General features: G+C 39.7%; 5 protein-coding genes across 17 annotated transcripts in view; 4 read left to right on the top strand and 1 right to left on the bottom strand.

Moving 5' to 3' along the window:
- Window positions 1-2,524: 2,524 nt before the first annotated feature.
- Window positions 2,525-3,177, top strand: sf3b5 (splicing factor 3b, subunit 5). Its single transcript, XM_061040050.1, has one exon. It carries the CDS (start codon window positions 2,566-2,568, stop codon window positions 2,824-2,826), a length of 261 nt encoding a protein of 86 aa, XP_060896033.1. The 5' UTR covers window positions 2,525-2,565; the 3' UTR covers window positions 2,827-3,177.
- Window positions 3,178-11,240: 8,063 nt separating this feature from the next.
- phactr2 (phosphatase and actin regulator 2) lies at window positions 11,241-55,772 on the bottom strand. 4 transcript variants are annotated; one of them, XM_061040036.1, is made up of 13 exons: window positions 55,542-55,772; window positions 30,709-30,891; window positions 28,971-29,045; window positions 28,420-28,560; window positions 26,956-27,195; window positions 24,432-24,990; window positions 23,120-23,295; window positions 22,197-22,353; window positions 21,789-21,844; window positions 19,086-19,147; window positions 18,581-18,718; window positions 17,162-17,238; window positions 11,241-15,554 (listed from the first exon to the last, which is right to left on the bottom strand). In XM_061040036.1, the coding sequence occupies exons 1-13, from the start codon at window positions 55,675-55,677 to the stop codon at window positions 15,539-15,541; spliced, it is 2,016 nt and encodes a 671-aa protein (XP_060896019.1). In that variant the 5' UTR covers window positions 55,678-55,772; the 3' UTR covers window positions 11,241-15,538. The 4 variants fall into 4 exon arrangements, with proteins under 4 accessions (XP_060896019.1, XP_060896021.1, XP_060896020.1 ...); XM_061040038.1 differs by lacking the exon at window positions 55,542-55,772 and adding an exon at window positions 49,508-49,613; XM_061040037.1 differs by lacking the exon at window positions 55,542-55,772 and adding an exon at window positions 40,943-41,178.
- On the top strand, window positions 55,618-73,953 carry LOC132975483 (pleckstrin homology domain-containing family A member 1-like). Of its 9 annotated transcripts, XR_009673274.1 has the most exons (16): window positions 55,618-55,653; window positions 57,349-57,470; window positions 61,882-62,101; window positions 63,006-63,062; window positions 63,189-63,234; window positions 65,920-66,017; window positions 66,436-66,567; window positions 66,826-66,966; window positions 67,246-67,314; window positions 67,900-67,964; window positions 68,105-68,168; window positions 68,327-68,416; window positions 70,094-70,167; window positions 70,941-71,015; window positions 71,629-71,920; window positions 72,036-72,176. XR_009673274.1 is itself a non-coding variant. In XM_061040040.1 (15 exons), the coding sequence occupies exons 1-15, from the start codon at window positions 55,633-55,635 to the stop codon at window positions 72,265-72,267; spliced, it is 1,506 nt and encodes a 501-aa protein (XP_060896023.1). In that variant the 5' UTR covers window positions 55,618-55,632; the 3' UTR covers window positions 72,268-73,953. The 9 variants fall into 9 exon arrangements, 8 of the variants coding, with proteins under 8 accessions (XP_060896023.1, XP_060896027.1, XP_060896025.1 ...); XM_061040040.1 differs by lacking the exon at window positions 71,629-71,920 and having other exon boundaries at window positions 72,036-73,953; XM_061040044.1 differs by having other exon boundaries at window positions 71,629-72,177.
- A 2,015-nt stretch (window positions 73,954-75,968) lies between these two features.
- Window positions 75,969-101,688, top strand: LOC132975485 (serine protease HTRA1A-like). Its single transcript, XM_061040051.1, has 9 exons — window positions 75,969-76,569; window positions 84,682-84,781; window positions 85,350-85,554; window positions 97,192-97,386; window positions 97,474-97,506; window positions 97,599-97,713; window positions 98,239-98,296; window positions 98,419-98,514; window positions 100,520-101,688. The coding sequence occupies exons 1-9, from the start codon at window positions 76,110-76,112 to the stop codon at window positions 100,686-100,688; spliced, it is 1,431 nt and encodes a 476-aa protein (XP_060896034.1). The 5' UTR covers window positions 75,969-76,109; the 3' UTR covers window positions 100,689-101,688.
- Window positions 101,689-104,782: 3,094 nt separating this feature from the next.
- Window positions 104,783-121,896, top strand: part of wapla (WAPL cohesin release factor a) — a 19,253-nt gene continuing 2,139 nt past the window's right edge. Inside the window, exons 1-19 of one of the 2 annotated variants that reach the window (XM_061040034.1) lie at window positions 104,783-105,091; window positions 105,724-106,131; window positions 106,310-107,018; window positions 107,964-108,268; window positions 108,402-108,532; window positions 110,729-110,824; window positions 111,441-111,626; window positions 112,949-113,085; window positions 113,986-114,097; window positions 115,331-115,561; window positions 116,842-116,953; window positions 117,139-117,236; window positions 117,495-117,571; window positions 118,085-118,260; window positions 118,610-118,725; window positions 118,858-119,097; window positions 119,873-120,089; window positions 120,945-121,033; window positions 121,131-121,226. In XM_061040034.1, the coding sequence (XP_060896017.1) occupies window positions 105,750-106,131; window positions 106,310-107,018; window positions 107,964-108,268; window positions 108,402-108,532; window positions 110,729-110,824; window positions 111,441-111,626; window positions 112,949-113,085; window positions 113,986-114,097; window positions 115,331-115,561; window positions 116,842-116,953; window positions 117,139-117,236; window positions 117,495-117,571; window positions 118,085-118,260; window positions 118,610-118,725; window positions 118,858-119,097; window positions 119,873-120,089; window positions 120,945-121,033; window positions 121,131-121,226 (3,510 nt within the window). In that variant the 5' untranslated portion in view covers window positions 104,783-105,091; window positions 105,724-105,749. Of the gene's footprint in view, window positions 105,092-105,695; window positions 106,132-106,309; window positions 107,019-107,963; window positions 108,269-108,401; window positions 108,533-110,728; window positions 110,825-111,440; window positions 111,627-112,948; window positions 113,086-113,985; window positions 114,098-115,330; window positions 115,562-116,841; window positions 116,954-117,138; window positions 117,237-117,494; window positions 117,572-118,084; window positions 118,261-118,609; window positions 118,726-118,857; window positions 119,098-119,872; window positions 120,090-120,944; window positions 121,034-121,130; window positions 121,227-121,896 lie in introns of those variants that run through there. The other variant, XM_061040033.1, reaches the window with a different exon arrangement.

Raw genomic sequence — 121,896 nt, 5'->3', positions numbered from 1 at the left:
GAAAACCCAGACACCAGAAGCCTGCGCTCACACCTCAGACCCCCCCAGGCAGTATCCAAAGTAACAGACTTTGTAGAATAAATAATTGCTAAAGCTCACTCCAAAACTGTTTGTGTCTGTATTGTGGGTCTGTCTGCGTTCTTTTTTAACACTTGTTATATTGACTTTGAAAGCAACTGTTGATTTCCAGAGCGGTTGAAAATAAAATAAATATATAGCTCAATTTTCGCCCTGAAACGTTCATTGCTACACTTAAACTGAAAAACGTGGCCTTCATTTATGCTTTCCTGTGATTTGTTTAATTCATTGTTCTTCAGCTGCTTGCATTGACAGTGAGAAATTCATTTTTCAAAAGGCACCTTTTTCCTTTTACCACGTAAACTGCTTCGTTATACTGTAATTTCCTATAATTGATTTTGAGTCTCACATAAAAATTCCTTTCTACCAGAATACAAAAAAGCTTCCCTAATGTTTGCTTAAAATATTACTTATACTGCATGGTTTTTCCTTACAGCAGTATCGACACTGTGTCAACTTGTTATACAAACTGCAGGGTGCCGCTAGAAGTTTAAGAAAAGACGGATGCACAATGAAACCCAGGCACATAGATAATTTCAGGGAGTTATATTTACAGCATATCTCATTCTTCCTTCCTTTATATGTCCTTTTTTCCAAAGCAGATGTCGGATGACTAAAGACATTTGTATAATTGCATCTTTACTTTGATTCTGATGCAAATTTGACATATTTTGCCCTAATTGACCATTAAATCTCAATCTGACAAGAATCTAAAGACACAGTATAGTTTTATCCATCAAACCATACTGAAGAAAGCTGCACTGTACAACAAACATAGAGGTAAATGAACTAAATTAGCCTCACAACATCCTTCATGGGTACTCTCGTTTTTTTCTCATTAATGAAATAAGGTAAAAATGTAAGACAGCTTTGATCTCACCCCCCTCGGTTTCTGTCACAGCTCTAGACGTGCTCTATAACATGTAATCTCAATCCCTGTAGATCTTCACGATGCAGCATGATCTTCTTCTCTAATTGCAGTTATTCTTCATTCTAAGTTATTCTAATCATGTATCTTTGGAAAGAGCAGCTGAGCTTTGGAGAAAATCAATGAACAACTGTCCTCATGGGGCAATATAGAAGAGGATGTGTTTTCCAGTTTAGTCACACATGGGTGAACCTCTTAGTGGATGCATTTTTTATGATTGTCCTACAATAGTTTGAGCTTTTAGCGTGTCATTTGAAATTATATCCTGACAGCAATGTTCTGCTATTCTCTGCTTTTATGTAGCTCCATTATCATGTCAACGTTGCTTTTTCTTAATTAATTTCTAGGTTTTCTGTTCATCACAGGCTGAACATAAAACAAGAACATCTCTGGACAATTAAACTTTTGCATGTTTCCTTACTTACATGCAATTTTCTCCTTATGGGACGTGCGAACAAACGCTGCAGTGAGTTTCCAGTGACATCACATCTAGACAAATAAATGTAACTTGTCACTGAAGCTAAAAAACTGAAAGAGGTTAAAAGTCCCGGCAGCATCTTTCACAAAAGTTAATACTCAGGGACAGATGATCCCAGCTAAATAAGCTATTAGAAGTCCAAAAAGCTGTCAAAATAAAACTAAAACTATGGGATTGACAGCCTACTGATGGACACAGAAAAACATTGTAATGATGATGTTGGTCAAAGGAAAAATGACAAAAAAAAATTGCATCCTTATACCAACACCATATAATATTAAATTATATAAATTAAACAAAGGTAAAATATTCTGTGTCTACAACTAAGACTACATTTTGTATACATTGGGGGAAACCTTCGACTGTGAGACAGGAAGCAGAGGAAATGCACTTCAATCCATCAAAAGTTTTTTTATGATTCCCACCCTTATTTTCTTTACAGTCTATGGTTATTTCACATCTTCTTTTCGTCCACTAGAGGTTGAATCCTTCAGTACGTATACAGTCTATGGTTGAATCACACTTTTAATGTTTTAATGTTCAATTTTTGAGCGAAAAAAAGAAACGTTCCGGGCTTTGTTTCCTACCGGTTTCAGTTTGTGGGGGGACGTACGGGAAGTCACAACGACTGCGACGACGTGAGGACGGACATCATACATCGCCTGACTTCGCTGTTAAACTTTTGTATTCTATCTAAGTAAGTATGCATTCTGTTACAAAGCGACATGACCAACATGAAGAAAGATATCGAGCCTGAAAAGAGCCTCAGTTACAGGAAGTGGAGACTCAAACAGCAGCTAGTTTACCTCACGTACTGTTAACCTGAATGTTATTGAAAGCGACGCGAACAAACCGACTGCTCTTTGTGAAAAACATTTAACTGTCTTACACTAAAACGTAGGAAATATAGAACATTTTATAATGCGTAAACCTGACATTTAACTTCCTTTTAACCAATTCTCAATTTATCTGGTTATTTCAAATGTTATGTCTTCCTCTGCATTGATCTTTCAGTCACTTCATTAAATATTGTCTCATTTGTTCTTCTCTGTCCAGGCTTCTTGACTTCATCTCGGTGAGAATGACGGACAGATACAACATCCACAGTCAGCTGGAGCATCTCCAGTCTAAGTACATCGGCACAGGACACGCCGACACCAGCAAGTGGGAATGGCTGGTGAACCAGCACAGAGACTCGTACTGCTCCTACATGGGACACTTCGACCTGCTCAACTACTTCTCTGTGGCTGAGAACGAGAGCAAAGCCCGTGTCCGCTTCAACCTGATGGAGAAGATGCTTCAGCCGTGTGGACCCCCGGCAGACAAACCTGACGATGCATAATCACCCTGTTGGCTTATGCTGTGTTTTTCTTTTACTGGATAGTTTTGTAGATTGTTGATTTGCCTGCCAACGTATTTCATGTTAATGCTCGTTTGATATTTCTGACATCCGAAGCCATTGCCCATTTGAGATACCTGGACACTGATCTTTACGATGTTTGCATCTGGAACAGTAAAACAACTTTTTTTTTTTGTCTTAAGTTCAAAACATTAATTTGACCAAATAATAGAATACATGTACAAAGAAGTCTACCATTACCTGTCATGTTGTTGTATTAACTGGTGAAGCTGTATTCTCCTTTGGTATTTCTATTTTGATTATATTAAAATCATCCTTCTGTTGACATTTTAACTGTAAGACTGTTTCTTCATGATTTGTGGGTCAGATTATTCCATAGTATCTACTAAATCAGTGGTTCCCAAAGTGGGGGTCGCAAGATGCCTTCCATAAAACATTAAAAATAATTTAAAAGTGCATAAGTATATCTTTTTACCATTTTTGTAAATATACAAAAAGTAGTCCAAAGTCAAAGAAGACAGTATCATTAAGTGAAATGAAATTTTTAATTCTTTTAGACTGTTGTATTATTTTGTGTTCCTAGTTTTTGGATAGGTTTATTAGAGTGTCTGCGTGGCTGTCGCTACGTTATATACCTAACTAACCACCTTAAAGAACAGTGGAGGGTCCCCAGTTTCTGTCACCCTTATGTTGAGGGTCACGACCTGAAAAGTTTGGGAACCCCTGTACTAAATCATTCATCACTAAGTCTGTATTTCCTTTTTTTTTTAGAATTTTAATACAGAAGGCGATGATGTTTTTAGCATCTTAAATGTAAATAAAAAGATAAAGTGACTAAAAAAATATTCTATAGGAGCACAAGCTTCAGTTCAAATACAAGAGTCTTTTTTTTTATTGAAAACTACGAAAAAATTAGACTTAAGGAAATGCATACTGTGCACGTGGAAGGACAAAAAGAAATTCCCTGATGCAGTAATCCAACTGAATTCAACATCGTGGTTTTTGTGTTGACACTCAGTCTGTAGGGGAAACTTTTCCTTGATGACCTTTTTGAAGCTCAAGAAAAGTACAAGGCTCGTGATTCATATGACTTTAAGAATTTACACTGACATCTTTTTTTTAACAACAAACTATAAAAATACAGTCTGTCGAGGTCAGTTTTTAAGATATAAACGGAAGGCCAGAATATTATTAACTTTAAACTGGGGCATGAAGCTTCTCAGTGGCGTGTAAATGCTCCAATGGGACATATTTCTGCTCTGAATTTCATGTTTGGCCTTGTGGATTCTACATCTTGTCCGCCTACACAGTCTCTTACATATGCACCACATTCAGGCGAACACACTCACACTTAAACTTTTGTACCCAATCATCCACCCACACATTTGAGTGCACAAAGATCAGCTGTGCTTGACTTTAAACCATAGCCTGACACGTTGAATCTCACTTTGTTGTCTGACTGTTGAGTGAATTATTATATAACCAAGTGTTGTGTGTACCGTCCACATCATAATAATAGACAACAATATGCACGGTGGAGTAAGAGGGGGAAAAGAGAGAACATAATTTGAGAACGTGGGTGATTCTCTTGTTATATGATACTTTAAAATGTCCAGGGCTAGTACTTTCCATTTCCATATCTGAAAAGCAAGCGATAGCAATTAGAACTCAGAGCACGAATTAACTCGTCAAGCAGCGGCGTCTGTTCAAATGCAGCACAGGGTACACATTAAGACAATTATTCCTGCGATGAATATGAAACACTGCCTTTGAGCTTAATCTACTTAACAGAGAAAATGATCGTATGATGCAAATAGCCTCAGAGTGGTTTAAGAAGACTATTTCTTTTGGACTTGCAGCAGTTAAAAGGCCCTTGTTTTGCCCGAAGAGGCAACAAGGCAAAGTATGGCCACAAGGAAAGCAGCAGGAACTGTTGTTTACTTGCTGACTTCATGTGATTTATCAAAGCAAACACTGTCAGCCAGATTCACAGACACAACTACAAACACTTGGTGGGAAAGGATAAGCATGAGTCATTGTTGGATTGAGAGACAAGACAGTGGGAGCTGCGGCTGCCAACTAAAGAAGTTCTTGTACTGAACATCATATCTGGTCCGGTATGTGTGTGTGTGTTGGAGGGTTTCTTCACGGGGTAAGTCCTTGCCATCTGTCCTCACAGTGAGAGATCGTGGAGGCGGCGCTGCCAAGTCAGGCATGAAAGCAATGTGAGGTCGGTCCGTGTGCTCATGAAACACTCACATAAACTGCTTGACTTGTTCTCTCTGAGACACGAGCTCATAAAACAGACGTCTGCTCTTCAGTTCCCGGCTACATCAGTGGACATGGACTGTCATTTGTTAATAGCAGTAAGGCTTGCAGGTGGGTGTACTTTAATTATAAGCAATTAGGCCCACGGTTCAGGTTAAACACTTTGAGAAAAACCTCTCATGCTCTCATGCTCCTTTATATACAAGAGGAAAAACATCAAATGACCAGCAGATAGCAGAAGTTATAGAACCAACACCCAAATTTACCCAAATGGAGTGGATATGAGAAATTAGCTTGGCGGTAAATGGTACCCCTTACATACCCTAATTTTCTATCATATGATTGAAAAAAAAAAAAACATAATTTAAAAAAAAGCTGTACACAATTTACCCTGTATAGATTTTATATTTTTGCTACCAATGCTGTAAGCTTAGGCTAAGTGCTGTAAAAGCTAAATGCTAAACACCAAAAATGTGCTGAACAAAACAAGCCTAGCTAACATTAGCAGCAGCTTGGCTAGTGCCTCCTGACTTCCTGGTGCTGTAGCACACAAACAGGCTGTGTGACTCTCATTTATGACATCAAACAGCCCTATTTTGTACTTTTCCCCATTTTATATTTTAAATGTTTAATACATACAACTCTAAAACATCCGTCTCTTCAACACTGATTGCTGTTATTTGGCTGCAGCTGTGACTCACTCTTTCAAAGCACCTCACAGTTGTTAACTATCATTACATGATAACTACCTGCAGGTCTTCTTTGCTGCATTTTAAAAGTAATGGGTGTCTGCCATTATTGTGTTTTTTTTAGCAATGAGGGCTACTGGTTTGAAAAAGAAGAAAAAAGTTAATCTTTTAGCAGGGGCAATACGTTCCTGGATTGTTAATTTTTCATTTATCAGCTACTTCTGAGGAATATACTGCTAAAGGTATCAGAACACCTCTGGGTATGTGGGTTATACATCTCAATACAAGACAATATATTAAGTATAAACCGCTGCACATATAATGTTCTTTTTGTAAGTGTTCTTGTTTTTCCCCTCGTAAAGGGAAAAGGTAGTGCAACTGAAACAGCTTGTTCTGTTGTGTAGTTTCCTTCTGCACTGCTTCACACTGAATATAGATTTTGTGTCCTGCCAGCCAACACGTACACACAATAAATACATTAAAACAGTTTTGTGCAGCCACAACAGACAGCCTTTATTTGCAGTAAAAGCTGTTTGAATAGGTTCTGAGATAAATGATCACATATAAAAAGTGGTGACTACCCACAAGGGCTCCCATAGCAGATAGATGGTCCCCAGTTATTTCTTGAATAAAATGTTCTTTGTCTTCTCTAAGATTGTTCATAGCCTATAAATATTGTATTCTTCATTTTATACGCATTGCAGTTCTGAAATTTTCTCAAGGGCAAAATTAAATTCTTTATTATCAGGTGACAATGAGGTAATTCATTTTAAAAAATCATTCTAAAAAAAAAGGTTTATGTTGGTATTAACAAAGAAAGATTAAAGGCCTTTGTCAAAGTCATTACGTTTGAGATTTTAGTGAAAAAAAGCCTTTTTCCATTTGTTTTACTGATTTGATTATTCTCAAAGAATATTACCTTTTGATATTGATTAAGTGTAGTCAGTCAATAAAGTGTATCAATGCACTTTATTGACTGAATACATACAAAACTCTGCATGTAGTGAAGCTAAAGCGGTCAGAAAAGGTCCATTTGAAGAACTCTTTTTTTGACGCTGAGGCTCCATGATGCTGAGAACTGAAGTCAGGAAGTACTGGCCTGCTTCAACACCTCACAAACCGACACCCACTGAAAGACCTAATCTGGCCTGGCAGCTCATTATCACCTCACCTCTGAGACTGCTCAGCCTCCTGCCGTGTCTTGATAGTCGAGGTAATTAATTCCATTCCCGATCCTCTGAATGCTAAGACTGGAGACTGCATGAGACTCAGTGCACAATTGCATTTTTAAATGGTTCCTGACACAGTGAATTATATCTTTTAATGACCACTTTGCTGTTCTGTGTTCATGCTTGTTTGTCCATTGCTACACCCCCCCCCCCTCCTATGCACAAAAGCTCAGGCGAAAGGGTGAAAAGGTCCAAGCAGCACATCCACCCTCATCAAATATGAGCACTCCCACGATCCAATTATCTTTGCCTGTCTCTGCCACCCACCTGTGTAAGCCATCTATTTTTACCTCTTCTCCTCTTTTGTTATCCTTCACTAAACTCCTACAGCTTACACTTCATCGTTTCTTTTTTGTTTTCTTGCCACTTCCTGTTTTTGTTTGTATTTTCTCCATCTCTTCATCAAGGATAGAACACAAAAGTAATGACTCTGCAGCTCGAACAAATGGGATTTTCTACTCAGAACCGATTGCATGCATGGAATATTTCTTATCTAGCTAAATGCAAACACAATGTTGATGTAAGCAACCAGATGAGGAATCTGAATGAATCATAGGGGCAAAAACCAAAAAAAAAAAAAAAAAAAGATTTCAGTCATATCGGGTTAAGAAACATTTTTGAGCAGGGAAATCTGACATTACATTTGAAATGACTTACTTCTTAATAAAGTGGATCACCCACAGCTCTGACAGAACGTTTCAAATTAAATGTGCAGACAGAAAATAAGGCTGACGTGGTTTTAGATATATTTTTTAAAGTACCTGCATTAAAACCTTTAAGTCATTTTTTGCAAAATGTGCAAGTGTTTGAGCAGTGGAATGACTGTCAGCAAAAGAGTAGGTAAGGCTGGAATGAAAGCTCCAATAATCACACTTTATATTACTTTGTAAAGAACTAGATTGATGATTGATATCCACCCTTTTAAAACTGAAAAGTAGACCTGCGTTACAGCAGTGTGCCAGGGATAAAAACTGCCTTCCCATGCTTCCTTGGATCTTTCTTTTTCTCAGAAAGTGTGTGTATATATGCGTTTTAGTAGTATGAGTTTTAACACTTCAAGGTGGAAACTTTCTGTGAAAAGTGCTTTTTTAATACCCCATGAAAAAGGGCTTAGGTTAGATTTAAAGGAGAGGTTTAAGGATCCTGGTCTGAGATAATTTGACCAAGGTTAATTTTGGAGTTCATTTTAGGATTAAAAGGTGAGGATTAAGGTTGTTGTTGGTGATTTTTTTCTTCTTCTTTTTTTTATCACAGAGGAAGGATGTGTGTGTGAAAGAGAGCAGGAGGTTTATGATCTCTGTGGTCCAGGAGGGCATCTTTCAGTTATAAGCACCAGCTGCTACAGTCATCTGGCTGCCCTCCTTTGCTTTATAAAACCTATTATCACAACTGCCGGAAATATATATTTATATATTGAACGAGGGAGCTGCAAAGCCAGCAATTGGGCTCACATCAAGAGCAAATCAAAAAAAAAAATATTTACACTTTTCTCGTCGCTGAGGTCAAGCTGAAGGACCCCTTTGCTGTAAAATCAATTCCATAGGCAGCAAGTTATCTGGCCCTAAAAGCTCAACATAAGCCCCGCTGTTGATTCACCGTCTCATTTCCTATCGTCTGTCTCTGTTGCCTCTTTCTGCCTCTCTTCCTCCCTTGTATCCTTCGATCCTCATAGTCCTCATCTCCTCGCCCTCCTCTGCTTAAGAACCGACTCCATTACGCCCACATCCTCTCTAAAAGCTGGCAGATTTGTCCTCTCGATGAGGCTGACTACATCGGGCTGAAATTGGATACTTTAATGGTCATTGGCATGGAAACCTCCCATATAAACCCCAACGCACACTCAGTCAAAGGTTCAGAGATGTTTGCGACACAGGCATTATGAGACGTGCACTCTGAAACTACCAAATCCAAAGTGAACAAAAATAATAACCAAAACAGCGCACACAAAGCATTTATCTGAATTAGAAATCTATTAGGCCAAATGTAGTTTTAATGGCACTGAGAGATCAATGCAGTCCTGTGTTTGTCACACGGTGTTCGCATATTGCAGGATGCATTTGTTTATGGACTTTCTGTTAGGAAAGAAGCTATAATTGTTACTGGAAATGTCTTGCATCATAATTGAAAGTGTGTGCAGTACAGCGGCGACGATGATAGAATGGGGATGTTTTTATGTTTCCTTTTCCCGTTGGAGCCAGAAGTGACACGACTTGGTCAACAGGGTGGATATCACAGAGGTAAGCTGAGTTGTTGCTCAGCAGAAAGCTAGCTGAACCCCACTATCACTCAACAAACAAGTCTTTGTATGATTTGAATTGGCTGCCTCGGGTAAAAAGAGGAGAGCGTTGTAGTTACCTGTTTGCACTGTAACAGTGTAGCCTGGATCAAAAGGTGCGGAACGTCATGTGCCAAAATCAAATCGCTAATCACAAAACAACAAATTTGCTTCAATTAATTGTTTTAAACAGATATCAGCTCTTAGATGTCGTAGCTGTCAACACACAGAGAAGTTAATATTGGCTCCCTTTATTCCTAAGCACCGTCTACAGTGAAAGCCTTGACAAGTTGCCTGCCTCTCCCGAGCGTTATATCATTTTGCTATTTTGCTCTGAACAGGACCATTAGACTTTTGAAATCCACAGAGAAGTCTTGTTATTTTCTCATCTGTTTGTTCACAATCATACTTATTTTTGCAACCCTTGAAGTCGCCACCTGCTGGCCATTAGAAAGAATGTACATTTTGAACACCTTGCGTGAATCCATTCGTTCAGCCAGAGGAGCCGCTTGTCATCAGGCAAGGCAGGCAACTGCTTGTGGCCCCAGACCAGCAGGGGCCCCTGATGGCTAACAAACTCAAACCAAAGCGACGGCCCAAAATGTGAACATTTAGCTATGGCAGTAGGAAACCTCCCTAACGGGGCACCATCTGACAGCACTCACTCTTGTTGCCCTGCTGAGTATTGCATACATCATTGCTGTGAAAAACGAAGATGGTAATGAAAGTCAACAAAGAAAAATGAAGAGGAACTATCCGTCTATAGGAGAGAAAAAAGAAACAGTCAAAAGAGGAAGTAAGCGCCAGGACACTGGTAGACATGTTAAGAATGCTGGTTGGAGGGGCCCCCAATAGATTTTTCCTAGGGCCCCAACAGACTCTAGAACCGCCACTGCTTTCAGCCTCATGCGTTGGTGCTTAGGTTTACTGAATTCACAATTATAATTTGTCCTTTTAGTGTGCACATTATTGTAAAGTTCTACAAACAGATACATTTGTTTTGTAGGTTTTAGATCATTAACCAAATCAATGAACAAAAAAACCACAAGACCATCTGGTGGCTGCAATTCACCATGACAGGGACATAAATATCTGAACTCAATTTCACAGCGTCTCACTGTTATTCAGCTCAAAGCAAACTATGGATCTCATGTTTGTTTAATAAGAGCAGTCAGAGGATCACCAGAGTCATTAGAATTCTTCCTCAGGGAACAATAAATATCTGTAGGCTTTAACATGCTACGGTAATCTATGCAATATCTCTTGAGATATTTGAGTCTGGATAAAGTGGACTTACTGAGTGATGTTCCACTGAGCCTGTAAGCTAACTGGATAAAATAAATCTACATGTCATGCCACACTTTTTCACACAATCATCTCTCCTTAAGTTACCCAAAGAAAAAACCTCAGTGACAGCCAAAAGTCACAGGCGAGGTTCAGTGCACATTTCTCAGAGCTATTAGGCCTGGACAGTTTTTTTAAATTCAGGGCACATGGAATATGATGTGAAAAGCTGTGTTTAAGATTTTCGCCATTTTGCTTTTAATATCCTAGGAAGGCTAATTCTGCAATAATTGCAACAGTTTTGAGTTTCCAGAAGGGCTGTAAATTACTCTTAAAACCCCCCTAGTGACACAGGTGACATTTAAAAAGAGAAATGTTGGCTCAGTTTTTAATTAGTGCAGGAAATTGGCAAGGACTGGCTCTTTCCATTTCACGTCTCTGAATAGTGAATTAGGAAATTTGGCCTTCGAGGTCTGAACACTAAGGTGATCGAAAAATAAATTGAAAGAAAAGGAGAAAAGGGGGTTAATAAAATTGGGACGCATTCTTACAGAAGTGCGAAGGCATTTTCTCCACCTCATTTCCACTGGTTACTCCTTCATTGATTTAAGTTCAACTCATCATGATAGGAAACACAAGGATGACAAGATCAATGTTTTCAATGATTCTTTATATACAAAAACAATATACACATGTTGGACGTAACAGTAGCTGTTTTTTTGGAATATACAGCATCATCATCATCCTACGACTTAAAACCCCCCCGACACTGACTGAATGTTTAAGTCAGACGGTAAATATTGTGACTCCCAAATAAATCCTGAAACCTCACAGTGAGTTTCATGAATGAATAGATTTACATGTTAAAAATTAAAGTCTCTCAATTACGAACAGAAGCAGCAGCACCCTGACTCTGGCTCAGCAGAAAATGGGTTTTCTTTTTGATGTGGGGGAATGATAGGAAGCTTCAACAAACACCTTCAGCTCGTTTTCATCAACTGTTGGAAGTCTTCTTCAGTCATGTTGATTAGAAGGCTCGTTAGCTGGGAAAGCAAGTCTTAGTGCCCATTAATGTTCGAACCCAACTAAACTGCTATTTCAGAGGAATACATTTGAAAATGTAAACGCGTGTTTGATTAAAAAATTTGAACTTGTAAAAAATGTAGCAAACAAAAAAAACTTTGAATGCTCCTTGGGTCTAATTGCAGAAGTTTTATGTTGTTTACCTCCCAGCTCCACAAGCTACAAGACGAGATGAAACAGACAGCAGCCATAAAGGATTGGACAGGACTGGCTCCCTGTGATTAACACTGACTGTTTATGACCAAACACACACTGCCAGGGCTCACAACTGCTTAGTCTGGATGCCATATAAACTATGTAGTAAAATATTTGGAATGATGCAGAACACGTTCAATCCATGTGGATGTGATGACAGTCCAGGACAGCTCATTCAATACTTATAGAATAATGAAGTCACCTTCTTTTGAAGAGATAAGATCTGACTTTACACAGCAGGGGCGTGTCCAGAGGGGTGGCATGGGCCCCCATTAAATTCTGATTGGCCACCCCAACATCCAAATATATGATTGGCTTTTTGCCTAATCAGAGTTAAATGTTAATTAAGAGTTAATTTTTGACTTAAATTACAACTATTCTGGATGTTTTCAACATGCAATTGTAGTAACTTCTTTTGCTAGTAGTTTTGGTTGTAAATAAATCCTTCACATACTTTGCTCTTTCCATAAAAGGTTTAAGCAAAAACTCGTCTAACCTGCAATGGACTAACTTACCAATGAATGTATTTTTTGCAAGTAAGCCAGCGTACAAGTGTTTGACTGCGATTTTCTAAGTTCAAATTGTGACTTTCACATACATCTTTGTTTTTGAGTCTCTAAAGAATCAAGCTCAGATTGTGTTACATATTAGTACATATCATTAGTGGGGATAGAAAAAGGTTGAAAATTTAAATGATTTGCGTGTGTGTGGCCACAAACTTCATGCCTCCTCTTCATAAGTCAGCGCCCCAGGTGGGTCACCCTAATTAAAAAAGTCTGGACACGCCCCTTTTACACAGGTTTTTTTTTTTTTCCTGTAACACTTTGATTTCTACCTTGGCTATTATATATAAATTATTATTATATGAAAGCATGTCAGCTTTTGTGTTGCAGTCAGTATTATAGTTTATAAGAAAGAAGATAAAATGATGACTCTTTATTTCCTCTGCTTTATCTTTTTTTTTAATTTAATAAATTATGTTTTCATATCACGTTAGTCAGCCTCTTTGGCAGCTAATAATCAAATACTTATTTCAATAGTTGCTGAAGAATAACATTAAAAACTGCTTAAAATATTTTAATAGGTTGAGCTAAAACATCAATAAACTTGTAACTGCGTTAACTATCTGGATTCATTTGGGGTCTTATTTCTAAGATGTTCAACAATGAGAAACAAGAACGAAGCTGTAATACCTGGCCAGACTTTTGACTCAATTCTCAAATGTACTCTTAAGAGTGTTAAAACATATCGAATAATGAGCTCCACTTTCAACTCATATCCTGCCTGTTTTTTCCAGTTGGTGCCGATGAACTAAATGAGATGCGAGGTCGGTTAAGAATTTAAAATTGCTTTTAAACTGACCATCCGTATAAAATGTCTTATACGTGGTCTGATTAGGAAGCAGGTAGGCACATATATGTGTGCTGCTCATTTCATATTCATCGTGTTAGGATGACAAAAAAAAACCAACTAAAATCAGAGCTTAAAACATTCACATCAAAGTTCTATTGTATCATATTGGTAGTCAAATTGATTTCATAGTATGCACATGCTCGATATACATTCTGTACAAAATCATCAATATATAGAACAACATAGAAATTGACATCATTGAATACTGTCGTTTCTTCTTCTCTGTACATCACTTCATGTAACAACCTCAGAACAAATCCGTCTTTTCTCTGTGTTTGGAAGAACGTAGAGTTTAGTGGAGGTCTGTCAAGAGAACACAACCTTTGGACGTCAGCACCCTCGATCACCAGCATCTCCTTCAGTGTCTTAATATGCTGAGAGGAATATGCTTTTATTGAATTCCAAATATGAACTTCCATATCAGTGAGCAATGTTTTCATCTTACAGAAGTCCTAGCTAATTTTATATTAAGACTTATATGTTCAGATTCTCCGTTTGCTGTCTTACTTTCTGATGTGTCTTTGTGATAACTCTGCTAAATATTGATACAAAAAAAATGTTAATAATTCATCCCTGTTACATCTTTCATTAACATATCTTTTGAGTGATGAGGTTTTGGGCAGGAATCAAGAATCAGCAAATCAAGAAGTGTAACAAAGGTGAATTATGATCCAAATAATTCACAATTCATTGACATCAAACATTGAATCCACTAATACACGTAATGTCTTTGTGTGCATGTTTGAGAAAAGAAGAAGAACATTCTCTTTGATGTGCTTCAGTCGTGCAGCGAACAGTTATCTTGTTTGTATTGAGTCTGATGAAACACCTTTTAAGGAGCGGTGGAGTATTTCTTGAGAGAATACTGAAATGTTCAATCAATATGAAAATAGATCCTGAACATTTTCATTTCTAATTAATAAATTAATTGAGTATTTTTGTATTGTTCAAATGATTCACTGATGATGAGCTTCACTGTTAATACCATCTGGGAGTCAAAAGACACATCGTACTGTGTGCTAAGAAAAACAGACGGGAATAAAAGGAACATGTCTGGATAAAGGTGTACATGGGGCTCTTTTATCAGAGAGTTTTCTCCTCGTGTGTCCATCACTGTCTGACAAACTAAACTCCAAAAAACATGTTCACGGTAACAGATAATAACAAGGTTCTTTCTCCACCACTTCTCCTGGTGGAGACTAGCTGAATGCTTCAGTGCTGAAACCTGGATATGAAGTCTGCCGAACTAAATCAAACCTGTAAACTTTCATGTAAAAACACAAACATACAATCAAAGCCATGCTTGTTGATTGGCACAAAGTCACTCTGAGTGAGCGCCAGAAAAGCCTGAAATAAAAGAAAACCCAAAGTCAAACTTGAAAATGAGATTCTCTAAAAAAGCAAGTGGAGCACTTTGCGATCAAAGGTTTTAATCACTCCACACAGCATGTCTGATGGTACATGATGATCATGACTCATCAGTACGAGTGCTGAGGGATTAGAATAGGCTCAAATTGAACTGATATCCATTGCACTTCATTGTGACAGCCTCGGGTGAAACCGTCAGCCTCAGCAGATATAACTACAACACTCGCAGGTTATTCTTCCTCTACATAAACATCTCTGTATCTGTGCATTCCATAACTGTTATGCTATAATGCCCTCTAGTGGCAAATATACTTATGTATGTTGCAAAATGAACTGCAGTATATCAGATTGATCAGGCACATCCCAGCAGAACAAACTGCCTCTTCTCTCCTCTGATCCATCACATAGGCACTGACATCAACAGGCAACCATCCCATCTGTCCCGCTTCCTACTGTAGGAGGATGTCCATTGGCTTTTGATTTGATATCTCTATATCATATTTGGCCCTTTGGCAGTTTCTGACAAGGCATACCTTGGCAAGTACACACACTCTTACAGCTAAAGCACATTCACTACTCTGAGGATGTTCTTATCCCATGGCCTGAATTGAAACAAAATAACAAAAAAAAAAAAGAAAAAAAGAAAAAAAAACTCTTCAATAATAAATAATCAGAGCCATGTACACACCACTGTTCTAATAGATCGGTGCAAAAGTTTCACTGGTGTCCATGGATGGCCCAGGCCTTAAGACACACCTGCAGCACTGCAGTCACTCTAGACAGAAAAATCATCATCAGGTACTGGGGGGTGTGGAGGGCGAGGGGGAGACTGCTGGGAGCTGTGGACTAGAGAGCTTATGGTGCCGACGTCCAGCTGGCAGTGAGAGCCATTAGGGTCGATGGAATCTGAAAACAGAAAGACACAGACTTTAGTTCAGGACAAAGATTGTTGTTGTTGCGGCTGTGTTTCTGCATACGTTGTGTTATATTATGTTTTCATAGTTTATTGCTATCTTTACATTTTGGCTTTTATTTTATCACTTATACTGTCATTCATCTTAACTGTGCACTGAGCACAAACCTTTTTGAAAGACACTCACTAAAGGGAAAAAAACAGATACCGGGGTGGTCATTTTTTAAATTTAAATATTCAAACTAGTGTTTCAAATTGAGAAAAAAAAAAAAAGATTTATGTCTGACCTGCACAGTGAACCTATCAGTTCACTAAACTAAGTGTTATCATTCAAAGCCATCTTCACTCTCGAGTGAAAAGAGGACATTATTATCATAATGAAAAAAATAACCGCGAAGGATTAAATGGATTCATGGGGTGGATTCAAATATATTTAAACAACTATAAAGTTTTTGTTCTAGTTTGGTTGAACTTTTTTTAAAAATTAAAGCTCCTGTGAGTAACTTTGGTTTGTGTATACTTTGGCGCCCCCGTGTGGACAAAGCGATGCCTCGATTTTTTTCCTGTACAGTGCATGTGTATTTTACGGTCAAATGTAGCACACTCTGGAAATCTATGCAGTAGAAAATGTACAAAGGTTGTTTCCGTTGTGTACTGTTTACCACCTCATCTGACAATTACCACATGGCAGCAATTTCTTTAGGCCTTAGAAATGACTTTAAAGAACTAGTCTATCGCTTTAAGATCACATACTGTAGTGGCATTCATGTTCATTTTAGTATGTTTCAAAACTCCTCACATGAGGTCACATAAAGTAACATTTCTCACACGTGAAAAAAGAACACATTTAATAAATCTACTGCAGCTACTTTTTGATCGATAACGTCTCGTCTAATTACAAAAATGTTCCTCAATAAAACAAACAGCTTTTTGAAAAGACTTCATGGTGATGCTGAACTGTAGTGTACAGTTTTAGAGAACAAAAATAGTGTCTGTGTTATGTTACCTTTGGATTGTTCGTGCTCACTCATCTAAACACTGCAGAAGTATATAAAGGAGCTATTGTTTTCCAAAGTTATTACGTAATACAAAACAATGTTCACATTGGCAGAGCTTAACAGTTCTCCTGAGGGCTGAGAAACAATCAAAGGGGAACACTAGAACAAAACAAATGTGTGTGATGAAGAATATCATTTTTGAATACAGAGGAAACCTAAAGTATTAATGTCATACAGAGAGCAACTGCAGAATTGACAAATATTGAGTAATATCTTCTTATTATTCGTTCTTACGTGTGGGAATATTCCCTTCTGCAATCTGTGCAGCGATAACATACAAAACCACATGACTCAGATCTAATGACATATGAGAGGGTGAACCTGAACTTTATTAACAATCAATACCTGAAGCTAATGAACTGGAGTGGACCCAGGTGTCTATATATCCTGACTTTAATGTGGTCACAGGAAATGGCTTTTGGGAACCAGAATTATTTAAATATTGATCAATGGGAGCAAATAAACGGCAGGATTTACGCTGATGAATTACTAATGAAGTGAAAGTTATCGTCCGAGCTGGAAGTCATCGACCGCTCCAGTACCTGGTGAAATGTTTGCTGTCCTCGTGAACCTCCATCTCCCGGCTCTTAAACTCGTTCAGCTCCTTACGGATAGCAGCCTGAGGGACACACACATACACACAAAGACACAGCATGATAAAAATGCACCTAGCAGGACAAGGCCACCTTCTCTCTCTCTCTCTCTCATCTCTCTCTCTGATCTCTCAGTATGACTTTTAAGGCAATGGCTTTCTTTTCATAAATCAGTTTTGCTGCAGACTTCAGCTCAGGAAACTTCCCACAGAGAAATTCAACATGTTGTGCCAGTAATGTACACAGCATCAAACCTTTTGTTTTCTTTGTTCAATTAAGGCGTAATTAGGTGGATTTTGATTTCCTGTTATCATGAAACAATCTTTATAATAAAAATGTGCACATTTTTGTAACGGTGATATGTAGTTCTGCACACAAACAGCAGAGGGCAGGCTTCACAAATAGACCAGCACACACTGAGGTAGTGTTGTAGTCAAGACCACACTAACCAAAACCAAGACATACCCGAGACCAGAGTGCTCCAAGACCGAGACAAGATCAAGACATACTGTAAGGGATCGAGACCGAGACCAAGACCAAGACCATAAATATGACTGAAGAATAATCAACTTGTGTGCAGCAGGCGTGTCACTCACTTAGACAGTAACACCAGGAAGGTTGGTGCCGTAACCGGGGGATAAACATCAAATTATAAATGAATAGAAATTATTCATTCTTTTAGAAAGTTGTGTTCTCCTTCTAATCACAGGGTTGGTCTTGAGTGGTCTTGATTTAAAATCCGGATTCCGTCGATTCCGAGACTGAGACAAGACCGAGTAAAAATGCTTTTGATTCCCAGACAAGACTGAGACCTTCAAAAATTGTTCTACAAGACCGATTTCGAGTACTACACCTCACAATGAGGCCCCTGTATCTTCTGTAAGGAGATTTTATAAAGTGTGGCTTTAAGAAAAAGCCAAAGGCTTCGGAACACAATGATTTTCAAGACAACAGTGTTCTTCTAGATTTGTGACAACAGCTTGTGGATGACCATTTCCTGTTTCACAAAGAGACATGTATGTAAATATGTTAAAGAACCTAACTAGCCTGCAAAAACCTGCAACTCCATCCAACATGTCTGGGATGAGTTGTAACACAAACAAGGAGCCGGGGCCTGTAGCCAAACATCAGTGCACAAACTTATAATGCTATTATGGGCTGAACAAGAGTGAATCCACACAGCCAACATTGTTTGGAAAGCTGCCTTCGAGGAGTGAAACAGCGTTACAGAGTTAAAGCGCAAGGTTTTCTCGTTTTCTTTCTTTCAACATTCTTATGTGCGTGTAGTGTACTTTGACATCCTTCAACAACCTCCTGTAGTTCCCTTCAGTCCAGATTCTACAATTTAGCATATCATGGACATATCACCTTGTCAGCTGGAGTAAGCCGTGTCCAGGGTTTGTCCGCCCGTCGGTCATAATCCTTGGCGTCCGTTACCTCCACATACTCGTTAAAACGTAGGATCCTGCGAGCGACAAGCTCTGCCACCGTCGGCCTCACACTCAGCTACACACACACGAAAGAGGGAGAGAAATTCAACATTCAAAAACAGTATTTTCATTATTAGTTTTAAGTTACTGTATATTCAAGTCTAACATACTGTTACTATGTGTTTATTTTCTAAACTGTTCCCAGACTTAATTATTTAAAAAGTTTTCAGTAGGGAAAAGGTTATCTTGATCACACAAGGACAACACACAGTTCTATCTGTGTCCACTAGGTGGACTGATCTGTGCACTGAGCATCTTTCCTGCCTCCAAACATGACTCATAAGGTGGAGCCAAACATATTAGTGGTTAAATATAGCCCCGCTGTGTCCTTTCAGTTCTCCCCCGTGTGTATATGTGTGTGGATGTGTTGTTATTTACACTACCTTTCTGGAGAGTCTCCTCTTAATCTCTTGTTTGGCTTCTTGTGCCTCTGCTTCATTCTTTTCTGCACATAAAGAACCAACAGAGTCATTTCACACCTTCCATGTCTGCAACAAACTTCTGCATCTATTTAAAAAAGCAAGATGTGATTCATCACATTATGGTAGCGGTGTGATTGTTTTTAACGTACAGGAAGCAAAGGGGGAATTATGTCTTTCTGTTATTCTGGAGACGACTAATGATCTCCAACATTCATCCTCTCTCATGGTGTCTTCATGGATGTTAAATGTATATTTGTGCATGAACAGATGAGGCCCCGTGTCCACCTAGCGTTTTTTTCCGGAGCGCCTGCGTATTTTTAAAATTAGTTTTCAATGAGGAGAGAGCGTTTGCAGCAGCAGGGGGTCGCCTGGAGAAAAAGCGCAACTTTTCAGAAAGGCACTGTTGATGTCACAGCCGCTCTTTTCCTTCCTTGTAGTTTTGCAGCCCACCAATCGTGTCTTGTTCCCACATCCTCGGATTGTCGGATTGGTTAATAAACAATCAAATAAAAAAGATGCAGTAAAAAGTAACAGAGCTGTGTCTGTCATACAGCGGCCGATATCAACAGACTGTTGTGCAGCGCTTTTCGTATCAACGCACAAACGCTTGAGCGCACAGCCAGAGCTTTTCTGCCTGTAAAAAAACGCTAGGTAGACACGGGGCCTAATGGGTAACCTGGCCTGGGACTCAGGTCAAGTCTTTGACCTCTAAGATTCCACATTTTTTAAAACGCTATTCGTGAAAGATAAAGGTTACCTGACTTCGGTTTCCCATAATAACAACTCTTCAGTAGTAGTGTGAGTAAATCTATGTCTCTTTTAGTCCTCAGGCTGAACACACACATCAGAAGTTGACTTTATGTTACCCGTGTTATGACTTTACTGAGAATGTGTGTAAATCAAACAAGGTCCAACAGATTCAGATGGACTCCATGCACCGAAGCTGCAAACCCTCTTATTGAATAGTCAAAAGTTCTCAAAGATTGAGCTCAGTAATTTAGATTCACTACACTACAATTGTAAAGGTCAAAGGTCGTTCTCGCAGTTTAACAGCTGTTGTGAACTTAAATGTCTAGTTACAGTCTGAGAGAAGGTGTTCATTCATGGAAGAAATCTAGCTGCTCTCTCACTCACTGATTCAGACATGTTCCTTTAGAGTCCTCTGATACCTTTATTAGGATTTAATTGTGCTATGTTAGAATTCCACTTGAGGTGCGTCATGGTCATTGTGGATACACTGAGAGGACATACAGGATGATATCAGAGTTTGAATTTTAATTTCCTGTTTTGAAAAACAATCATGTAACTCTAGACTGTTTGCTCCTTTTTTCTCATTAGCATAAAGCAACAACTCATTAGTGGAAGGAATTGCTGTTTGAATTGCTTCATTGAGGCCAAGAGTAAAACCGTTTTGAAATTATAATACCTCCAGCTTAAATGCTCTTTTTAAGTCTCTCTGGGCAAACAATGTAAGCTGGCAAACCCTCCAACTGATTAAAGCCCTGCTTGGTAGCATAGAGTACAGTTTGTATTGTCTAAAACAAATTATAGACAATAAGAAGTATATACAATCTAGTGTGTGTGTACTCAGCACATTAATAAAGTAGGCAGCAAGTGAGAAAAGAAAAATCAACAATTGATTATGAAGACAATTTTGAGGCAGTCAGTAAATTCAACTACATGAGACCACATTAGTTGAGTGAATGAAACCCAGCACTTCTCATAAACAGTGACTCATGATTTAGACGGACACATCTGTCTCATCAAACTGATTGAAGAGACACATCTGGACATCTGTTGGTTACACCAATGAAGACCAGACAGCTGGAACGCCACAAAAACGACTAAAACCAGGAACATCTATCACTTAATTATAATTTATGTTCAAACTCTAAATGAGTTAAGATTTAAAATGAGCTTGTTTACAGCTTCACAAAAGAGAAAGCCTGAATGTTTGAGTCTATTTTCTCTGCGGAAAAACATTGACTGAAGCCTTATGAACTATTCAGCAGCACTAATAAACGGCTGAAGTACTGAAGCAATTTATTTTGGGTGGGTCTTGTAGAGCTTTTCACTGACATTTACATGACAAGGCCATAACACAGTGTAAACTTGGCTAACAGATATAGGAGCTTGTTGAACGTCCTGTTCTGAAACCATTGAATGAATGTGGAGTTGGACCAACGTCTTAACAGCACAACAACTGCCTTCTGCAGATTTGTTGGCTAAAGTTCTGGCTGCAATACCTGATATCAAGAATTAGAAAGAAGGGGGTGCATAATCAACTAATGGATTAAAATGACAGGTACATGCTTTTCTGTTAAAGTAAGGTAGGTGTAAATAGTCTGATGATGGATATTCTCACATAAGTGTTACTGTCTGTTTATTCATTTATCAGTCACCAGTTTGTATTATTATTTCACATTTCTGCTCTTCTGTGTAATTCTTCGTAATCAGTTCTTGGCTTTGTTTAATTTTTTCTTTACTTGTTCAAGCGGTTTTTAAACAAAAAAAAAAACTTTCCTAAGGGGCTTCAAAAAGTTGTACAGAAATCTCTTAGTTAAAAAAGAAAATGCTATTTCTATTTACGTTCTGAACATCATGATAACAATAAATCACTTCTCCTCTCAGTGTATAGAGTAATAGAACATTTCAGGGACTCACGCTTGAGGATGTTTCTCTGCTCCAGCTCCTCCGTGCTGGGTCTCTGGCTCAGACGCCTGAACAGAAAAGAAACTGTTTTCATACGTTCGCTAACAAGGAGCAGGTAAGAAATTCATTTGAAATGTCACTACCAGAAAAAACACGAGTTATCACAGTTATGATCATTTAACACCTTTTTTTTCTCTTATTAAGCCAAAGGCTTCTTGCTACAAGCAGTTCTGTCTTATTGTGAAAAGGCCAAGAAAAAAACTTCAGCCAACTGAATCATGCGTGCCAGTACACCACCCACAACGACACCAAATAAAAACTAATTAAAAAACCCCTGTTATGAACCCCCAACTCTGCCAAATCTATGGTGGAAATTCACACCTTACAACATTTCACACTACACTGAGGGTTTGTGTGTACCTGACCAGTTTGCTGCCTATCTGCTGGCGGAGCTCGTGTCTCTCCGTCTCCGAGCTTCGCGGCAGAATGTTTTTCTCCTCCAGCTCCCTCTTGCTGGGTCTGTTCCCCAGTTTGATGTTCAGGGTGTCTCGCCGGCGGATCTTTATGGCCAGAGCGCCTGAAACAAAGAAAGAACAGGGAGAAGTAGTCAGGGGCTTTTCCCATCCTGTTCAACTTGGAGATTAGGCGCGGAACATAACTAGAACCAAGGAGATACGACCTCATGAAGAGAAAAGTTCATTTTTCATGTTCAATGTGTAATAGGCACCTCCGTTTGCGTAGTAGTGTGCGGGATGAACTGGATGTGCTTGTTCATTTAGGCTAAGTGGAAGGGCCGGATCTAGGGGGGTTGCCATGGTAGTCTGGGCCCCACTAGAAAAGTGATTGGCCACCCCAAAAATGCTTGTGCAACAGCAAAATCCTGACTTACTATTCTTGCTGTTTTGCTACAGGCTGTAAGTAGCTCTGCACTTCATTTTGGCACATTAAGGGTAAATATATATTTTATAAGTCAATACAAGTATTTTTTATAAAAGAGGCTCTGATTTATAAAGAGTAATCACAGCCTATACTGTCATTAATTACAGTTACAAAAATGTAATTGATTGACAGCACTGGTTAAAGGTGAACTTTTTTAAACCTTTACAAGTCATTTGATTTGGCCCAATTTTGGTGACCAATCAAATCAACACATCAAAGACTTTCTCTGCAAAGTTCACTTATATCATGCAAAGCACAATACTTCACAAACATTTTTTTAAGAACTGCCTCAAGAAGCTTCACTGTATTGTTCATAAAAAAATGATGTTCTTCATATAATATATTCTCTTTTCCTCCTGAGTGTCTTGAACATTGTTGGATGTAATACAGAATTAAGGCCTTACTGTTTGTGTACTCATCATCCTCCTCTTCTTCCTCCTCATCGCGGTACAGGATTGGTCCATCAGAGTCAGAGTCACTAGTTGTGCTGTCTCTCGGCCTATCGGGGATCACTGTCACCTCGGGCTGCTCCATGTTGACACTCAGGCCTGCTGGTTTTTCAGCTTGGCGCCCGGCAGACCTGCAGGAAATAAACACAAAGTTTGTATGTTATAGCAGACAACTTATAAAATCATAGATTCAATTATGGCTTGAATACTTTTATTTTTTTTATAAATTAGGGTTGCCAACTTTTCATAAAGAATAACATATTTAGTTTGGAGCTCAGTGCCACAGTCGTGTGGGTATGATGTGTGAATGTAGTGTATCAGCAAGAAATGTGTATTTGATCTGTAGTTTTGCTAAAACTGTATTATTATGCAAGTATATATTAATAACCCCCCCCCCCCAAAGGACCCCTACACTGAAAAAATTATACCACAGACCTCCATCTGAGAATACTTGAGATGTTTTTATAGAGATATTGAATGAAACCAGAATCAAAAGAGTCACATTCTGTCAGTAGGTAACCTAAAGATAAAAATTAGGTTATTACAGTGGAAATAAATTATTCCACTCTCAACTTGGGACCCTTTGTAGACCCCCGTATTGTCCCCTGATTGTCCATGGACTCTGATTTGAGAACCACTCCAAAAAGCTTTAAATTCATTTAAAGGTTGGAGTCATAAAAGAAAAACTGCACAAAAAAAGGTTTTGAAATGAAAAGCTTCCCACTGCCCCTCACAGATTCAAGCAGTTTATGTCTCAGCATGGCCTTCTTGTGCATCTCTGTAGCAGCCTGCTGTGTTAGTCTCACCTCTTTTCCCGATTGAAAATTCCAGAGGGCATCAAGTGTTTAACCCAGGTCTTCTTTGCTCCCCATTGCTTGCTGCAAAGTTTTTCTTTTTTTGTATCCACACTTGTGCACCACAGGGAGCCTGAACAACAACCATCCATGAACAAATCTTACTTCAGCACTTCTGATGCTGTATGTACATCTGACGCAAGGGAGAGGGGCTGTGATTGGATAACAGGTGTCACTTGACGGTTGTGATCAGTGCACGATGTGGCTTCTGGCCGTGCCTGATGATCTGATCTAGGATCAGTACAGTGTCATCTAATGATTACATGAAAGTAATGTCACCGCAGGACAAAGGGTGTCCCCAAAAATCAATTCAGTTTGTAATACGTGATGTCCTGGCTATTACAGGACGGTTGGCAACCCTAATCATAGTGTGTATCCGGCAAGACTACTGTGCAGATAACAACATTTCTTACCTTGGGCCATTCTCCACAACAGACTCTGCTTCTCCTTCTCCTTTCTTCTTTTCTTCTTCTCCTCCCTCTCCCCCTGTTCTCCTCTCTGTCTCCTCCTTTGAGCAGCTGTCATTCTCTCCCTCTGTAAAGGAGGTGTCCTCTGTAGCAGAGTTGATGTGGGGAGTCTGGACCGTGGCTTCAGGAGCCTTATCTTTGTGGGTCTCCTCAGTTGAAGTAGAGGCATTGGGAGTAGATTTAGTCTCAGGACCAGGTTGAGAAGCAGCCTGAGTCCCCCCTGTCTCACTGCCTGAGGCTTTAGATGAACCAGCTGTCTTGCTATCTGAGGAAAGAGGGGAGGATTTTAACTCTCCAGGCTGGCTAGGAGTCTCTGCAGAGGCCTTTTGAGGTACTGAGGAAGACGTGGGAGTGTCTGATTTCCGGCTGGTCCTTCCATCCGTCCCAGCAGCATGTGCTGCAGCGTCTTTAGACACACGAGAACGAGGGGTGGAGTTGGAGGTGGAAGTCAAGACAGGGGTCGTTTTTGTTGTGGATCCTGTTTTCTTTGGATGGGATGATTTGACTGAGAAGAATAAAAAGAGAAGGGATAGATTCAAAATTGAAACTTCTGAGACTTCTTCCATCTTTAAGCTGGTTCACTCCCATAGTCGGAGAAATGCAGTTAATACAAAATGAAAAGGTTTTCTGTAAGTGTACATGTGGTCCGCTTTAAACTCATCATGTCCTAAAATGCATAACTCCCCCCAGTATTACATTTTGGCATCTCATCACATTTTGTGATTAATAATATTTTAATCTACTTTTTATGAGTATATGTGTTATTAGATTTTTTTTAAAGAGAAGCTGAATGTTGCTTGGTCAGATGTAAAAAAAAACAACTAACATCTTATTTTACTATTCCGACTTCATGACCATATGAGTGTCAAACTAAAAGCAGCCTGTAGTCCGAACCCCTGTGGGGGAATCAGAGAAAACATAGATAAACTTGTGCTGCAGCTAACAATTTATGTGCAGACAGCATGTTAACATAACTACCCAGGACCACACAGAAATCTAAACAGTCTGAAGTGATATTCACAGAGCGTTTACAGGCCATGTGTCTTGTTTGTAACTTTAACATAAGAGGAGAGTTTAGCAGGAAAGCTAATTTTAGAAGCTGCTAAATTGAAAATCTTTTTTCTTCCTGCTTTCATCAATTGTTTCGTCAGGGAGGAGTTGTCAGGTCTCTGTAGTTTATATTGAAAATGTTTATTCTATGTCTGTTCTACATGTCACGTTTCATGAGATAATGTTTTGATTTGACACGATATGCATGAACAAAAATGAAAAAGATTGAAGACCCAAAGTCTGACAGTCTGCCAGTGGCTGTAAGTTGGTTTGGTTGTATGGAAACTAGTTTTTCATTCAAGCAAAAGGACGCAAACTGAGTTTTGTTTATTTAATGCAATACAGGAAGCACAATATGAAACTAATAAAGAAGATAAATAGATTTTCCCAATATGTCCACTAGGACTAAAGTAAAGATTGGTTTTATTACTCCTATTAATAACTGTTCTAATCCATTTTGTTACACTCAAATCTATAAATAAACGTGTAAACAGTGAAACTGTCCATCAATATCTCCCATTAGCACAGGGAGAACAACAAACCTACTACAATCTCTATGTCCTGTTGTTGACCATCTAATCATTTGATTCCTAATTTACAGTACCTATAAGTTTCATTATTCATTTGATATACAGAAATGATTTGAAAATGCTTGCAGCCTTAAATTCTAATAATAGAAAAAAACATATCTAATCACATTTATAAACCTCACATCTAGAATCAAACTATGCTAATACTGTGTGAAGTAGTCATTTATGTGTCTCTGAAGTTTCTCTGTGTGCTGGTGGAGGTAGCCTGAGGAATAGCATGGACATAAAAACGCCCTTTAAAGACAAATGAAACAACTCTTGTCCCACTTTCCCAATAACTGAACATCCATTAAACAGAGGCTTGAAGGCTCGAAGAGACTGCATGAACATCATGCAATATTCAGTCCTCTGTGCTGCTGAGCTTCATCATGCTGCAGGTTAAACAAGTACACAGACGCTGGGTGACGGGTAATGATCATGCCCTGAAATCAACCGTGCAACACTGACCTCAATCACTGTCACATGCACGCTCAAACACACCCCCACACACACTCTGCAGAGCCATTTACAGAGGCTGACAAATGAATTTTCACTTCTTCTTTCTCAGAAAACAGAGTGAAATCACAAATGTAACACGTTCACAGATACTCACTACTTGACTGTCAATCTCTTCTAATGTTCAAAATATAAAACATGGGGGGGGAGGAGGGTTGAGCCACTTGACAGGAAAACTGGACTTGACTTAAACTTCACATCAACATGAGGCAAATGTTTACGCTGCAGAGGTCTTAATGTAGAGTTCTCTTTTGCTTTAACTTGTGAAACAGGCATAGTTTCCATGCAGGGAGCTCAGGCAGGCAGCATACAGGCTCTATGCAAGCCGGACTTACCAGTCCCACGACCAGCAGTGTTAGTGCTCCGCGGGTTAGCTTTAGCTTGAGCGGTTGAGCCCGCCTTGCCTGTGGTTTTAGCTGCCTTTTTAGTTCCCGCAGCACCATCTCTGTGCCTGGTTGTGGCTGCAGTGCCACCTGCAGGTTTGGAAGACACGGGCGGAGCGGCACTTTGCTGTTTCTTAGCTTCTCGAAGTCTCGCTTGGTTCAGTCGAGGGAGGGGTTTATTATCACGCCTCGCTGAGCAGATCAGAGGCAGCAGATGAAAGGCAAGATATTAAGAGTTTAAAAAAAAAAAAAAAGGTTATGGATGAATGATGCACAATTTGACATGCAGACAAGCAAAGAAAGAGATATTGATAGATAAGAGGCGGGGTGGAAGGAGATTATGATTGATGATGATGATAAGAGGCGATGCTTGATCGTGTAGTCTGGAGCAGCTTTTTTTAGAACCGTAAAAAGAAGAGTGATGACTGGGGCTGGGGATACAGCATGCAAGTTGTACCCATTAACCTTCCCTGCCCTCCACTGTGAACAGAGTGTGTTCTCCTCCTGCACGTATATGCAGTGTTTGTTACCCCGGCCGCTCTGTTTATTGACAGATCAACAAACAAATTGCTCCGAGTTCAATGCTAACAGGGTGAGATGAGAACAGCACAACACTTAAGCAGCATCAGACAGGAGAACAGAGGCCTGTCTCCTGAGGCAGAGGGAGAGCATTAGGAAGAGGTTACCGCTCGGTGCAGACTGAGAATGCCTTCTGCAGGCTGATATAATGGGAATATCTATTTGAGCACATTAGACCTGGTCTGGGAACCCAAAGAGGTTCAATGTCAGCCAGAAAACTGCTGCCGATACAAATGCATTTCACTACGCAGGGAAAGGCAACTAACCATTAAAAAAAGGCTGCATTTGATTCTACCATTTAAGTATGACACCACTACAGGGCTACAAGAAGTTCCATACTCTTGAGAAACATGACATTTTTTTACACTTTGCAATGGGAAGTGTTTGCTTGTTTTTACAACTGTTCAACCAAACAGATTATAAAAACTTGTGGATTAAGAGAATATGAATGCACCAGGAAGAAAAAAGCCTATAAAACTGTGAGCAAAGCATTTTGATGCTTGAGGCGCAAAGTATTTTCATGATCAATGATCGTAATATAGGAGAGGAAAAGCCTCTTTGTAATTAATGATTTTTTTTCATCAGCCTTTTGAGAATCCTTATTCGACTTCTTTTCCCACTATACGGTGAACTACAATTTCTACTACTATTTTACTTTCACTTCACAGGATTTCAGCCTCAGTCGAAGTTGTTTTCCCTTTGAATGCAAGTGCTGGTTCAGATAGTAAAAACAAGTCACTTCCTGTTTTTGAAACTGAAAGCGTATCACAATTTAGAAAAAAGACCAACCCCTTGAGTTAATTCCTGCTGAAGACACATGATTGATGTAGAAAGTACCTGTTTTGTCCGCAGTGCTGACGGGCCTAGTGGCCTGTTCCTCCAGCGCTGTGTCTGGAGTCTCAATGTCAACTTTGACCTCCTCTGCTGTCTCCGTTGCAGTGGCATGACCATTCAGATTTTCACTGCCAATCGTTTCCTCTAAAAGAGAGAAAAAAAATAGTTACACTAACGGAAATCCATGTTTTTTTTCAGTTAACATTATGTTTAGTCAAATATTACATTTCTTTTGGATCATGATTGAACTGAAAATACAAAAAGCCAAAGAAACCCATACTGATGGGACAGTTAAACTTAGTGTGGACACGGGAAAAGAAGGAAGAAATGTTCAGTTGATGAAAAAAATAATCAAGGTAGAATCTCTTCAGCAGTCCCCATTGAGTTTATATGTCAATGTTCTGAGTTGCAATTAAGGCTCCATCATGGGCCACTCGGAGACATTTAGCATTTTACTCCTTTTTTTCATTCCCAGAAAGGTGATATTAAAGTCTGAGATTGTGCAGCTGACAAATGGATACGTGGAAAATTAAGAAACACGTGACCAGACAAACCTTGGTCAGGAATAAGAACTCCTTTCTTGATCAGTTCCTCCCTCGTCTGTCTGGTGGAAATTTTTCTCTCTAAAACTGAAAGATGAACATTAGGTCAGTGTATGTTTCAGCAGGCAAATTTTATATAGTTTTCTTCTATCTTAGTCTAAAAGCATCAGCCATGCATATACACAGACTTCTATGACAGCACTGAACAGGAGCCACTTTGTTCTCCGTGTTGCAAAAATCATCACTGCAATCCTCACCATGCACGTGACAGCACCATGTATGGAGTCATAGAAGAGGAACTAAGCTTAATCTGACACATTGCTGCTGCAACACAACAACAGCAGTGTGCAAAACACTATTCTACATATGATAGTAGGCTGTTTATTGAGTTTTGAAAAGCTTGTTGATTTTTAATTTAATTAAATATCTTAAATTGTATATATACCGTATTAACTGTGTGGGAAATTTAACTTTTCTGAGACACGCTTTACACACACATTTAAGCCCCAAAGTACAAACAGGACCTTTAGACATGGATTTATGGAGATGTGTCAGCGTGAGGTGGCTGCACAGGGACTGACGCACGAGCTATTAGGGGCTCAGTGCCTTGCTCAAGAGCACCTGAGCAGTACGCTGGGGAGTAAACTGGCATCTTTCCAGCAACAAGTCCCAATTCCAAACCAGGACCTGAACCAGTAAGTAACCATTAGATTCCACACCCAAGTCCCTTCACACTGAGCTACTACCAACCCTTGATCGAAACAACTTGTTTTTGAACACATCCCTATTTGGAATCATTAGAAGCGTTGAGTATCTGTAAAACAAACATTTATGGTATTGACGAATGTAAACCATTATAAAGTACTATTAAAACTGAAAATGTAGTACCAGATGCAGTGCACTATTTGAACGTATATCACTTTAAAGGCCCTCATATTAGGGCCCGCATCTGGTTACTTTATGTTTTAAACACATATAGCCCTACACACAGCTTATATCAGTTTTACACACTATGACAATCAGATGGCAAACAATGCTCCAAACATAGTAAACGATTTTTTATTAATTATTTAATTCTATGAATACAGTGTCAGTTCTTGTATGAAAAATATAGCTCAACGTTTTCAGAGTGTTTCAATGAGTGCATATCGCCTCCCATAGTCACAAAAAGGCAAACTATAATATTTAGCATGTAACATAGTATTTCACCTTGGAATGAAACAAAATACATAAATAATAGAACCGCAGAAGGTGAAAATTATGAAGATGAAAATGTCAAAAATGTAACCCCAAATGTAGACCATGAGTAGCTGATGATACTGAGAAAGGAGGAAAGGATTAGCACTCTCAGAGCTCCTGGTGTGATGTGCTGCAGCAGCACCCGACTTCCAAAAACTAAACATCGGAAAAGAAGAACTAGATAAATTGTTTTCTCTCTGCATCTCGTCAGTGGCCAAAAAACCAACCAGATGGACATGAGACTGTGAGGAGAACATTCAGATAAGAAAGGGAGAGCATACACCTAGCAGCAGTGAAGAAGAGATTGTCTGCTTTCTGTGTGTACTCCTGTCCTTTCTTATTGTTCAGCCAACACGTTCACAGGAATAAATCAGTGAGCGCTGTAAACAAACTTCACTCTTTTTCTTTTACAGCTTGGCAGGGAGCAACACCGCTGCTGTTCACACTTCATGTTCAGTATGAAAACATTTGTGAAACCTCGACGTTGTATAGAAAGTAAACACTCACACACCGTTTGACACATCCTGGAACTTGTCGCTTGTCTTCTTCTTCCTCCACTTCCAGGGTTTAAACAGTTTTCCTATTGATGACAGCTTTCCTCGCTGCTGCCGTGATCCAGGGGCATTTTGGGTATTAGAGGCACTTTCCACAGCAACTTCACAGCTTGCAATTGATGCTTTCTCCAACCCATCAACTAGAAGACAGACATGTAGAAAAAAATATATTTAAAACATCAGCTCTAAGACATCCAACCAACTGCTAAACAAACCATGCACTTCAGTTCTTTTTATCAAATAATAAATAAAGAAGATAATGTTCACTAGTAACAGCTCATCCTTGTTTTAAACGTGTTTGTGGATACTTGGTCGTGATTCATTTCAAACAAAATGATCTATTTAATCACAATGTAAACCAATGAGAAGATCTATAATTTGACGTGTTATTCCATGTTATGCAGGCTAGTGGCAAAATAACAGAATAGACATATAATACACTTACATCAGGGTATCTGGACAACAAAAACAGTTGACTAGACAACTCTGCAATTTCCTTTGGGTCTAAAACATAAGTGGTGACCCATGATTTACTCCAGAGGGTTCACAATGTTAAACATGGAAGGATTAAAAAAAGAATAAATTAAAAACAACATTGTACCCTTTTTCTAGTAAATAACTGCAAGAATTAATGTCTCAATGTGTTGAATAGTCTGAGAAGCTGAAGAGAACTCATCACAATAAGTGCTTTTTCATATATTTATGGACTGAATAAATCTATTGTATTAAGAATTAATGAAGCAATGAAAGAAGGCTTGAGACTTGTGTAATTGACAATAAAGCAGAATATATTTGCATGAATTATTTGCTTTACTCTATAATTCAGCTTTCAGTGGCTAAGCAGTGCTTTGTAAGCACAAAGGTTATGTTTCGTTACAGCACTGGAAGTGTGTCTGCCTGTATTTGTATGACTTGGCCAGATCCATGTCCTTCCACAACTCCTCCCCTTCCTGTTGAAAGGATTAGATGTGCTGCGAACTCTCTGGAAAACTGCAGACGGAGTATGGATGGTGTGTGTGTGTGCTTGAGTACATTGCCGGAACCGCACAGAGGAAAGAGTGGTGGTGTGCGATTCCTCATATTCAAGAAGTGGAAGGATTTTGTTTTTTCAGCTACATAACATCTACTGCTGAATCACTCAAGCCCTCTGACTGTAGGGACCCTTCATGGGGTTTAAAAGTTTTACAATTTCTGCAGTAAATCTTAGTAGATTAAGACATTTTTTCCAGAGTCTCAGGGGTTGGCACAAAGTGCAGAGTAATTTGAGTTATTCTGGAACTACTGCGTTTGCTGGTCTTGTCAGTTACAGTTACAGCTACAGATGAGCACTATGAGGGTTCACAACAGGTTCCTGTGTTTTTCGAGGGTAAAGAGCTTCTCAAAATTCTGAATTCATACTCTCATAATTCATATTTTTAAATCACTACTCGGATGATTCATTCATTGCATTCATTCATGCTGCTTATAGTGTCCACTTGAGGCTGGCTGCAGAAGCCCCCGATGTCACATACACACCCATTCAAAATGGCTTGTTTTTACAGCAGAAATAAACATGTTTACAGCCTGGTACAAAAAACTAAACTGGTCTGAATGGCGCATGTCTTTATCAGCATACACTGTACAGGGGGTGTACTGACGGGCGCTGAAGCGGTATGTCAGAAGGATGAAGATCTGCCTCGGATCCAGCTCTTAGCCTGTCGTTAGGTTGACTGAAAGTAAGGTTGAGACAGCATTTCAAGCAAGGCGACCACTGTCAACAGACTTTGTAAGCCGCCATTAGTGACAGACAGTCTATGGAAGAAGCTAATGTTTTTTTTCTCTTCTTTTAACATAAAAACATATTCCAACATATTTGACAAGGATGATGTGTAAAATTGATGCAGTTCCTCTTTATAACAATAATTTTATTTTTACTTTCGTTATCACTAAGGTTTTTCAGCAGACAAATATACACACACAAGAGCACAAGCACACACACACACAAATTGTACCTTTCAGAAAAATATCAGCAAGCCGGATAAACACAGAGCTTAATTTCATGCCTATTTCACAAACCACTCTTAACCTTTGAACACACGTCAGGCACACAAACAACTATGCGACCGACCCAGATTGTTCTTGTTGCTTCTAACAATGACTAAAGACGCAACAGTCAAATATCAACCAAACTTCACGCAGACCATCTGATCTCAGCTCATGTCCTCAATTACTACTCAGAAACAAAAGAAAGGCTGGATGACAAGGCGACCGTGCAGTAATTTCCTAATTCTATTAAGAGGCTTATGCAACAACACAAAATCTCCCAGATTCCTCGCAGACTCAAACTGAAAACACAAGCAGCAAAGTTGGCAGAACACATTTTAGCCATTTGCCAAACAAGCAACAAACTCTATAGGAACTAAAAGAGCCATCTATATAATGTTCTCACCAGAAAGAGCAAATTTATGTCCTGATGATCAACTCAATGGAACTAATTGTCTATTTATTGGTTGACCTTGATCAGCAATGATCGACGTTTGATGTCAAAACAGGACATCAGGTTCTCAGTATGTCTCACTGATCTGAGTGTTATGGATTAACTGCCTCTATATTGAACTTACTGGTAATGGCACAGCAATCAATTGATTTTGAAAAAAACTCGTAATTGTGTCTGTATAGGTTCTCAGTCATCCAGGTCATGGTAAATCTTGTATGCGGTCCATAATAATGGAAGTTGGTCTGGTAGAAGGAGAGGTGCCAGAGCACTTCCTAAATACTGCCAAGGTAACCTTGACCTCTAGTGCACTCCCTGAGTAGCAGTGTGTAGCAGCCCTACTCTGACATCTCTTTATTAATGTCCACATGTCCTGTTTGTGCACGAGTGTGATTCGGGCCTATGTGTGTGAGAAGCATGTCTCTAAAATAACAGAGTTTAAACCAGAATTTCCCTCAGAGATTACTAAAATATATTTTTTAAAATAATAATTAAAATGACTATGCTAACAACTCTGAGTCATCCTTGATCACCAGATGATTTAGAACTGAAGAAGCCTTTCGGAGGATAGGTGAAACGTCTTCAAGATCTTCAACCAGTCCAGTTGCCTTTGGATCAAGCTTCGAATACACAATATTATTAAAGGTAAAGAAAGACCGGAAGCATGTGTTGGCCTGGACATGTTAAGCTAATTCTAGGAGTTTTTATCTTGTTATAAAACAGACTGGAATTCATATTCATGACTTGATATGAGAATATATCTGTAAGAAAACTGTGTCTAAATGTCTAAAGGTATTTTTTGATCACTTTTACTGATGCTACTTGGTCAATGTTAGACAAGACGATTAAGAGCCTGCTGCAGGAACAGTCTTTGTTCACTTTCCCACTGTATAGATTCACAGTAATGTGAGATGTTAGACATTCAAAAGAAAAAAAGAACAAGATTTTTTTCTTTGGGAAACCCAATTTCAGCATGTTCAAGACAACTTCTGCAAAAACATACGAGGCACTGCTTTGTCCATAGGGGTTTTCCAAGATTGACACAAAATGAAAGTTTCCTACAGCAGCTTTAAATTGAACCAAAACTTTGGTTTTATCCACCTGAATTGCAAAGGGGGGCTTCAAAAAGAAAAGCACTACATTCAAACTAAGCACTAACCTTCAGTACTCTGCTTTTGCAGTGTGTGCAAAACCTCAGCATGACAGAACAATAACAGACTGATTGCTCTCATCCGCCATATTTTGCTCACCTTACGACCCTGAATATACTGAGGAAATTAGGACAAATCATCCAGCAAATACACAGCATGACAATTAAGAGCATAAGAACCAAGAGTGAAGACATGGAGAAGAGCAGAGCCAGGCCCAGTGCACTCTCTCCCCAGACACCAATTTAGTTCTCCTCTCTCACACACATACACAATCACATCCTGTTTCTGTGTTGATATCAAATCGCAACAATGGTGCATTTCAGCAGCTGCTTTGTGCTGCTAATGATGGGAAAATCAGTAACAGCGATTATCATCACCATTAGTCCAACTATCAAACCTCGAGTGGGAACCAAACTGGGACAATGGAGCAGCTTATAGAGCAGGAGAGGGAGAGAGAAAGTGAAAGAAGAGAAAGGGATGGTGGAGCAAAATAAATTAATGTTATTGTGACTTCAAGTTAATGTGGAAAAAGATGGACATGGACAAAAACAGTGAACTGACAAGATGATATCTGTTTCACTCTTTCAACATCTTGGTGGTCGGGTAGTCAGCAGTTTTCCTAACCAATAGAAACCTGCGTCATCTCTTTTCCCCAAAGAAATCTTTTCATTGTTCTCACATGACCTGTTGAGTTTGATGGGACATAGGTTTTCAAATGGAAGATTAGAATCTTACTTGTTACATGTAGAAATATTGGAATGTATATAGAAAGCTTGAATCCCCCCTTAAACACATGACGTGTATAGACTCACACTGAGTGTATTCATTGGCAGATCTTAAAAGACTATAAAGCACTGTATTGAGTGATATAAATACATGTGCAGCGGTCTTATTGTGCTGTGAATAAATACTGGTTCCAATAAACAGTGCTCGTTAAAAATGTAGTTGGTTATCTTGTGAAAGTCAGATGTGATTCTTATGTTGGGGCTAATGGTTCAACAGGATTTGTTCATTCCCATTGTTTCATTGCACTTTATAAACACAACAGATTTTTCTTTACTGTGAATAGGTTCATGTGAATAGATTAAATACTGATTGTTTTCACTGTGAATTTGCCAGTTAAAATTACCTTAAACTGGTGTCATTATTTTATTTTATTAAAAGGTATTTTTGGGCCATTTTTGCCTTCATTTGATAGAGCAGCTGAATAGAGACAGGCAATGTTAGGAGAGAGTGGGGATGACATGCAGCAAAGGGCAGAGGTCGAGATTCGAAAGGTGGAAGTCATGTGATGTTTTCAAGTATTGAAGTTTATGATGAGGTCATGTGGTTGGTGTATGAACACATTTTTAAACTTTAACACTAGAGACCACACTTTATTTCCTGTTTCCAACTGTCAGTCAGTGTTGTTCTTAAAAAGCATGACCGTGATCATTTCCCACCTTTGCCCAGGCTTAAACCATGTAATACAAAAAGGCCCCTCTAATCTTAACAAAGTACTCATTTTAACACGAAACCCATGTTCTTTCTTAAATTAAACCAATTCATTTTTGGTTACAAAATCTAACCAAACCCTAACCACAGTGTCGTCTCAGTGATTTTAGACAGTGACTTACTGAAGCTGGAAGGACAACACAGCTGCTAGGCAACAACACCTTGTCCTATACAGAAATACAGAAATCAACATTTAGAAACAAAGGAAGTGGCAGCACGAACCACAACTATTGCCTTAAAATGACCATTAAAAGCCTTGAAAAGACAACATGTACTCAATGGTACAATATGACTAATGAAACAGATATCCTGTCAAATGTGTGTCATTATAAGCAAGATTCATTTGCTCAAGAAGAAGTACCGGTACTATTTTCAAGCCAACTTGGTTGTGTTATAATAAAATGTAAAACCATTTCCAACATAAAACTGCAAAGACATTTCTAGCACTTGTATCTGTCAAAAAAAGGCAATGGAGTTTACCTAAATAACACTGACTACAGCTTTTCCAATTAAAGCAATGTGGCTCCAATCCACATAAGGTTAACTCTGGGATGTCATTACACACAGTAAACTGCTGACTTGACTCCTTGGATTTCACACTGAGGCGTTTTATTTTGAAAAAGATGACTCACAATGTCTTGGTCCAAGAGTGATTCGGGGACTGGATATATAACAGCTGTGAAAATGAGCAGGATAATCAGAAACACAACTGGAGACAAAGCAGACATCTCAAATGAAGTTATCACAAACAACTGTGAGTACCATTTCATGGCACATATATATTTAAGGGTTTAAGTGTCTGTGCATGACAAAGCCATTGTTTTTTTTTTTCAGACGTTTTAGCATGAACATGTGTTGTGTACGAGAGGAAAGGGAGAGGCTTCCTTCCTTCTCTGCAAGTCACCAGGGAAGGAAGAGGACGACGTCATGAAGAGAGATGAAGGGGGAGAAAGGAGAAAACGAAGAGAGACAAGGAGAAGTGGAAACTATGGTGGAGAAAAATAAAATGTGAAAGAGGAGGGCAAAAGCTGGGAAGGAGAAGCAGACATTACGATGTGTTGGACAGATCTGAGGGAGGGGCAACACTGGTTATTAGCTGCAGTTTTAACACTTGGGTAATTTCTTCCAAAACTTTCTCCAATGTAGGCCAGGCAAACACAGCACTGCCAAACCCATGATACTCACAGGACCCCGCAGCTTGGATTGAGTAACAAACCAAAGAAATCAAACAGGAAACTTGCAATACAGTGTTTTAACACAGTTATAACTCAGATGCTCAGAGGATATAGCTTTTATGTTACTGATTTTTCAATAAGATCCTGACAGAGTCACTCCCCTCCTCTTCTCTGAATACTGTAGATTAAGCATTTGAAGCACATCACAGCATTATTATGTAAGCCATAATGCAGCCATGCAAAGCATATACATCATAATTATAGCCCTAGGTTCCTAAACATGTTGGCTTAAGTGCGCTACATAACAGTTAGGGTTTTACTATAAATGCTGACAGCATCGTAAAAAGATCCAGTTTTGTTTTCATCCGGAGTTCTTTGTGGCTTCCTGTACCTCACTGCCTTAAAGCGTCCCCATAAAAAATGTGAACTAATGTGAAACTTTAATGGCCTTTAGACAGAATGGGGACTATGGATGGAAAGAAACAAATACTTAGTATGCATGGAGGTACAGCGGTTTTTAAACACACCTTTCACACACCTTCGGTATTACTGGAAAAACTGAGACACTAGGTGAAAAATGTATTTTGGTCATGTTTGTCTTTTTATCTTTTAAGGCTTACTGTACTTCTTTTAAACTATTTTTACCAAAAGAAAAATCTCATGATCATTCTTACATTGTTTATTTGTAACTAGTACATTCAGTCAAAGCAGTGCAGGTTAAGGACAGAGCATATCTAACCATTCCTGTCTTTGACTGTACAGTAAACCTGTCTGTGTGTTTATATTTTGACGTCTTTATGGATTTAACGATCTATCGATTTGGAATTATTTATCACTTAAGTGACCAACAAATCGACATCCCTACTGAGTGAAATCAAGAGTGTATTTATCTTTAAGATGGGGTAATCACTATATAGGCCAGGGGTCTTTAACAGGTTGCTCATGAGCTATACTGGTAGGTTGCAGCCAGGTTTTCAGTAGCTCATGAAGCGGTTCACAGACTGTGTCAAAAAATATATGACTACAATAAATGCAACTTGAAGGCCTTTTCCCCTTTCTTAATCCAATCAGATCCCACCCCCTTGAATACAAAATAATAGCAAAGGCCTGTTAGCTGTCAATAAAAATGGGATGCTCTTGTAAAGCTTGTCAAAGTCTGAAGCTGACCCAGTGATTCCCAAAGTCTGAAGCTGACCCTGTGATTCCCAAAGTCTGAAGCTGACCCAGTAAATCCCAAAGTCTGAAGCTGACCCAGTGATTCCCAAAGTCTGAAGCTGACCCAGTGAATCCCAAAGTCTGAAGCTGACCCAGTGATTCCCAAAGTCTGAAGCTGACCCAGTGAATCCCAAAGTATGAAGCTAACCCAGTGATTCCCAAAATGGGCCTGATGTCCGAGTGGGGAAGAAAGTTTTTTTTATGTGAAAGACAAATGTGTGTGCCTCAAGCGTGGGACCAGCTTTTCTTTCAGTCTTAAAAAGCAATGTGGCGCGCCACCACACTAGAGTCCATGTAAACTTTGGCGAGGACTTCCCTGCGGGCAGCACGCAACAAACCGAAAGTGTGAATATGCTGAAAGCAATACTTTCAAAACAGCAATATCTATTCACCAAACTGACAAAGAAGACAAACACAGCATCGGGGGAATCACTTAAACTTGTGCAAGTTGGTACACTCCAGCATACACCTCTATTGTGGAATCAATACAGTGTTAATCATCTCTCTAACTAAATTACATTGGCATAATCAAGCGTCTCATCAAGGCCAATGATTTGAATCAACTCAAAATCAATATGTTGCTGACTTAGTGATTTCAGCAAAAATTGTATCATGTCCAACAAATCAATATTGTTTCCCATCATTATGACACTTGTGATTTTACACTTAATAATGGAAAGTCCAGTAGATGTAAATAAACAGAGAAGATGCTTTCCATCTGTGGCTGTGCTGTGGCCATCAAACTTTATAACTCCTCTCTCTGAGTGTCAAACACTCTGCCTGACCCTGGACTATTCACACTAAAAACTGTAAACTCCTCCATTATTCATTATTTATTAAACTGTGAAAGACTATGAATCATAACTGGTCAATAATCTGTCCATTAACGCAACGTGCAACACTGAAACAAACTGTGCAATAACCTTGAAATATCACCCTGTTGATCACTGCACTTTGTATTCTTTATTGTCTTCACTATTTCTTGTAGTTATTTCTTTATATCTTATTTGCATTCTTTATTTTAACTATATCTCGATTGTTCAAATATATATTTCTACTTCTATATTGTGTGTTGGAGCAACTGTTACGACCGAATTTCCCCCTGGGATTAGTAAGTATTTCTGATTCTCACATCATATAGGCAAAGACGTGCTGGTAATGTTCTTCTCTGCAACAAGACCAGAGTTTCAGAATTTATACTATTTTGGTTATTTTTACCAAATGAGCCTAACAAAAGTAATTAGTAACAAAAGTAAAAAAAAGTTTTTTTCTCTCCAATTTGTAGACTAAAACGGTTTTATCGGAAAGAACACTGAATGTTCTCAATCATCAGCCGGGATTTTTCGTTATATCCTGACATTTAAAGGGCCGCGCAATTTTTTGATTACCTACCTAAATGATCTATAGTTGGAGCCGCAGATTAAGCAACCAATCGTTTAAAAAAGGAGGTCATTTGGTCACTAATAGTGCACTAATGCCCACCATTCTTTAATTATCTGCATGTTCAGCTTTCTCCATTATACATGGATAAAAAGGGAATATTGTCTGAGTTTGACCTGTTGCTTAGAACAAAAATAACAGTTTGAGAAAAGATCTGATTAAAAGACCACAAGCTTGCTTAATCAACCACCGTAGTTCTTTGGAAACCTCAAGCACTCGTCTACAAAAAAAAAATCCAAATCTTGACCTTTGCAACTACAAGTGAGCGGATTTCCAATAAAAAGCCTTGACAGAGATAAGTACTCGGTCCAAGAGATTAAGCAGTTAGTCAAATGATAGATTAATTGATGGACATAAAATTGATTGCTGTTAAATGAATCATTTTGCCATTTTCATGCAACAATGTTTAAGCGGATCAAAAGTAGAATATGCTGCTTCTCTTTGTCATGAATGTGAGTTTTTGGATTTAGGACTGTTGTTTAAATAAAAGAAGCAACTTGGGTTGTTTAATTAACATGTTAACCACGTTTTTTGTTTTGTTTTTAATCTATAGATTTGACTACTAACCATAAAATAATCTCTGGTTTAGTCAATGATGAAAATATTGGTCGATTGTAGCCCCATTTGTTGACTTTGAGATGCTATCTTGATTCAAGAGTTCATGTAAATCCATTTAGATTAGAGGCTTCATACAGTACTCTGCTCAATCTCTGGTCTCTTGTAGAAAAACAAAACTAAGCTGCTCTCCTTCAGCTCATCTGGACTCATGTCAAACTGGCTGCTAAACTAAACTCACATCAAAACTGTGCACTTCATTACCCAGCAGCTACAATGCAGCTTTATAACAACTCTTTGGTTACACAACACAGTTTGCAGCTTTAACACTTGCTATTTCACTTAGTTTTTAAAAGTAGTTAGGTAACAGCCAGCGACACATTTACAAACAGAGGCTGAGAATAATGATGCAAGGACGTTTGAATTAATTTAACACACGACTACATGTTAGCTTACTTACATATTAGCATCAACACGGCTGGCGCTTTGTTTCGGTTGTGTTTTGTTGTGTTGAAGTTTTTGATAAATAACTCGACAGAAAAGTTAAAGCAAAATGAGCAGACACCCTGAATAAAGATAGCGGAATGCTTGTGTGTGTGTGTGTGTGTGTGTGTGTGTGTGTGTGTGTGTGTGTGTGAGAGAGGGAAACAGGGAGGGAGTGCTACACACAGTATGTACACACACTCACCGCTCGCAGCCTGAGACACGGCAGACACAGCAGTCTGACCCATATTCTGCTTCTCCTGCACCGGGTCGGACCGAGCCCGACCTCCGCGACTGAACCCACTATCACGGACTCCTATCGCCGCTCAAATCCCCGCCACGGACGCTGAGTGAGCTCATATCGTAAAAAAGTTAGAGACCGTGATGGCTAAGTCGCTGGAAACTTGGTTAACTGACTGACTGACTGACTGACTGTGGGTCTCTCTACTACGTCGTAACTTCCCCTCCCACCTCCTCCTCCTCCTCCTCCTCCTGCCAGCAGCTGAAGAATACCGCTCATTCCTCCGGCCGGTTTAGAGGCGCTGCTGGGGTCAAAGGGTGCAGGGTACTGACACCCTAAGACACCATAATTAACACCAGCAAATCCCCTAATACAATTTATATAGAAGGTACCTCAATGAAAGAAGTGGTTAATATAGGACTACTTGTCTGAATTGCTAATACTAGATTTCGAAAGTACATAGGCTGTATAACATTTTGGCTGAATTTTAATTTATTTTGATTACAAATGTTGTTTTTTAAGGTAGGCCGTTCCTCAATGTTGATTGCTACTTATTTTTTTTTTAGCCTATTGCAGATACAGGTGTACAAAAGCATATTTTAGATATTGGGGTTTTGTAAATGTCTGAAATCCAATTCATTCTGGCCTTATGTTCATCAAAAATATACATGCACATTGTTTTAATCGTAAAGTCCAACAAGTGTTTCCTCAAGTGAAATAGCCTGCATTTAATTGTGCCCATACGCTGCAGACATAGCCTAAATACAGATGATTTTTCAAATGTACACATTGGGCATCATAGGGAAACAGACTTACTTAGAATATGAAAAAATGTAAAAACATTCCTTGTGTAATTTTCTAAAGGTGCATATTACAACCTGCTACATACAGTAGGCCTGTGTAGTGCATTGGATCATCTGTATAGTCGAATACTTGTGCCGCCTGATTGAATTAGTGCCTCCTTGACTGCATAAATAGATGACAATAAATGACACCTCTGCACCCCAAAATGTACAAAACTAAATATATTAACGTGTGAAACCTCAACATGGGTTTCTATCAAATAATGTATATTCCCAACAACACCAGGGCCTTGGTTTTTTTTGGTCAGCCGGAGTGAGAAATGTTTATCATGGGGTTCTGCTTACTTATTGATAAGGCTTCATTGGTCGAAAATGATGATGTCACTCATATACGTAAAATATAGTCACTTATTTTACTTTAAACCACTGCACCATGTTTAAGAGGAAAATATTGAACTTTTTGCATTTATATGATCCGTTTAGATTTACACCATATCCATCTCTCTAAATTACTCTCTCCTTTTTTATAAGGAGGAAAATGTGTGTGTGTGTGTGTGTGTGTGTGTGTGTGTGTGTGTGTGTGTGTGTGTGTGTGTGTGTACTGACTTCTGTCTGACTGTTCAATCTGTCTGGTCAGGATCTGAACCAGCTCAACTGACACTTAGCTGACAGTGATGACGGATAAAGCCCTCTCTCTCTCTCCCACTCATACATACATACATACACACACACGCGCGCGCACACACACACACACGTGGAAGTGTTTGGCTCAGTTTGCTGCGGTGCTGTTACCGCAGCTGTGTGATATTAAACAGATATCATGTCTCTGAACTACTATCAAAGGATTTAAAGGTCATGATTACAAACCGTGACAATTTTTTGCCTTTGCTCCCTTTCAAAATAAACTGCAGGCAGAGACTACTGTGCTGCTCCTCAGACTCTGCCCAGACCCCAGAATCTTTCATCCATCATGAAGTGGAAGTTCATTATACGTGAATAGTGCCACATAAGAGATCGGTGATCTACAAGGCTGATCTAAATGTTTCCTTTTGGAAGCCAGAAGCTTATCATTTGAGGAAAATTGGTCTCTAGTCAATTGTTTTCAATTCATTTTTTGTGCTATATTGATAAATGATTTGGTGTATAAATCATCAGATGATATCCAAAAAGCTCCCAGCGCCTGTGGTAAAAATCTAAATGTCTGACTTTTTTGATAATGTTGTACCATCCAAGCAAAAGGGAGGTTATTTTATTTATACAGCACCTTCATAACAACTCAAAGTGCTTTTCATAAGATTATGAATGGCTTTATGCACTCAAGGTAATTTAAAGTATCATCAACAACAAAATTAATAAAATGACATCAAGGTGGGCTTGAAGACATCATTTTCTTTTAATTGAATGTTTTTCCACCAAAACCACCAATTAAGAAAATAATCTGCATCTCTTATAAATTAGATATGCATGACACAATACGTTTTGCCTTTTACAGCCATCATCCAACCGTCCAGTCTTATCCGTCCCTATATTCACAGATAAGGAGTGGGGTCTATTTGTGGATCTCTGTGATATCCAGGTCTGCACCACGGTCTGTGTATTCTTTACAATGTGTTTTACACACACACACACACACACACACACACACACACACACAGCTTGACACTGTCAAATCAAACTTCCCTTATGTCGAAGTGAGAAGATCTTTCATTAAGGTTGAGACTGCCATCTAGTGTTAAGTACACCGCTCAAACCTTACAAGAGGATTATTTGTTATTAAGAAGCTCTAGAGAGAAACTTTTGGTTTGTGTTGAATTTGGTGACCCCTGTTGGCAAAGCTGTACGCCTTATCTTTGCTGATTGTGTCCTATACATGTAGTGTTTTTAAGAGAAAATAACTTAAGTCTGTTTTATAACCAATGTTCATTGTAAACCTTTTGTTTCTTCTCTCAGTCATCAACATCAGGGTATTGACTGTTTTACTTAATGTGCACTCTGGTTTGAATCAACAATCACTCCTTGTGTTCTCAGTCTTAAACTGGAATTGGTGTGATGTCCTTGTAAAAGAGATTTCAATGTAAAGGGACTTCCTGGTTAAATGAATGTATAATATGATTGAATACAAGTGACTGACTACATGATAATTAAACGTTATTATTTTAGTGCACTTTAAAACAGGATATTTGACAGCAGTTTTGGAGACTTCGTACCAACTCAAAATTCAGTTGTATTTGTATGATTCAAATTTGGAGCCCTTTCACACCTGGAAGTTGCCGTGACAACCACAGCACTACAGGACTGTCGTTGGTGCATAAAATGTAAGTGTATCATTGTAACAGGAAAGAGGGATGCTTAGTAGAGGAAAGTGACTGTGTTAGCATTGACAGGAGGGTAATGTCATTAGCATGATGTAGCAGCTATGCATACTGAACTTGATGGAGTCTAACAGGGAGTGGGGAATACAGTTATGATGACAAAGACAATGATTAAAATAGGCCGGCAGGTAGACTGTTTGCATTGAAGACGTGTGCACACATGGCCTGGTGGAGCTGTAACAAAGGGGTAAGCAGGTAAATATATATATACCATTATAAGTCTTTAAACTTTCAAATTGTTATGGACTAAGCTGATGATCACTCCTTTATTTGCTAGAGGATGATGCGTTTGTTAAAACCATTCAATTACAAAGGATGTCCTCATATTTGAATGTTTGTCTTCTAATGATGTTCATGTTTTTCAGCAGGGGGATGGGTAATTAAGCTCAGGTTATGCTTATTTTCACTTGGCTGAAGGACACATTTCCCCACTTGTGCTGGATTTGGAGAAAGTGAATTATTTATTTGGCAAATTTCAGTTCACAATCCTTTTGCCTGGAGAAACTCAAGTTTCTCCGGTAATGATTCAAATGCACCCAGAGATCACAGATCCTCGTATTGAACCAAAAGCACTGACCTGCACTGCATTGCAACTGGACACTGTGCCTGATTTTGATCCAGAAATAAACCAAATAAACCTGAAAACATCATTTCAGATTATCTTTCTGGAAGACACTTTTAGCCTAAACTCACATTTAATTGTTTTAACTGCTTTAAAGTCACTCAGTTGGTGTCCATGTCTGATCAAACACAAGTCTAGATTTAGCGTCAACCAATTCCATCATTTTCTGTCAACCTGTCAAAGTTTTTAATGTCCAAATGGAGATCTTTGGGAATATGCATGATATCTTGAAGACATTCCATTGGGGGCTCTGGATAGTCTAGCGGTGATGTGGTGCGCCCCATGTACAGAGGCTATAGTCCTCGTCGCAGCGGCTGTGGATTCAAATCTTCGACCCTTTGATGCATGTCATTCCCCACTCTCTCCTCACAACATTTCCTATCTCTCTTCAGGTGTCCTTTCCAATAAAGGTCCCCAAAAATACATTTTTTAAAAAAGAAGACTTTCCATTGAGTTAGGGAATTTAAAGCCAAGGTGACACTTTTCAGGAACCGGGTTCTGTTTGTTCTGACACTTAATAACAGAGATCAACCGAGGGAGCATGACCTTTTCATTGACCTGAACAGGAAGGACAGGAGAGGTGAAGGCGGAGAAAGAACAGAGGAAAGGAAAGGAGTCATCAAATATTAAGTAGTAGCCTCAGCGGAACATGGGGGTAATAATTGTTTAAGTGCTACTTTTCAGAGCCCTTTACCCTCCCCTTGATTTATTTATTAAACTCAGTTTCTGGCAGGGTTCAGTCGCAGAAGTTTGTCAAAGCCAAAAGACAGAGAGGCTCTGCACACGTTTCTTTTGGGATAATTTGCCAAATGTTATTGAGCAGCGACCTTTTTAAACGTCAGGGACACAACTTTACAAAGCTGATCTGAATGAGACTGTTTTTAATAAACTGATTTAAGATTCAACCAGTGAAATATCATCATGGCTTTTTTAAAGCTGCATTTGTTTAAATTTGTTTTAAAATCTAATAGTGACTCAACTATGACATTTGAAATGCACTGACAATGCTCTTATGTATTCATGCATGTGTGAAGATTTCTTGTTATGATTAAATTTCTCTCCGGTGTAAAATATGAACATAACTAAAAAGGGAATTTATTTGATAATAACCCTACTTTTCAGAGTTCTTCTCCATTTCACCCCCAGATTTGAACCCAGAACTTGCACTATAAAAAGCTTGATAATGTGCATTCATGTACTTGTGTTGTGTGGATATAAATAGCAGTTTTGGCATCAGGATTAACATTTGGTGCTGCTAATTGTCCAGTTGAATGTCGAAACTGTCACTGACAAAGTTCATCCTGAAGATTATCATGAAAAACAAGTGTAATGAATAATTCTACAACCTTGAGCAAAGTTTAGATCAAGAGAGCTTCAGTATTATTATTTTTCTGTGAACACTTCTCACTGGTTTGAAGAGGGCAGAGCTCATCATGAAAAATATGGTGGCACGTATTTCCATAAACTATCAGAATTGAGTGACTTCTTGAATTAGAATCTGATGATAGGTGGGGATCACTGATCATACCACACCTAGTAGCCTTGATGATGCAGATTTTTGATCTTCAACTCTTTTGAATCCTAAATATTTTTAAGAATATATTATACACTTAAAAATAAATACTCAAAGTTTCAATGGCCAAGATGACTGTTTTGTTTGTCTTTGACAGCACCTCTGGCAAGTAAGTGATAACTGCAGGTGTGGTAATTGACTTCACTCAATCTTTCTCTTCCAGAAGATTCAGACGAATGCTATAAGCAGTAACGTTGATTTGAAACACAAAGTTAGTTCTTTGGTGTTACGGCAAATAAAAGGACTCATACCACATTTATGTTAATTAATCTGCCCATAGATAATAACATAACAGGTTACATTTTAATATATGTGAGAAGGTCGTTCAATCCCAAACAACGTCTGCTCTAAAAGTCTGACTTTAATGGAGTTTTGGCAATGCAACCGCTAACTGTAAATCCCAGACTGACATCTATTGTGGACATTAAATCAATTAGAGAACAAGATCAAATGCATGTGGCTCTTGTTGCTTAATAAACCTAAATCAGAGCTCATTAGATAATTTAGTTGTAGCACACGATACAGCTCCACACAGTGCTTGAAAGACTTCAAACACTTTCTAAAGCCAACCATTCGATTATTCCTCCCTACTGTTGTGACTTCTCTCCTCATTCATAACAGCAAAACCTTCCTATTAAGAAGATATACACCTCCTAATATTTACTATGTTATTGTCGCAACAATACAGCAGAGGTTCCTGTCATTGCTCTTCCTCTTCACATATGCCTGTCAGCCTGTTTGAAACCTGATCTCCTGTTTGTTGTATTCCGTTTGGCACAACCCATAAGCTGCCATCATAGCTAAAATGTTGCCTGTATAAATCAATAGTTGACATCCTGCCAGACGGGCGGCTAGAGAGCTGAAGAGAAAATGAGCTGGAGTGAGATGGGGACAGAAAGAGATGGAGGAGAGATTAATGCTGTAGAGTGGGGTCTTTCATAAAAAAAACAATGGATGGCGGCCACAGAGGTAGGAAAATGTAACGGCAACATCAGGTTAGAGACAGTGTGTGTCACAAAGAAAACACAAGCTGAGATGTTGTTTTAGAAGTATGTGTTATGAGGCCATGAGAGGAAAGTAAATGAGGAGAGTAAACAAACAGCAGCCTGCATTCATATCTGCATCACCGTACTCTTACTATATAAGGTCATATCTGGACAGATTTAGTGGAGAGTCACTGTCAATGGCAAAAACAGCTGTCCTAAACTTGTCACTCAAGTTTGCTCTGTTGAGTGTTGGGATATTATTAATATCCCAACACGGAGACTCAGTGGACTCAAGCAGACAGGCATTACTTGAAGATGGATGCTTTAAGAGGTTTGTGGTAACACAGCATGCTAACCCTTCTCTATTTTAACACATTTATTCCATGTTTACAGGCTATTACCTCCAAAAAAGGGGAAATCCTTTAAATGTAAAATGTTGTGCAGACTAAGCAGCCATAATCAAAGAAAGCTATATTTTTCTGGACTAAGCCTTTAAGTGAATTATTGCATTTACGCAAATCTATTTCTTAAAAAAATAGTGAGTTGGAGAGCTTGATCCTGACAAACAAGTATCCACCTGCCAAGCTGGAAGTATGTTGTTTTACCAAACTAACTGAGTGTGTATGAGTGAGATAAACACATCCTAACAGCTCCTAACTCCTAACTCCTAACAGATTTGAGACTCAAGCTAAAATGAAGTTACAGTAGGAATAACCGTATTTTTCTCTAAAAATTAACTCACAAGGCCACGAGTTCAAGGCTGGATGTAAAAACAACTTGTGAAAAATTTGTACAGGGTCTCCATAAAGTGCAGACAGTGTGTAATGGTAAAATAACTTAAGTCAAATGTCCATATGCAAAAAAGCAAAACACTCAGTCTCTCTAGTCAGTGTCTCATGAACATACACTCACACAAAAATATGACACATACTGAGAAGAACACACTCAGACACACATGCCGCACATTACATGCACGATGCACAGATGCTGCTTTGCCTTGCAAAAAACTGCATCACAAATCCACAACAGCAAATCCACAACAGCAATAATACCAATATCAACACAAACACACACAGGAGCAGAGATTAGTGTGGATTTTATTGCTGTAAAGCTTACCTGAGACAACAACAAAGAAAAAAACAACTGGAGTTGAAACTTCATCACTGGCCTTAATGTCTTCTTGACTTCATTAGCACACAGCCACAGCAGATTTTTGCTTTTATTAAACACTGCGATATGTTATGACAACCTCTGCAAACAAGGTTATTAAACTATATTAGATAACACGGGCCCGATATAGCCTGCCTGCCTCCTCTGGCTGAGTGTGACACAAGACGAAATCATTGTCATTTAGTCTAATAAACCCGAGATGGCTACAAGCAAATCCCACCTGGAGTTATTGGCCTGTTTGTCCGTCCTCTGCAGAAACATTCACAATGAAGTAGCTGCAATTAAAGAGGTATTGTCTCTAATGCATCTGTGGGCACACTTTCAAAACTTATAACTGCTTTCAAAGTTAAGCACACAATCATCATTGCTTCATAGGCATTCCCAAAACATGCTCTCACTATAGAAGCCTGGTTAAGTGGAGATATATGCTTGGCAACCTTGATGTTATTAAGTGTTCCGTACTTGCAGCATTAGCATCTTATTAATATTGCACACTGTGTAGTTGCTAGTGTCTTTAAAGTAGTGTTCCTGTACATAATGCATGACTTTTGTGTTGTTGTCATGGCTATATGGCGCTTATTTATTTAAATGACAAGTTAAGGCAAATGAGTGCCAAATGATCTCTGTCAACAATGGCCAGATGTTCATATAACAGCTGGTAAAGCCACAGACGCTGATTCATATGCTTGTTAAAATACAGTACAAGCTCCTTTTAAATGTGTTTACCTGAGCGATCTTAACACATTAAAGTAAGACCTAAACACAGACACACTAAGCAGTCATAAATCTTGTCGTAAATGATCCGGATTTACAGCCTCTTTGCACGACTAGTAAAGCAATAATTGGCTAACAGGTGCAAACAAAGCTACACGTACAAGACAAGAAGAACAATAAACATTTATTTGACACGCCTTCTGTTACACTAAAAAGACTGTAATAAAACAGGACAGAAAACATGCACATACAAAGAGGAAGAAGCTTATTATAGAAGGAGAAAACTCACCATCATGTTCCATGACTTGACCCAGGGAATATTATCAGCAGTGTGAGCTGATCCTTGCCTCTTCCCGACAAACCACCTCTCTCTGCCTGCCTCCCTCCCCCATGTACTCCACCTCCTCCCTCTCTTGCTGTCTCCTGTCTCTTCCCATTCTCTCTCTCTCTCTCTCTCTCTCTCTCTCCACTTCCTTACTTCGTTGCTCTACCCTCCCTCCCTCAGTCTCCCTCCACTGTCTACACCTCCCTCCCTCCCCTCACCCTAATAAAGAGCATTAAAAGTTAATGTTTGTTTCCATCTCAGATCCTCCTCCTTCTCCCTCCCAATCTGCATCTCCCCCATGCGTTTATCTCCATCTCCATCTCCATCGCCCTGCCTGTCAAGTTTTTTCCTCCTTCCCCTGGCTGCTGAGTCTGGCTCCTGTCTCACCCACTTTTTTTTCACTCTCCCTCCTGTGTTGAGGTCCAACAGTGACGTAGGAAGTAAGAAGAGGAGAGAGAAAGAGAGAAAAGGAAAGGAAGACTCCATGTTAAGGATTACATTAGAGAAACAGAGATGGAAAAAAGAGGTGCATGTGTGTTTACTTTTCACCAGCTGTACTTTTACAGCAGTCAGTGGTCTTCTGCAAACATGAACAGGCCTCACTACAATATTATCAATAATGTAATAAAGTGGAACACAGTGGTTATATGAAGGTTACAGTGCAGTGGCAGTGATGTGTCCACATACAGTGTTATTTGGTGCATTCTGGCTGCCATGGTGATCAGCATTGCATGATGCCTAAACAAAGTAGGTTTTGCAAAATAACCAAAATAATTCTAACAAATTCTGAAATTGATTTAGTCTTATTTAATTTAAACTAAATAAATACTTCCTCCAATAATTGTTTTCATTACTAATTCATCCAAAAATAAGCGTTTACGCATTTTCATTAAATATATCACATAGAATATAATACCAATTTCATGTCTTCTGCCACGTCAAAAGATAATGTAAAAATAGCAAGAAACTGATCTTCATATTAATGCTTCATGTGTTTTTTCAAAAAGTTTTTGCAAATTATTTTAAATCAGAATCAATTTAGTTTTTGCAAATTAGAGATATTCTGCTGCTCTCAATGATTCAAACTTAGTTCATGTAAAATCAGCTCTGACTGAATCACTTCAAAGCAACCTTAAAGAAGCACTGTTGCTTTTTTTAGTATTCAGCCCATCATTTAATAATACCTAAAGACTTTTTGGACCTGGCTAAGCAAAATAATATTTATTCATATGGGAAATGAATGACTTTTACCACTGATTCAGAACATCACAGCACCACAGTGACTTCACATGGATAGACACACAGAATATTAAACCCATTGATCATTAACGTAACATCAGTAATAATCACGATACATAGACACACAGAGAAGCAAAGACACAGAGAGAGAAGGGCTCAGAGGCAGATTATTTTATTTCTGTCTAACACACACACACACACACACACACACACACACACACACACACACACACACACACACACACACACTCACTCACACACACACACACACACACACACACACACACACACACACACACACACACACACACACACACACATACACACTACATCCCTCAAGTGTTGTGAAGAGCCTCTCAACACAGTAAATATGTCATCTGTATGCCAGGGTAGGTTTCATGCTGGGCAACACAATTAATGTGTAGCAGCAGTAATTGGCCATGCATTTGCCCTTTACGTAAACAAACACACACACTTCCATATTTGTGTATGTGTGTGTTTGTCAAGCAAGCTTCACCTGCGAAAAGAGTAAGTGGAGCAGGACATTATACAAAATGATGAGAGGTGACAGTTGACAGTTGTGTGTCAATACAGTGTGTGTGTGTGTGTGTGTGTCACATGGCCATTTTGATATTGATTTCATTAGAGCAGCAAAGTGTTGTTTTTGTTGCTCTGTAATCGTCTAGTTTTCCTGTTTTTTTTGTTCTTTTTTTTGCCTTTCAGCCTCCCTCCTCTCCTCTTGAACTCTCTACCTGACTAATATGTGTAAAATCTGAATGTTGTTTCAGTCACTGTCTTCATTTTTTAATCCAATATTCTTAAGTCTTAGTAAAAGTTCCATTACGCATACACATACACTAACTGTATGTACACAGAGCATGTTAGGGAGCTGTGCAGCGAACTGTTAACATCCTGTTTGCTGCTGAGGCGTTTCAGTAAATATTAATAGAGTTAAAGGTTGATTGAGTAACCACACAGAGTTACCGATAGTCAGATGGAAGGGGAGAGGAGCCGAGTACGTGAGACTTTAACTTTAGCCATGGTCCAATGAAATGGCTCTCAACAAACAAGAAGAAAAACAACATTATCTACAACAACAATCTGTTTAGGTGGAGGCGTCAAATAAGCTCTCTGAGTTGTCTGCCTCTTCCTGCACTGTATTTATCTTTATTAGTGTGACTTTTTGATTTTGCGAAATAAAACAACGTTATAACTTTAGTCTCTCACAAGGGCCTTAAATGAATTCAAGGGTTGTTAGTAGGTGTGTACAATGATATGCTGGGTTCATGTTATATGCTGTGATATGAGGTTTATGGTTTATGCTGTGATATGCTGGGTTCATGTTATATGCTGTGATATGAGGTTTATGGTTTATGCTGTGATATGCTGGGTTCATGTTATAGGCTGTGAAAGCAGCTAAACATTGTCTGAGTGTGTGCAGGCAGCAGTGGAGGGGGAAGCACTGCTCTCTGCAGGACATTTAACAAGTAGTTATTGCAGACTAAAAGGGTCTGTAATCAATGTTATTTCCAGAAGAGAGTACCAGTAAGCTGACACTCCTCTGCTGTTCTTTTCTCCAGTCTTTCCATCTGTTCTCTCCTTCTCCTTATAATCATCCTGTCCTTGCATCCCCTCTTTGCCTCATCTCCCATCTTTGCTGTTTTCACCATTTTCCATTGTTCCGTTAACCCTCTGCTGTACTCCCTCTCCTCTTGTTGTCTTCAAGTGTTCTCTCCTGTCTTAAAATATCTCCATTTGACCTTTCGACTCTACTCCTCTCTTTCAAACTCTGCTGCTATTGTGTCTCTTCTTCCCCTCTTCTTTCCTCTGTACTTCTTTTTCTGCCTGTGTAATTAGAAGAGCAACAGAAGCCCATCTGGTGGACAGCATGCTATTTAAAACAAACAGCAGCCTACACGCATAACTGATTTCTTCACAAACACATACACAAATGCACATGTGTGAGTGCAGAGGCTTTCCGGTAAGTGCACACCAAAACTATTGCATTAACAATAATAGGCCTATTTAATCAGCTTCTCTATTACTCGAATGAAATCTCTACAATAAAGATTTTTATTTTATTTTTATTTTTAGACAATGATCAACTTAAATATCAGTATTTTTGAGGTTTTCTTTACAAATGATTTGACTTAATAAAGTTTTTAGAAATGCATATTCTATATGCTTGTGTCAAACTCACCATCTCAGTACGGAACCATGTCCATGCTGGCAAGAATACGTGTATGTAGACCAATCTTAAACAACTGCAGACAATGCAGTTTCACGCGTAAGATTAATTATTGTGCTTTCATGGATTTGTTTATTGTCTTGGTTTTAACATCACATTTATGAAATTGTGTTCCTATTATCAGTGTTGCTATTCAGCTTACCTGAAGTCCCAAAAACATAAAAAATAAAAATTGTGCACATAACTTATGAACATGTGCGCACAAGATAATTATATAATATGCAAACAACATATATTGTGCACACAAGTTAGATGATAACTTGGTAACTAGGGATAACTGGGAACAGGATAATTATATCATGCATACAGCATAATATCTTCTTTGCACTAGATTACTATCTTGTTCCCATAAGTTATCATGTAACTTGTGCGCACAAGATATATTTTCGTTACTTGTTGGGACTTCAGGGGCTCCGTAGAAGTGCTTGTAAAATCTATGAATAATTTATATTTTTTTGCTTATTGTCAACACTTGACTTATTGTCGACTTGAATAATCTTCAGACGTGTCTCTCTTTAGCTATCGCTTCTTGTGATATTCCCTGCAGAGGTGTTACAACCAGCAAAGAGAAAGTTCCATTTTGGCAGGTCAAATATACAACCCTTCAGGTTTAAAAATAGGAGTGCTGTAGTTCATGTATTTTAATCAGAGAGAAGATGGGTAATTTAAGATTTTTGTGTCAGCTCCAGTCTTCATTTTGGCGTAAAATGAACTCAGTATGTCCTCCAACCGTCTCCATTTGGCTGCTAGTGAAGATCCACTGTGTTACATGGATGTGAAGATGTGAGGGGCCATTTCACTGCTAACTGTTTCAGGTTCTCTGTTATTTGGTGGATTAGCTCCCCCTGTTGGTTGATTTTAGAAACACACGTAATTCTATGGAAGTTAACCTTAAAAAGATCTTCAACTGTGATAACAAACAATCAGTGAGATCAGAAAATTGTGGTATCCACATAAATCTGTAATAAATAAAAAATGTAATGAAAAGATTGATATGATGTATCTGACTTTAAATTTCAGTATCATTTAATTGTTAAACTATGATGCTCTGACATTTTAAAACATGCAGCTAAAACGGCTGGCAGGAACAGTAAACAACTTTGCATGCCTTCATTTTCCAACTGCTCCCCCCCCCATCATCATTTCCTGTAATTACAACCTCAACATAAACACAGACAACTTCCTGAAGAAGAAATAACTTCTTATATAAACATTAGCATAATCTTTCAATAATTTAATCAGACTGCAGAACAAGACATCCCTCAAGCAGAGCAGTGCATTATTAATAACTTCATGCCTGCAGCACATGTCAGAGCAGGTGTAGGCGTAGGAGCCGGGCAGAGAGCAACGCTGCAGGCTGGAGGAAGTGGTTACAACCACTCGCACAAGAAACAAGCCTGACATGGCTCAAACTTCTTCAGGCGGTAAAACTCTGACACTGACATTTAAATAAAAGGCGGATGGAGCTGGTTAACACTGTGGTCAAGGTCTATCAGCCTGTGAGCTGGGCAACCGTTTCTGTGTCTTTTTAAAACAGTTTCTTTAAGGTGATTCACAAACCAGGAGCTGGATATTTTGATTGGTGTATTCGGTACAAAATCACCCACACACACACACAAGGACACACACCCCATCCATGCACCTCACTTTATGCCACCTTACGATTAAACTGCAGCCTTGGTTGTTAGTTCACAGAGAGGGAAAAAAAATGTTCCTTCGGGATCCTGCTACACAGAACAACATAAAACTACATGAGACTAAAGAAAACCATTTAATACTTCACAGACATCACACAGGAATACAATGCACATGTGAGCCCAGGTGCACACTGTGTATAAATGAACTGGACAGAGTAAATAACTAGCTGTGCAGAGAAAATTATCAACATGTTCCAACTGCTGTGGGCGTAAACATGAGCTATTTCCAGTCCATAGGCTCTTAAGATGAGCATGATGAAATACTTTTTTCATTTAGCTGCATGAAAATGCTAACTCTCTCCAAAACTCTGTTTAATCGTACTTGGGCAGATGTTTATACTAATTGAGAAAGCATAGATGAACTTTTCTTTAAACCAAATGTGCTATAATTATCTGTACAAAAATTAGACCTTACTGATTCATTGTTGAACAATAATTTTTCAAAAGAACAAAACGATGATACTTCAAGGATTGTTCCTTTTGGGGATTTATATCTAAACCGAAAGAAAGAAAGAAAGAAAGAAAGAAAGAAAGTGTGTACTTATTTGAGAGCAAGCACAAAAGAGAAATGTCAGAGAGGACGTTTTTTGTCAAATGTCAGAGAGGACAGGGAAGAAGGAAGCCGCTGCTGCTTAGTCAAATTGAGATGTTGTTTTGCCAAGTGCAAATAGTATAACTTGCAACACCAGAACCCAAGAGAGACATGTTTTTACAGAGGATTCAAGTCTCAGGTAGTGGAACTTAATTCAGGAGTATAGAACGGCATTTCCAATATCAGCTTTAAAGGGTAAAACTGTAGAGTTTGTGATCCTACCTGAGCTGGCCCCTCGGAGCCTGAACATCACCCTGGAGCGAAATCCTGAGGTGTCACTGTGAGAGCGGTGCCTGGGGAGAGGCCACAGCTGATGGAAAAGCTTCATCTCCCGGTAAGTGTCCCCCTTCTCCTCCATGGTCGAGGAGAAATGCTTAACAGAGATAAGAAACCTGACATATGTGAATGGTGAAACTCATCAGCATCCAACACCCCTCTCAGACTCACTCACACTTTTTCCTGCAACAGAGGGACACGGAGAGAGAGAAAGAGAAAGATAGATAGAGAGAGAGAGGGGGGCAGAAAGAGAGAGAGAGAAAGAGAAAGATAGATAGAGAGAGAGAGGGGGGCAGAAAGAGAGAGAGGAAGAGAGATGGGGAGAGTAAATAAGAGAGAGTTTGTGTGTGTTCCTGTGTAAACGCCCAATGCCTCTGCCTCTTGTGGACAGTTTTAATGACTCTACTAAATTGAATCAGTCAAGTAGGCCTAAATAGCTATGCCCCATATCTGACCAACTGTTTAACCATTTCAACTTTTATAAAGTTTGACTTCAGCCTAAAATCATGCACAACAGGATGCTGGAATATATATGCCTATACTTTAGAATTAGTATTTTATGAGGCTGTTTGATAATTTGTCCCTTATAGTAAGCTATATTTTCATGGTGTCAAAGCGTGTGGTCCATATTTTCATGCAGGAATACAAGTCTTGTAAATGGAAAAAAAAAAAAACTGAACAGGACTTGTTGCAAGAATATAAACAATAACCTCATTCTGACATAAATATGTAGCTTTCACATTTGTAAATACTAGTAATCAAAACAGTAGACCTATTGTTGAGTTTAATTACTATAAAGCCTCTTTACTACACAATGGGAAAATATTAGTACTGTAGACAGACCTAAGTGGCTGAAGGTACTAACCGTTAGATGTCGCTAAATCACCGCTCTGGTTGAGCTGCTCCTTCGTCCATGTGTTAACGCCTCACCACCTAAGAGCTGCTACAAGACAGAGTTCTCACTCTGATTTATTTTCCCCAGCAACCAGTTCTCAAAAATAATTTGTAACAAGTAGTGTTCTTTCTCTTTTTATGGGCCTATAAGACCAGTTAAAACCTAAATGGCTTAAGAAAACAGTTCACAAGTTCAAATCCTGCATCCAAAATCGTATCAAGCCTTATTAAAAGCACCAAACGTACTGACAAATCAAAATATTCTCATTGTAGACCTACCAATAGCCTAATAAAAGTAGGGCCACAAGTATTTGGACTAGCACATTTCAGAATCATACATACAAGGCTTTGGATTAAAAAAACAAACAAAAAAAGTAATGTGGCCTTTATAGTGTTGCAGCTGGTAAGCCAGGGCTGATTTCAATTACTTTCTTAGATATTGCTTGATAGGCCTATAGCATATTTGATTGGTTAATCTAATACTTTTTTTGTATTAATACTCTAGGCTTGTATAGAAACCATTTATTAAGGCTGTGAAAAAGATACAGCCTATTGGATTGCAAAGTATGAATGTCTGCCTCTTGTTGTGTTTAAAGTAAAGTGGGCTATAAGTAAGCCTACCTAAAAAATTACACCCCATTACTAGAATAGAAAAATGTAAGTCAGAAGCACAATTTGTCTATTTGTATGCGTTGTGAAGGAGAATAAGGTGGTCATGTAGTACGGAAAGAATGATAAAATGTTGGGAGCATAATTCATAATTATCATCCATAAGGTGAATTAAGCGATAATTTTAACCAACTTCATCTAACCAGGGAGTGATCATCTTCTTAATATGCAATCTATGCTCCACACTCAGAAGCAGCGCTGGAGCTCCTCCGTCTTGGATCAGTGGAGATGGGCTGAAGCAGACAGCAGCGACCCGACGACACCGAGACCTACAGCCGCTGAGTGCAGCAGTTACAGAAGGGAAGACATTGGGTAAGCTGACCCAGGGTGGGTTTTAACTAAACTGGTTGACCATAATAAACTCACCTCTAGCTTCCCACAGTTAACGCGGCTGTTATTTAGGAGGCATGCTAAGACGTGTAGCCGATGTAAGCTAGGTGTAACGGTGAACGTGGATGAAAACTTTTAGACCGTCCTTAAATTAAAATGAGAGCGTACCACCGACGTGCTTACACTGGATACAGTCGTGTGCTTGACAGTGTTAGGTGGTTAATATGTAGGATTTAAAATTGTTCTAGTAAATGTGTGGCTAAATTTGTGGTTGGAAGTAGTTGCTAATCGCAGGCTAACCTGAGCCCAGTTAACTTCAGGCCAACAAGCCGGAGTCGCTGATGCTGCTAACTCAACGCTTGTTGTGGTTATTTGAGGATTTTACAGCTAGTTTTTAAGGTTTCTCGTTAGCTGTTAATTTGTGTGTGATTTAATGTTTAAGTAACTCGAATTGGTGCTACGAACTACATCAGTAGGTAACCACCATTACATCAAGAGCATCTTTATTTTGCTCTGCTCTTAAGGATAAAAGCAGCTGTTGTAAACAGTACCCTGCCTGTCCAAGTTACTGTGAAGGCCAAGGCCTGTCACAACCCACTGGCACGCTATATGTGTTGCTTCAAGAGCCAAACTATGACTAGAAATTAGTCTTTTTTTTTTTTTTTTTTAAGCTTTACTGGAATGACCTGTCCCTCATTCGACCTTCAGTCACAGCCCTTTTCCAACATCCTCTCTGGCCCAGAACTAGAGATTATTTTACCATGCTGGTGTTATGAGATGAGAGATGAGATGAGATTCAACTTTATTGTCATTACACATCTACAAGTATAGAGTAACGAAATGAGGTTTGGCATCTCACCAGAAGTGCAATAAGCAGAAAGTGCAAGAATCTGTGCTATGTACAAGTAATTACAAAATTTACAGATGTAGACAAAAAAAAGTGAATTATTGGGTATATATGGATGGATTAATGGGATGCTATAAATATAAATGAATGCTATCAATACAAGTATATTCTTCGTGTAGAGGCCATTTTAATCATGATAACTTTAGTTTCAGAAGTATGGTTTAAGTTTGTGTTAGTAGAGTATATTTTTTGTGTTGTAAGAAATAAGTATTATTTTTTGCGAAGTACTTGATTTGACATAGAAACCTTTATGGTGAATAATGGATTTATTTGGGCATATTTTGGCAGGTATTTTGTGTTATGGGTGGAGCCGAGTTAAGTAATTTGGGTGCGATGCCCAGGTGGTGAGAAAAAAGTAGATTGTTTTTTGTTTGTGGACTGTGGTGGAGGTATAGGAGCCACGCAGCAAATGTTTTTTGATCGTGACCTTTTGTTATGAGTTTTGATATATTCATTTTGGATCTGTTCTGGAAAGTGGAATTACGAATAAAATAAGAAATCAAGTGAAACAACGGATCTGTGAGTATATTTAAGTGGACACGCATCAGGAACGAACAGGTTGGCTCCTATGGCACAAGTGACAATTTTTATATGACACACAAGAAGAAATTGCTACTACATTTAGGATTATAATATACAGATTAAGGTGCAGTGAGCATGCTATACTAGATTACAGATAATATACAGAATATGGACATATTGTACAGGTTATGGATGATACAATCTAATAACCTCAACATCTGAACTTGCTGTGCAGTTCATCCATAGTAGGCCTGACTTGGATAGATATGCATTAAATATGTAAGCCTTCTTGCTCAGCTGTTTGCTATTTCCAGCTGGTGTGTGTCTTTTGATGATTTGGCAGTGGTCTAGGTTCACGAAAGAAAAATATTGACCCTCTCCTGAGCTATCCAGCTGGTCCTTCCTCTTGACTTCTCATGTCTGTGTGACCAGCTGGCTGTCGTGAGAGCAGAGCCTAACAACAAATGTAAGGTGTCACTTAACTGGGGGAATGTTTGACATCTTTATCGTTGAGCCTTAACTAACCTGCTGAAGAGTAAGACCCTTGAAGTAGCTTTGTATGCTGTGTACTGGTTCCTACTCTGCATTTTCTTTTTATGATGTAAGTGCATCCCTCTTACCTCTTTATTTCCAGTTGAACATAAGCTCAGCACAGGATGTTTTGCTCTTTAACCTTTTCATATAAGCATAAATAGAAAGTTTTATAGATGTACTCCAGCAATAATAATGTTTATAAAGTAGTTTTGTGTTTGCAGTTTTAACATCTTACTCTGATTTCAGAACCCAAACGTGGTGCCAGGAATACTTAAAAAAGGAACTTTTAAACTGCGTGTGCTTGTTGTGATTAGAGTGGATGGATTATGTATTTAATCCTTAAAGTAAAGCGGAAGTTTGACATTGAATATAGGTTAATACAATGATTAAATACAAATTGGTATCATCAACGTATTCTGTTATCTCAGGTCATAAAAAGCCACATTGTCACATTCATTCATTACCGTCACCCAGAAACCTGTGTCCAGTGCGCACATGTCATTTGTTTTTTATGGTCAAATGTGAAAGCAAATATTGACAGCCTGGGAGTTTTTTTTAATACATTTGTTTATTTGGGATCCCCATTAGCTCCAGCATAGTGGGAAGCTATTCTTCCATGGGTTTGCAGTTTACAATGTGACAAAACAATTTACATATCCACATTTTTTTATCACAATGCACAAACATTACAAAACATACAGCCATTCTACAATAATGAAAATATAATATTATTGTTAACCATAATTTTGGAGTGTTTTTTATTCCAACATCACTCTTTGTGTCACTGAAGGTTGAGATGATGTTTTGTATTTATTTAGGAGGAATAAAACAACCTCCAATAGCAGAGAAATCAAGCATTATAACACCTAATATTTTCTTCGACCTATATCCCTAAACCAGTCATCAGCTATTTGAGTCAAGGTAGTCGCTGTTTTTCTCTACATGCATGCTGAAAATGTGTGGACTTCATAAAATGGACATGGAAACGTCCCCTGTTAAATGTTGCTCTACACATTCCATTGTTTGTTTTTTAGGGTAATATTTTCGTGTTACAATTTCAACTTCAATACAATTACCGATATACAAAAATATTCCAAGTCCACTCTCCTGGCTCGGGTTGAAATGATGGATATTAAACTTCAACTTGAATGTTTATTTCAGAAGCAAACAAACAAGGCAGTACTTCTAGTTCCGGTTTCAAAAAATGATGTCGGCCAGAAAAGTGCCATTAGAATATTTAAGCAACATAGGGTATATCATGGTTGCCCCAGTGTTCAACCATGTCAGGATTTAGTTTTGCATTATCATTTACATCTACTCTGCATAACTGAAATACGTAGGCGTGCGCCTACGTATTTCAGTTACAGACTATCTAAACTCAACAGAGACGTCTCTCAGTCTCAGCATGACAATCACTGTTTGTGTGTGCCTCTGACAGTGCTGCTCCTTTTTTTTTCGGGCCTGTGTGTCAAATGAAATGACTCGTGTAGATGCAGGCGCTAACTGTGATGCTCTCGGCGCAGAATCCATGCACAACAACCAGGTCTTTTGTCCCTGTTTTGCCCCCATCCACCCACACAGTCCTCATAATGTCGTGGAGAAAGAGCGTCTTTATCTGTGCTTTCCAAAGGCTCGTCTCAGTCACATATTTTAGGTTAAGTACAAAAAGGACGGCATCTTCTGCAAGCTAATATGACTAGAAACGCAAAGTAACGGCAACACATAGTCTTAGAGTGACACATTTACACTCTCAGGACTGAACAGAAGTACTGTAACCATTTACTTCTTTGTTTACTTTAAGTGAGCTGTAGATCTCAGGGAAGTGTCAGACCTCAGCAGGTTAAATATTGCACATTTTGTTCCATGAAGCTCCTGGGGGTGTTTGTGGGTTTTTTTTTGTGTGTGTCTAACATGGCTTAGCTCGGTGACTTTTTTTTTCTCTATTTGACCATGCTCAAGTGGGTGCTCAGCTGTGAAGGGAGGGAGGGAAAAGAGGGGGCTGGCCAGAGGCTTGCCAAATCGGATGAGAGAGCAGTTGGGGAGGAGATAGCACAGTGTGAGAGGAGCGGAATGCAAGCGAAGGGGAAAAAAGGAGAAAAAGAGAACAAGCCAGGCTGGGAGGAGGTGGAAGAGAGAGTGACAGTGTGTTACAGGAGGAAAAAGGGACTCTTAAGAGGGAGAGAGAGAGTGGGTGAGGCTGATATAAAAGGATAAAGGCGGGGTTGTGGTTTCTGTCACATGATCCTCTGGCAGGCTGTAGCCTAGTGAGCTCCAGGTGGCAGAAAGAGCAGAGATACAGTAGAGAGAAAGAAAAAGCGGGAGTGGGACATGCTAGCAAAGGCTCACCACAAAGACAACTGAAACACCTCAATGGCTCCCTTCTACTCCTCACACATCTGTCTTTCCACTTCCTTATTCTCTGTCCTTTAGGAATCCTTCCCAGTCAGAGTTGCCCGGCGCCTTTCTCCACTCCCGGCCCCAGCAGGCCAGGGAATGTCCCGGCGGCGAGATGCCTTACGTGGACCGACAGAACCGCATCTGTGGCTTCCTGGACATAGAGGAGAACGAGAGCAGCGGCAAGTTCCTGCGTCGGTACTTCATACTGGACACACAACAGGGGAGCTTGGTGTGGTTCATGGACAACCCACAGGTAATTACACAGCGCCATGTTAGCTTAGCTCTTAGCACTATTTCTGGAGAACAAAATCCTCGAGGTAACTGCGAAAGCAAATGTGTATTATGTGGGTGAGCAATTAACATGCAACTTCACCCAAGCTAGTTAGTTATCCATGTGAATGATCTGCTCTCATGCGACTGCAGGCTACCGGAGCACAGAGCTAAATTCAGGGTAAATGTTTCACCGCCAGTGAGCCTAGCAAGGATTTAGGAATAAGTATTATGTTATTTTAGTTGGAGCACATATTCCAGGCAAAGGGGAGGGCCAGTGTCAATTATGTCTTTTTGTTGAAGCTAATTGCAGATATTTGTGTATATTGGTAAAAAGGAGCATCAAATAAAACCATTGTATGCCCCTTAATATGATTTATGATTTGTTCTCGTTGGTTGAGTCTATATAGTGATGTTGATGATGTCACTGCATGGACTGTGATCACTGACACATTAACCCAGTGGTCATCCTTTTCTACTCTATGACCCTGAGTGTCACAGTAAATATGGTGTGTGTGTGTGTGTGTGTGTCTTCTCTTGGTTTATCTAGCATGCTGATTTGGAGATGCTGTATTTGTAAGTGCGCTGTTACATGAAGTATTCATAGATCATGTAGCACAGGAGAAACTTTGAATAATTCAGGCAGTCCCTTTCTTTTTATGGGTTTAGAAAGCTAAAATTTTAATGATGTTAAATCTGGATCCCCTAGTTTCAGAGGCACAACAAGGCTCTGAAATGTACTATGGGGTAGAAAATGTACAGCATTTACTCTTTAATGTTGACTTGATTTTTCAGAGCTTGATCCTCACTATCCAACTGTTTTAGACTTAAGGTTAATTTTAGTTTTCTTATTATGCATATTTTGTTCTTTTACCTTTTCCCTGCAGAACCTGCCTCATGGTGCAGACTGTGTCGGCTCGCTAAAGCTCACCTACATCTCTAAGGTAAGGGGAAATGTAACAAGCTGAAGCTGAACTGACACCAGCATGAGATCATTATGTTTAAATAGAATGTATTTACTGTATATTGTTGTAGCGAGAAGCTTACATTTAACCTTTGTTCTCTGCCAGGTCAGCGATGCCACAAAGCTGAGGCCAAAGGCAGAATTCTGCTTTGGTAAGAAAACATCAGTCTTAAGTTACTTCTGAAAACTTTACAGGATGTGTAAAGTGAAAGATTTAATGATTTCCCTTACATTTTATTGTGTCTTTTCTGTTGCATGGTGTAGCTGATGGGTCTTATATGTTGGAATGATAAAAAAAATCCTGCAGTGCTTTGCAAACCTCAGCTTCACCTATTGACCAAGTTTAGTATACTAATATAACCTTAGGAAGCCATGTTTGCTGTCCTTTTCTGCCCTCTAAACTTGGTCAAGACCTCCACATATTTTATCCACCATTGACCCGTCAACCTTGGTCAACAGTCACTATTTAGCCAACACACAAAGATGCAGGAGGCTACAGCAGTTGATGGTAGGGGTTTTTGATGAATCAGGTTCACAAGTGTTTTTTTTTTTTTTTCTTTCTATTTTGTTTTTCTTCTCGGATTTAGACGGCATAGATGTTTGGCCACCTGGCATGTTGTCTTTGATCACGTGTTGATCAGGGAAGCTTTGACTAGACTTCTGCCAGTATTTCCTCATAAAATTACAAACAAAAGGTGTAAAATTCCAAAAATAATTTACCGGTAAAAGAAAAAAAGATCAAACAACAAAAAAATTTCCAATTGACAGAATGTGCAATTTAAAGGCTTTTGTTTCAGTCCTTCACACGTATGCAAGTTCAATGATTCTAAATCTTATCATAGAGCTCTGTAATGCCAGAAAAGAATCGGTTTGTCCCACACATTGAAACATGTTAGACATCAGAATGTATTGTTGTTATAAACACTCAGTTGAAGGAAAAGCCTGATAGCTTAGTTGGGAGAGGGCATGAGGAATCATTGAACTACGGGGATAATGGCATTTATTCAGTAGGTCTCTTCTAGTGTTCCACTTGACACAACAGAAATAGGCGTGTAACAAATTAAAAAAGTGCAAACCTTGGCTCATTTCTCACCCCCCCACAGTCTTAATACATTATGATGAGGGTTTAAATAAAGTGACATAAACAAACGGTCACAGTACCTCTGATACAAGTGTGACAAAGATTGAGGGGAGAGGGATTTCTGAAGTTATGTGATCACATGGCAACCAGTTCTGAGTCTGACTGATCAAACTAGCGGCTTTCCCCTGTCCTTCTTAGGCCCACTTATCCAACTTGTGAATATTTTGCAGGAAAGACATTGTTCTGGATATTTGTCCTTGTCTTCTGTGTGATCAGATCCTTGTCTGTGTGATCAAAACAGGAATACAGATATTGTACAAAAATGAACCATCATCAGATTATTTAGCAGTAAGCCTCTTATGCCCTGTTGTGTCTTATAGTCCTTCTCCTCCTCTTCCATGTGCTTCAATGGCAGGAAACACTGCCGTGTTCAGTTCAGTGGTTGTGTGTGTGTCTCTTGGCAGCATGTGCACAACATTTGCCTTGTTGGGGTTTGGACAGGATGCTGGGATCCTAATCTGAATCTGATTCAAAGATGTTTGAGGTTATTTTTACTCATCTGTGTGTGCCACATGGTTTACTGACATCTACTAATCATGTCGCTGATCCTCACTGTCCGGCTTCTAGTAGCTTCTAATAAAAAAAAAGGGGTAAAGTTTGAAGAGAAGTTAAGCAATGTTACAATGTGTTTTATGATGGATATGAGTCCATGTCCTGTGTGTGATTTTAAGGGAGATACAACTGTGCATCCATGTGAACTTTGGTTCTTGGCTGCATTTCTCAGCAGTACATTGTTTTATGATGTGTAATTATGAGTAATATCTGATAAAACTCCTCTCTGATGATTTCTTTACAATGACCAAGAGATGACTCTTGTCTTAGCTTTTAGCAAACAGATGAGCTTTGTGACACAAACAGAGGGCACATTTGAAGATTGATGAACTTAATGTTGCTCACTTGAATGAAATAAGACAGATTTATTTACAGGGAAGTGGAAGAAATAGAGAGCACTGTTCTCTGAGCTGGACCAGACACACAGAAGAAGAAAGAATGATTGTCATTGTGCCACAAAGTTTGAGCTCTCTGTGTTTTTTTTACTGCTCGTCCCCACCAGATTTACCAGTCCTTTATTGTTGTAATTTATTCTCTGGGTGATGAAAATGAAATCGAGGAGACACAAGGATGGTTTGAGCTGCAGAATTGGAAGATTTATGGTGGAGAGTGAAAGAGAATCAGTGTGTCTCTGGTTCTTTAAGCTCCTAAGTCCTGATCCAGAGTTAATCAGTATTTGACCCAAAAATTCCTTTTGTGATGAAAATGGGGTTTTGCTCATGTTCTGATGGGAGTGAGGAATATTTAATGGCTGGTAGCTGTGGGCTTTTTTTTTTTGTCTGTCATGGTTAAAGTGAGTAGGTGGTGGCAGACTGAGGCAGCTGAATCCAGCTGGCTCATCAACATCCTCATGAAGAGAGGGAGTGTTTCTGGTAGTGTGTGGGAGAATCCCTAGGCTCTGGTTTTTGTTTTTTTCACTTCCAGAGAAATTTGTGGCTGTGGATTTCTCATGAGTCTCCATTATAGATACTCCACAAGAAAGAACAAGTTTCAACGCCCACTACATCCTACATCTCTGTACTGCATAATTGACTGTGATTCATTAAAACCAGGAATGATTCAGATGATGCAGCCTGACTGTGATTGAATATAGTTTCACTTTTTCTTTTGAACTGTTCCCATTGCTGTTTTTATGATCTATTAGTCATCAATGCTGGGATGAGGAAGTTCTTCCTGCAGGCCAATGACCAGCAGGACCTCGTGGACTGGGTCGACTCTCTCAATAAAGCCACCAAGATCACTGTGAGAGACACACATACACACACACACACACACACAGCATACAGTCTCACTGATTCAGCCGTTCTCATCTGTTCTTTGTTCTCATGTTTTATCGCTTAGAGAAACTTTTTATTTCTTCCTCATCTGTAGAAATGAATGAGTGGACTGACAAGACAGTAGCTAAGAGTGAGTCAGAGGGTGACTAACAGGAAGCTGTATTGTTGCAATAAGTGCTGGAACAAAAGACTGGTTCCATTGTTCTCCATGAAACTATCTAGCTCAGATATGGATATTCAATCAGTGTTTTAAAGGTGTTTTAAGTCACCAATGCTAGAAGTTAAAAACATTATTTTAGCAACTTTTAGTATGTTTTTGTCTTATTAGAAACCATTATAAAACTTCTCAACTCTCATGTGTCTTTGTTTTTTTTCCCCCTAAGGTGCCAAAGTTGTCTGATGGGCAGCAGAATGCAGAGAACCTCAAGACGTTGCCGGACGTAGTCGGGCCCAAGAAACAAGTCTCTTACAGGACAGAGATCATTGGAGGTGTCCCCATTGTCACCCAGACACAGGTAAACATGACCCACATGAACTGAATCACAAACAGCGCACTTTTTTAAAATACTGCATGTTTGGAGCTTGATGCCTGCAGGAACACACTATAATTGAATAAAACTGTATTTAAAAACACGCCAAATGCACATCAGCTTTGCATTTTTTATAGGACAAATATAAAATCTGTAGTTTAAATCCACTATTAAAATTCAGAGTATGTATTTTATGTATATGGAGCCTATGATTACAATATCTCTTGTGCCCTCATCCTCCAGCAGGAAGGTGGGGATGCTGCAGACAGAGCAGAACGTGAGGCCATGCATCGTTCTCACAGCCAGCTGCCATACTTCCTGGGCAGGCCGACTCAGGAGCACAGCGTCATCAAGTCAGGCTACTGCGTTAAGCAGGGGGCTGTGGTGAGTCCCTCTATTCCCTCTATCTCTCTACATCAATACTTCAACACCCATTTCTGGAAAAAGATTGTTTGATAAGATTACATATCATAATCATTTGACAGTAAATGATTTGTTTGCCAAAGGAAATGCATCTTCTCCAGTGTGTGAAATGCCCAGAAATAAGGAGCTTCTCAATCTGTACATAGATATTATAAAATGTTTAGAAATGAGATTCCTAACATGACTAGATTTAAAAAATGTAAAAGGTCTGAACATCTTTTGTCCTTTTTTTTTTATCAGATGAGGAACTGGAAACGGCGATATTTCCTGCTGGAAGAAAACTCCATGAGTTACTTCAAGTCAGATTTGGTAATGATCTTTGATGAAGTTATGTGAAGCCTTTGAGGAATGTTTATTTTGATGATACGCATGGCTCAGATGTACAGTGAGGCAAAGTAAGAGGAGACACTGAGCCTCTAGTTCTAACATGTTTTATCCACAGTCTGTGGAATTCAATGCCTGCACTTCACGTGTCCTGTCATGCCCTGTTCCTCCCTGGCCTTTCTTACACGCACACACATACGCAGACACACACGCTGTCCTCTGGATAATGCTGCACGTCTCATACCCTGTCCTTGTCCAGTTCTGCCCTTATTTGACAGCTTTATCTGTCTGTTTGGTTATCATCAGGCCCCAAGGACACAGACTCTCTGTCTCCTGTATCAAATGGCTGGGTCAAGAAAGTTACAACACTCAGGGATTTAGTCTGCAGTCTGATACTTTGAGGAAAGTTTTCTATCTTGTGTTCCAATGAAACTGACACAAATCCGGAAATCTTGTTACGAGACCAAATATTGGAAAAAGTAATGAACTTGCAAATTGTTACGTTAACCCTATGTATTTCAGTTTTCAGGCTTCTAAATATATACTGAACAGTTATTTTGTTTCTTGTAGGAGAAAGAGCCTCTAAGAATGATCCCACTAAAGGAAGTGCACAAAGTACAGGAGTGCAAACAGAGGTATGTAACATGTCCCAGCATTTACCTGTTGTACAAAACAATGTCTTTTGTCCAGTAGGATGGTGTTTACCTTTTCTGATTTGAATGAAGATATAGATGAGAAAAATACGATCTGACTTGTTTTCCCACTTTAATTGTAGTGACATCATGATGCGGGATAATCTGTTCGAGGTCGTCACCACTTCTAGGACGTTTTACATACAGGTAGGATGTAATCTGGATTCCTATTCACAAACTCAAAACTTCCCATTCTACCAGCAGTCTGTTTTCCCTCACATTAATGTGTCTGTTTTTAGGATCAGTTTTTGTCTCACACGCTTCTCTTTGTTACTCACTGTCCTTTGCTGTAATGTGTCCTCCAGGCTGACAGCCCAGAGGAGATGCACAGCTGGATCAAGGCAGTCTCTGGGGCCATTGTGGCCCAGAGGGGACCTGGGAGGTCTGCAGCCACAGTATGTATCCTGCACTACACGTCAGCACAGTGGCACCATAGTGTGATTTCCTTTTATTATAAAATACACTGAAGTGACCGACAAGAACTCATATATACTTTTGGACCATGGCAATAAATTTAGTCTTGACCTAGACTTGATTCTAGATTTAGTAAGGTCAGAAGTATCTATTCATAGGAGGAGAAAAGTAGAGACTTCTCACAACACTGATTTGTATTGTGTCACTTGTTACATATATTTGTTCTTGTTTTCCTACTTTCACAAGAGCTCACTCCTTTTCCATCCAGAGAGACACCTTCTCCAACAGTGAAGCCAAACTATTCTAGTGTTTGGCTGTACAGTCAAACAAGACAAATGAAGAGGAATTCTGCTCCTTTTAGTCTTCTCCATTTTTTTATTTAATGTTCTACAATGTTTTCGTTACCATCCAAAAATCAACATGTTTCACAGGGTATTTTTTGTCTTTCTATATTATGCCCTTGGTGGTAAACAATCAACAGTTGCTGGATGACAGAAAATAAGGGGACGAGAGGTTGAAAATGACATGCTACAAAGGTCCCGTAAGGCTCTCCTGGTGACAGAATTCCCTGCTTTGATTAAGGGTGGTGAAATGTTGCAGTAAGGGGTAAACGTGCCTATAGGTAACACTGTCTGTAAGGCATTTATGCATTGTACATTTACAGCTGTATTTGGAATTACACACAAATGCTTCATACACTCCTTCCTTAATGTCTGCTGGCATCAGCCTGAGCAGTCTCTGTTGAGCTGGAAGAAGCTGATGTTCTTCTACAGATGGATAATATGTAGTATAATGCGCCCTTGAATTTGATGTATTTTTCCGGTTTCACATTGTTCTTTCTGGCACTGATTCTGCACATTGCCTGGTCTAAATCCGCTGCCTTTTCTTTCAGTTGAAAGTCGACATGCTCATAAACAGAAAAACGTTTTTGAGGCATCTACCATCTTTTTCTTTTCAAAGATAAACTCTGCAACACCAGAAAAAAAACTAAACGATTTGGTATCAGGAAAGATAAGACTTGTGACTCTAGTTTTCATTATGAATTTAATTAAACACACATGCAAGTGTAAAACAAGAAGGGAATAGTATACTGTACTAAGGGAAAAGGAGAAACGTGAACATAACTGTTGAAGTGGCTCCTGCTGAGCTTTTCCAGCCAGTAGTTTGGTATTGCAACAAATCAGTAATATGGACAGGCAAAGGTCCCACATTCCCGTTCTACACACATGCACATTTTTTCACAAGTTTGTTGACAACCACTGCTTGATCAGATTTGAGTACCCACAGAGACGACCAGATCTGTGGGTACACTACCCGAGTTCAAACACTGTACACAGAAACAGGTGAGATTAGAGTAAAGGATCAGTTGCATAGTCCAGACTGCAGAGGACATGGTGTCCTCTGTCATAGGCTGCACCTTCTGGCTACATGGGAATCATTCACAAAACATCTGCACTGTGTGTTTCTCTACAGTGTGTATTTCTTTCTTTCTGGCTTGATTTTCCCCTCAACTCTGTTTTCCTCTCCTGTGCCTTTTTCTCTCTGTCCTTCTCCCATTCTGTCTTTCTTTCTATACCACATTCTCTCCACGTTCTCCTCTCCCTTTGGGCTGACGGCCCATCTGCTCTAATACTGCTGTGTGCACTGTGTTGTTGCAGATGCGGCAGGCCAGACGGCTGTCGAACCCCTGTATACAGAGGTATACGTCCCGAATCGGGGAGTGCAGCAGCACGTATGTCAGCTCGTCTAAATCCCCCCTCTAAACTATAAGTTCATCTTTTTTTAATACTTTCCTCTCACTGGCTGGCCCTTTGTGGTTGTCAACATTATGAGAGGGGTTCGGAACTGATGCTCCTCTTTTTATTTCCTAAGAACCAACCACATCCTAAGTATGGCTGTTATAACCCAACAAGCACTCCTCCATTCACACCCTCGTCCTTGCTGCTTCTGTCACCCACCTCTCCCTCCACCTTTGCTCTTCTGTACTTTTGTCACTTGAAGCTCAACTCAACGTTTGAGCTTTTCCATTCTCTGTCATCAGGTGATTTCCAGTTAAACATGTAAAGTAAACTTGTTTCTGTAAGTTTCAGACTTGTGGTGTGCTTGATTTAGCTTCTCTTGCATGTGATGACTATCGCAACAAGCACGGCAACTGAAATCAAGTACATCTGTAGGCGTCAAACTGCTAAAAAGTTATCTTTACCGGCACAGAATGACTCCAAACAGCTGGAATACATTGAAACAAAACCTGCACTCAGTGCCTTCCTTCCTCCCTTTAACATCACCTGCAGAGCTTTTACCCGTCCCCACCATTGTTGACTATGCATAAGTGTAAAGAAAAATATCTTCATGTTCAAACCACACACAGTCTTACACTCGCTGCATGACCTTCCTGATCAGTGTAGCTATGAATACCTCCAGCCTGTTTCTCTCTCTGTATTACTGGGTACATTTGTCTTTCACACCCTGTGTTTCTCTTCCCCTCATGCTCTGTTATCTCTGCAGTCTGCTGCAGCTGTGTACCTGTCTTAGATGTGTGACATCCTGCTTGTCTCTCCTCCTCCCTCCTGTTCGCTGCCTGTATGTTTTTTTCTCTTCCTCTTACACACGACAGAAAAAAACGTATTTCCATTTTGACCTTTTGTACCTTTCATGTCCTTAATGATTAACGCAGAAAATGCTGAATCCAAAACCCAGATGCATATTCTTTTAGTAGTACTAGTTAAGTGTTATCTGAAGTTTTAATATATAGGTTTGGGAGCACCATTTACATACTTGTATTGTGTGATAATAACAAATAATCAGAAGTGCTGTGAAATGTGAATCCTTTTTCCAAGTGACATGTGGTGCTTAATCTTAAGGTCTCTCATAAAGACCCCTAGAGCTTCATTTTGGACCTTTTGGATTCAGCAAATATCAACTTTTAATACATGTGTGGCTCTTGCTTGTACTTGTAGACATGTTAGTTCTAGGAATGTCATCTTTTAATCTTGCAATACTTTATTTATTCTTTGTACATTTACAGATTTGATGTTTCACAAGACTGAAAAATATTGCTGTAGCATCAAATAAGGGAATCAAGTTGATAAATGTGGACTCTTGAAGCGTTCTCTCTTTGACATTTCTCTAACCAACACTCTACTGACTGCTCATTGGCTATCTCTTATGGCTTCTTTTTTTTTTTTTTTTACAGAGATTAAAATCTGACAATGAAAAGTTGTGAAATAATGAGCCACAACCAACCATTGCTTCCTAAACAACTCTGCTATTCCACTGAAACCTGTTGAGACAACCAAAACTAAAACCTGCTGACACTACTATCACTCCTCCTGCTACCTCTTCTGCTACTACTACTTCTACTACCACTACTGCTACAACCACCACCATATCCACTCTCTTGTAATGCTATGTCTTCAGCACCTTCAACCTTCAGCACCAACTCTGCTAAAGCTGCATCAGGCTCCACATGCTGGTGCTAGTTCCAAGTCTGTAACTCACTTTTGCGCTTCTCATGAGTACAAGTATCAAGATTTCATTTTTCCCGCTTACCAATCCTCTTGTCGTGCGCTCTCTCTGTGTCCTTTTCTGTCTCTGCTGCAGGAACACAACAGCCGTTCCACTTTCTACCGCAGCCCCGCGGGCCCCCCCGTCCCTCGCTCGCCCATATCTGCCATGCCACCATGCTACCCAGAGTGGGGCGCTGCTGTCACGTGCGGCACACGCCCGCAGCCTGGCGTGGGACAGCGAGCACTTCATGAGCCTGCTCCCCCGGCCCAGTCACAGCCACATGCCAGCACGCCTGTCCCTGCAGGAGACACGCCTGGCAAAGTGAGCTGCGAGCCACCTGCCACCACCATCAGTAACTCGGAGGAGTCACCGTGGCGACGGAGGAGCAGCTTTGAGCCCCACATCCCTGAACCGCCGCTGGACCTGGACGACGCTGACCTGCCAGTGAGCGAGGTCTGAACTGGATGTTTAGACTTGATCATCTGCATGATGTTAACTTAAGAGTCAAGAGGAAACTGTGCGACCGGTGTGCTTCAAACCAAAGCTGTTGTCAGATGACTGTGTGCAACACCACGAACTTGTGTTACGCTCCTTCTTCAGTGTGCAGTTGAAACCACCGATATGCACTCGTGTGCCATAGACGACCCGGTCTTCACTCACACCCCTCTGCCTGCTGCCACATTTACAGTCATGTATTTATTTACTACGAGTTGTCAAACAGACCAACACATTGTACTTGACTTGTCCCTGACTAATGGCGGAGCTTTATTTTAACCTGCTCAGGCTCAAACGATGTCTTTAACAGTATTTGTGGGCAGAGGGTGTTTGTGAATTTACTTTGTGCCAAGAAAGTAAGGGAGCTTCAGAGTAGGAGCTATTTCCTCATGACTGAAAAGAGCTTTCAAACTGAGGACTGTATTTATAACACCTATCTAATCTACTAATTTACAATGTGGGATCCATTCATGCAATCCCTAACGTAACCTGTGATTTGTTGGTCAGTGTTAAGGATATGGATCCAGCTTAGTCTGAGATCAAATCCTAACTCTAATGCAAATTCTAGTTCTAAATGTTGATCCACGAGAGGATGACCTGATTAGATAATGCAAAACCAAATGTATTGCAACCAACAGCTGCAGATAAACTGAGTTCGTTTTTTTTTTTTATATCAGAGGATGGTGTTGTCGTTGTTATTGACCACATAGAAAAGCAGCTTACATGTCAAACTAAAGTGTGTTTTTTTTTTTTTTAAACTGTAAATCCACATCTGGTAGTTGGGTCAGAGTAATGTGCAGAATTGCAAAATGAGAACTTTTTTGAAAGCGATCACAGTACATGAATCACTCCACCACCTTAATCAGGCCCTTTACGAACTACATGTCAACAAGATAACACTACATGTCCGTAACCAAGCAGAGTTCACTTGTGTATATTTTGTGATTCATAGTAATAATAACTTCAACAACAGGCCTGGGTCAGTCACAGATGAGCTCAACAGACTGACATGATCTAACTGAACCTGCAGTCTATTAGTCTAGTGAGGATTATTATACTGTGTAAACACCGTGCAAACCTGTCAGATCAAGGTTTTAACAAAAATGAATTCAAGCTCAGACACTTCTGTAGCGTGTTCTGTAACATTTCAATGGTTCCTCGGATCATCTTTCTGTTTAGTAGTTGTTCTTTCTCTCCAGCCGCTCTGTGTGTCGTGTGTGCAGAATAGAGCTGATTTATTTTTTATATGCTTTTAGATGTTTTTTGATCATATTTCTTGTTCCTGTGTTGCCAACCCAGCAGGAGGCAGCTTCCTCGTGGTTTTATTTAAAACTGTCTTAACTGCTAAATAATACACTCTAATCTTTTTTTTTTTTTTTGTAAGTGCCTGTTTTATTTCTAGTCCAACAAACTTAACAACAAAGCTATTTCCCCCATTTTTACTCTGGTGTAATTGGTTTGAATCGTCTTTATTTATTATGTGGTTGACTTGAAAGAATTAAACAATGAAAATGTGCTCAGGTTTCTTTGAGTTGTGTGTTTAGACCACAGTGAGTTTATGGGAAGAGGCTAAGAGCTTTGGAGCTGGCACACAAATCCATCTCATCCACTCATTAAGTCTCCTTCTGCCCTCTTGTGGTGAAAGGCAAAACTTCACTCTGATGTTGTTGCATTAACATATTCTGGACTTAAAGTATGATTGCAGAATTTAGCATTCTTAAAGTATCAGAAGTATTTATTAAGTAAATAAAATACTTTCACTGCAGTGGAGTAGAAGTAGGGATAAAAAATAGAAGTAAAGTTACAAGTTCTACAAAAATTGTACAAGTACAGACCATGAGTCGATGAACTTCCAACTGTTCATTATAAATGCTTCTGGTGAGTGATTGATAACCCCCTTTTGAAATTGTTCATTAAAGAGCTGTGAGATTCAGGGCTTCACTCTTTGGTGTAAGATAACAGTCTACTTCCGATTCACACACAGCATCATGCAATCCTCACATTATCCGTCTCTGCTCCTTATTGGACGATGCAAAGCTTTGGTGTGGCTTCATGTGAGCCATATTTGGACTCTGGAGGGCCTCAGTCACAGCCAAGACATCATTGCAGACTACAGCGTGGAGATCACACAGACCTCAACAGCATCCATCTTTGGTTCCTTATAGATGAGGTTGTTTTCATCTCCGGATTTTCCCACCATGTCTGTGTAATCCCCTCGAGTTTCCACATAATGGCTCTGAGGAAGCTGTATGCTCTCACTGCTAAATGATATGGTGCTCCAATGTCTTGGTTCAGAAATGAGTGCACCCTCTCATTTTACCAAATACAAATAGTCTACCTTGAATTCCTGGGTTACTGGTCTACATCTTTCTGTTTCCTGCAGTCTTGGCAGGAACATTCTGGTCCACATCCCTTTACCACCCCTCTTTGTAATTGCCTTTTTGGATACAGAGGCTTGTGTTACTCCAAGCTCTGGCCCACCACAGGGGGCCTCGTCCCTCCATCTCCAAACATCCAGCCACCCATTTAAACCATGACCATTCATAGAACCCGGTTTCACCCATAATCAATCACATTATACTGAAGGGTTTTATGACACTGATTCATGGCCTCTGTGTTTACTGGAATATTTATCGCTCGCCACAGACGAGTTAACAGAGATTTGTTTTTCACAAAATTGTGTCCCCTAATAAAGGCACTATGTGATATTTAATCTAGCAATCAAATAGTTAGAGGAAATGAGTTTCCCATAAACGATGTGGTTATTGAAATATTTCTAATACACTTTCATTGATTTACACTTCAGGGAATGATTATTTGCATGCTGTTTGGATATCCCATTCAGATGCTGTTTATGTCCCTTCCAGATTTGTGCTTATAACCCTCAGAGCCAGGATAAAACCCTACATGGATAACTGGACTTCTCCTGAAACGTTTCCAATCAGAACAAATTAAGCTATGAGAAAACACTATTAACTACACAAATCCCACAGTCCATGGAGCTTGTTATTTTTATTTTTTATTTTGCCCCACTGATTTTCCTAAATAGCCATAAGGGTTTGTGTGAATGCCAGGCGTGACTAATTCATTAAGAGGCTAGTTAAAAGAACATGCAGGAAATGAGCCTGCAGGGCTGTGCAGCATATAAAACATCTGGGCAGCACTACTGGGGTTTTAATTCTCTCTTTTCGTTTGTTTGTATATAATATAATCAGGGTCAATGCCAATGTCAGCAAAACATTGGCAGGGTGGAGTGAACTTGAACTTCTCAACCCCACTCAGAAGGAGGCAGAAGAGAGAAGAAATGTATGCAGAACTTGATTACTTTTCATTTTGTTGTACAGCTCTTAAATACTCGTTTATTCCCATACCAGCTTTAACGCGGCTTTTCCGTCTTGCACGTCATGTAAATGCACCAATCAGCAGGCTTGTTGTGATTATCTAGGAAGCGAGTTTTTTTTTTTCTGTGATGCATTGCCAGCAAAAACGTGAAGGCGCGTAATTGGTTGCGCAGTGGAGTTTCTGTTAAATGCCTCTCCAGCTGAAGTGACTCCCCCCTCTGTACTACTGAGCTCTCTCATCCCATAACACTGCAAGCAGGGAGCGCACTGTTGGAACTCCCAAAACTTGATTTTTTTAAAAAAACTTTAAAAAACTTTTAGGTTGAACAATATGTTTTGGTCTTTGTGCGTAATCGTAGCTTTTGCGTCATTGCCAGCAGACGCGCAAATCAACAGCCGGTATGTTATCGGATGTCCTGCTCGGTGTGACAAGTCGATGTGTCCAAGGGTACCGACGACAGACTGCCCTGCGGGACAAGCCCTCGACGCCTGCCACTGCTGCCAGGTGTGCGCGTCCGCGGAGGGCGAAGCTTGCGGCGGCAGCGGTAAGCTCGGGGACCCGGTGTGCGGAGAGGGGCTTGAGTGCTCGGTGTCCGGCGGGGTGGTTTACTCTGTGACGGTGAGGCGGAGAAGTAAGAGCGGGACTTGCGTGTGCAAAGCCACCGACCCGGTTTGTGGAAGCGATGGGGTGTCTTACCGAAATATCTGCGAGCTGAAGAGGGTCAGCCGCCGCGCGCAGAAGCTGCAGCAGCCACCTGTACTCTTCATTCAGCGGGGAGCCTGCGGGAAAGGTGAGCCTGGGGGGGTGTTGAAATCGTTTTTAAAAAAGACGCCAAAAAAGTGAAACGTTGATAAGAGTTGATAGATATTTGGATAGTTTTGACTTCATCAGTAATTATTCTGCATTTTGAGTAGGCTACTTTCGTCCTAGTAAACTATTTTTCTCTCATGGCTTCCAAATGTCTTCGTTTTATTGACACAGAAATCTTAATTTAATTCACTGCATGCTCCGATTGCCTTCACTAAATCTGTTACTGGTCTTTTTTTTTGCATGCCATTTCATCCTCACTTTTTGCATCAGCTCCTCACTTGAAGTGTGTGGTTTGACTTTCACACAGATGTAACAGTTCAGAGCTGCATTCATTGGCAAACAAACCCTGTGTGTCTGGGATAACAAGAGCTACTATTCACGTTTGTCTCCCTCTTGTTCCTGCATTACAATTAGAATGGATGACAGAACTATTTCTGATTTCCCCCCCGGTTGAATGAAGTCATGAGCTCTGATGTAAAGCTTGATGGATGGATTTTCTCTCTGGCATGCATAACCTGCAGTCACATGGCTCAAATCCGATTGTTTTCCCACTGTGCAGTTCATGCCAGTCCATGCAGTTTGCAGAAAGCTATTTTCACTGATAAGTGTTATAAGCTGATATTAAACAGCAGTGAGGTGATGTATTTGTGTAACTGAGTGTTTCAGCATGGAGCAGTGTTTTATCAGAATGTCAGCCTAATCAGTGAAGCTCAATCATATACAGACATCATTTTTCACTCCTGTACGGTTTAATCAGAGAGCGATTTATCATCATTAATACTATGCTTGAAAGATATCTTTGAATGATGGAATATGTTCTGACTTAAACACACACACACACACACACACACACACCTGCACACATGTGAGGTCTACAGGTGGTAAAGACATTGTATCATTCTCCAGTTTGTGGTGTATGTTTTTCACATATGTCCATCTGAAGCATGCACCACGTGTGCGTTTTAAAACTTCTGAATGAAGAGCTTCAACACCTGCTGCCTCAAAGACCAATAACTTTCCTCAAAGCTTGGAAACTTACATCCCCACCCCCAAACTCCTTCCTCCTTCTTCTTCTTCTTCTTCTCCTCCTCTCTCTCAGTGTCGCTTTCTGTCTTTTTTTGTTTCTGTTGTCGCTCATAAATCACACTCACTAGTCACATGAAGGAATGCCTGCCACTGATTTAGAGCCATAATTCGTCTACTGTTGAAGACAGGCAGGAGACACACGAGGAAAACACAAAATTAGCAACCCATATTTTTGGGGGCAAGGTTTACACAGAGATCAAAAACCATGTGGGTGCGGCGGTAGCGCAGACTGTATCGCCACATTTGTTTGTCAGTCGTGTAAGCAACTTAAATGGTTATGTCATGCTCAGGCTGCTAACCATGTCTGAAGAAAAGCTATGTGGTGAGTGCTATTGATCTTTTCAAGGCACCAAGTGAAAAGTTCCAAAGCTGCACTAAAACAAGTCCCATTTCATTTAGTGCGTTAGACCCGCCTCTGTCCAAGCTGTTGGTGAATAATGCTGTCATTATCAGCCTTTCCAGACCACCTCTGGCATTAGATGAGATCAATGCTGTAGACTACAAATTGCAGTCAACACTGCTAAGAAAACCCACCCCGCACCCTCTGAGCTCCTTTGAGTATTCCCACCTCTAGGCCCCATGTTAAGAAAACATATATAGGAGAGTACACTTAGCATGATGTCATTTCGTGTCTGGATTGTAAAGATGCTGATTGTGCAAGGTGTTCACTTTGGCATGGAAAATTAAGTCAAATATTTCTGTGACCTGGGGGTTCATATTTGTTTTAAATGACCCAGTTTATTTTACAGTACTTTTTTTTGGCAATTTCCAGCCTTTATGATGGCGATACTGGAAGGACTAAAAAAAATACATTAGGCTACACTAAGAATGCCAACTTGAACTTAAATGGTATGCATCCACTGGACCAGGGAGATACTGATGTCCCTTTTTTACATAGAAATTACATAATGTAGCTAAAAAAACACATGCTAAATTAAGCGGTATATCAGTACAGCGTTGCCATTTTTACTTTACCCATCAGTTTGTACAAAGCTGTAAAGTTGTATTTGGATGACTGTATAGAGTAGGAGAGGAGACGTTGGTATGCTAATGCTAAGTTATCAAAGTTGTACAATTTCAGTCAATACTCAACATTAATTCATTAGCTGACAAAGAAGCTTGTTAGACACAGTGGTTCCCTCAACATGAGATTCAATTTGTGTTTGTAGTTGACTGGGTTGTCATTGTTAGACTAAAGGAGAGCTTGTAGACTGTATCAAACGCACCACTTTGAATGAAGTCAACTGGATATCTCCACCACTGATTCACTGTCTACTCTTCAGGTAAATGCAATAAGAGTCCTGAACTTGGAAAAAATTATACCAAGCAAGCCATGCATGGTGAGCGCAGACATGGATACCTGCTATTCAGTGATTACTATTAGAGTAATTTAATTCCCCAAAAAAAGCTGCAGTCTGTTGGTGCAATTTACAGAACAGAGTGCCTGATTTTTGTCTGATTTTTGCATGACAACACACTTTACACATGCATCCACCTTTCACTCAAGTGGCCACACCCCAAAATATTCTAAACTTTAAGCCCCGATATAACTTACATGTGCGAGCTATAAAAACAATCCACACCCTGGGAAGTTGTCATGTATAGAGTAGATATAGAGACCAATCTGTTTTTTGTAAATGCATTAGAATATGTTTATATCTAATGTAATGTTGGGCATTTTAACATGGGGGTTAATGGGGATTGACTCACTTCTGAAGCCCCCATCTAGTGGCCAGTTGAGGGATTTCAGTTTTGGCACCTTATCGTGGGCTGTATGTCATCCCTGGAGTTTGCTTTTGGGATTCATTTTCCTTATTTATCTCTTTAATCAAGTTAAAAGCCCCATAGAATTTATAGCTGCTGAGTCACTGTGTTGCTCTTTCTGGCGTTGCTGGCTGATGTTGCAGAATACACTCTGCGACCCCGACTAACATGTGCTGAATGTGCACATTTTTCCCTGACTTGTCTAAGCCACTCATAATATTAAACCATCATCTCTGTGAATGTTTTTTTTTTCTTTATGTTATTCTATCCGTCTGTCTGCTCTCCTGTATCTGCATGTCATGTCTCTCTTTCTGTCTGTCTGTTCGTCTGTTTCTCTCATCTACTTTCCTTCCTGTTCACGATGCCTGTGATTCTCTTGCTTCTGCTCTGCCATTTTACTTCTCTTGTGTATCAAGTCTAAATCGTACTTCACCGGGTAACATTATTTGACTCCCAAACCCACTTATTGACTGCTCTTTTGGCTTTTCTCTGCTGGACAGTATTGAACTATACTTAATGTTACATTGATATGTTGATTCTAACCTTGAAAAATGTTTGTATTAAATAATGAAACAATAACTGCGGTTATTAAGAAAATACTCTATTCCTGTTATCTTGATTTCAAGTAAATAATTGTATTATACTGAGATAACCAAGCTAATATTTTCATGGTATGGCTAATTTATATGGTTATCTGGATAAAAAGAAAACAGAGATTTATCAAGATAACAAGAACATTTAACAATATTAGTGTGCACTGACATGCTCTCCTTTTAATAATCTTCCAGTTCAGTCTTCGGTGTTCAGTGGATTTTAACTCTGACAGAAAATCAAAACAATACAGTTTATCTGCCTGTGTTGCCTAAAAGAAGCTTTAATTAGAGGGATTGATCTCTTGTTTTCTTGAGGTACATAATTATTCTGTTTCTCCAGGTAATTGAACAATAATCCTTTATTCAAAGTAAAATTATAAAAAAAACAAAAAAACACATTTAGCATGGTCTTATAGCTGCCATATATTTGTACAATGATTCAGGTGCATCATTTTCTGACATCAAAAGCAGAAGGAAATGGTTTGGAAATAGAAAATTCTTCTTAAGCTGTAGGAACTTTCCGCTCTCAGACGTGTGCTTCAGGATTTATTGTGTGTTTTCACCCTTTATTGAGGTCTCTGATGGAAAAATGCAGTTTTTGGGCTTGAACTTGAATTACAAAAGGACACATTTTAAAACGGAAAAATCTATTTGGAGTTACACAAAAGCTGTTGCCAGGATGTTTCTGTAACATTATAAACATCAGTGAAGCTCAAACAATCTATTTTCTTGATTGCAGTGAGCTGGGCTTCAATCAAAACTTTAATGCTCTAACAATCACATTAAACCAAAATCTATGACCTAATTCATAATAAACAGAACAAAGTAACTGCTACCACATTTCCCAACGCTCTGCTTAAAGCTATAGTTCGGACAAAAGAGGATACAAAGGAAACAACAGAACATGCATTTAATTGTATGGTTTTTTTTCAGCAAAGAAAATACATCTTTGCTTTCATTTCACTCGTTAAGCACCACCCTGGCTCTGGTTGGCCTCAGTTTGCCCAACAGAAGACACACAGTGTGTATTAATGAGATGTCAGTGCATAAAGAAAAAAAGCCCGAACTTAATGTATCCACATCTCTCCAGAACATGGGAAAAGAAAGAGCAGCTTCCGTCGGCAGGCTCCAATAAAACAGCAGGTTCTCGGAATGGGGAAATTGAAAAAGAAAAGAGGCTGAAGGAACTCTTGTGGTGAAGGTCAATGTGTAGAGAGGGGAGGGGGTAATGGGTATACAGGGTGAAGATGATTGGGGGCTTTTGAGTGTTTATGAGAGAGAGAGCGAGGGAGGGAGTGAAGGAGATGGAGAAAAGAAAGGGCCTTTATATAAACTCTGGCGAAAGTTGTGTTTGAATGCTTGATTTGACTTGATAAATAATCATTCTGGTTATTGTTAACCTACACTTTACTTTATGTGGATCTTTATAAAGAGGATGTTGAAATCAAGTTAATCAGTCCTTAAACCTCAATATTAGTTTGTCATGTAAGCTCTGTAGTGAGTGCATAGGCCTGTATTATGAGCATGAGCATCATTGACTAGATTTGTGTCAGAACATCCAGGTTACTGAAAGGTAAGAATTTGATCTCCTCTGTACGCCTTAAACATTTGTTTTCCCTTTCCTTCACAATCTCTAAACTTTGGCTTTGTTAAGTGGTGTGTGTGAGAATACGCATAAAACTTTCCTCAATTAGATCAAAACTAAATGGAAACCCACATTGTTGGTGCTAACGTTTTTAATTTATGAAGTGCTATTCCGAGCATCAGTGGGTCACTTTGGATCTTTTGTTCTGTCTTGTTCTCGGTTCAAAAAGTTTAAAATGGCCTATTTTTAAGCAACAGTCTCTAAAGTAAATGATTTATGTTGCATGTCCTGTAAGAGTGGAAAGGTATCTTTAATGATAACAATTTTTTTCTTGTTCTAACTTTTTTCCCTCAAGAAGGGAAATAGGTCGTTTTCAGACGCAGCTGCTTTACGATTGTGATCACAAGTCCTCTACAACAGTAAAGCCTTTGAAAGCCCAGTTCAACAGTGATATAATCTGTCAAAGCACATAAATCGAGCAACAATGATTGCCAAGGCTTTCTAATTTAACTCAGCTTTGCAGAAAATCTGATTTATGACTTACCATGTCAAATAAATTGTCACCACTGAGCCTTTAAGTCTGCTATCATCACTTGTGTTGTAGTGAATATCTCAAAGTATTTGTGTATGTGAGAAGGCAGCAGTATTCACAACGTGCTGAATTGGAAGAGACTGACAGCTGGTTTGAATCCAGAGACAACACAGGTTATAGACTCTGGGCCGACTCTCTATAACTGTAATCCTGTCAGAGCTGACCACAAACCCCACTGGGTGTGAAGCTAGCTTGTGGGAAAAGCTTCCAACATTTCCATTACTCCTCTCTCAGACTTTGATGAGAAACTTTTTAAACGTTAAGCAAAAAAAAAAATATGATCTGTAGTTTTAAGGTTCATTAAAGAAATGCACAAGGGTTTGGGCTAAATTGCTGCCACTTGTTTATGACTGACTTCTTTTATGCTAGCTGCATCATGTTAGTTCTGGCAATGCCAGTGCATAAGCCAGCATTTTGACAAAATCTTAAAATAGGGAAATGGCTTGATAATAATTTAATGGAGTGAACTTTGGTCCAGATTATCTTCCCCTGACTTTTTCTCTTTACATCCCCCAACTTTAAAAATCTCCAGTTACCCTCAATATCTAAACATGTTGTACAGACAGTTATGGTGCTGTGAAAGTTCACACTTAAAAAGAGCTGGCTCAAAGGTAAGTTCACACATATTAAAATGAACTAGTTCATGTTCAAAGTTCCTGGTTCAAAAGTTCCCATGCAGTCCAGAAAGTGAACTAGTACTCAACGATGTAGACATTTTTTTTTATATCTGCACCAAGCTAGTTTCTACTCTTTTTCAGTCTCCTATACCTCCAATCCTACATGTAGTCATCATTCACTTACGAACGATTCTATACAGGAAGTGGTGAAAAGGTGCGTGCTCAGTCATGTCGGTGAAATATGTACATGAATTACTCTTCACTTAACAGGCTGTTTGCCACAGAGGTGTTTTCAGATGTCATACAGTTTTAGGGTGTTGGGCTTTTAAAAAAAAAAAAATCTTCTTTACGTTAAAAATCGGATGCTTTCTTATCATTCGGTGCAAAAAAAAACTATCCTGTGGGAGACATATGGAGGGAGAGTCAGGGAGGGAGGGAGAGAACCAAGTGGCAACCCTTGTGTGACAAGACGTGAAGCAAATGCGGAAGTGCAAAAAACACTGCAGTTCCTCAAGTGTCCACTTGAGTCTGGCTCCCAAAAAACCCGGAAGTCCCACACATCCCATATTAAGAGATTGCATAAGGGAACCCTAGAAAGATAACTGTCCCAGACAATAATTCAGAATATAAGCATGCTAAAAAAGATTCCTCTGGTTCCAACTGAGAAAAAACAGATCAGGTTTTTATTTAGAGAAACTTACGCAAAGAAGATATTGATAACATGAACTTCTTTGAAATTCACAGTTTCATTCCATCAACCCTTAGTTGCTTTGGTTATAGATGGTGATCATTGCCAAACAAACATGTTAGCATTTTCATTTTGAGCAGTGCAGTTAGTTTGCCATATACTGTGCCAAAGAACCAATGAACAGAATAATTTAACATGTAGATAGATGGATAGATTGATAGTTAGATAGATAGAAAGATGGATAGATAGAATCTGACAGTAAGGTTGGATTGAGAAATCCAGATACCGTATAGCACTTGGGAATGTTCCCCCTGCGGGCTGCTAAATGATCATACCATATAATTTAGAGGCATTTGGTAAGGCAAGACGGTGCTCATTCCATGCTTGTGTTAGCTTAACTGCACATTAAGTGAAGAGAAAGTATCTTTCTCCTACCTTAACCCTTCACTGCAATTAATGCTATCCAAGGGCTTTAGTGTGTCTCTGATGTTCACAAAATCCTCTCCTCCTGGAGAATATTACGAGTGCAACAGAAAGTTGTTCTTGTGAGACAAGGCAGTTGGAGGTATACGTGGCAGAATAATAGTTTATGAATAGAAGGATGAAAAGCTCTGAGAGAAAAGTTCTGGCTTTGGTTGAACTTTGTTCTGAGCAAGACTTAATTACCAGGTAAATCAGTCAACATTCCTGGACTTGCCCAACACTGGATGAATGGTGGGATGGATGATTCAAGGAAACTTGAATGTCCTCACTCAAAGTGTTAGACTGTGCGCAAGAGTCTTTTTCTTGTCTTGAGAAAAGACCCCTTGATGGTAGTATGTGAATACAATCAACCAAGGGTTGAGTTAAGGGTAAAGGTAGAGTATTTGAATTGTCAGGGTTTCTAGATGAATAAGAGTGTGAGTGTGAGTGTGTGTGTGTGTGTGTGTTTGTGTTTGTGTGTGTGTGTGTGTGTGTGTGTATGTGTGTGTGTGTGTGTGTATATGTGAGTCTTGACCCAGACATTGTTAACCACGGATCAAACGTCATCTTTTCTTTTCCTCTCTGTGTTATAATAAAGAGCTGTTCTTCTATTTTTTGCACAGCTCCTACAGCATCCTATATTTCAGGTTGTGTTTGTTTTAACTCATCTCACATAATGTGTGTTTTTGTGTGTGGAATTTTCAGCTCAGGACAACCCAGACAGCCCAAGACACAAATACAACTTCATCGCTGACGTGGTGGAGAAAATCGCTCCGTCTGTGGTTCATATTGAACTTTACCGCAAGTAAGGCTCCTGCATCTCTGTGTGTGTGCGTGTGTGTGTGTGTGTGTGTCTAGCATTTACAGCCCACCTGTGTACTTTACCAGACCACACTAGTTGGCAGAGCACCTTACCCTCCACTTGAATCTTTCAACGTCTTTTCTTTTCATCGTCTCCCCAGCTTTTATGCTCTGTTTTTGTGCTTCTCGTCCTTCATCATCTGTGTCGTCTCCATTCTGTCTCACTGTGTCTTTTTAAGTGTTCCTTGAACGTCTGCAGCTTTCATTTCCATTATTCTCCCTCATCTTCTTCCATGTTGATGCTGCAGCGGTACTGTTTGTTTTCTACTCTTATTATTTTCAAGGGTTCTTAATCTCCCCCAACTCACCTTTAAATACCCTACTTAAGGGCCATCTGTTTATATATTTTTCAACTCACACACTTCAGTCTTTGTTTGCTCTTTATTTTTGTGTCTTACACTGCTCTTACATCATGCATCAGTTTTGGTGTATTCTCAGTGTGTTCATTTAGAAGTAGCAGCTTTGAACGAGTGAAATGAATAACATCATCCATCCTGTCCTTACCCTCATAGGATGACCTATTCCAAGCGGGAGGTGGCAGTGGCCAGTGGTTCTGGCTTTGTTGTGTCAGAAGATGGCCAGATCGTGACCAATGCCCACGTCGTGGCCAACAAGCACAGAGTGAAAGTGGAACTAAAGAATGGCGGCACCTATGATGCTAAAATCAAAGACGTGGATGAGAAATCAGACATCGCCCTCATCAAGATCGATGCACCTGTAAGTCAAAGTGGTTGACTAACACAGCGACAAAACTAGCTAGTTATTAAGTATGTCATTGATGAAAGTTGGCTATTTAACAACCACAAGCAGATTCACTCAAGTTAAGGAATAATTCGACATTTAGGTAAATTGAATTCTTACCTTCTTATCGACTGAAAGTGAAAAAGATGTGCACTACTCTCATGTCTGTTTGCAGTTAGCATGAAGGTTTCAAAGGTCACTGCGTCTAGCAACTGTTACCAAGGAATAAAACTGACTGTAAATCCTTGTAGAAACAAAAAGTGATACTTTTTTATATTTCTGTTTGTTTATGGCTCAAACACATAGGACAGAGCAATGCTAGCTGGTTTTCTTCTTCTCTGTTTATGCTAGGTAATATCTCCCTGGCTCAAGCTTTAGCATTAGCAAACAGACTGGAGAGTCTTGGGAAGAAAGCGAATAAGGTTCTTTTTACCAAGATGGCACATCATTCCTCTATTACTCTTTAAATACTCTTTGTCTCATTATGAATGTGAACGTCTTGGTTGAATCAAAAGAAAATGGTAATTGGAGGATAGATTTCCTCTTCTTTCCCAATTAACTTAGATTAACTTTCATTCCCTCCTTTTCACATGTGATTTGTTTTATTGCTCTTGAACCTAAGAATAGCCCATCTCTTATTATCTATTCTTTTGACAAGAAGAAATAAAGGCTCATTTTGGTGTTGAGTAACAAAGATGGTGAAGTTCTATTGACTAATAAACCTCAACATTTGCTTTGTTGAATCGAAAATTGCCAGGCCTCCAATAGATGTTGGTTTCACAAATGAGATTTTATGAGAACATTTACGAATGAGTTGGAATGAGAAAATCGGAAAATTTACTCAAGGCTAAGTTTATTTGCTCTTTTAGAGAGTGTGTCCTAACAGCGACAAAATCAGTTTGATTCTATTCTTTCCTATAGGAGTGTCCTAACTGCCCACTTAGCAGAGCTTGTTTGCTTGTTTTACAAAGGGGAGATAACGGTGCATAAATAATATCCACATCCGTTACTGAAATGTTGAGCTTTTGACTTGTGTCAACAACACTGGAGAAAACGAAGCGGGAGGTAGCAGTGGCCAGTGGTTCTGACTTTGTTGTGTCAGAAGATGGCCAGATCGTGACCAATGCCCACGTCGTGGCCAACAAGCACAGAGTGAAAGTGGAACTAAAGAATGGCGGCACCTATGATGCTAAAATCAAAGACGTGGATGTGAAATCAGACATCGCCCTCATCAAGATCGATGCACCTGTAAGTCAAAGTGGTTGACTAACACAGCGACAAAACTAGCTAGTTGTTAAGTATGTCATTGATGAAAGTTGGCTATTTAACAACCACAAGCAGATTCACTCAAGTTAAGGAATAATTTGACATTTAGGTAAATTGAATTCTTACCTTCTTATCGACTGAAAGTGAATAAGATGTGCACTACTCTCATGTCTGTTTGCAGTTAGCATGTAGGTTTCAAAGGTCACTGCGCCTAGCAACTGCTGCCAAGGAATAAAACTGACTGTAAATCCTTGTAGAAACAAAAAGTGATACTTTTTTATATTTCTGTTTGTTTATGGCTCAAACACATAGGACAGAGCAATGCTAGCTGGTTTTCTTCTTCTCTCTGAGCCTCTGAGCCTTTGAGTCAACAGCTCGCCAATGCAAAGCACCACAAATGCGTTTGTCGACCTTCTATACAAAATAACTAAAAGTTGTACTGTTTACTAGGGGAATCTGAAATTCACAGAGCAGAGAATTAAATATTTAACACATGCAGTGTGGACAGTGAGCGTGTGATCATGTGTGATGCAACTCGATACACTGTTAGGACACGGAGTGAGCTAGTACAAAGATCAGAACATTAACCTGCTCTTTGTTATTCTTCTGAAAGTGTTTCTAAGTCTGGGAGATTATTTGAAGTGCTAGTAAAGTGAATTGAGAATGCAGGTGTAGTCAAATAGGTCTTAAAAAGACAGCTGGACTGCAGTCAGTGCATATGCTGTTAGTGTTAAGACACATCAAGCCAAGTAAACAACTGACAGGATCTACAGTATAGGTCTTCTTAGAATCAGGGACAATCAAATACCTGTTGTTGGTTTAAAGCCTGTGTTGACATTTGACATAAAAAGGGTAAATATGTACCTGCACTTAAATGCACACATCATATGCTTGCTACATTTACTCTCCTGTCCTCTCCTCGTCTCTGTCTGTCTGTGTTTATTTCTCTGTCTGCTGGACGTTACATGATAATCACTCCCTGCAGTAATGTGGAGGAATTTGTGGCAGAGATCCAGGTCCTATTGACTGGGAGTCATAGTAGAGCAGAGTGCATTGCAGAGCTCACTCTCATGGCTGGGTGACACAGCTGAATAGATGTCCTTGACAGCACCACAAGATGTATTACAAAGCCCTCTGGGTCTGAAAAGAGGTAAAAAGATTCAGGTTTTTGTTTGGCTGACAATGTGAGCCACGGGTGCCGAAAAGAATAGTGACAGTTGCTTTGTTTTTGTTCATCCTATGATAAAAGCTGCTCTGTATGTCGATGACAGTCTGAAATATAATTGAGGGGTTTTGCCATGTTTGTTGCATTACATGCTCACCATGTACAGCTTTTTTGTGTCAAATCAGTATTTATAGATTTAGAAATATATGATACTTCATGCTTTAAAAGACTGAAATAAATAAGCATCTTGTTGCCATCATGGAAGAGGTACTTGTTCATACTTTGCATGCAGAAATGTATTCACTCCCTTTTCCCCTTAAATGTATTTGTAGCATTCCTCTGCCTGACACCATGACTTTACTGGCTGGTAAACAACAGGTGGTTGTAATAAAAAAAGGGTAATTGTAATCAAATGACAGCCAGATGTATTCAGGGTGTCATCCTAATAGAAAACACATTCAGCACCATGAGTAACCTTGTTTTGATAAAGTGTGTTGGTCATTGTGCGAAGCCGTAGCTGGTCATCATTGTCAGAGATGGAGCCCCAGAAGACCTTAGGTCACTTTGGAGAGGCTGCAAGATTTGGATTTAAACGGTTATTTGTGCTAATGAAGGAAAGTTATTGTGTGTGTGTATTTGTGGGTGAATGTGTGTGTTGTGAGAGTTGATATGGGAGGAAATTAGAGGATGAGTGAGTTTAATGAGAGGGCAGGAGGTTGTGCAGAGTTATCAATTTGAATGACATTGAAGTGTAGAGGGTGTTTAATTTCAGTACATAAAAAATAATAACTCTTAATTCCAGCTTTAAAATATACAACCTTCTTCCAGGACACATCAGTGTGAATGTATTGGATTACAAAGTGCTCTCAAAGCATTTTTGTACTGTAGTCCAAGTTAAATTTGTGTGAGTGTTAAAGCAAGGCCTGCTTGGTTCTGCCTTCCTCTGTTTTTTAAATTTTACAGGGCAGTAGGTTACTATTCAACTTTTTAGGAAGTCATTCCAAGTCTCAAATCAAGTCTCAAGTTCTCATTTTTGGGGCTTAAGTGGACAATAGTCTAAATGTCAAACCACAATCCTATAATTAAAAAAAAGATATCCCTGATTTTATATTCAACATAATCCATCGAAAAAAATGGGTGTTGTAGTAAAGCAGTATATCGGACTACAAAAAAGTATGCACACATAGATATAGACAACATTTGACCTTACAATTTTTCCTTTTTAGTTTGAATGAGAGGTTTTGCTGGACTCAAAGGGCTCTTTTGTTGCAAAATTATGTGAGTTTAAAAATTCAAATTCTGACTGGCACTGGAAGTCTACAATCTTCCCTGCGTCATTCCCATCTGCGTATGCTTTCTTGTCCTTATTCTACTCCTCACAGCTTTCTCTCTATTAAATTAAAGAGGATTGCAGTCAGCGTCAGCAGTCCAGAAGCAGCCGATAATCACTAAACAATTTAACCAGTTTACGAGTGAGAAAGTTTAACTTTTTCCCCGAGCTTCTCTATTCTTACTCTGCAGTTTCTATGAGAAATTGGGGGTTTATTGGTAGCAAGGCCCAGTCGTTCCTGGGGCTGTGGTCTGGCCTTCAGCTCTGGGGAATACATTAGTCCGTCTACAGCAGCTGGAACTTCAGAAGGGAAATGGGGGAAAGTGCTATACTCACTTGTTCCTGTGCAGCGAGTTTTGGGGGGAGAGAGAACAGCAGGGAGCGAGAAAGAGGGAGAGATGTGGTCAAGGCCTGGAAAACGTATCCATACAGTATGTCTGGAGAACTGCGAGTTAATAAGCTAATGAGTGCACTGTGTGATGTGGCAACAGCACAATGAAGACATATGTCATTGTGCTTCAGGGTTTGAAAGATCTCTCAATAACCTCGTTCTCTTACTCAGAACTTGGACACGTCACATTATCTTAGAAATGCATATAATAAATTGGATTCATTTAGATTTACCTGGAAAGACTCACTCTGGCTTTCAATCTTGCTGCTGGCTTGCAAACATAAGTCAGTATGATTTATTTCATCATGATGACTTATACTGACCCCCATCCCCCCCCCCCCCCCCCCCCAGACTTGGAAGTCACCATGCTGTCTTGGAATGACTTCAAAACACTCATATGCTCTGTACTTGGAATTTTCCATATCAATCCAGACCATTTTATGGAATGGACTGTGCAGTCATTAATCTTGGGTTATTTATACTGCAAATGCAGCTGAATGCAGTGAACCTAATGTTGTGCTGGCCGAATGTGAATTTAGTTGTGGACGTGTGATGCAGACCCCTTTAGGCAGTTCTTCCAGTGGTTACAATGTGTTACAAAACCCTCCAAGATGCCCATCTGATGCATGACCCTCTGAACTCCCTTTAACAAATCCTGTCGCAGGGAACTCTGGGGTCCCCTTAAGTGGAGAAAACATGAAGGACCACTTCAGGTGCCCTTTCAATGGAAAAAAAAGCAATGCATTTTCTGTGGCAAATAGTAAGCATTTTGTTAGCTTAATACATTATTTTAACGCGTACCAGAGAAAGCTTCAGTTAGCTTCCGCTGTCTCTTATTGAGAGAGTAAACAGTAGCAACTGCAGCTAAACCTGCTACCTGTGATAACGTCATTCCCAGTAAATGTGTGATTTTCCTTTAGAGGCTTTTCTCTTTGAATTCCAAGAAATAATCATAAAGCATGTTTTGATAACCAAGTTAGTTTTATATACAGTATTTTTATATGGAAATATGTGAAATCTGCAAGCTACAATCAATTACTGTAGTCCAAAAAATATGAGCTGATGAGTCTATTCATTAGGAATGTAAGGATTTATTCTTTGAAGTGGTGAATTAGCCCCCATTGTTAACCACTAATGTGTGCTAGAATTCTGATTGTTTTTCAAACACCATGAGACATTGGCACTTTATTTGTCATTTAAAGCATGCAGTCTCATTATGTTTTGAAGCTTACCAGCTATTGAAAAAATAATGGCATTTGATTGTTTCAGTTTGAGGATCAACTCCCTAAGAAAGGAACTGAAACTGTTTGAAGTGACTCTAATAACAGTGTGGCACGGAAAAGTGGTCTCATGTTTCCCATAAGGTCCCCCCAAAACTAAAACACTTTTTTGTCTCTGTATTACCACCTAGTATTGAGAGTCTCAAAACCAGCCTCTCTGGGAAATTTGCCTGGTTCTGGTTTGGACAGCATGGGCTATTATTGGAATATGCATTCATATTCATGATTGTGTGTGTATGTGTGTCTCTGTGTCTGTGCGGAAAGGGAAAAGAAGGAATGTGTGTCCAATTAGCCACGTGTTTTTGTGTTTATCTGTTTATCAGAATCACAGGGTAAATGCTTCCTAAGGGATGTCAGCATTTCCCGAGATTAAAAGTACTGAGGGACTAATGCAAACTTACACAAATGTGTGTGTGTGTGTAAATGGTGGGGTGGAAGAAGGCTCATTGGAGGGGGACACACTGCATTGCCTGTGGAGAGACACTGAATGTCGTCCTTCAGAGACAACTGAAGGGGAAATGGATCACATCCTCCTCCCCTCCTCCGAACCCCACCTCTCTCCTTCATGTCTTGTATTTGTAACCAAAATGGTTCCCAAGCTTAAGGAAACTGTCAGCTGGGAAAAGAGCCAAGAAAAATACACACATGGTCCCATTTTTTTTTTGCCCATCTTTTGGGTCTTGATGCATTTTGTCTTGGCCTACTTTTTGGCTGTGTGATTGTTTTCCAAGTCCACTGGACAGGCAGCATGCGATGCCCAAAACAGTTTTGGCTTACTGGCATTTACGTCACTTCGGTATCCATGAGGCGTGATAGAAAAGTTTCAAATCAAACCACCATTACAGTCATTCACTGTCATTAAATCACTAAAACGATACAAGTCCATGATCAGTCCTTGGCATTTCAATCCTGTAACAGCACCTGAACTATATTTAAGTCTGCTAAGGATAAACACATTTTCAAACTCGCCCCTAATTGCACAGTCAAGCATTAAGTGTTATTTTATGTGGCTAGTTTTTTATAATCCTTCATCCAGTACTTCAATCCAGTATATTCGAAAGGTTAAGGGTGTTTTTATTGTTTGGTTTGACATTTTTAAAATAAAGAAGCAGCCACCCTTTTTGCCTGACACCAGTTTATTTTAAAAATCATGCTAAGAATTGTTTTTTTAATGGAACTAAAGACCTCTGAAGAATTGTCCTGATGAGAACTATGCCCTCCTGGGTAAATGTTGCTTTCCAATTTCAGAATGTTCGTCTTTAAAGTTTGAGCACCATGAACAATACCCCATTGATGAACTAAACCAATACCCTCTGAGACTTCATGACTAGATACCACTGGAGGAGCAGGAGGAAATTAGTTGTGTCTTTTACTATCTGCTACCTCAAACATTCCAAGTGTTGTTCTCCAAATTGTGAGTGTGTGGATACTGTGCAACTACAAAAGGCAAGGAAGACTGTAACCATTTGGTTTTCAGTGAGTTTAGGAGGTTCCCCTGTTCTCCCCCTGACATATAAAGAAAACTGTAGACTTCAATAAACAGCTCTAGACATATAAAACCTGTAGGAATTAGTATAAAATGCATAGGTTTCCCTCATGTTTCTATATTCTCTGCATATACAGTGTCGGTGTTAAACATCCATCCATTTATATAAACCTTATATCCCCTTTAAAGAGTGTATAACCTCGCACAGGATGAGTCTTTTAAGGCATCACAGTAAACATTTAAATCCTATTCATAAAAGCATGACCTAATACTTAGACTCTAGACCTCATCTTCCTCTCTTCATTGTGACTTGTGTAGTTGAAAGTTTTGTGATGATGTCTATAGCTGGAGCTGACGCCCTCATGTCTAATGCAAACTATACAGAGTGAAACGTACACACAGAACTCACACACATATGTTTGCTCTTATTCCAGAGACTAAAAGCCTCACCAACAACATATGGAAACCATAGTGGTTTTCCGTACTGGTGTCAGCAAGGATATGTTTTAGCCAGTATGATTTGAACATGTTAATTACGGTGCAACGAGGAATTCCTTGAGACCTACCTCATGGTTTTGATTAACATGTACTTCTGTCATATTTACAGAGTGGAAAACATTCACCTACATATCTCTTTTTTCAAGTCCACCAAAAATGCAAACACAAGCATCCAAGCACACTCAGACTCACAGACAAATGCACACTTGGTGCCATCTTTAAGGCTTGATCTTGTGATCCTCTGACTTGATGTTATGTGGCGCATGCTGAATCCTGCCCCGTTTTTTTTTTTGTTTTTTTTTATCTACAGCGGCAGAGCCCCTGCGGACACAAGTTCAGACATCAGCAGTAAAAATCCTACACATTAGTGTATTTATGGTTTTAGCTATGTAGTTTCTAAAGGAGAGTGGGTTTCCTGCTTCAAAGTCTCCTGTGTGAAAGCACCAGGAGCTTATATAGAGTTCAGGTCATGCACTGACCCAACCAGAGCAGCTTCTGTGTGTGAATGTGTTTATTTTGAAGAAGTCTGGCTATATATTTAAGCAGTGCAAGGTGTAGGTTTCAGTTTACAGAGATTAGTTTGTGGGGGTTCATAACCAGGCTGCCTCCTTTTACATACATGCCCTTGACACTATTAAACCATTTAAGCTTGACTGGAGTTCAAGTTTGCACCTGGTCCTCTTGTCATAAAATGGTAGTTAGTGGAATGGCTTTAAACGAGCCGCCAGAAGACCAAGATTTAACAATGATACATCTCTAAAGAACTTTGCAGTCGTATATCTCCTATTATTCCCTTGCCACAGTGTACCCAATGACCTAGCTGCGACAAAATCTGTCTGGGTTCAGGAGGCGGAATCAGGACTCAGATAAGAATCGAAATATTGGGAAAAAAGTCAGGAATTTTGCACTGCACGTGCCTCTTGCAGCTACTTCTTTGGTCATCGTAAACAAAGTTGTTAAGTCCTCCCTCTTTTTATCTGATCGCCCCACTTCTCGATCTTATCTAAAAACTGAAGAACTTGGGAAAACATGGGATTCCTTTGTTTCTTCGGTGAAGACAATCTGTGGCATCACCCAGAAGTTTAAAGGCAAATATGCTGCTTTCATTTTCAGAAAATAGATGCTATCCTTGTCAACCATGTAGGTTTCCTTTCTGGGATGTTCTAAAACCGATGGCTACTTACGGTTTACGGTTTTAAAACAATCTTTTTTGGTCGCCAGTTATGCAAGCACAGGCACCATGCATCCATGTAACACCAAACGAAACGCTGCTTGACTCATTGGTCTCACATTCTCAGACTTCCTTCCAGTGGTTTGTGGTGTTTGTTGTTCCTCTCGTTCACCTTGCTCACTGCCTTTAAATATGGCCATAGTGTCTTCTGGTGAAGTGCCAGAGCAGCATAGCCTTCATCTGAAATAGAAGGGTGAGTCACTTGGGTGGTCAAGAAGATCAGGAGAGGCAGACTCACATGGCGGGAGGATTTTCCACGAGTCGTTCCAGATCGTTGAGTCGGCACGATTAGTAAGTGATATGTAAGCTTGATCAGTGTTTGTTCTGCTTTCTCACCCTGGTGATGTTATGTTGTCAGCATAGTGATGCATTTTGCACCCTTTCTACATGATTTTTTCTGAATGCATTGTGATTTTGTGTGGGTGTGTTGTGGCTTGAAAAGCAGTAAAATCTCTGAGTTGACATTGTGGAGATGCATGTTTTCCACCTGACAGCAACAGTCCCCATAGCAACAGCAGTAGCAGGGTCCAGCCGAGTTCTGAATGCACTGGCAGTGACTCACATTCACCTGATGTCCTCTCTCTTCAGTGTGTGTTTCTTCTGCTTCCCTTCTCCATCTGGTTATATTCTTATCTCACACAGAGTGTGACGAGAGAAGGGGAGCTAAGGGAGCAGAGGGGGGGGGGGGGGGGGGGGGGGGCTACACACTGCTTCTCCTGTGTTAAGTGTTTGTGTTGCCTAGTTTAAGGACACATATCTGCAGTGTGTGTGAGGTGTGTGTGTGTGTGTGTGTGTGTTTAACTTCTACACAATGTTCGAACAAGCCCACAGGAATCAGGAACATGTTTGTATGTTGATGTTTGTGTGTCGGTGTGTGTACATATGAGGTAAGGTGGAAAGTAGCGTTGACAGGTTCTCTTCCTCAGTTACTCGGTTACCAGCTCATATTATCTCTGTCATCTTCTAATAATAACTTCATCTCAAAGGTTCGAGATCATTTACAGCAAACTCTAAAACAAAAATCTAATTTTAAGTTTCCCACAGATATAATCTGAGCCATTTATTATGCTCATTAGCGATCATCTCCCGTAAATGATTTAAAAAATGTAAACTTGTTATTTTTCCATTCACCAGACAATGTTTATCGTCACATGATATTTTGAGCCTGAGTTTTTTTTTTTTTTTTTAAATGGTATTAGATTTGTGCATTGATCAGTCCTCATCAATACCTGATTTCACATTTGGAAAAAGGAGGCTGATGCAGATACCAGTATTGATACCAGTCCCAATACTGGTCTGGTACCAATACAGATACTGGAATAATAATAATAATAAGAGTTTCCCAATTTCTTTCTCAAGATCTTTGATCAATACTTGGCTAGAATTGTCTTTGATAGGGGATTTCATTGGACAAAATCGAAAGCAGATACAGATACAAATACTGATACCAGTGTTGACAAATACCGATTCAGATACTGGTAATTCTAGCTATACTGTAACAGCTGCAGTTTCCAAAAGTATATATTTTTTCATGATATAGCGTACTTTGTCAATACATGATTACACATTTGCAACATTATTTGGGGTCAAGACTGGAGCAATGTAAAAACCTTTTTGATGGTCCGATATTGACTAGCGTAATTGTCAATAATCTATTCCAATTTCTAGTCAGTACTGTATATGTGGCTGAAACCAACACCAGTAACAATAATGTGAAGGATACTGGTACCTATACCATTGAAACAATTCAAGTTTCCTACAAACCAAGTCTCTGAATTTCACTTAAACTTGTTAGAAATCATACATAGTCTGACAGTTTATTTTATTTATATCTACAAAACAAAGTGCACAAACGTTGAGCTGTAATGGTAAATGACAGTGTAGTTTCCTCTTCTTCTAGTTATAACTTGGAGTAAACAGATGGAAACATACAGTAGGAGGACCAGTCTGGACAGTTACTTTTTTTTTTTTAGCCTTCGCCTGCCACCAGGGCGTTGGGTACAAAGTCAACACAGACAGAACATGATGTGGCGGCGCGTGGACTCTGACTGCAGGCCGCCTTGCAGAGATGATTTCATTGGAAGAAGGAAACTGTCACAGCGGATGGATAAATATATCCTCTCTGTGTCTGTCTTATTAGACAAGCTCTCAGTAGTCTGGTTTCCACTGCCCAGTGTAACGGAGCTAACCAGAGCGTAAGGTAGTCATTATTAACCTCACATCAGTCCATTTTCCAGCATCAGTGGTCTGTTGGCACACACTCGCCCTTTAGGAATGATTTGTCAGCTGGGCTTCAATTTCAGTCCAAGAATTAAGGTTTTGATCCTAATTATTTGCATTTTGAGTTGTTTGGCATAAATGTCGCCTCTCCCTGCAGTGGAAAAAGAGTAATAGTTTTTCTTTGGGAGCATTGCCATGCAGCATAGAGTGGCTGTGTGTTTAGAAGACTTTCCTACTGTCCACTCATAAAACACATGATCAAGACAAGGACCTTGAGCGCGGTAGATTTATAGAAGTAAAAGAAAAATGTATGTTGTTATTAACCTTTACAGTGGTACGTGCTAGGAGAGTTGAAAATACAACGTCCTTGTGATATCTGTGTTTCGTTCACCAAAGGCCTTTTATTCATGACTGGACCAAGAAAGAAGTATCGCTCTCTTTCTCTCTCTCTCTCTCTCTCTCTCTCTCTCTCTCTCTTATATATATATATATATGTATAAAATACTTTCACCTACCTTTCCACTCTTGATATTTAATATACACTGTATCATTTAAAGCTGTGGTTCGAACAAGGATCAAAAAGCAGCTTGCACCATCGCTTTTCAATTATATACATCCCGTATTTGAAACAGGCACCCAATAATAATAATCGTGGACCATTACCTTTATCCTCATGAATCACTGTTTTATCTTTGGCCTTCCAGTTCTATGAACATGTTGTATGTCTCGATGCTTCTCACATGCAGACCAAGCTTCCTGTCCTGTTGCTGGGCCGTTCGTCAGACCTGAGGCCGGGGGAGTTTGTGGTGGCTATTGGCAGCCCGTTTTCCCTCCAGAACACAGTCACAACGGGAATTGTCAGCACCACTCAGAGAGGGGGCAAAGAACTGGGCCTTCGCAACTCGGACATGGACTATATTCAAACTGATGCCATCATCAATGTAAGTGGATGAGGATGACGCTACATTGTTGGTACACTTTTTCTTTTTCTTTTTACAATTAAATGATGTTACTTTTTTTGTTCACAGTACGGCAACTCTGGAGGGCCTTTGCTAAACCTGGTGAGCCTTCTTTGTATTAATATTGTATTAAATGTGTTTAACAGTATACTGTTGTTTGTTGGGAGGAACTAAACTGAGGTTTGTTGTTTAAGGACGGCGAGGTGATCGGAATCAACACGCTGAAAGTGACAGCCGGCATCTCCTTCGCCATTCCCTCAGACAAAATCCAAGAGTTCCTGGCTGAGTCCTATGACAGACAGTCCAGAGGTATAGGCTCTAACCTACAACACTTATCATGTTTTCTCTTTATTGCTTGTCCTCAATCACCAAGACAAGCTGTGGGAGGCACATTTTGAAAATTGGCTGCATGACTTGGACAAACATCCCTCCCTTGCACTCATACAAATAAAGGACCATTATGATTCAGCACACCATTTCTGTGGTGGTTATTTTTCATCTCTGTGTGCTCCCATGAGAGATGTTGACAGCATTTCTAGTTTAATGAACCAATGCCCAGAACTACCCAACAGGAATATGACACTGCATATAAACCATAAAGAAGAAAATGCCAGAATATGGCAGGTTTTTAACTTTATTTTTAACTACCCGTCAGCCTGCCTTGGGTCATGTTTTGGCACGTCGAACCTGTATTTTATATGTGACTTCCAGCAAGGCTGCGTGTCTTGATTTATTTGTGTAGTGAGATAACCTAAAAGCTAGATTCCCTAAATTTATGATGTGCCATGAGCGAGAAATATTATATTTTTGTATTTTTTTGTTGTCCATCTCCAGGGAGAGGAGCCGCCAAGAAGAAGTATATCGGTGTGAGGATGATGACTCTCACTCCAGCGTAAGTTGCTCACCCTAATGTCGCGAAAGAGCAACAAACACCTTCAGAAATATATTTTAAAAAGTGCCTTCTTTATGCTCAGACAGCCGCATTTACATTCTTTTTTTTGTGTGTGTCGCTAGGCTTGCCAAAGAGCTGAAGACTCGACACCATGACTTCCCTGACATCACCTCCGGAGCTTACGTTATGGAGGTCATTGCAAAGACTCCAGCTGCAACGTAAGAAACATATTTCTGCACATATGGCTCCAAACTTCAGGCTCACGGTTTAGTGTAACTGCAAAATCTCTGACTCCTTCTCCTTCTCTTTGGTGATATCGTTTTTGGCACTTTGAGCTCCACACGTGCACTTTATTCTCTCATCACTCTCCATGTAACTCCTGCTCACCTCTCACAATGCAAATAGACGGTATATTTAATTTCCTTTCTTGGTTTATTTCCCTCCTCTAACTGTCAAATACGCACATAGACACACTCGGACGCACAAAAAGCCTCCTACACAACTGTCTTTAGGCAGAAAGTAAATTCATGGCTCACACCAGCGTGCCTGGAGTGCTTGGCTCTCTGAAATATCCCCCTCCTCCCACAATCCAACCCCCCTAATCATCCCATACCACAGCTCTAGCAGAGTGGGGGCTCGGGAGACGCTTAGGTCAGCTATTTCCTTCAAACCTCACGCTGGGAGGTTACTAGCTGTGCTGTGGTTTTCCTGCGCCTGCTCACCCAGCCCACTCCAGAGTGGCGGCCCTTACGAGGCCCTGTCAGAGTTTATACTTTGCTTAATTACTCAGCTTTTATGCATAATAACATTTCTGTGGTTTCTTTTATTTTCTGTTATTTTCCATGCGTTTCATCTTGCTCTTTTTTTTAAGTCGGTTGTGACCTTTTTGGAAAATCTTGACCCTGCTGCAGAGAATATTCCATTTCCCTCTATCGTAGCAACAAGGTGTAATGAGTGGATTATAGCTGCAGTTGTGTTAATGGGTGCAAGGTGAAGGTGTGGTAGCCTGTGTTCACATTTGGATGTGATTAAGCAGCTGTGTTGAGAGTCAGCACTTGATATCACTGCTTCAGTCTGTGTGTGATTTCAGGTTTACTACTCCGGCGTTTGACTAATAGGTTTTTATTAGCTTAGCACTCAAACCTTGCAGTGCTCTCATGATTGTTCCATCATAAAATCTCCTACAACAGATGTTACTCTGGTTGAAGTTTTTTGCCAGCATGCCAGCAAACAAAACAGGGCCTGGTTGGATGTGTTGGATTAGTGTAAAACACCTGGGACACATGACTTGATTTTAGTTGTTTTAAAGTGCTTAACAAATAAAGTTGGATTGGATTGGATTGGATAGTTGCTTTATTGTGTCAAATCATGTGACACATCTCTAAGCCACTAAATCAACCTGTTTTATTAAGTCATCCTGAAATCTAAAGTGGGAATTAAAGTAACACCTAATGTTAAGAAAAGCTGTCAATGCATTTTTTTGTATAGTAAGCAAATCCCAAACAATGTGTTTGTGTGTCTCTCACTATTCTCTGACTTCCCTTCCCTGATGATAGCATGGCTAAAATAACTTGGGGTCCGTATACCTCTATAAAAGAGACATAAATACGTATGTTTATTTCCAGAAAACAAACTAAAAACAATCGGAAAGAGCCGGGTAGCCTATGTGGTGCGTCCAATGTTCAGAGGCTGTAGTCCTCGTTGCAGTGACCCAGGGTTCTAATCTGACCTCAGCCCCTGGCTGCATGTCATCCTTCACTCTCTCCTCCCAGCATTTCCTGTCCCTCTACAGCAGGTCAAAAGGCCTGAAGATAACAGATTATTATCATACTCAAACTTGAAGACCAGTTGAGACTTAACATGGAACAACTTTATCCTCTTGTGGGATCATTTTTGTGGCATTTTTTTGCCCATATTAGAAAGTATGCAGTGGAGAAATGATGCAAGATAGTACCATGGCTGACAACAGCTGGATTTAAATTGGCGGTGTGCACATTGGCCAGGATCTGAAACATAGGTGAACAGCATTCCCTCTTTGCTGGCCAATTTTATCTTCCAGGCCCATTCGCCCCTTTTGTGTCTAAACTGCCAGAATATCACATCCCTTAATTAAGATGATCAGGCCTGGATTTAAAAAATGCTGTGATATCTTTGCCGTCATCCAGATGTTTTTGCCATTTATGAAGCGATTTATCAGTCCTGTCTTCTCTTTCTCTGCTCCAGTGCTGGACTAAAAGAGCATGATGTCATCATCTCAATAAACGGCCAGAGGATCTCATCAGCCACTGATGTCAGTGCCGCCATCAAGACTGACGACACCTTGACAGTAGTTGTGCGCCGTGGAAATGAGGACGCTATCCTAACGGTCGTTCCCATGGAGATCGACCCTTGACCCTCCACAGGAAACACCATAGGAGCTGGAGCTAGTTTTTATACTCATTACCAGTGGACCTTAAATCGAGGGGTGGGGTGGAGGGGGGGGCTTCTACTGACACCCCTTCTCCTCTGTGGCCATGGGCCAGTGATGCCACACACCCTGGACAAGTCTGGCTTTGTCTTGAAAAAGAATGTATGGAAGGTCAAAGTGGCCAAAATGGTAATCATTTTTTGAATCGGTTATCTCAAAATCATGAGTTTATTATCTGGAAATAACAAAAGGTTGTTTTCTCATGTTCACAAGTAGGTTTTTATTAATCTCATCATCATTAAAAACACAAACAGAAAATTTTCTGAGACAAGTCATTTATCCCAAGAACTGATTTATATCTTCTAGATGTCTGTCATAACTCACAAGGGGATATTTAAATACACATTCTTATGCTGACTGCATGTAAAAATTGGGTTGGAATACTGTTTGATTCTTTAAAAACAATAATGAGTTCTTCCTGATGTGAAATGTATCATGCATGATTGCATGGGACTCCTCATCTCTGATAAACGTTAATAAAAGGATTAAACTATAATTTCCTCTTCTACGGTAAAGACATAATTCACTTTTAATCTTTTGTTAACAGCATTTGAAAAATCATTGCCAGTAGGCTTTTCTTGGTTTCCATAGGAACGCCTTCTTACAGATGCTCTGTATGCAGTGCTGTACTTTGATATCCATGTTTGTTCTCACTTTGAGTCTTTAATGCTTTACTCAATTCTACTACTGTTTTTTCACTCAGTGAGAATTGATTTTCAGAAATCTTTTAGAACGGGTTTCTCTTCGTTTTGTCTCTTTTATAGGGACTCTGGCTTCGTCAGGCGTTCCACAGCATATTTTGAGCAAATCTGATTTGTATGATTATTGTTTTACAAACTCCTTTTAAAAGTACTGTAGAATGTGTATGTCTAATATGTGATGTATAATGAGAAGAAAATAAAGTTTACATTCTTCTGTTTTGACACTCAGTCTTTAAACGTACTCCTTTCCTTTCTGTTTCTTTTCACACAGACATAAAGAAAACACACAATTTGAGACAGACAGAACCGAGGCTGACATGTCAATATTTTCTTTGTGAGTCAAGAGTTTGCTTAACCATTGCTCATCCACAGGCACACACACAAAGGGGTCATAAAACAAATCTTGATCTGGTTTGGATTTATTTTATTGCCTTCATATGGGCTTGATAGTGGTCTGTTGGGATTGTTGGGCTTGGGGCTATGCAAGGCTGGCCTCAGAGACCGGAGTGCGAGCCAAACAGAGATCTGACCCACGATGCATTGGTCACAGATGAGGGCCTTGTGTGAATACACTCAATGTTTTGGTAGGTATTTTTGTGTACCACATACACTTTGGATGAAAATTATGAAATAGATCCCATGAGAACTGCAGAAACCGCCACAAACTACAATTTAGCTTCAGGATTTACGGGAAGATCTTTAAAAGTGGAAAAAAGCACTCTGTAAGAGCTATTTTTCTTAACCATATTTTTCTTTTCCATTACAGCAAGATTAAAGGAACCTTTGTTTGATAATAATATTGCCATAGAAATGAAAGTGCAATCAATAACCAACCATATTAAGAGTGAAAATTAACAATACCTCACAGTTGGTATACTCTTCATGTTTGGCTCAAAACTTGTGTTTGTGAGGTGTCTCTCTTAAGTCCAAAATACAAAACAGTTTTTTTTCTACTCCACTTAATTGGCAACGATTAATCTGAGGGCAGCTGATAGTAGATTGAGCTTCCTCTGACTGCATTAAAATGGTGAGAAAGCATGGCCATTTAACTCTCAATCGAATGGGTAAAACATAAGCTGAATGAGAACGCATTTCTTGTTCAAATAAAATTATTTCTCCTATTTGTAGCAATTAATTCAGACTTTTGCAATGTGTTTGTTGCAAATGCTTATCTCACAATAACAATGAAATTTAGATTCATTTTGAATCCCTAGGAACATACTTTAAACTCTAGTATGCAGGTCTGCACTCCCTTTCGCCCACTACGCTCTGCCAATGAAAGACTCAGATCCAACCTTCACAACAGGGCCCAAAGTCTCTAACTAGTGTCTTCTCTTTTGTCGCCCCCCAGTGGTGGCACGAACTACCAAACTCCATTCGATCTGCAGAGTCCCTTTGCACCTTTAAGAAAAAGCTAAAGACACAACTCTGTTATGAACACCTACGCACTTAATCATATTGATAATGATGATATTTAGGATGGTTTTGATGCTGATTAGAACTCTCAAGAACAGCTGTTGATAAATGTTGTAGCTGATGATATTACTTTTTGTTTTGTTGTGCTCTGCCTGTGTGTCCAATCAGACTTCAAGCTGAGTACGCTGACTTACTCTTTGATGTCCATCAATTTTAAATTCTGCTAAGTGAATTGTAGAATTTTCAAACTTTCTAACATTCTGTAGTAATTCTACAGTTTTACCATTTGACAGTCAGATCCTTCTTTAATAATCAGTGAAAGTATATACTTACCGTTATTTTTCTATTCCCATAAACCATATGGTGACTGTGATAGACATATGCTTTCCCATGATGTCAAGAAACCTACAGGGATTTATTATAATCCCAGTATTTTATAGATCTTTTGTACATTAAAACATATTTGTACTAATTTCATACATGTCAAATGTTGTCACATACTTTATAGATTTTTTGGGAAAAGGCTAAAGGTGCAGGAGAAAGAAAGTGTTGCTGCCATCTCATGGCTCTGCATGAGTGTTGCAGTCTCTTATCTTAATGTGTCCTTATATGTTGCAATATTTCATACAGATGTTACACAAAGAGTTGGTGTTTAAATTTCACTTGGCAATGGCACAAATGTCTGACTCATTTATTCCATAACATGCAAGGAGATTACAGCATGCATGGTATTGGACCCAGCTGTACAGTTTGCCTGTCAATGATGAAATAACTGCCTGACTGCCAAGACCTGAGCTCCAATCCATCAGTCATCCAGGGCTTGGCTGTATTACCTCACCGTCTCTGAGCCTGGATGCAGAGTGACACACTCTCTGTCCGCCCAAATACATGCAGATGCCAAAATTCTACAACTCTAAATGCATATGTTGTGTGTTTTGGTCAAGTTGTATCCTCATGCAAATGTAGCATGATGATATAAACCATGTGACTTAGAAAAGTGTTGATTCTTTTGTTCATTCAGAACAAAGGGACTCACCTGAAAAAATAAGAAACAGGATCATTTTACTGTTAAGGTATTACAGTCTTATACAGCTAATGTACAGCTGTATGTTGTTTTAACCCCTTGATATATAAAAAATGTACAGCTAAATTATGTGAGTTATTAAGTTTTCTGTTAATGAGATTGAGGAAAACTGAAAATCATTACGAATGCCTGCCATGGGAATCGGATTCCTATTTTTCACATGTAAGAAAAGTGACCCTATGCCCTATATTTAAGGCAATTTCATGCTTTGAAGGATGAAGTGTTGTCTGAGTTAAAGTCATGTCAGTGTTGTTACAGTTGGGATCACTTTGGCCTGCAGACCCGAGGCTGTGAATAACACACTATTAATTTCTTTGACACCATCTGTGCCCCAGACCAGAGTCAGTCTCTCTGCTCTCTGCTTCCAGCATGTTGCAGGTGTTTGAACATTCAGTCCATACAGTTCAGAACAGACACGATGAAAGCAGTTTCTATAATTCACATTTTATTGCATATAGCTTACTTTAATCACTAAAAGAACTTAAACCCCTTGGGCATCGACCTTCCATCAGGCCCCAAAAACACTTTTCCACAATTTAATAGTCGAGGGTTTCCTTATTTGAATAAATAATCATTAATCGTGTTACCGAGTTAATATCAAAATATAATATGATACTATATTTATCGAGGATATGTTGGAATGTGGCCCCCGGGCCGCCAGTTGCCCACCCTTGGTTTAAATCAACTAATGTGGTCCTCCAGCGCCCCCTATCATTTATTATGCTCTCAGTATTAAACCAATCAGAGTCACGTTTGCTGACACGCTCTGAAAGCACGGAGAAACCTCCCCGTAGCTGATTGGCTGTTTCCCCCTCTCGCAGCAGACTACAAGGGGGTCTTGGCAAGGAGCGCGGAGGGAGGGGATATTTTAATGGCCGCCAGTAGCACTACAGAATACTAAAAGTCCAGATTATCCACTGTATTTAGACTACAATACCTACGGAAGCTTCTTGGTTACTCCTCTGCTGTGAGGTTTATTGTTCTGGAGGTGTATTACGTGTGCAGGTGTGTTTGTAGCGCCTTTTCTGCAGCGCTTCGCGGACTTTACCCGCTTGGTTTGTGCGCGGGTGTGAGCTCAGGCCTAGCCGGCTGGCTAACAAACAAGCGGACGTCCAGCTTGTTGAAAGGTAACAGTTTGTTCTTCTGGTCTTTAACTAAAAAAATGTTAATGCAGCAACTCTATATTGCAATGCACATGTTGAATTATATAATACGAATTAAATGAAGAAAAAAAATCAGCATTGTATCCAGTCGGGTGTGAAATGTAAACATTGGGACTAATGTTAGCTCAGTGTGGAGGCTAACTGCTAATTGCTAACTTTACAGGAACTTTAGTAACAGGAGAAGGCCTAGCTGGGGTTAATCATCGTAGTTTAGTTAACTTACCTGCTTGAACGAGTTTTGGTTACGTGTCCAACGCTGATTTATTCTATAACTCATTTAGATCGCATTTGCTTCGTATCTTATTTATCATATAGCGACCGACGACGTTTTAAAAGCTTTGCAGTTTCAACTAGCGAGCTAGCCGTGATCATTTTGTGTGCTTCCCACCAGGAGTTGACACATGACTTGTGAGCCACCGTCAGGTTAATTAATCCAACCTTTTTCTACAGATTGTTGAGGGAACGAGTCCTCGCTTTTGCTGCGTCACATTTAAACATTACTGCAAAAATTCTGCAGTCTGCTGAACAGTGACATATGTTTACTTAACATGTGTGTGTGTTGTGTTGTGTTGACTCGTTTCTGCCTCTTTTCACAGGGAATATGTAACATATAGCAACCATCATGACATCCAGATTTGGTAAAACATACAACCGCAAGGGAGGGGAGGCTAACTCGAAATTTGAAGAGGTCTTTTCCAATAAAAAACCCACATTGACCACCAAATGGGGGGAGACCACCTACAAGGCCAAATTGGGGGCCAAAAGGCCTCTTTTAAAACCTGACACGTCTGACTTGCTGAAGAGACCCAGGCTTGAGGACAGTGACAATGAAGAAGACCCATTTGGGTTTGACAGTGACGACGAGGCCAAGACTGAGACCTCTCGCGGTGTGTCCAAGTCACAAGTCAATGAAGGGGATGTGAAAAAAATGACCGCAGTGCAGGCTGGTGGGGCCGTTGTTTCTTCTGCACAGGGATCTGCTAGCTCAGTAGCCATGTTCACAAGTAAGTAATCAATATTGACTGTACACGTCTATTTATCTGATGTCAGAACAGACAATTTACTACCCAAAGCTTACCTTCCTTTTCAGTATTTGTCTCTGCATTTTAGTTCATTGATGGTCTGCTAGCTATTTTGTTGCAGCTGATATATTTGATCATCTTAAATATTCTTTATTCACAGGCAAGCAAACAACTGAAGTGAAGGCTGTCAACAATAACCAGTCCTGTTACAAAAGTACATCAGATAGCAACCAAAAACCTGCATTCATGGACTCTTTGTCTAACACAGTCCCCTCAAAGGATCACAGCTTCGCCGTGTCTCAGAGGCCCATTTACTCCTCTCTTAATAAAGACACTACTCTTAAATTGGCCACTGATGCACCAGGTGGAAGCAGAGACTTCCAAACCTCTTCCTCATATGACGGACTACCATCAGAAGAGATGAAAAGTGATGCGCAAGAGCCTCCACCAGAACCAGTGGACAACCTTCCCCCCTCCCCATTTACCCTAAGAGCCTCAAACTGCAAGAAGTACCTGCGGCCCAGCAAGTCTAACACGATGTCTTCTGAACAGGCGGAGAGCAACAGCAACCAGCCCACCGAAAATGCCCAAGATAAACCCAAGAGTGTCCTTTCTGCTGGAGCAAGTAGTACTGCTGTCAATGCTAAACCAGCAGCTAAGCCTGCAGCTAAGCCTGTGGGCAGGGGTGGTGGAAGGGTACGGGACTACACGGTTTTGCACCCTTCCTGTCTGTCTGTGTGCAATGTCACCATCCAGGATTCAATAGAGCGGAGTATTGATGAACTGGTCACTCCAGCTGCCCCTGCCGACCTTGGAGAAGCAGGTCAGATGAAGAAGAAGACAGATACTCCGCCACCAAAACCTACAAGGTATGTCTGCGTTCTGGAGCGTATTATTCTAAATGTCGTCTCTTGAATCATGCGCTCAAACACGGAACGTGTCATTTTAACGGGCGATGAGGACATGCAACTCATAGTAATTGTAACTCATTACTTTTGTGCCATGTGTCACAATTCAGGCATTAGCAGGTTTGCAAGTATTCAAATTTTAGTGCTCAATAAAATGGGCCAGCCACAAACCATTAACGTATGTGTCAAAGTAAGTAGTGTGCTAACCCACACGATCGATTAAGGTGCATCTTTGACCTCATGGTTTTCTACTCCACTGAAATCACCAGAATGACTGATGGTTTGATGGTTTGAGTACATCTTCTTTCATATGCTGAAGAGTATGGATACTGTATTGTAGGTATAGGGCTATATATTGTTCTCTAAAATCCTGTCATTAAGGTTATCTTATGAGGAATGGCATCGGCATATAGAATTAATTGGAAGTGGTTTTCAAGTATTATTACTTGGAGTGCTGAAAGCCTTTTTTTGAAAGCTTGCACTTAACATACATTTACATAGCCACTTGCTGTTGAAGTCTTTGTTTTTATGCCTATGTGACATGCAGACCTGCCTGGGTATCTTCCCATCAATATTGTTCCACTTTGAGTGGAGTGCAGAAGACTAGAAAAGTGCCATACATGTCCTAATTCATTTACCATTTCCATCCCCTTCAATGATGATGAATGTTGAATAGAAGAAGTTTCTTATTTTTAATTTCTCTGTCTTGTTTAGCTAATTGTAGACGGACAGAAAGTCGTGTTTTTAGTTGTACAAATTTTGGATCTTGACAAGTCTTTTTTTTTTTCTTGACTTGTCTTGCTTCAGTTTCCTCATTACTATCACGGTCTCTTTAAATCAACACAAACAATACAAACAAACAAACAACAACAACAACAAAAAAATCCCCTCTGCTTATTGTCCCAGGTTCAGACCCACCCAGACTAAGACCAAGAAGACCAAGACTGAGACCAAACTAGAGTTTTTTGGCTTTGAGGACAAGGACCAAGGGGCCGAGGAGGGTCCCGATGGTGGCATAGCAGGCAAGAGCAGCTACAAGATCAAGTACTTTGGCTTTGACGATCTGAGCGAGAGTGACAGTGATGATGAGAGTGCTCAGGCTAAAGAGAAGAAGGCAAAGAAAGCGGCTGCAGCCCTAGCAGCGCTGAGCTCCGGTGTGGACAGCCCTCATACCAGCGACTCTCAGGACAGCCAGGCCAGCAGCAATACAGGTGAGGAGATTATTCAGACAACTTTTATTTGACTTATAATATACTATGTTCAGTTATATTGGTATTATAATAAAGATGTATTTTGAAGTAATTGTAACCTAAATCAACATCAACATTGTGTTTTCTTCAACAGATACTTTTGACTTCTCTGATGACTCCAGTCCTGGTGGCCCTGAGGGGCAAAAAGGACGACCAGGGAAACCAGGTGACAAGTCTAAAGACTGTGGCAGTGGATTCAAAAAGATCTTCAGTGGACCCAAAAAGGTAATTGAGCATGCTGGAATCTGTCTTTGTGTTTCTTTAACTGCTTTAATTAAGCGATAGCTTTGTCCACCAACCTGCTAAAATGAAAATCCTGCTTTATAAAGACTTACAAAAAAAAGATTTATAAAACAAATACCTAAAAATAGGCTAAAGGAGGCGATAGAAATTGAGCAAGGGGGCGGAAACTAAGCTAAGATGAAACCTTATTATATGGTCTTAATTTTATTCTATGTTTTTGCACTAAAGTTTCAGACTTGAGGCGTGCATGCTCAGTACAACACATGCTACGTTTTCTTCTCTGCAACAGGGTCAATGTCAATGTTAAGACTGGTGAGAAGTCTGCAGAGGCTATATATCTTTGCAGAACCTAGCTATCAATCTATTGATTTTACTTTTTATGAGCTTGCACTGGTAGCTGAGAGGTCGACTATTCATTTGACTAAGGAAGTAACTCAAGTGTAACACAGCAACCTTTTGGATCAACTACTGGCTGGGCTTTATATTTGCATCTGTGGCTGGTCAGATGAGGCCAGTAGCCTGCTGGTCGCTGAGCATTACTGAGCATGGCCATCTCGAAACAGAGAGGAGGAGAAACATGATGTAACTTTCATAAACTTTGATCATAAGCTTTAAAAAAAATGTTACATTCTGAATTATGTGATTGATGCTAATTAACATTAACATCTTTTACATGCAGTCTAAGTATATACTGTATAAAACGATGATCATGTACAGTATATATGAGACATGCATATAATGTAGTTTGAATACAAGAATCACAAATATCTTAATGATTATCGGTTTGAAAATAAGAAATTTGACAATATTTATACTAGGGCTGAAAGATATTGGGGGGGGGGGGAAGGACATCGCATTGTTTTGTCTTTCTTCATTGTGTTTACTTTTCTTTTTTTAAACACCATATTTCCTCATAAACTTAACAAATAAACTTGTTGCTTGTTATTGTTTTACTCAATGTCATCAAGCGTTTTTAATGATGTTCAAACTTAAGTTAAGATCACAGTGTGCCCTTCAGGTGTAGCTGCTAAGAGTAAACAATCAGCGGCACATCTGCTCCGTTAACGACCCATACGTGTGGCCACAGCATTAATGAGCTGATACCTGGTAGCGAGGAACACTCTTAATTTAAATCTGCCACGCGCAAAGACGTGTCTGCTTGGGTATGTGACAGCAGCAGCGTCTCCTGTATGTCTACATTTTACATGCAGGGAAAACACAGACCCAGCATGCAAAACATTCTGTAAACACTGAATGTGGCATCAGACAAACATTTATTGTTAACAAGTCATGGAAACGAGAAAACTGGCAACAACAGATAAGTGGCAGATTGATGTGCCTCAAGCCTGGTGTATACTTCTGTGTTGAATGTATGCCGTAGCTACACAGTACTGGCCAACACCCTCATGAGCACTACATACTTGCATTGTCTGCTAAACTCTGCCTACATTAGTTGGCAGTGCGATTTCTGTTTGCTGTTTTTTGGTTATGCCACATTTTCTGCTTGTTTGTGGAAACCATGGTAACTGAGACTGAGCGTACTATTTTGGTGGTCGGAGCTGATAAATATTGAGCAGCAGTTGATGAAACTTGCTCTTATCGATCTTGCTTCTACAGAACTTTTTAAAATGCTGGCAATACCAGAAATGTTGTAAATGCAGTAAACCCCTGTAATAACCACCATATTTATTGCAATAACTCTTCTTTGATCTGTAGTATTTTTTTGTATTGCTCACATTTGCCCTGTTTTTCTAGCTAGTTCTGCTAGTGTGTTTTTGGATTATGTGTGATCTATCTTCATAAAGTGTGTATTTACTATTTTTAGATCATGAACAAACTCTGCAAAATGTCTTAGTGATATAAAATTTAAGTGTGCAATGTGTCATTTTGTGGAACTGTTTTGCTTTGGGTCTGTTGTGCTCCCCACTGAGGCGGCTGTTGTCTCAGTCTATCATCTAGATTGCAGTTTGCAATATTTATGTGTTCAGTTGTTTTAATTCACAACAATAGCGCAGGCTGTGTTACAATGGCGATACATTCATTCTTTATGCATATACTTTTTGAACGTTGAACTTTTAGCTGTTTATTAATAAAGCAAATAATTGATATAGACCACTATCATCATATCAGGTGTAATGCTGCGTTTTCATTAAGCTGAATAAATTCTCCTTCCTCCAGTCGCCTGCTAAAGCTGTTTACAACGCTCGCCACTGGAACCAACCTGAGCCCGAAGAGATACCTGTGCCTCCACTTTCTCGGTCTCAAACTGCTCCGGTAAGACCTCTCTCTCTCTTTTGGTGGTCTTTGTCATGTAGTCAAACATTATTAAGCTTTGAAGTTTTTAAAACTGCAGTAAAGGCACACTTGGTGGACTGAAAGATGGTGAAAGTTCTCTTTGGAAATGCATTTCATTCTTTTCCTTCACAAATCAGACAAACCATCCAGCAACGCATTATGTAAAGCCAAAGCCAACAGCTTGAGCCATTTGTTTACAGAATACACATTCTCAACCGTCCTCAATTCATCATATTGTTTATTGGTCTCTAAGTAGTCAACAGTTTTGTTGAGTTGCTTTAATTAGTCTCTCTCTGTAAACAAGGAGTTATTTTCTCTGACAAGTGAACCTGAGATTACTTGTACAAACTGTGTTGACTCCCCTCTATGGAAATAAATGTTTATTCAGACAAACTAATCAGAGCTTAGCAACTGGGATTTGCAAGTTGTTTTTAAACTTTGCACTAACTCATCTGACATCTGTTAACAACTCTTATTAATGACCCGTGTGCTTAAAAGACCGTTCAGCTGCGGTAATTCTTGCTGATGCATCATTAAACAGATTTTGTATCAGTATAGTATGAGCTACATTTCTCCAACCTATTTCATTCCCTAGGCCGTTTTACCGAGCAGCAGCAGCAGCAGCAGCAGCAGCAGCAGCAAGGACAGCAACTCCCATAAAGATGATGGCCTGTTCAAAGCTCCTCCACCGCCGCCCAAAGTCACAAAGTCGGAGACCCTCCCCACGCGACTCAACCAGGATATTGTCACTGCCCTCAAATGCAGAAAGGAGCACAAGGAGGTGAGAGTGGAGTGTATAGATGTTTTTAGACTTCTGCTGAAGAACAGGAGGGAGAGGAGGCACTGTTTGTTGTTTTTTTTGCATCTCCCATAAAATCAGGAATAAGAGTCGCACCGGTATATAAGACGCACCCTGTTTTGAAGGTCTCAGAGAGAAAAAAAAGTTTAAACTGTCTTCCTGCGTGACGATTTATATTGTGTTCAGCAATGTCTACAACGCGCATTTTCTGTGCGGCTGTGTCGCTATTTTAGTTCTGTCTGTTTTCACTTTCGGGAGTTTGCGCTCCTACTAGCTACAGTACAGTAGTCGAGCTGCAGGGAAAGTTGTGAGGCACAGACTCCTAGCTTGCAAGTCGTTCTGCCCGACTCCGCTGGTCACTCTTTAACTGTAATATAGGACTCTTTAAATCAAAAGAAGACTCCACAAGGTTTATTTACGGAACAATATACCACATTTTTCTGTAAATGCATGATTATGACCTCGTGAGGGAGAAAATATGTGAAAAAAGTTATGCAGCCAGCCTGGTCTGTGTCGCCGTCTTTCCCAGCACAGCGTGCAACCAGCTTTCAATACACGGGGAATGGGGATGGGTTTTCAATGGCATCAGGTCGCAGTTAGTGGCTGCTGCACCTGCGGTTATGACGGCGCGTTTTTCAGTATTTTATACTGGTATATTGGTCGCACTGGTGCTGGCCAACTTTTAAAATGAAATTTCTTATACAACGGATTTTACGGTAAATGCTTATTTGTGTGTTTGTTTGTTTTAACTCCTTTGGGTTGCAATCAACTGTGAAGCTGTATTTTTTTCTTATTCATCCTCATCCAGGCTCCACACAGGTTAAAGAATAAAGGGATAGCATTCTTTTGTGACATGTCATGGCTTACTTTGGTTTACATGAACCCTATCGTGGGTTAGAAGCAGCAAAGAGGACAGGTGCTGTTAAATTAAACTCCCATACATCTTGTGTCTTCCGCCTATTAGCCACCGCACTCCCGAGGTAGAATAGCTTCAGCAAAGCTGTTTCTACACAGTAGTGATATCTTTAAACCTCCTGGGTCATACTGAGAGCACACAAAGCACGACTTTAGATACTGGAAAACACACTGAGTCAATGGCTGATCAGTCCCCAGCTCCCCATGCTGGGCTGTTGTTGATGATGGGTATTAGCACAGTAAGCTATCGCTGCAAATGGAACCAGTAAAGAGGAAATTTGAACAATGAGTGCAGTTCTCTGGCTGTGTTTGTGTAAAGCTGATTGTGTCTCTGGACAGATGCACAGCTTCCCAATTAACTGTAATTAACCCCCTTCCCCTTCCACCAGCTGTACACGGTGGTGCAGCATGTGAAGCACTTCAACGACGTGGTGGAGTTTGGAGAAAATCAGGAGTTCACCGATGATTTTGAGTACCTGGAGACGGGGCTGAAAAGCAGTCAGCCTCTCAACACAAGATGCCTTAGGTGAGTGGAAAACACACTCAGATCTGCCTTTGATTGGCTTTATGCAGTCTGCTCTGATAGATTTTCTTTCAAGTTGCATGTTGATGATACTAGTTTGTACCAAGTACCTCCCTCGGTTGATTGATTGATAAAAGCACCTTCCACCTTACGTTAGTGAATGTAATCTATAATCAGCCGGTTTATAGAGGAGCAAAAGGAGCAGCTGCTTCAGTTGATCAAAGTTGTCCTGAATGAAATGAAATGAAATAATAGAATATTATTCTCACACAAAGCAGCAAAAGGTAGCGAAGTGAAAAGAGAAACTGATATGCCATATTTAATATTCTACCACTGACGTTAACAGTATGTTTGGATAAAGAATCTGCCCCTTCTGTGTTTTATTCCCATTCATACAATTTTTTTTTTTCATTTTTTACTAGACAAAAAATGAGAACCATAGAGACAGCATGTGTACACATATTGTCCTTCCTTTCTGCTCTAATGTTTGTGTGTCTCATTTCTATTCCCATCTTTTGTTGGGGGCGATTCACAAGATAAAGCCTGTTTTTCTGTAGTCTGACGGAGCACAAAGTCATTCCATTGTGAAAATTGAATCCACTCAGGAGAGACAGCTTTGACTTCAGAAAAGTTTCAGGGAGTCCAGCCTCCCTTTTTATAGAATGTTTTTCAGTTCTATTTGAAGAAAGAAATGGGTAAAAAGTGAAGAAATCAAAGAAAATACCAAACAGAACATATCTGAGATGGAAATCACAAATATTGATACAGTTTTTCAGAGAAGCCAGAGACACTTTCCTATCTCATTCATCTTGGCCTTTAGCAAAAGACTGATATTACTGATGTGAAATGTTTGACCCATCATATCTGGTATTCTCCGTTTCTCTTCCTCTCTCACCGCTGCAGTATTATCAGCCTGGCCACACGGTGTGCCATGCCTGGTTTCAGGATGCACCTTCGGGCCAGAGGGAAAGTGGCGCAGGTCTTCAAAATGCTCAGTGATGCTCCACAGCACCCGGTCAGTAAAACTCTCTTTAAAAAAGAAAAGAAAATGAATGACCATTGATAATACATTTGCAACTTAGAACTTGCAAAGTAGTAACTGTTGTTTGTCAGGTATAGAAATGTTCTCTGTTCAACATGCATGCCTGAATTTTCAGGACACACATGTCCCTCACAGTCGAAGATATAGGATTTTTTTAGACAGATACTAGGCAGAGAAAAAAAACAATACTTATGTATCGGCTGATTTTTACAGATAGATAGATAGATACGGATTTATTTTGTTGATCCCTCAAATGCAGTTATCATACACCTCGGGAAAAGATATATAACGAAGACAAGATGGTGACTCAACTGGAAAGTAACTGCGCATGTACGTTTATCACAGCTTGACACTCTGGAGGGTGTTAATGCTTGTTTTAATCCATATAGCCCACCCTGCTGGTGTAATACAGTGAAACTCAAATGAAATGCTTCGCTCACAATAAAATACAGTCAAGTGTGCTGTAGAGTTTGATCAATTTTTCATGACATGTTCCTGCAACCGTGTGCACCTGAGAAGGTATAGGCTGTGCACGGGGTACCCTGTTGGCCATTTAGATAAAAAATAAATGCTTTTCGATCGGTGACTAAATCTAGTTATATCAGAGATAAAATAGCCAATACCGGTAGTCACTTGATGTGCTCATATCAGCAGATATTATCAGCTGGCTGAATAATCAGTCGGGTTCTACACAGTAAAGAAACATTTGTGCCTGTAACAAATGTGTGTGTCGATGTAGCAAGCGATGACATTGTAAATCCTGGTGTCATGCTTCAGAGCAACTCTATAAAGAAGTTTTGCTCCAGTCAATCTGAGCAGCATGATCTTTTCTTTAATAACTTGCTCAACACCTCTGCTATATTTACAAATGCACAGGGTGTTTGACTTCTACATGCCTGAGGGTCATATAAGTCAACTTTCCTTTTAATAATTATGTAGAAGTGAAAGCCTGGAGGTGTTAGTAAAGCTTCTGTCATCTTTGAAGTGTAACCTTTCTTATTCTGCTGTATATCTAGTGAGAACTTTCCTTGTTGCACAGAGGCGTAAATTACTTAATTATCCCCACAAGCCCTGTTTGTTAACTTGGACAATGCTGCAGAAAATGCTCATGGGTGTCAGATTTTTCTTGCCTGTCCAAAGGTCTGACCTTTTGTACGCTCAGCACCACCTACACCTCGTTGTAAAACTTAGTCTTTGTTCTGTCAGAACCTCGCTCTCTGCACGGCGGCCCTGATGTACATTCTGAGCCGGGATCGTCTCAACATGGATCTGGACAGGGCCTGCCTGGAACTGATGATCAAGCTGCTAGAGCTGGACCAGGACTACTCTGCCCACCAGGATCAGCTCACCGCGAAGGAGGTGGAAAAGGTCAAGGAGAAGATCAGGAAGCTGTGCGAGACGGTGCACAACAAACACCTCGACCTGGAGAACATCACGGTGGGTTGTCGTGGAATGATGAATTAAACATGTTTCACCTCCGAATATACCTCCCAAAAATCTTCTCATGGGTGTTACCATTTTTATTTAGTTATCTATTTCAAAATTCATAAATACTTGGTTAACTTTATTGAATACTTAAAAAAAAAAACCTTGAGTTCATTAAATAGAGGCCAAAATGCACCTCAATCTCATTTATTCATGTTCCTGATTTCAAATATGAACCTTTTTGTATAAGATATTACATTATATAAAAGGAGAGTTGCATTTGATGTTCTAATCGTACTGATTGTGATCCTCAAGATACTGTAAAATCCAGAATATAAGTCACACCACTTTATAAAACACTGGTAGTTTTGAAGGTTTCCTAGAAAGAAAACCTTCTTTCTAGGAAACCTTCCTGCGTGATGATTTCTATTGCTTTCGGTGAAGTCCACCACGTACAGTTTGTGTACAGCGGTTTCACTCTTTTATGAACAACTGTTTTTGCTTTGTGTTGTTTGCACTCCTACGAGCTACAGTACGGTAGTTGAGCTCTCGGCCAACGGTAAAAGTTGTGAAATACCGAGAGCCCGCGAGTCATGCTGCCCGACTCCGCTGGTCACTCGTTAACTTTAATCTAGGACTCTTTCAATCAAAAGAGCACTGCACAAGTTTTATTTCCTGAACAATATGCCAGATTGCTTTAAATGCATGAGGAAAGAAGTAAAGATGTTAAAGAGTAGCGCAGCCAGTCTGGTCTGTGTCGCTATGTTTCCCAGCACAGCTTGCAATACACAATGAATGAGCATGCATTTTCAGTCGCGTCATCTCGCGCCGTTCCGTGTGTGATGCTGGCTGCTGCACTCTCCGTAATGACAGTGTGTGTGTGTCAGCATTTTATACTGGTATATTGGTCGCACCGGTGTATAAGATGCAGCCAACTTTTAGAGGAAATAATAGGTATTAAAAGTGCGTCTTATACAGCAAAATTTACGCGAACAGTTTTATTATGTAGAAGTTATTATTAAATATTTAAGGTGATCCCATAAAGATTAGTCTGCTGGACTCCTACGTTGTCTGGGTCACAAATGAATTGTTATATAAAGCCATACATTTCTTTGTTTTCCCTCCTTATGTATTAATTAGTTATTAACATAAGGTGCTTTTGTTTCCTTATTGCTCAGTTTATATGGACAGAAGGTCGAGAGTAAAATATATTTATACCAGCTGTAGACCTGAATAAAATACAATATTTATACTATTATGTGTAGGTTTTACTAGTTTTTTTTCCATTGTAGACGGGCCACCTTGCCATGGAGACGTTGCTCTCTCTCACCTCCAAGAGAGCGGGTGATTGGTTCAAAGAAGAGCTCAGGCTGCTGGGAGGTTTGGATCACATTGTAGACAAAGGTAGGTGTGTGTATGGGATGCATGGTACATCATAAGCTGTAATAAGTGGGCGGTTTGTAAGACTCTATATTTATGTATACATGCAAAGATGTGCTTTCTAAGTTCAAGTGTCACAGCTGCTCACTTTCATGTCGCCATCCTGGATGTGTAGTGATCAATACGGTGTTTGTGTTGTGATGCCACAGTTAAAGAGTGTGTGCAGAACCTAAGCCAAGAGGACGACAAGGAGAACCTGGTGGCGTCTTTGTGGGGGGCAGAGAGGTGTCTGAGAGTGCTTGAAAGTGTAAGTACCGCTCTGTAGTGTTCTCTCACCCAAAGTCAGGACAAAGTGAAACTTCAGGGCAAAAGTAGAGTTGTGAATTTGATGAAACTTTTCCATTGTTTAAACACTGAATGTCACTCATGAACCATCAAATTTGACATGTCAGTGATCAAACGTGAAAGTCTTCCCTCTCATTCTCTCTTTCTGTACTACTTTCAGATCTTTCAATGATCCGTTCCCCTCTATTGATTTTATTTCTCTTTCATTTTCTGCCAACAGGTGACAGTTGCAAACCCAGAAAACCAGGGTTACTTGATCGCCTACAAAGACTCGCAACTTATTGTCTCGTCCTCCAGGTGAGCAACACATACAGCTTGCAGCTATTATTGACTGGACACAGACACTTTAGACACCGACTGCTATAACAACAGCTCATTCAGTCTACTTAATCACAACACTATTGTTCCTATTGTGTAAAATGATATCATGATTATTTATGTTCATGTCTGTTAATGAATACATTTTGTTCTTAGGAACACAAATTAATAATTAGAAAAGTATTAACCTAAAAAAGACAACAACATAATTAGCACCCTGATCAGCATAAATGTCAGCATTGGAGCCAGTTAGGATTACTAAACCGAGGATTAAGCTTGGATTAATGTTTCTGTATTTCTGGACACGAGTTAGCAGTGTGGGTCGTGTCTGTGGTTAATCTGCGTTTTTAAAATCTCATCTTCATGTTAATGTTGTCATCCTTCCTCCTCTCCCCCCCCCCCCCCCCCGGTACATTTTTGTCTGGCAAACTGTTTCTGCCATTTGACTTGCTCAATATATTCTCCCATTATTCTGTTTTTCTCTCTCATCAGAGCTCTGCGGTACTGTGAGGATATGATCCAGCGGTACAGCAGGGCTTTGAACAACAGCTCTCTGTCAGTGTCAAGTGCTGCACTGCCCCACTGCAGCTTCAGTAACGTGGGCAAGGCGGTGGAGGACTGCATGAGGGCTGTCATAGGAGTACTGCTCAACCTCACACATGATAATGGTACTCTCCATTACTCCTTTATGTTTCTTTGTTCTGTGTTCGATGATTTGATCTGGTATTTCTGGAGCTGAGCAGAAAAAAATCAATATCATAGCTTACTGTTTTTCTGATGTTATACATAAGAACAGTGTATGGTTAACTGCATTAAACATAATAAACAACATAATTTTATGACCCTGCTTACTTTGTAATATTTGGATGTATAGTATCAGTGGAGGGGTGTATTTCTATTCATTTGGTTGTGAAAAGTTCAGTTTCTTTAAGGATTACAAAATGAAATATTTAGGTCGTCAGCAGGGAGTGAAAAAGTAGTTGCACAACTTAACAATGATGTCATGTTTGTCTGCAGAGTGGGGAAGCACAAAGACAGGTGAGCAGGAACAGCTAATAGTAACAGCTTTGAATTGCATCCTTCGAGTCCCACGCTACATCCCACAGGAGCAGCGCTTCGACGTGCGAGTACTGGTAAGGCACCTTTGAACACAAAAACGATATTTAAAAAAAAAAAAACCTATACAAGATATGTGTTCAGTCTGTGCATGGTTATGCCTGTGCCTATGTGTGTGACTTATTTGAGTATTCTGTCGTGTGTACCAGGGTCTCGGTCTGCTAATTAACCTTGTGGAGTACAGCTCCAGAAACCGCCACTGTCTGGTGGACATGGAGTTCAGCGTCGACGACACCTGTCTGGAAGACAGCCTGATGCAGCCGGCCGACCCGACACAAGTTGACACAGCAGCAGAAGCTTCAGCGTCAGCACCGCCGAGCACAGCTGAGACTCAGGGAGACGGGGCTGACAAGCCCAAATCCACCGGTGCATTGGCTGCTCTGGTGAAGGTAGGAAGTGTCTATGACTCATTTAATATTATAGTGTTTTTTTATGGAGGGGGGATTTCTTTTTGTTGTTTTGGCTACAAGAGGATATGATTTCTTTTGAAGTAACTTTGTGAGCAGTCATGTGGAAAAATCAATGTGGCCTTTTTTCCCCTCTCTCTTCAAAAGATTCTTTGTGTTTTATGAACAGTTGAACCGGTGTTTCACCTGTTTTCCCAGAGCGACAGTTGAAACATCACTCTCGTACACTGATTAATATGGATGATGCTGTTATGCTGTATCATCATTTAAAATTCCCCCCCTGTGCTGTATAACCCACCACAGCCCTGAGGTGTAACCTGCGGCGCATTTTAACTAAATGCAAAGGTCTGAAGACGCATATTTAAGTAATAGCCGAGTGCAAATCGATGCATAGTCACTTGAGGATTGGAGTTTGAAGATAAAACTGTCATTATTAATGTTGTTCTTCATTATTAATATGACTTTTTTACCAAAGTCCTTACCCAACCGACTCATTAGCGTTCTGTTTTTTGAAAGCTTAAAAGGAACCTGGGAGAGCAAATTGGTCATTAACTTTAAAATTACCTTTCACTTTGAATACTTGGACACTTCTTGCAGAGTTTTTGGCACACCTTCTTTCTGTTTGACCTTGCCAGGAGGAATACCGTAACGATCTACTTAACTGCTTTTCTCTCCTTCCCTTTGAATGGTTCAAATCTTGCACATTTTGTCGAGAGCTCACATATTTTTTTGAACGTTTTTCCCTTCTAAATCGTAGTTCTTCCTGGAGAGGGAGCGTGCCGCCATCCTTGCTGAGGCTAAGACTGATGACCTCATCAGCGAGGCGCCCAAGCCGGCGCTGGACAAAAGCGGCGAGTGGCAGGAGACGTCGGGAGAGATCCAGTGGGTGGCAGCCGAACCCAACGACAGCCAAACGGAGAATAAAGAGAGCGAGAAGAAAGAGGAAGAGGATGAAGAGTTGGACCTAAATAAAGGTAGACATGTTTGTTTGAAGGTGTGTTTGTGTGGGTTTTAAAAGGGAGCTGTTTTTAGCTTGGGTTAAAAAATAGTCCCGATAAATGTGGTTGATGTTACAGCTCTTCTCCCATGAAAACAGTTTTTAAACATGAAATACTTCTGCATTAAGCTGGAACAGATATGTAGGCCGTATTTAGGGTCCATAAAACTGCACTTCACCACTAGATGACAAAGTCTTTACAGATGTACCCGCTACAGGAGAGCAATTTGTCAGTCAGTCCTGTTATGACTGCACTATAAACATGCATTTTCACATATTTTGATCATTTATTAATGGTTTTATTTCCAGCTTTAAACTCAATATTCTACATTCTCTTATGTTTTATGGAAGAGTCTATATTGGAAATAAATGTTTGTGCATAATTTCTCCAATTAAAAAAAAAAAACAGACAATGGAATGACACAACTGCAACCACTGAATGTGTATGAGTTGTTTCTTGAATTGTTTATTTTGTATGAATCAGTAATGAAGTGATTTATTCCCAGTAAAGCAGTGCACACACAGTTTTGTTCGTAAATACAAAACCTCTTTTCTTTACTTGCTCGTCCTTTCAGCGTGGTCTTCAATAAGCACAATAAAACAGTTGGGACATGTTGGCACTATTTACTAATGTTTTAGCCACACTGCAGATTGTTGGGTAACTGAGCGGTGAATTAAGGCAACAACAAAAAAAAAAGTTCTCTGGGGATTTGAAACCGGGTTCTACTCAGCAGTTCTAGCATGAAAGTTTGCAACCTTCTCCTCCAAAAGAGGCAGTATGTGTTTATTTCTTTAATCTTTTTTTGTTCCTTCTCCCTTGTGTTTGCTGTAGCTCTGCAGCATGCAGGCAAGCATATGGAGGACAGTATTGTTGCCTCCTACACCGCTCTGCTGCTGGGCTGCCTCTGCCAGGGCAGCCAGGTGAGAATATCAGACTTACACAGGATATGATTGCAGCTTCTTTTTTCGTTATTGAGTGTTAATTTTGGTTGCTCACACACCTTTCTCTCCCTCTCAGGTAAATGTGACTACTGTGAGAGAGAATCTACCTAAAGGGGATTTCTCCATTATGACAGAAATGCTGAAGAAGTTCTTGAGTTTCATGAACCTCACTGTGAGTATGACCCAACGTTCTGTCGTCTGCGTTGTGATACTGTCACCAGTATGATAAGAGAAACTAGACATATAAACTGGTTTAAAGTGAAAGACTACACTGATTTAAAAATATCAAACATAGACAGTACATCTCATAGATAACAGAGACTTGTCCCATCAGACGTGTTTTTTTTTTTTGGTAAATCTAAAAATGTTGGTGTGATCGTAAGCTCCAGGCAAACTACATTGAAGTAACCAAAAGACCTTTTTAATTGGATCCGTTGAGCAATAACACAGTTTTTTGTTCCGGGATGAGTCTTGGATCAAATACACTAATTCTCAGACAGTGATTCTGTACCGCAACAAATCTAAATGCAGTGTTTGCATCCTTTTCTGCACAATGACTGAGCGTCTTACAGAGTAAATCCTGCAATTTGGGGAGAGATGGAAGCTTTTATTTCTGTTTATTTCATTAACACAGAGAGTGCAGAATGCTTAATGTCTGAAATGGTTGTGAATGCATGTATTTGAAGAGGCTCTGTGATTGTCACTCATTTGAAAGTACCTCTCAGCAGCTTATTAGCCAGTTTCAAATGTCTCACACAGCCTGGAGCGGCACTCGACTTACACAAACCACTGTACTATGATCAATAAATTGTTATCAATTAAGGATGGCTCGGCTGCATCCA

This window comes from Labrus mixtus, chromosome 6, assembly GCF_963584025.1.
Source record: "Labrus mixtus chromosome 6, fLabMix1.1, whole genome shotgun sequence".
Classification (NCBI taxonomy): Eukaryota; Metazoa; Chordata; class Actinopteri; order Labriformes; family Labridae; genus Labrus; species Labrus mixtus.
The sequence above is the reverse complement of the archived record's forward strand: the minus strand, read 5'-3'. Positions and strand labels throughout refer to the sequence as shown.

What these genes read in the sequence shown, in the direction of transcription:
- sf3b5 (XM_061040050.1), top strand. Translation starts at nt 2,566, where the DNA reads ATGACGGACAGATACAACATCCACAGTCAGCTGGAGCATCTCCAGTCT.
- LOC132975483 (XM_061040040.1), top strand. Translation starts at nt 55,633, where the DNA reads ATGGAAAAGCTTCATCTCCCG. An exon ending in TACAGAAGGGAAGACATTGG is followed by an intron (nt 57,471 to 61,881) that starts GTAAGCTGACCC and finishes TCTGTCCTTTAG; the next exon opens with GAATCCTTCCCAGTCAGAGT. An exon ending in GTTACTTCAAGTCAGATTTG is followed by an intron (nt 67,315 to 67,899) that starts GTAATGATCTTT and finishes TGTTTCTTGTAG; the next exon opens with GAGAAAGAGCCTCTAAGAAT.
- phactr2 (XM_061040036.1), bottom strand. Translation starts at nt 55,677, where the DNA reads ATGGAGGAGAAGGGGGACACTTACCGGGAGATGAAGCTTTTCCATCAG. An exon ending in CAGCACTGCGGACAAAACAG is followed by an intron (nt 27,196 to 28,419) that starts GTACTTTCTACA and finishes TGATCTGCTCAG; the next exon opens with CGAGGCGTGATAATAAACCC. An exon ending in CACTGCTGGTCGTGGGACTG is followed by an intron (nt 24,991 to 26,955) that starts GTAAGTCCGGCT and finishes TATTCTTCTCAG; the next exon opens with TCAAATCATCCCATCCAAAG.
- LOC132975485 (XM_061040051.1), top strand. Translation starts at nt 76,110, where the DNA reads ATGTTTTGGTCTTTGTGCGTAATCGTAGCTTTTGCGTCATTGCCAGCA. An exon ending in TCATCAAGATCGATGCACCT is followed by an intron (nt 85,555 to 97,191) that starts GTAAGTCAAAGT and finishes TCTCACATGCAG; the next exon opens with ACCAAGCTTCCTGTCCTGTT. An exon ending in GCAAAGACTCCAGCTGCAAC is followed by an intron (nt 98,515 to 100,519) that starts GTAAGAAACATA and finishes TCTCTGCTCCAG; the next exon opens with TGCTGGACTAAAAGAGCATG.